We start from the raw sequence: 144179 nt of genomic DNA, 5'->3' as shown, positions 1-144179 counted from the left end.
CCCACCTAGACCAGAGGCTTGTCTCTGAAACGATCACAATAGTGAGGGAAAGCGCTCATTGTGATTGTCCAGACCTAAATCATATGCTCTTCTCTGAATCAATCACTATAGCCAGGGAAGAGTTCACTGTGACGAGCCAGGCCCTGGCCACATGGGCACCCAAGCTAGGGAGTCCCATTCAAATTACACCGAGTGGGTTTTCTCCACACACACACAAAAAACAGGATTTAACAGTAGCCTCCACTTTGCTATAACCAATCATCAGTCTTAGCCCTTATCTTATTTGAAGTGGATAACCACTCCTTCCTCATTGAAACATTATGTCTACCTTCTAGCACATTCCATCCTGCTGGGTCTCCTCCTAATCCAGGCCTTACTTTCCCATCTTTTTCGGCTCCTCCTCATCTTTCTGGCTTCCTCATGCCGGAAGCCCCAAAGCTCAGCCTTTGAGCTCTTCTCTCCTCTGTCTTCTGTGTGCACTCTGCCACTAATCTCATTCCATCTGTGGCCTTCAACGCCATCTGTTTGTTGCCAACTCCCAGATTTATGGCTGGAGTCCTATCTCCTCATGCCCTCCAGACTCCCCAGGCCTCTCAGACAGCCAGCCAGCACTGAGCTCCTGCTTATCTCCTCAGACCCGCTCCTCCCACCACTACTCATTGCCATTTTTTTGTTGTTGTTTTTCTCATTGCCATTTTTTATAGCTTTACCCTTATAATTGTCGGGCCCCAAATCTCAGAAACATTGTTGTTTCCCCTCGTTCTCTCATACCCAACAGCCAAAATTGTGCCAATTCTACTGTTAGATCTAAAATATGACCACGTCTCACCCCTCTAGCCAAGTCATATCATTTCCCACTGGCCTGACTGCAGCAGCCTCCTGACTGGGTGCCCATTTCTGCCCTGGTCCTCTTCCAATGTACTCTCATCTCAGCCGTCAGAGTGAACCTGTCAACAGAATCATGCGATGGCTTCCTCTGGGGCACCCAAGGTAGTATAAAACCTTTACAGTGGTTTACAGGACCCTAGATAACCTCCCAATCACCACTTCTGCCCATTTCCTCTCTGATCTGTTTATTACTCTACCCCTCCCTCACCCCAGCTCCCTTACCATTCCTCACAAAACACAGGGCCTTTGAACGTGCTGCTCCCTCAGCCTACAGTGTTTTTTCCCCAGATATCAGCTTGTTTCCTCCCTGTCTGTCAGGTCTCTAACCAAACATCCCATACCAGTGAGGCCTTCCCTGGCCACCGTATCTAAAATGCACACCCACCCCTGACTCTGGCACTTCGTGTCTCCCTGCCCTGTTTTCTTCATCTCCAGAGTATTAGATTCTAATGCTTATTTGTTTTATTTAAATGTTGTTTGCATATTTATTTCTTTATTGCTTATTTATTTTAGCTCTTATCTGTTTCCCCAATGTAGAGTCCACACAGAGAGGTGTTTTTTGTCCCCATTTTTGGTATTATCATCCTAGCACCTCATGCTGGTTCTCAATAATGATTTGATGAATGAATGAAATGGAATGACTTTCCCACTGCCCAGTTCCGGGAACCCATCCAGGTATGGTGTTCTTTGGTTCCCCCCACCTGTCTAACACTGACCCCCACAATCCCTCAGTTCAGGGACCTGGAATCAGCACAGGGCCACACCAAGACCAAAGCAAGATGGTATTCTCCAGCCAGGAAAGGCCCAGAATCCAGAAGGAAAATGTGGGTTGATGTCACATTCCATTCACGGGAGGGGACTGGGCTGGGCCAGAGCCGTGGGACCCACGGTGGCTGTTCTAGTCTGCTAGCTGCCGGCATGCAACACACCAGAGATGGACTGGCTTTTAATAAAAGGGGATTTATTTTGTTAGTTCTTCAGAGCAAAGGCAGCTAACTTTCAAATGACCTTCTTTCTTATGTGAGAAGGCACAGGATGGTCTCTGCTGGCCTTCTCTCCAGGCTGTTGGTTTCCAACGACTTCTTTCTGCACCTCCAAAGGCCTGGGCTGAGATGAGGTATGCTGAGCTGCTTGGGCTGTGCTACGTTGAGCTCTCTCATTTAAGCACCAGCCAATTAAGTCAAACGTCATTCATTGCAGCAGGCACGCCAACTGCAGATGTAATGAGCAACATATGAGGTTCATGTACCATTGGCTCATGTCCACAGCAACAGAACTAGGCACGTTCACCTGGCCAAGGTGATAACTGAATCTAACTACCGCCATGGGGGAGGGTGCGGGAAGCTGCACGGCCACAGACGCTTCGCTGGGGTGGCATGTGGCAGGTCTAAGAAGAGCCAATCCATGAGGCAGACTGAGGTCAAAATTGACAGCAGCCAAAAAGTGATACTCTGAAAGCTCATCCTGGGAGGGCGATGAGCCAGCAGAAGCTGAGTGAGTTCTCTGAGGGTGCAGGCTGTCCCGGAAGGCCGCTCATTCTCTCACCTTAAAAGCTCAACTCTTTTCATCCTTCAACTGACAGGCTGCGCCTCCCTATAACAGATAGGGTGACCCCAGGAGGGCAGCCTCCTTGGCCTGGCCTACACCCTCCAGGGGTCCAGGGGTGAGCGGTACAGTTGTGCCGCTCCTTATACCCCCTTTCCCTCCTCCTCTTCCCCCCACACACAGGACACCAGGACACCAGACTGAATAGACTCCATCTTCTCAGCCCCTCTTCCCTGGAAGCAATTGTTTTAACATAGAATTGAAAGTTACCTTAGAGAACTTCCAAGTCCAATGTCCTCATTTTATGGGTCAGGAAGCTGAGGCCAAGAGGGTTACCCCCCCCCCCCCAAGCTGGCAACAACGACTCAGGAGCCAAGGCCAGGCCAGTGCCCTTCACGTACCCTGAAAGGTCAAGGGAACTTCTGCTTCCGGAGCATGGCAGGGTCATCGCCCGCAGAGTCTAGGGGCTTTACTCTCAAAGCTCACCAATGTTCCAACAAGCCTGAAAAAATGAAGCCACGCTGCAGCAGAACTGCTCACTCCCCACCTTCTTGCTCACCTCTCTGTGGCCCCTTTTTGAGATGGAATCAGATGAGGTCTGTTCTAGTTTGCTAGCTACCAGAATGCAATATACCAGAAACGGAATGGCTTTTAAAAGGGGGAATTTAACGAGTTGCTAGTTTACAGTTCCAAGGCCAGAGAAAATGTCCCAATTACAACAAGTCTATAGAAATGTCCAATCAAAGGCATCCATCCAGGGAAAGATACCTTGGTTCAAGAAAGCCGATGAAGTTCAGGGTTTCTCTCTCAAGTAAGAAGGCACATGGCGAACACAGCATCATCTGCTAGCTTTCTCTCCTGGCTTCCAGTTTCATGAAGATCCCTGGGAGGCGTTTTCCTTCTTCATCTCCAAAGGTCACTGGTTGGTGGACTCTCTGCTTCATGGTGCTGCAGCATTCTCTGCTCTCTCTGAATCTCTCCTTCTCCAAAATGTTTTCTCTTTTGTAGGACTCCAATAAACCAATCAAGACCACCCAAGGGGGTGGAGACATGTCATCACCTAATCCAGTTTAACAACCACTCTTGACTAAATCACATCATCCAGGGAGATGATCTGATTACAGCTTCAAACATACAGTATTAAATAGGGATTATTCTACCTTTATGAAATGGGATTTTGAATAAAACATGGCTTTTCTAGGGGGCATACTTCCTTTCAATCCAGGACAAGGTCCCTTCTCAGGCTGAGGAGACTCTGCCCTCACCCAGCTGCTCTCTCTTTCTAAGTTCATATCCAGCCGGTTCTTCCTTTCCCAAGGGTTGCAGGGAAGAGTAAAGGTAATTAAATGTTTTGCTTAAATAGCCTTTTCAGTTGAAAGAAATAGCTGCCCAGGGAAGCAGTGACTCTGCTGTCCTGAGTCTCTTCCAGCATCTGCAGGGCTGGGCACAGGTGTTGAAGACCAGGAGAGGGACCCAGTAATGGTGCAAAGGCCATGAGGCTGAAAGGCAGCTGCCCTCCAGAAATACATCCCTAAAGTGGCTCATGGGCGGGCAGAGAAGGGAGAGAATTAAATCATGCCAAGGCCTTGTGTGTGCACAGTCCACCTGCTCACCTCTATGCTGTAGCTGCCCAATTGCGCATGTGCCTGGGGAGTGTCCTTGGGGGCCCTTGTCAGAGCAATGAGGACCAGAGGCTGTTCTGCCTCACGTGTCCCTCGGTTTCATCAACGTTCTTGTTCGTGTCTAATCGCTGGTGATGTTCATGCCCTTTTTCAGCCCAGAGCAACCACTGCTGCTTAGAGAAGTCATTATTTTGAGAGAAATGATATGGCCATATTGAGGACTTATAGGCTAGGGGACAGGACAGGGGATGCAGGTAGAGCACAAAGATGCATCTCTGCCAGATTCTGTGAATAAAAGAGAGCAGGGATGTCGACAATATCTTCAGACCCAAAGGCAAAATAAGCGTTTCCACATAAAGGTGTGTTTGGATGCAAAAGTTATCATCCTAAAAACACATGAAGAGAGAGTCACACCAGTTAAAAAAAAAAAAAAGCAATAAAATAAAAGAATGGGAGCGTCTGAGGTCGGAATAAGGTTGTATAAAGCTATAGAAACCAGACCCCAAAGAGTTAAGTCCATTCTTAGCTAACAGCTTTCCCGATAAGTCCAGGGCCCTTTCAGTATTATTGTGTTAAAGATAATAGCAGCCTTATTACAACAGAGAGCTCCATATACATTAGTGCCCACAAAATGCCACCTGTCTGTGAAGTCAGCAGAATTCACAGAATAGTACAGTATTCGCATTGTTGCAGCTTAGAACTGTACTTCTATTAATAGAAACGCAGTAACATTGGCACTTCTAGGCAGCACTAAGTCCCCAAAAAAGACTCATTATGGACTGTGGCCCCAAAGCCAGTAATGGTAGTCATTATGCGAATGTACATCAGTATCAAAGTATCTAATTATTTTTACATTTTCCTGGTATCATTAGTGATTCTCAAAATTGTATATACCTTGTGTAATCATGTGTCCTTTTTATAGCCCCTATCCATACGCAGAGTTTTATTATAATTTGATAAAAAGTACAGAAGATATGCCCAATGAAAAGTCTCTCAGCTACCATTTTGTTTGAAATTGAACCTCAAATTGTGGTTGCGGTGACTTTATTATCATTTAATGGTGTCTAAATCTAATCCAAATCAATCAGGGTCTGCTTAATGTATCACTGTAATGAATACACTGAAGGCAAAGTCTCTTGTCTTCTGCATGTTGGTTTGGGATGGTTTGAACTGGCTACCAAAACTGGGAAAAGGGAAAGAAAATAATAAACACAGAAAGAGCTCAGTGGAAAAAAAAATGGCCTTGTTGATCTTATTTATTGCTATAGAGATCACTAATCTTACCCATATCAGTTCTCCCCTCCTTTCATAAAAGAAGCTATGCTACTAGTTTTGGCCTATGAAATGGAAGTGGAAGTGTCATTGTTGTTTCCAGGCTGAGTTATAGAAGACTCTGTGGTTCCTCTGCTCCTTTTCTCTCCCCCTTCTGAAGTGTCCCTGGGAAAACTTCTCAAGCTGTACATTTAAGTGCATTTTGCTGTGTGTGTTTTATGCCTTGACTAACATAAAAAATGTTAAAAATAAAAGGTGCTCCTGGGTAAAATTTTGCCCTTTGTGGTACCCTTTAGTTTTAAAACTTCTACCATCCGGTGGCTCCCTGCATCAATCTACTTATCTTTGTTCATGGAATAAACAAAAGCACGCCTGTGCTCTAGACCTGAGGAGTAAAGACAGGAGAAGATCAGTGCTCAGGCAAGGATTCATAGGCAATGACATATTGACAAAGTGCCTTACAGGGAAACTAGTGAAGATGGCAGGGACTGAAGCACGGCAAGGAAAGGGAAATAACTAAGCAAGGCTGTTGTCTCAAGTAGACTGGGCCTGATGCGCAGGCAGGGATTTGGGGAAGGGGGAGACTCTGGTGCATAAACATACGTGCAGAGCTATCCCTTCTTCATGTAGAGAGTTCTACCAACACCCAGCAGCTGGGGCACTGCTCTGGATCAAAGAAGGGCACCACAGGATCTAATACAGTCCACCCCTCAGAATGTTCAGTTCCACTTGCTTCTCACATTCAATCAACTCTCTCCGGGAATAGCTTCTCCAGTATTTTGTGGTCACAGTTATTGTGGAAATTTATGAGAGGATTATTAGTGGGGTGAACTACAGCCCCCACTGCTGCAGCTGGCCTTAGGACCATAATTGATAATTCTCTTTTTTGCTGCTTTTCTACCGTTTCTATGTTCCTCCACCCTTGGCTAGTACTGTTATGGCTCTAAGTAACTTTCTTGAGGAGTCAGAGCCCTTCGAATCATCCCCTGATCAGACCATATTTACCCAAATGCAATTTAAACTGAGCCACCACAGAGAATCACTGAAATGCCAAACAAGCCTCCTTGTCCCTTCTATGTAACATAAGCCCAATATCCTCTTGATAATCAGGATCAATTGTTCCTCTAGTATGGTAAATTTTCCTTTGCTTGGTTAATTCTTGGTACAAGAAGACCAGAGTAACCATAGGGGTTACTGGGACCCTCACTGTGTTCCTTGGTAGAAATAGCCACCTCTGGGGACCAGGATATCTAAAGTTGTGGGGAAGGGAAATATACATTCCTCTCGTCGGTTATGGTAATGAAATTGATGGTGAACAAAACTATTTCTGCTTCCTGGAGTCACGTTTTCCACCTCTTAGGGATACAGCACATATAATAGCATTCATTTGAAGAATCGATTGCACCCTGAAGGATAGCTCCTCATCCACATAGGGTGTCACATTTTACTGATGACTAAGAGGATCTCCCACTGTTTTATCAGGTTGGAAGCTTCTGAACGATTTGGCATGGGGTAGAATCAGTGGATCACATGGTTTTGTGCCCACCTCCTTTGCCACAAAGTGAGTCCTTTGGTCCAAGAAGTTATGTGTGATCCCGTCTTTGTTCATGGGATAAATAAAAGCATGCCTGCACTCTAGACCTGGGGAGTAAATCAGACACTCTGTGAACACTTGGATAATAGTATTGGCCAAAGTCTTCTGGACAAGAAAGACAGCACCATATCCAGAATATGTACCAATCTCAGATAGCCTGAGTCATTGCTCTATCCAAGATGGGAAGCAACCTATACAGTAAACTTGCCACAAGAGCCATACTGATCTCCTTGAGGAGCTTGGCTTTGTTGAACTCACAGGTCAGGCATTTAGCAGAAGAATAACTAAATCAACTTTGGTGAGAGGAAACCCATGCTGTCTGCCCCATGCCTAGCCTCTATGTCCGCCTTCATGACTACTCCATTCATGAGCCCATTGCTCATGCATTACAGAGCCTGAGGACAGAGGTTGGTTGACATTACCTGGCTGAGTCATCCTCCAGTGGCCTTTTGGTGTGCATTTCATCTGATATAAAGCTCTTCATATGTTATGACCATTCCCGTGGGTCCACCCACATACCTCTTCCACAGAACTCCTGTCCCATCTTTCTATGCTCCTGACAAACAGGCAAAGTCACTTGTCATGTCCCAGAAGTTCATGTATATTCTTACCTTGAGCTACTTCTCTTGCTACACCAAGTGGATAACCAGATGAGTACGGGGACAAAACTCTGTCCATTGAAGGATTCTCCCTACCCATGCTTCCAGAGCCACCAAAAACAGACTGCAGTGCAATGAAAGTCCATTTTCAACTTGGGCCAATATATGTAATTAATCCATCTGTGAACTGGATTTGGGTTTTCTCCTCCAACTTGTCATAAGAAATCCCCACATAATAATAGGTGTGAGCTGAGGTAAAGGCTTCAGTGCAAAATAGCAGTTGATATGGAGGTCTAGGTCACTTGTTTGTGTAGGCAGTCTGCTCAAACCCAATCCAGAATTAACATGTCCATTTTACAATGGATTGTTGCTGGGCCTGTCTGACCTGGTTCATGAAAGGCAGTCAGCCATGTAGCCAATTAATATTCCATTGTTAGATAGTCTGTCTCTACCAGTGCCCAATAGTGTACTAGAGATATTTTTCAAATGGTGCATTGTACTCTGCTGAAGATGATGGGGCTTTACTTCCGAACCTTGCAGGTATGTGCCAAATTCTCCTTTGGGGGGCTTGCTAGAGCTTCTACACAGCTGCTTGGACTTCACAGACTTCCTTACTCTGGAACCAACTCAAAACTACATACCTTCCATGCCACTTGACAAATGAGTCAGAGACATATTCTCAAGTGCATAATATACTATCTTCAAAACTCATAAATGTTTAACAATTGCACTTCTTTCTTAGTAGTAGCGGGTGCAAGGTATAGTCACTTATTCCTTATCTTGATGGGTGGGTAGGGGATTTTCCTGGCATGCCCCAGACCACTGAGCCTATATCCTTCACTAATGTGGCATGCTCCTGAATCTTTGGAGAGTTTATCTCCCAACCTTTGAAGCACTTATCTGACTCAAGTATCCAGAGAACTTGCACTTCTTCCTCATCAGATCCACTTAACATGATATCATCAGTATTGTGGGTAAATGTGACATTCTTTAGAAAATTCAGCCAATCAGATCATATCAGGCTATACTATGACAGAGAAAAAGGAGAATTAACACATTACTGGGGCTGGGTCATGACTGTATACTGTTATCCATCCTATATAAATGTTAACTGCATCATTTCTCCTTCCTAGTGGGAAAGTGCCGTTCAGCAGATCAGTGGCTGCGTACCCCATACCTGAGGCTGTGATGATCAGCTCTAGTAAAGAAAGCACTTCTAGCAGAGCAGTTGTAATTGGAGCCATTACTTGGTTGAGTTTACATTAGTCCATTGCTATCTGCCATGATCCATCCGGTATTACAGGGACCACACTGGCGAATCAAAAGGGATTATGATCAAGGCCACTTCCCCTGCATCCTTCTTTAAGTTTTTCAAGATGGTACTAATCTCTATCATTCTTCCCAGGATGCAATATGCTTTTAGGAGCTTTCATTTGGCTTTTTTACTGCAATCACTCTTACACTCTATAGGCCAAGATACCACTGTGGGGTTTCTGCCAAGGTGAGTAAATTCTTACCAATTATATATTCCAAAATTTGGGAAACAACCAAATATTGGGTCTGTGGGCCCAGCACACCCAACATGAGATGGACCAGGGCTGTAACTACCTTTATTACTTGCCCCATGGAGCTCTACTGTAACAGGGACATGGCAATGGTGCTTTCGGTACCCAGGGATGAACATCAACTCAGACCTGTAATCCACAGCTTGCAAGCTGAGTAGAAGCCTTTCCCAAGAAGATGGTGTGCTGGTTTGAATCTGTGGTGTACCCCAGAAAAGCCAAATCCTTTAATTCTCATTCAGTTTTGCTGGGTGGAAGCTTTTTGATTATCCATGGAGATGTGACCCACCCAGTTGTGGGTGGTAACTTTTTGTTAGATGGTTTCTATGGAGATGTGTCTCCACCCAATCAATATAGGGTTGCTTACTGGAGCCCTTTAAGAAGGAACCATTTTGGAAAAAGTTTTAGAGCCCACGCAGCTAGAGACCTTTGGAGATGAAGAAGGAAAACACCCCTGGAGGAACTTCATGAAACAAGAAGCTGGGAGAGAAAACTAGCAGACTTTGCCTTGTGCCCTTCCAGCTGAGAGAGAGAAACCCTGAACTTCATCGGCCTTTCTTGAGTGAAAGTAACCTCTTGTTAGTGCCTTAATTTGGATACTTTCATGGCCTTAGTAATGTAATCTTGTAACTTAATAAGTTCCCCTTTCAAAAGCTATTCTGTTTCTGGTATAACACATTATTCCAGCAGCTTGCAAAATAGAACAGATAGTTTCCCAAGTAAATGGCCATAGGTACTTTTAGGGGAAAACTGGGGATTCACTACTTCATACTCTTCCTTGTTGAGATTTGACTTTCAATCAATGAGTTTGGGTTCTGAGAATGAGCTCAGGTTTGGAACTTGGCCAAGAGATAATGACTTTCCACTGAGACCTCAGTCTTTTGTTCTCTTCTTCATTCTTGTCTCTCTTGATGTATCATGTAAAACCTATAATGGCTGATGGATGTTGGCGATACAAAGGTGAGAAAGATACAGTCCTTGACTTTCTGGAACTTTTTTCTTCCAACTTTTCTTGATCATTTTCTCTTAACATTGCAGGTCAAAATTCCAGAACATTAAGATGGAGAATGTAATGAGTTCTCAGTACCTAGAAGTTTGAAAGAAAATTAAAATAGCAATAACAGTGGATAATGTTTTTGAGGAATTACTATGAGTTCTAAGTGCTTTGCCTGAATTATTTGATATAGTCCTCATAACAACTCAAGAGAGGTTTCCTCATTTAGTGAATAAGGAAACTGATAACTTAGAGAAGTAGCTGTGGTTCAACCTGCCTTCCTAAAGCTGTTGATGACCGAATAATATGGAAGAGATCAAAAACAAAAGAAGGATTCAGCCTGGTTGGAATTTTGACTTTTCTCTTATGATTCAAACCAAACTGAGAAAGACAGGGTGTTCAAACACAAGGCATTAAGTCATGTAATTCAGTAATTATCTACTGGGAGCACCTGCCATTTACTGAACCCTGCAAAAAATCTAACATGCAAGAGTCCATGACCTCAAGGACTTTAAGACTGCACAGAACATACGTAAAACTAACAGTAGCAACAACCAACCACTTTAAACCAAGGGTCAAAGGAAGCCCTGAGCTGGCATTACTTGAACAGAAGAGTGAATGATGCCAAAGGAGTATATTCCTTTGCAATCTGTGAGTAATTATAAATATTTCCATACCCTAAAGAATCTTCCTGGTGAAAATAATATAGATAGCAACAACAAACCTAACCATTTTGGCCTTTCAGTGACCCTCTCTCCAGGAACTTAGTAGAACTGGGTGTGTATGAGTGTCTGCAGGCATTTCCCATCCTAAAAGGGACCTCCTTCCACCCTGCACTGAGCACTCCTTTCTCCATAAAGTGGGTCTGAGGTGATGGCTTAGGGGCACGGATCTGAGCAGATATCACACCCAATAACAAGGAGGGCCTGGAGGCTAAAGTGGGCTTTAGAAACTTGCCATTTTTGCTCAAAGTAAGCCCTCTCAAGGCCGCAAATGTCTATTTTACTCCTTATTGACACTGTTTTGGGTTGCTATTTAGTTTGGCTTCCTGGAAATTCAGAATTTCTTCCTTAGCTTTTGCACTCCTTTATCACAGCATACAGGCTGTATACTGTGTATTTTGAGACTTACTCCACTAGAGGTCAAAAAAAAAAGAAAGGGCATAAACAGAACAGGAGGAAATTAGCAAGTTTTCCAAGCACTTTCCCCTTAAGAAGGGCTCTGTATGAGTAAGGCTTCATAGTGAGACAGCACCTTCCTTTCTTAGGCTTCCAAGGGCTTCACCCTGCTTATCTCTGGCTCCCACGTGGGAAACACCTAGCAATGGCTCTTGTTGATGACTCCCCAGAGCCCCTGGCCCTAAAACAGGGCTGGGTCATGTGCAGCCTGTAGATGGTTAGTCATCCTCTTCTCCACCCCTGAGACGCTGCAGTTCCAAAGTCACAAAGCCTGTAAGTGGCAAGCAGCGCTGTGCTGGATTCGTAAGTCAAGACCCTGGACTGTGGGAATGTAAGGAAACTGACATCACGCTCAGCACCATAAATACAGTCGGAGCTGACCCACCAGGGGGACACTGGGAAAAGAACTCAGGGGCTATATTCAGACGCTGGCCTGAGTGTGCCTTCCCCAGAAGAGACTGCCCACCTGCTCTGTGCTAGCCCAGCCTCTTCCATCAGCAGCAAGGTTCACCTTGTCAGAAAGCCCTTCCCTGAGTCCTCCAGTTTCAGCCAGGTCACCCAATCGATGCTCTGATTGCAGTAAATAATTATATGCTGATGCATGTGTTTACTTGTTTAGTATTTCGCACTCCGGGAGACCTGAATCTCTGCAAATGGCCTGGGTGGGATGGCTCGCACCCTGCCTGGTGGATTGTGAAACTGCCCTAAGGAGCAAATGATTTCTCTATGAAATTTACAGTCTTGCCAGGGTTTGCTGTCCAGTTCAGAGGAGAGAATTATCACTTTCAAGGTATAAAGCATGTTACCAAATAAATGCATATTTTAAGCGTTAGGGCAGTATGAGGCATGTTCTGTATAAATGTTAACATATCCGTATTGAAAAAGTTGATCATATACTGAATTAAAGTTTTGTATTTTGGCTGAAATTTGGGTGTGATTTAGTTTCTCCCCTTTTCTAGTCAGAGAGACGCCGTCTGACGTGGTGGGCATTTAGAAACACTCATTAAATGGCTGGCTGGAGGTGTGACTGAAGGACAGACAAACACTTGGGTAGGCAAGCAAAAGGATATCCATGATAAGGGAAGTGGTTCAAAAGAGTTTCAGAGAAGTTAAAACCCATATCCAAGTTTTTACTGGTCAGGATGCCTGATTGGCTCAAATTACTTCATTCTCTTTCTTGTAAAAGGAATTTAAACAATGAATAACATTAAATAATTGACTTTGAAGAGAATCTCAAATGCGAAAGGCAGAATTTTAAGTTGTGAAACACATTATATTTCTAAAAACGTGTTTTTATTCTCCCAAATTCCAAAGTAATATACTCTCAGTGACAAACATTTACGAGGCGGCTATTATCGTGGTCCACATTTTGCAGGAAAGATCATTAAGGCAGAGAAAGATCAGTGTCTTACTTATGGACACAGAGTCAGAAAGTGGCAAAGCTGGGGTTCAAAACAATTCCCTGTTCTTAACCTATAAACTCTACTAGCTGTCTTTTTAAAGAAAGAGGGAAAAAGCAAGGGAGGGAGGAGGGGAAGGGAAGGAAAGGGGAAAAAGAAGGAAGGGTGGGAGGGAAGGAAGAAGGTCAAGAAAAAGAAAGGAAAAGAGGAGAGGGAAGGGAATAAAAAGAGCCATCTACTAAGGTAAATCAAAAAACAGGGTAAAGAATGATATTGCCTCCATTTTAAAGCTTCAACTTCTGAGTGAGAACAAAGGAAGAGATGTTTATTTTTGACCAAAATTTAAATTTTCTGTAGCACACAATCTAATTTAACCTCTCTGGCCAGTTTATTTTACCAACATAATCACATGGAACCTTACTCCCTACCCTTAGAAATAGGGAATGAGATCTTGTTATTCTGTACAGGTTAATGAAATACCTTGATGCATTCCAGAATATTGGGGGCAGAAAATTTTTTTTTAAAAGTATTTGCAAAGTCCCTTTGATGAACTGGGAAAAATGTGAAACTATCAAACAGAATTCCTGATATTTTTTCAAGCACTAGAGATTCCCAATTTAATAAGCCAAGCCCTTGATCTTGAGGCTTGTCCTTATGAAACATATTTCTGCAATGACAAAGCTCTTCCTAGTCATACTTATGCCTAAGAGTCACCTCCAGGGGTTGGCTTAAGCAATTTCTTTGTTGCTCAGACATGGTCCCTTTCTTTCTAAGCCAACTCCACAATAGTGTCACTACCCCACCCTCCTACAGGGGACATGATTCCCAGGAGTATAAATCTCCTAGCAATATGGGACATGACTCCCAGGGATGAGCCTGGCCCTGGCATCATGGGATTGAGAATTCCTTCTTGGTCAAAAGCGAGAAAAGAAATGAAACAAAGTAAGATTTCAGTGACTAAGAGATTTCAAATAAAGTTGAGAGGTCATTCTGGAATTTACTCTTATGTAAGCTTCACCAGATAATGCAAATTGCCGCAGTATGCCAAGTCCCTACCAACAATATTCCTGAAAACCCTAAATACCCTGGGCTCTATCTAAGACCCTGTAAAAGTTTTACATAGTAAGTTTATTCTTTCAGAAACTTAAGGCCTCCAAATTGTTCCTATGCCAGCTAAACCCTGAAACCCAGAGGTACCAATTTCTCCAAGAACATCAACCAGTGTCATTCCTCCACCTTATAAGGTCAACACCCCTTCCTAGCACGAAGAAGTTAAAATGGCCATGGCCCAGATATCCCTAAAGATGGAGAGAATGATCAAATGTGAGGGAGGAGGTGTAACTGAGAAATCAGAATTTAAGAAATGACTGATTACTGACTCATTATATAAATATTTCTTTTTAGTTTCTTGTGTATTAGAATAGCCTGAAGGAAATACCTGAAATTGTTGAACTGTAATTTCAACAAGTAGCCTTGTTCTTTAATCTTTGATAATGATTGTATAACTATATAGCTGTTACCATGTGGCCATGTGATCACAAAAACCTTGTGACTGACACTCCCTTTGTCCAGTGTGTGGGTAGATGTGTAATAAAATAAAGGCATGCATGAAAAAACAATACTAACAGGTTGGGAACATGGGAAAGAAAAACCCCATGTTAAACTATAGATAATACTTAATGTACGAATTTAAAAACTTTTCATCAATTGTAACAAATGTAACTAATTTTTTTTTAAAATTGTAGATTTACAAAAAAATATGTTGCCGTCAAACTTTCCATACCAATTCAAGTGTTGGTGGTGGGTGACACACGGGAATCCTGTATTTTACACATGACTGTTCTGTAAACCCACAACTTCTTTAGTAAAAAAATTTTTTTTAATTAGTTCAGTTTCTTAATACTGAGAAGTTACATATTCAGTGATTTGGCCCATTTCAATGTACACATGTAAATTAATACACACAACTCAAGAGCGAGGCTTCCTTGTCTTCCTCCAGCCCAGATCTGCGTCTCACCAAATGACGCTGCCTCTTTTTCCCAGCTTGCTCGCTGGCCTGCAGCTGCAGCGAGAGAATGCCCAGAGGTTCCCAAAGAAAGAGCACCAAATGCACTTTGTCTCACTCCTTCTTCCTGTGTCAGGGAATAACTTCCCTAAAAACTCCTGGATCCCAGAAGGTCGCATTGTTCTCGAATCCCCTTTCTGGACTTTCTAAAGACCTCATTTCCTCTGGCTATTCTTTCCCCTTCCCTCGACCGTGAGGGAACAAAATCATCTCCTGTGTTTTCCTTTGCTCTAGTTCCCCATTCCGTAAGGACTCTTAGGAAATATACTTAAAGTGATAAGTAAACCAATATCATCGATCTGACAGCTTTAGCATTACAGGAACAGGAGTAGGATGTGTGGCTCAGAGTATGGGTGGGGGCGGAGGCAGCAGCAGCAGGGATGAGGAAGGAGGAGGCACGAGAGCTAGAAGGAAGGCAAAAGGCACCCCAGAGGCAGCATCCACACAAAGTCAACTCGCCCAGAGGAAAACCCAAAAGGTGAATCCACGGGTGATCTTGAAATAAAATTTATTCTAACACGTACGTTTTCACTGTTAAGGTCAAGTCAAACCAGTTTATATGCAAGGATAATATTTAGAAACAGTAATTTAAAGAGAAAAGTCATGGTGGGGGGAGGGGTCCGTGTTTAAAAAAAGCACTCTGCTCTCTATGAGAAGAGATTTGTCATCACTGCTAACGTGTCTGCCTGATCTTTATTCTTTAAACAAGTCTGAGGACGGCTTTCTGTGTCTAAGAAAAATGGCATTTGTGTGACTCTGGGCAGACACCTGCTGCTTTGTGCTCATGTTTAGATTACGCTAAACAGACCCTCCTTTCTCTCATCTCTGGACTCTGGCCGCTCCCAGACAATGCAGACTGGCTCTCTGTAAAGGTGAGACAGCCTGGACACTCCAGCCCCAGCTCTAATATTTTCCTGAGCTACGACACGCCTGTCTTATTCTTCAGGATCAGATTCAAAGTTTTGGCAATCTCTCCCCCGGCCCTTTGAGGCTGAGAAATCTTAAAATCACTCTTGGATATCTTGCCTTTATTTTATCATGTCTTGTAAAGAATAAAACAAAAAAACATAGAGTTTGAGACTGGAAAATGCAAACAATGGAAGGAAATGATGGAGACACTATGAATTTTGAACTATCAGGAATATGGTGCAGCGCTAGTGAATGAGTCATTTCAGATTTCCCCTCCCCATCACCCCATATTTGTGTTGACAACACAGTAGAAAACCCAAAATTGCAGATGTCTTCAAAAGAAAAAAAAAAAACTAAAGACGAAGTTCAGCAGTTTTATTTTTGTCCGTTGCAATTTGCATCTCTCTTTTCAACCTTAAAGATAAACAAATTTCGGAATGTCCAGAAAGTCAGAGTACAGTAAACTCATTTTTAAACAATGCACATTTTCAAATAATATGCTCAGTGATTTTCTTCACACTTCAGGCCCCTTTCCTGGTGAAGCATCTCCAAACTCAAAGTCATGGGTCCAATTGTTAATCTGTAAAATTTAATACGATAAATTACACCATGTCAAAAGCAGGGAAAGTTGTGAATTGTACCAAAAGCCAAAACCGCTGTTTTGCTTTTCCCTCAAAACCATTCAGAATATGGCTTGTGCTGAGAAAAATTGCAGGTAAACCAATGCCATGCTCAAGATTTTACACAAAGTTGTGCATGGATTTTCCAGATGGCACTGAAGTGGAGGTTCACGAAAGACATAAAGAGGGAGGTGATCATTAGAGAATCAGTAAAACTCTTCTTGATCAATTGGTTGATGGCTCTTTAATGTTCCAAATGTTGAAAGGCCAATCTGATGCCTGACACTGTGAGCCTGGGGACAACCCACCGTGATGCCAGCTCTGGACTCTTCCTTGGAACTTTCGGATGCTCCAGACAGAAGAGCTTGGCAGACGTGAAGCTGCCAGAGGAGCAGACACAAGACTGTTCCTTGGTTGCATAGATCTGGTCAGAGTCATTGCAGGGCATTCCTGTTCATTCCTGAGTTCAAACTTCAGTGTTTTTTGCTCATCAGTATAAATGTAATGTATTCTATGACTTGGATCCCTTGTCAAGGTCTGTCCAACCCTGACTTTCAGCAGAAAATATGAAATTTCATCAGGCTGAAGGAGCTCAGAAAAGCCCTTTTTAACTAGTAGCCAGTGGGACAGATCCCACTAGGAGTGGAACAGACTCCACACCTATGTGGAGGTGGAAGCAACCCCTCACCTGTGCAGCCCACAGCCATCTGGGTTCACAACCCAGGAAGCTGAGAACTCTGCTGGGCCACACAAGATCCCAGACTGTCTCACACAATATCTGGGTTGGGGACAGCTCCCAGGTGTCCTACACTCCCTTGGAGGCAGGGGGTGAGGAAAGGTTTCCCTCCTTACACAGGAAGAAATCAGATGGGAAACCCTCCCTGCTCTTTATCCTCTACAGGGCCCCTACTGCCGCCCCCTCCCCTCTCAGAGGTTTATCCTCACCCAGAAGCTCTTTCTCACCTGGTCAAATCAGGGTCCCTTTTACTTACTGCACTGCAATTTTACTTAATAATAGAGTAGGCTTTGAAGCCAGAAGGCACTGGAAGAACTAAATTGCCTTTCACTTACCCTCAACCCTACCTCTGTGGTATCTCCAGCCCAAATCTCACGGTGCCAGATCTTTCAATGAAAGAGAGGCTTACATACAGAGAGAAGCAAGATTTTGACTTCTTTTCCTTCATTCAAAGTCCTGGTTTTTCTTGATAAAATCTTTCAATATGTCCCTGAGTCCCCAAGATGCATTATCTGCATAGGGTAATAGGCAGTTATTTCAGACAAAGATTTAGTCATACAGAGGTTATCAAAGATAAGGCAGCAAGATGCCAGTGAAGCAGCAGCTTGTTATGAAGTCTGTTTCCCTGCCTTCTTGCTTACACTTTGTCTGAGAAAGTAGGGAGTTCGATGCTCAAATGGTGAAGGCCCTCAGAGCAGGGATGTGTTAACACATGACTCCGTGCATCCTCCCCTTTTCTTATGGCTGTCACTCCGGGTGTCCTTCCCTCCCCTGGATCACAGTCGCCCCTCTCAAGAGGAGACCAGATCTTGCCAATGTCCTGGTTTCCCTCTCCTCAACATTGCATTTGCTTCTCAGTCCTGGCTCGGTTTCTAGACTGGTTATTTCAGGCTGAGTTGTACAACCTGTCCCTCACCTCCCTCGCTCTTTAAGACACAATATTTCTGAACCTGAATGAAGATCCACTTTCTTTGCCTGCAGACCAATACCTTACACCACTACATTGCTCACACATTGTGTCTTACTGCTTTTTCCTTGGGCCCTTCTTCCAAATCCAGGCAGCTTTAATTGTTCTATCTCCTCTTTCTACTCATTACATCTTTCTCCCCTTTTTCTCCTCTCAATTAGAACATATGCCAATTAGTGTTTTCTTGCTTCCACTGCATTTTGCTCCTGAAGCCCTCACCTGTCCTCCAAAGGGTGTCCCCAGCAATAGCCACACATCACTTTGTCCTCCTTCCATGTTGAATCATTTATCCACTCCTGTTGCTAGATTTCACAATCCTCTGTGGCCAGGGTCTTTGCCATTTGTTTGGCATATTTCCTCTGCAGTGCAGTGCTGGGTTCATTTTACTACTACAAACCAAGAAAAGTGAGGGAAGAGCAATTTGAAGCCTGAAGGAATAAAATGATGATTTTCTTAAAGGCTCCAAGGAGAACTGGGACATTAGGAATTGGTGTGGTGCTTTTCACTTCTCCTAAAGTGCCACAGAAGTTGCCCTTCTAGCTTGTTGCTCTGGATGAGTCTAAATGTATAGCTGGACAGAGCCAAAGATGGGGGTGTTGCTTGGGGTGGGATGGGCTCAATCCCCAGAAAAGACAGAAAACATCATGCTGCTGCACAGGCATCACAGTTCAGCCAGAAGCCAACCTGGGTGGCATGTCAGAGGAGGAAGTCAGAGAGACCTCTCCCTTCTGGTGACCCTCCTGTTCCCAGCTTCTGCTCCCCAAGCCCCTTGTCTTCAGCCTAAGGCCTTTTCTCCTGTTCTATTCTCCTTGCAGTACCTCTCTTTTCTTCATCTCTCCAAAATTCTTTTCAACAAACTATAATAACTCCGATATTCTGAGTTGGGCATGACCTTGTACACTTGGAGCCGATATAATCTGAAACTTAAAAAAATTATCTCATTCAGTCTTCACAAGTCTGCAATGAAATAAGTATTTTATTGTTTTTCATTTTACAAATAAGGAATCTGAGGCCCTATAAGAGAGCTGATGCTTTGCCCAAAGTTATACACTCAGCTGAGATTTGAGCCCAGCTTGCCTGATTCCCCATCCTATGTCTTTCTAGAGCTCTGTATCCCCCCTTCATGGTAGATGACCTCAGAAAAATATTTAGACAGTGTGGCTGAAGGCTCTGAGGACTGTCAGATAGTAAAGGAGCCATCCTTTTAGGCAAGACCTTCTCAGTTTGCTGTAACCCATGGCACCTGGCACAGAGCATGTGTTCAATAAATACTTGTTGAATGAGTAAATGAACACCTTGAGGGCAGCCACTTACTCAAAGTGCATCACTAGGTAGAATCTGTCTCAATGTTGCTTCATTAAGAGATCCTTAGAGCCCAGGCCTTGGTCAGTGCTAATTAAGTACTACATTTGTAAGAATATAAATGTAAAGTCAGATTTATTTGTGCAAAGAGGTGGTCACATTTATTTCTCCAGAACCAAATGTAATTATCTCTCTAGCTCATCATTTCCACCCTTGTTGGAAAAATTCAGTCTTGCCAATTCAAGATAATTTACTAAATTTTAGATTTTTTTAGTCCCTTCTGGGTAAATACTCAGTCAATTTGGCCTTCTCTCTCCATGCCTTCTCCTTCCCTTCTCCCTGAGGGTGATATAAGTACCCTATAAAAGTGAAATCATTTTAGAATAAAAAGTTGAAATGATACGGTCTTGTGTTGGGAAGTACTCCAGTCTGGGTGGAGACAGACGCGTGAGGCTTAGTGGCAATGACAATTTTCCCAGCATGTAGCCATTATTGGTCAAGGGGCAGGCCTAGCGGCTGGGCAGGGCTGGGTTCCATGTAGGATTCCAGTGGTCTGTGGGGTATTTTTTGGGAGATCTTAGGTTTGAATACACCTTCTTTAATTTTCAACATAAGGGATAGGGGTAGAAGGACCTTCTCTCCCAGAAAACTGTTGTGGACTCTAATACGTAAGTTACCAAACTGATTGGTAGGATTTATACCATCATATTGACCGAGCCTGGTGGGAACTGCTATCTCCCTAGGTCTTCACCCTTGTTTTGCACCTCTGTTTGTGGTCAAGGTAACATGTGTTATCATATTTGTGGCCCATCGCAATCAAGATTTATTTCTCACCCAATGCGAGGGCTCCAAGTCGGTGGGCCTCTTCCATCTTGTCCTACCATCCCAGGCAGACAGGGAAAAGAGAGTGGTAAAAGCATCACAGATTCTTAAAAGCCCAGCCCCAAAGCGACACACTTCCCTCCACTCCCAGTCCACATCTGCTCTGCGCCCTCCGCAGGTGACCCAGTTTCCTAGAGTGGCTGTGGAGAACCAGCCCTCAGCACTGAGGCCGTCAGACATGGACGGGGAGGTGGTGCCCTTCCCATCTCCAGGTGGAACCACATGACCCACCATCCTGAATCTGGTGGTTAAGAGTCACTGCTGACAAATAAACCTGGGTTGAAGCCCTTTCGCCTCCTCAACTGCTGTGTGATCTTGAGCAAGTTACTTAACTTATATCAACTGTGAAACAGAGATACCATCTCCCAGAGAGAGTTGTTCAAGATCCATGTAAAATCCTTAGCACAATGTTTGGCATGTTTTAAAAGCTTCATAAGCATTAACCATTATACTTCTTGTTGTCTCCTGGTCAGACCACAGAGAACGGAGTAAGGGCTTCTGGCCCTGCAACATCAGCTTCTGGTCACCAGGACAAACTGCGTGGCACTGTTGCTAAAGTGAAGGACAAGGGTGGATACTCCTACCCCACTTGCACCCTCCTGAGTTCCCCTGCCAAAGGAAGAGTTGGAGCAGAAACAGAAACAGAGGTGGGAAAGAATAAGTCATGGCAGGGGGAAGGAGGACAGTCCAGCAAGGAGAGGGAGGCTGTGAATGAGAACAGAGGCAGACATGGGCAGGAGCAAGTTGACTGGGAGTCAGGGTGGGGCAGGGTCAGGAGTGAGGACATCCCAGGCTTATGAGATAGGCCCTAGATTTTCCCAGACCAGCCCCTGTCTATCCCAGGATATATGGAGACAGGACTTGGAAATCAACCTTGTCCATACTAGATTGGGTAGGGATTCACCCAAGTTCCCATCTCAGGAACTCATTAGTGTTCTTCATCACACATGAAGAGCATGAGCACTTGCAGCTGCTGTTGTGAACAAAGCAGGTTTAGTTCTTGCCTTCCTGGGCCTTCAGATTGGGAAGGAACAGACATTGATCGAATGGTTCCTCATGAAACTACATGGTGCCACCTCTCCTCTGACTCAAATGCAAGGGCAGAAATGGGGTCTTAGTCACTTTCTACCCTAGGTCTTGGCATAGTGCTTGAAATTTAAAAGTTCAATATAGTTTAGTAAAGGGTAGTTTGCCCGGAGTCCAACCTCTCATTGTGTCATCTTCAAAACCACACTGTCTCCGAGCACTGGATAATGATGCAAATGTTCAGTCAAGCTTTCACAAGGAGGTGGCAGTGGGGGATTTGCATCACGCAGCACGCAACGGGATTCTCTAAAACGCTCTTTAGGTGTATTTGCCCTTTTCTCAAATTCCCGTTCCTCAGTACAACCGTCCAAAATGTGTCCCCCGTCTCCATGCCTCTCTCTGGAGGTTTTCTTTAACTCCTCGATCTTTTTTGGCTGGAACCTCTTCGTCTTTTCTTATGCAAAGAAACGTGGCCTCCCCTGGTGTCTCTGAAAGTACCCTGCAGAAACGGGTAGAGGGAGAAGTTGCTGCATTTTTCGAGTACGTTTTTTGATCTACTCATGAATTCATAAAATATCAAGTGAATGAACAGCCCAATCCCAGTGGCCTCACATCCTTGCTTTTTACAGAGAGGAATGATTTTGAATTAGTTAAGGAGACCTAGAAAAGGAGACCAGAATTCTAAAGACCATGCTGAGAACCTTCCCAGAGTAAGAAGTTAGCTCCTTCCATCTAGGGCCTGTGGCAGACCCCGCACATTTTCCTCCTTTAAGCTCCAGGTCACTGCTTTCCAGGCCAGGAGCAAGAAATTGGGGCAGGGTGTTTACAGATATGTGATCTTGGGGAAGCCCTTCAACTTCTTTGGGTCTCAGCGGAAATCCATGTAAAATGAGAGAGTTCTACCAGAGCCCCTCAAAGACATAGCAAGCTTCAGAATGAAAAGGCAGGGAGCATAAGAAAGTAAAGTCTAGTTAAGGGCTCAGCTCATCCTACAGACAGAAACTCAGTTTAGGGATATTTGCAAGCTCTTCGTTAACCCTGATCAAGTGGTTTGTCTTGGTTCATTACCGTTTATTTCTGTAAAAATTTGCTCAAGTTGTTGCTTGAGCTCTGTTGTGGGTTAAATTGTGTTGCTCAAAAAGATATGTTGAATCAGCTAGTTCCAATCCCTTACTCCAGATTATCGACACCCCCTTGCAACTTGAAATAGTTAGAATGAGCAGAGCCTAAATACCCTTAAGATTGGGAGAAGGATCAAAGGAGAAGGAGTTACAACAGAGAAGATAGGATTAACAAATGTGTATGACTGCTGCATCATCATATTGATATTTCTTTTAGTTTTCAATGTCCTGGAGCAGCTAAAAGGAAAAACTTAAAATGGTCAAACTGTAACCCCTACAAAACTCTGAAATTCTGTTCTACAACTACTTATTACAATGTACTCTGAAATTTATCACTTTTTTGGATATTAGTCATATTTCACAATAAAAATTGTTAAAAAAAAAAAGATATGTTGAGTAGGAGTATGCAACACAATCAGTGAGCTCTAACATGAACTATGAACTACAGTGAATAGTCCTATTTTAATAATACTATTTTATCACTGTTAACAAACATACCCCCTAATGCAAGGTGTTAATTATGGGGGAGAGGGGGTAATATGGGAACTCCATATTTTGTGCATGATTTTTCTATAAACCTACAATGTCTCTAATTAAAAAAAGTATATTAAAAGTTTTTTAAAGACATCTTTAAATCTTAACCCCTAATACCTCAGGGTATTTGGAAATAAGGTCATTGCAGGTAGATTTAGTTAACATGAGTCCAAACTGAATTAAGGGGGCCTCTATTTGAATATGACTACTAAAGTCTTTACAAGAAGAGGGCCATTTGGACACACAGACAGACACAGGAGAGAAGATGGCCATTGGACAACAGAGGGTGCAATTGGGGCAAAGCTGCCAGAAACCACAGAAGGCTGAGCACCACTGGCCTTCTCCACCAGGACCTAGCAGTGGCCCTTTTTCCGGACTTCTGGACTCCAGAACTGTCAGACAATACATTTCTGTTGTTTTAAGCCACCTCGTTTGTGGTACTTTGTTACACAGCCCTAGGAAACGAAGACAAGCTCCCAGCACTGCCAAAGAGCCTACTGAACTCAACAGCCACTCATCCCATCTGCACCAGCAGAGCTGAAATGGTCAGCAGAGGCAGCTGGGACCCAGCCACCAGGGGAACTCTGCTGAAAGGCCAAGGAACCTATAGAATTGCACCTGATGTGAACTGACACCTCAACAGTGGCCAGGGGATTTGCTGTTCTCAGTACTTGAATGCCTAGAATTCTAAATGTCCTGTCATTATTAATTTATTGGGTATTCATTGTAATTATCCCCTTTGTAATGAATTCATTTGGTATTAATTTCGATGCCATAGATACAGTACTTTCATAAGAATTACCGTATGATTCAGCATCAATTAATCTATCTTTAAAGTGAAATGCTAACAATCAATCCCTATTACTCAGGCCCTTAAACCACTGGCAGAGCTTTTATTATAATTATTAATATTTATGAACTATGCAATGTATTTTCTAAAATTTGCTTTCACGGGTTTCCCCTAACATTCCCTTCCCCTATCTATGCATTACTGCTGTCTTGCCCAATAGATTTGTCTAATCAATACGCCAGTGTCCTTATCTCTTAAAGATGTCACCTTGTGTTTGCAGCTGTTAGTCCATCATTACATGTAAAGATTCCTCAGCTGTTTCTGTAGCTGGTGGAATGTATCACATTTTTATACCATATTCATCTCAAGAACCATCCAGATAGGAAAAACATCAGGATCTTTTCTATTAAACTATGAAAGGATTCCCTTGATTGCTTAACGCACCTTATCATAGAGTGGTCGATTCACCAATAAACAAGATCATACATTTAAATGTGAAAACTAGAATGAGATTACTTGGAGAGAAATGACATCTTAAGCCATGTCAGTGCATATATGAGGTACATATCACCTCAAATATCCTGGTGAACAGTGAAAAAGGAAAAATAATGCAGATTTGTTTCACACTCCAATATACTGAAAAATTTCCTGATATTTTAAATTCATAGCCCATCACATCTCTGTTGCAAATGAGAACAGTGAGAGACAAAACACACCAATGCTAGAGAAAGATCTTCAGAAAACAAACACCAAATGTTGAATCATTGCAGGGCTGACTTGTCCTTCAAGTCCGAACTTGACCTCAAAGACCTCACCCCCAAAAGATAGTAAGTTTTAAATGGGTCAACACTATGAGCTTAATTCATGTAGAGGCTTGAGATATGAACCCAAAGCAAAGGTGATGCACATCTATAATTTTGAGTTAGGCAGCTCATTTTATTCATTTTATTAATTCTGCTTCAATTTTTGATGGCTGATTAGTCATCTTTGGGTTTAATGCCCAAATCCTAAGAGCAAATGTCTAATGTCTACTCAACTCTTTTTTATCTTGTGATATGTGTTTGTGTGTGTAACACAATCTAACACTGAACAGTTGAGAGTGAAATACAGGATTCATATTAATGCACACTCTCTTTGGCTTTTATCAGGAATACGGTGTGAGCCGAGCTCGCTGAGATAATTTTTGTCCGGTTCTTGGAGAATGACATTATGATGCACGTGAACTATCATGGTCATTTCCTTCGCGTATCCCTCGCCCTGTTGGAACAGGCATAAGAAGATGGTAATCTTATGAAAACTCAGACATGATTTGTTTATTCCTGAAGGTTTATTTAAGGCTGTAACTACACCTTGTATCCATTAGTGACCTCACAGATTCTTAAAGGGACACTCGCAACAGTCCCTGGTTTGTTTTTTTTATTCTCTTGGGCTTTAGTAAAAAGCCTGTATGATAGATGCCTCTTTCCTCTGCTCCTCCATTGCCTTTTCATCCCTTTTGAGTTTCCTTTGGAGTTTTATCTACCCCTCACGCAAAAGATTTTAGGGATTTCTTTAGGATGCCCATGCTACGTAGTGAAGTGCTCAAGAAAACAAATAGATTAAAAATGCTCTACAACCTTTGTTTGTGAGATTGAATTCTCACGATTTTACTTGAAATGTTTATTTACCGATATGGAATGAGAAGCCAAACCCAGGTAAAGGTTGTAGCTGATTCCTCGTCTCTGCTACAGCAAATCCAGAACGCTGTACGTCCAGCTTTCTTCAGAGAGAAAGCAAGCTCAGCTTCTGGGAGATCGTTACCAGCGCCATATGGAATAAACTCAGTGCTCTAGGGATCCAGCAAAGAATTCAGCATTTGACCAAGAGCTTCCTAGAGGGAAATAGCTGCACTGATGAAAAAGAATAATCAGCCCAGTTCTGAAAGCACATTTATTGATGAGGCCTCACCTTTCAAGTGCACAAGCTAAAAAGGCTCACTGGAGCCTTCCATCTGAGTGACAGCGACAGAGACATCGACACTTCCAGGATCAAGTTGGCAGGTCCACAGAGCTGAGCTCGGAGCAAAATCACGTTAAGGGTTTGTAAGAGAGATGCACAAAGTACTGTCTTTATAAAGTATTTAGTTTGTCAGCAAGAAGGTGCTTTTTTTGTGTCCAGGTATATGAAGCAAAAGAGAAGATGGCTATTTCCACAGAGCTGAGCTCGGAGCAAAATCACGTTAAGGGTTTGTAAGAAAGATGCACAAAGCACTGTCTTTATAAAGTATTTAGTTTGTCAGCAAGAAGGTGCTTTTTTGTGTCAAGGTATATGAAGCAAAAGAGAAGATGGCAATTTCCATGTTGGACCACATCTTACACGTAGGAATGTTGCTAGAGCTCCAGTGATGGATAAGCAAGGACTCCGAGGTTAAACTGAGCAGGATGGAGACTAACAAGTGCCTCCTTTAGTGCACCGGGAGGGCTTCCCCAGCTCACATCACACATTTTCCTGACCGGGAAGGTGAACCTCGGGTGCTCTGTAACGATGCAAGTCATTTAGGAATGACGAACTATACAGATGATTGCATTGATGTCCTCACCCTTCCTACAGATATTTTGCTATCAGCTAGCAAGGCCCCTGAGTCACCCTGTTTCTGGTTTGCTCCATAATAGAATGAGACAGATACATTAAGGACTGAGTTCGGGGAACCAGCTCATGCTTGTGTTCCTTTGCCCAATAGGGAGGGAAAAAAATCATCCTATAAATTATTGTATTGGACTGGAGCTGGAAAGTCACAGAATTCAGGGGCACAGCCAAGAATGCAGCGGGGAGAACTCCGGGAGAGGACCCACGTGTGGGCTGAACGGTGAACACTTGCAGAACTTTAACCTATTGAGGAGCCGTCACCCAGGGTCGGAACGATGCAGAGTGAGTTCCTGACAATAATACCAAGCATCGCCTGCCCAGGATGTCTAGAAGAGCTTGCCTTCGGTGAAAAGGTGAAGGAAAGGTGATTCCACCCTGAATTTTAACATCCTGGCAAGAGAGGCTTCAGTTTTAACTCATGTGGCCGAGCATACAAGGAAGAACATGGGATTTTTTTATTTAAATGTCAGCTCAGTAACGAGACCACCTAGCACCATTGAGACTGCTTTTCCTCAATCGAATGAAGAATGTTACTCAGTTTTGACTCGGTGTGGAAGAGAAAAGGGTCCTAAAGTCGCCAGAGATTTGTAACCCAACATGTGCAAAAGAACTATCAGCTATGCGCTTTTGTTTCCTAACTGACAGCTTTTCCCTCCCATTTCTTTTCTGTACAAGCATCTGAAGAAAATGCTGAGAAACTATTGGGAAATGGTGGTATGAGGTAGGGAGAGAGGCTTGCTTATGAGGAGGGCGCCTTTTGAGGATGAGAAAAACACTTTACAAACACTGTTCAAACCGTGGGATTCTCTGAAGTACGTTTTCATTTTTAAGAAGTGGTTATGTCATCTCAATGAACTTATTAATGACAGTGGATTTATTGTCACGATCTTCCTGAGAAATCATAAAATAGACCATCCTAAACACAGCAAAAAGCCTAAAACACCATCTGTTGCTCTGTTGAAATGCCTGACTGAGGGTAGAAGGGGAGGGAAGAGATGGCCGATATATAAGGAAGGCACTCAGACACATAAATATCCACTCTGAGCCTAGAGGAGCAAAGGAACTTCCCGGGTGTGTCTTGGGACGCTGGCATCCTTATATTCTTAAAAATGTGTAAAAGCGTTTAAGTGGTACATTTATTTAATTTGCTGAAGCAAGATAGATTAAAGTGAAGGAGTTGGAGAGGTTTGAAATAAGGCATATTTTACTGCAGCTTTGGGAGGACTTTCCTTCTTAAACACACAGCCGTTTGATAGTTGTTTATTTGCTAAACCATAATTAAATTGAATGCAAATTTAAACCAGACTGGAAAACAATCTGTGCCTTGAAGTTTCCTCTACCACACCAGAACGTGAAGCCGTTTCAGACATGTTAAAGAGAAGAGTGCTCCCTAGAAATAAAATGCTAAAAACAAACAAACAACAACCAAAAAAACCTCTAAGACGTGGCAAAAAGTATCACTATCGTTCTCTCAGGACAGTCTGGAACCATCAATTGTGGCCTCCAACCCCGTCTTCTGCAAACAGCAGTGTGCCTGAGCAAAGACTGCCTTTGGATAATAAAAGAATTGCTTCCCAGATATATCTGTAGATGGCATTTGATTAGATCATCGGGGCTTTAATCAAGAAGAATGGGAGAAGCAAAGCAGTGTTGGCTTTGCGGCCGAAACAGAAAACCCTCCTCCAGCCCCGCAGCATATCTCTCTGAGTTGTCCCCGAGATTTCGAGCTGACCAACAATGACAGAGCCCCAGGGAGCAGTGAGGCCGCTCACTGAAGGCTCGGTCCTGCCAGCGATTTGCAAAGCTGCCACCCGGGCTCCCAGCCGCACTCCGGGGACCCGGAGACGTTTACGGTGTCCTGGCGGCCGTGCCCAAGGCAGCCGGTAGGTGGCGCAACGAGCCGTGCGCACCGTCAGACCGTGAGGAAGGCCAGGGTTTTGATTCATAAAAAACATAAATTCTACTTGATGAACAATAATAAAGGAAATTGACTACCGGGCACCATAGAGATGAATTTTTAAAGCCCCGAAATCAAGTTATTTGAGATTATTTAATTTAATTTACTAAATGTGAATAACTGTGCCATGTAATGGTGAAAGGCAGGGGCATTTAGGTTTTATAGCTTCTAAATGCTTCTCTTTCGGGTGATTGCACTCCGCTGCGTGGTCGCCAGAGAACTCTGTCCCCGTCTCCAAGCTGTGTAAACAAATTGAGGAGAGAATAATTACGTGGTGTTAGAAAGACTGGGGCGGAAAGGAAGAGCCCCAGCTACAAAATTCCCACCCCCTTTTCACGTAATGAACTACCCCAAAAGTACTCAAAGATTGCTTTTAAAGACTTTATTGATAAAAGTATTCATCTAAGCCTAAGCGAAGCATCTTCCAGGTGCTCCTTGAAATAGAAACCTTACCTCTTAAGAAAGCAAATAAATAAGATCTATAACAATTGATATTTACAGTCACATTGAAACGTTTTAAGTTGATGAATGTACATTTCCATTAGCTTCCCAACTGACGAATGAGGACCCTAAGAAATCTCGAAAGTCTATTCATCTTTTGGTCAAAGAAAATTTTCTGCAAGCAGATGTGTAAAGCCCTTTTATAAAAATGCAGTGCCAACATTCTCCTCAGCGAGCAGCAGCGCATTCTCCTCAGCGAGCAGCAGCACACACATTATATGTTTGCACGAATGTGTGTCTGTCTGCAAAAACAGAGGGAGTTGCGCACAGGCATAAATCAGTTCAAATACCCATGAGTGTGTACACGTCCACGGGCGCATACTCTGCCTGTGTACCACTTCCCTATTGTTTTCGGTGCAACCGATTTTGGCACCAGCTCTTTAGCACTTTGGAAGGGCCTTCATTAGCACTGGGATAGTATCCAAAAGGAATCCAGAAAAATCAACACATGGCTGCTCTTGTTCTCACGATAAATGACAGCTTTGGTGGAAAACAACAACAGTCAAGAAGCAAAACAAAAACCAAAAAGCAACATGAGTCGCAAGAACGTGAATAGAGGAAATCAGGCATCACTAAGATTTTTTTTTTTTAATTTTAGTGTATTTGTTTATTCAATTTTCACAACCGTCTTCCTTTGCCACTAAGCCTCTGGGTACTTTTACACGATTAAAAATATAAATTCTGAAAGCATGATAAGAAGTCTAGGGAAAGAAACACAGCAATCCTGTGAGCTGCTGTCCCCGTGTGGATCCAAACGTGCTGCAGAGTGGCAGGACCTAAGTCAACCGTTAAATCACGCTAGGCACCAAGTTGAAGGTGTCCAGGGAAACTTCCAGACCAGCAATCCACAATTCTTTGGAAGCAGGGTTCTGAAGAGATGATCTTTTCTTGAAAAACAGATTTTCCCGACTTACCTGGAAGTCTCATCTTGAAAACATTAATCGGAACCCGGGGGTGGTTCCGATGCCACGAGATTGTGTAGAGAAAGCAGTGATTTCTAAACTCACCAAGTGCCCAGTAATGCCCAGTGTGTGGGGGTACGTGTACAAGCGCTCACACCCATGGATGATAAATCATTCTTTGAAGAGAAGCAATAGCCGAACAAACTAGAGAAGACTTTAACTCAAAGGGTTAATTCCTTGACACGGCAGCTGTCAAAACCACAGACTCAGATTTTGCATAAGTTGTTTGTATGGGAGGGTTGTGAAATTTTCAAGGGAAAGGAAAAATGAAAAGGAACGGGCAGGCAGTGAAATCATTTTTTTAAAAAAGGGAAGGAGAGCAAGTGCAAATGGGTTTCTAGGCTCTTGATTTTGACCCGGTTGCTCCAGAACAGGACATGGGTGAGTGCAGCGAAGGCCTATCATAGCCTTTATGGAGAACCCCACACGATGCTGGTGGTAAGAATCTTAAGGAGAGGACAACTAGACAGACATGATGGACGGCAAGAGAAGCATCTGAAAGAGTCAAATCCTAAGCATTAAACATCCTGCAGGTGTGTTTCTAGAGTAATTCAAAACACAGTAACATATTGAGAAATCACATACCATGCAATCATTCAAATTGTACAAAATTTTTGGAGGCCCTGCTTTTGCAGGGCTAATAAAATGGTTAAAACAAAAACACAGGAACAGCCTGAGATTGTGGATCATGGCCGAGTGGCAGCAAAGCATCTCCAAATTAATTCATTCATTCCACAAATATTCATGAAGTGCCCCTGAAGTGACAGGCACGGTGGAAAGCACTAGGTATGCAAAAGTAAACAGGGTAAGTCTTCTCAAAGGCTTTTATGCTCAGAGACATGACCACCACATTGGCTGTTTTCAAACAGTACCAACAGTCCTCTAAGTCAGGAGTTAGGGGTTAAAATTTTGTGAATCACTGAGTGGAAATGGAGCCCCAGAGTTCAGTATTCCCATGTCAGGGTGTACCCCACCCACATCACAAAGTGTCCTACTATCCAGCCATTGATTTGGCTGGATGGAGAGACAGACAAAAAGTGCACCCTCTCAGAAGCCAAGCCATTATTCCAAACTATAGCTGAAGTATCTGTTGACAACAGCTCACCGTCATCAATAGCTCTGTTTCAGCCTTATGCTGATAATTGTTATGAATCAGCTAATACAGTCTCATATTTGATAGAAGTATCTCACTTGCCAATAAGGACCAAAAAGCAGAATGAAAGGTTTTCAAAAGCAGAGATTCCAAGGAGAACCGAGGCTCCTTCTCAATAGCCTATTCAATAACCCTTTTCTCTTTCTTCTCCCCCATTAGATGAGGATAGAAGCAGCATGGCATTTGGCAGGGAGACCAATGTCAACACTCTCTATATTTACTTATTTATTGGCAGTTTGGAAGGCAGCCACCATTTATGGTCCTTCATTCCCAAATAGAGGGAGCAAAGATTCCTGCCAACGATGTCTCCAAGCCACCTGACTGGCCTCTCTCTGCGCGAGCCAAGAGGGGACTGGGTCCAGGACATGAATTGTTGGCCACCATGTTTATAACATGCTTAACGCTGCCTCTCTACTAAAAAGCCCCAACTGGAGAAGACCGTGGGCTGCAAACCCCCCCGACATGGTTTAGCTGTCACAGAAGCAAGCTTTTGGAAAGACGACATCTGACTATAACCATCCCCAGCCACACAATGCCACCACAGCTAAGCCCTTTTGGTGCTCTGTTTGGAAGGTGCAAATGGAGTGCGATGTGAAGATCTTGGAGAGGGTCCCAAAGAGTCTCATTTTGACGTGGTTGATGAAAGGTTTGGGAAAATTGTCCTTCTGACCAAAGCCCAAACAAATTGGGATTTGTTTTAATGGAGCAAAGAGAGACAGCTAAGAGTGAGATTGTCTTTGAATAAGAGTAAAGAACTATTCTCAACATCCGGCACAACTAGAATAAGAGAAATCTGGAAATTTTGGAACTCAGTTGCTCCTTCACGATTATCTATAAATCCCTTTATTTGACAGAAGATTGCATTTATTTTCAGGGAGAGATTCTAGAAACAGGTGCCTTCACTCCAAGATGAGTTCTGGATTCTGACAAGTGGCCAGCCCTCCGTGATTAGCTCAGACATTATCTAATTATTAGCTCAGCAGCACAGGCACATGTCACCAAAAAGTGCTCGTTCCTCAGGTTAAATTCTAGACCAAGACAAGCAAGTTTGTTCAGTCAGGAGCACAACACATCCCTTGCCGGGAGTGGAGAATCTCCTTACATTCTTATGATGCAGTAAAATAACTCTGCCATGGGGTGCCTATCATATTGCTTTAAAAAGCAAACTGACCAGACCAAGGCACAGGACAGTGTAGTTGTATTAAGCGCTGGAGCAAGCTTAGTTATGAAATCCAGAGAACCTTCTAGAGGAGTGGCTCAGCTGCGGCTTCCCAGGTTGCCCACAATTATAGACAATTTCATGGGAAGCAAGTTTTGGACACATCATGTAAGTTATTAAAGCTCTGTCAGCCTCCACCACTGCTACAGCATGAAATTTCCCGTTTGCTCCACAACCTCCGAATTCAGAGCAAAATTGTCGCCAGCTGTGCTTTCCACTAACTTTATTTCAAGTGAGGAGCAAAACATCTTTGATGATAACGTTGCTGGAGGAAAATCCACTGCGAGTTAGTCAAAGCTGATTGCAACCTCAACCAAACCATCATCAGATAGACCAATTGCTCTTTTCCACGTTGGGCTTGCAAAGATGATGTTCTATTTTACACAGAGGATGGAAAAATGAAATTGGACTGTGTTAAGATTCTCAGAAAATGTACACTCAAGATATGGAACCCAGATCAAGACTATCAGAAAATGTACTATCAAGCGTTGCAGAAATAATGTAAGTGATGTATTTTCAGTTCCTAAAGCTCATTGCTCTCCTTTTCACTCTGTGTCTTTGCACATACTTCCTTCTGCTAAGTATATATCCATTCCCCAACCCATCCTCCATTTCCACCTGGCCTACTCATCTTTCAAATCCAATAAAAAACTTCTGAGGGAAATCCTCCAATATCCCCAAGAAATTAGGCCTTCCCTCCTTGGTGATTCTATATATAAAATATTACATATGGGGTGCCTGGGGAAGTTCAGTGGTAGAATTTTCGTCTACCATGCAGGAGACCTGGGTTCAATTTCCCACCCGTACACTCCAAAAAACAAATAAACAAACAAACAAAAGTCAATGATGGTGCTGCAATAACAGCGTATTCACATGGAAAAAGAATGAAATGTGACCCCCAGTCCAGAGTATACAAAAACATTACAGATATTTATACACACACACACACACACACACTCACATACTTACCTACACAAACACATACACACACATATATTTAACTCCCGTATTAAATTGTACAAAACATTAAGGAGGAGGGGAAATAATATGAGTTTTGGGGTCAGAAATAAGAGACTGCACATCCCACCTCCTCCACTTACAATCTCTGCATCCTCAAGCAAATTACCCAATCTTCTTGACCTCGAGTGCTATACCAACCACAAAGTGGGGGTGATAATGCAGAATTTAGGAGGTTCTTGGGAGATGAAGATGAGGCAAGAGAGGCATATGCCCTGGGCACTATGCCTAACTATAGGCGAGACTCAATGAATGAGTCCCCTCCCCTTCCTCTTGCTTCTTGCCTCCAAAGGCAAGAAACAAGCTTTTCATCTTTGTGTCCTCAGCATCAAATCCAAAACCATGATTGAACACCCTAAGGATTCATTAACATGGAAGGAATGCAATGGCTTAGGACAAATAGGGACCAATTTTTAATTCACAGAATGTCAGAAAAGGGCCCTAAACTGATTGTAACTGACCAGATGATATGCTGGAGGAAATGCACATGAGTCCCCTCCTCTCCTACTGCCATCTGGGACTCCCCCACCCCTTCTCCTGGCCAGCACAGCCTTCCCTGTTTATAAGCTTTGCAGATCAGAGCCGCCTGGGCCTTTCTGGGATGCATTTCAATTGCATTTGCCCCTGGGTCTGGAGACCAGCACCCAGCCTCGTGGCGACTTTAATAGGAGCCGAGTCCGTCTACTATTAGTTAAGGGCAATTGCTCATCAACTACACCAAGATGGCTTCATTCAAATTGGAAATGATAGATTAACAGACACGAGAAAATGTGTTGCGCGACATTCAGAAAAGGACGCAAATGACAAAACATGTTGCCTTCTGGATCGGCAGGGAAATGGCTTATAGCAGAGCGCAAGCGGCTTCTTGCGCCTCCAAGTCTGGCTAGAAGGTTTTATGGCATTTAGCAGGATTGCGCAAAACGCACCCACGGCACACCATAACTCTCGCAAAACAGCATTTTCATGTGCTAATGGCAACTGAATCAGAAACACATGGATTTAATTTCCTTCAAAATACCCATGGGTATAAAAATCAATGTGGGAAAGTCGTTTGGCTAGCTGTATTTGAGGCTTTTCTGAGCCCAAAAATCGTGAGGAATTGTTGGAGATGGCTGCCGAACCCAAAATCCCACCAGGTTCTCCCCTCCCCAAGCGCCATCCTGGCCTAATGTGACGTGAAACTCCGGCTGTCTTTTTGGAGAGAGGCAGGTGCTTGCTGTGTGGTACCTTAACAGTTGCCATCTCTGCAGATTTCCTGCTTTCTGCGATTAGTTCATTTGCTCGGCCTCTCCCCACCGCACAGCCATCAGGGAGATCTCATTTTGGCAGCAGATTGGAATCCCTGCCTGAAAGTTGATAGAGGTTGAGCTATTTGCAGAAATAATGCTTTCCAGACGTACTAAACAGTACCCCTCTTTCCAGATGGAGTGGCATTAGTGTTGCTTCCAGCCATTTCCTCACCTTCTGGTATACTTGTCAGTTCTCCCATATGCACCGCGAGCCTTCCATATTCTGGGGAATCTCAGAAAACCGCCTAGACCCTCGGCTTCTCAACACTTGCAGGCACAAATGCATGCACACGCCGCGTGCACACACACGCACACATTTATACTTGTATGTATGCACATACTGCTTTCTTCCCACCCCTCCCACCTCCTGGGAGTCAATTTCGATTTTCTGAGACAGAATCACTGACTAGGATAGTTTAGCAGCTCAGGGAATCAGGTGTATGAATACATAGGGTGTTGCGGTCCTTTTGCTTTGGTGATGTTTTGGCCATCCATAATCATCAATGACATTGCTACCCACGTTTTTCTTTCAGTGGCCACTAGTTAGCTATGTCACAGCCCTGGGTTAGTCCCTGGCCCAAGAGAACCCTCTTAAAAGCTGGAATAAGACTCTTTGTGTTACGGCCCATACGTTAGACACTTTGAACTGTGGGAACCATAATGTCACCTCGATGTGCTACTTCCTTATTGAGAAATTGCCCGGCTTGTCACATTTTATTAGTGGTTTAAATATGCCTGGACCAGAAATCAGATACTGGAAGCAGGTTGTGCTGGAGGGGCTTCCCAGCTCTGTGATTCAATACTCCCAAGTCCTGTGGAGCCTTCCATCCACTGGCCGGAGGGCGCACTGCACTGCACAGGGGGATTCCAGGATAGCAGCATCCCTTTTCCTTTTATTTATTTTATTTTTCTAAACACTCCCCTTCCCCCAGTGACCGCTAATCTGCTTTCTACCTCTGCAAATTTGCTATTTATTGTCACCTCTTTTAAGCGATAATTGTACAATTTTTATCCTTATGCACCTTGCTTATTTCAACGAGCATGATGTTTTCGAGGTTTTTCCATGCTCCAGCATATCTCATAACTTCATTCTTCCTTGTGGCCAAATAATTTTCCATTGCGGGTATGTACCAATTTTGTCTGCCCATTCATTTGTTGAAGGACACTTGTCTCCAGCTTCTGGCTATTGTGAATAATGCTGCTATGGACACTGGTGTACAAGTATCTGTTTGCAAGCCCGTTTTCACTCTATTTGAGTATGCACCTAGAAATGGAGTTGCTGTATCAAATGATAAAGTATTGAACTTTTTGAGAAAAGTTTTTCATCCACAATTTCCATTCCTACCAACAACGCACTGGCGTTCCAATTTCTACACCTTTTCTCCAAACATTTGCACTTTTCTACCAATAAATACCCCCTTTGCTTTGCCATTCAATCTCTTTTTCTAATTCCAAATTCCCTCCTGAAGCTGAACTAATATTTTATTTACGGGCCGGGGTAGAGGGAGTGTTATACAACTGTGCCATGCTCACCTCTCTCCACAGCTCCCATTGCTCAATTCGGCTCAATTTTGCTCTGGAGCACATTCAAGATGGAAATGCTCTTCCAAAAATATAACAGGTCTGTCTTGCTTCTTCTCTACAAAGGAAAGACTTGTATGTCCTATAGTGAATTAGGGAGTTGGAATTTCTGAGGAGACCCTAACTTTGGCCCCCTGAAATCTTCTATATACTGCAGAAATCGGGTCAAGCAGCCAAACCCAATAATTATGACAACATAAATCACAGAAAATTCATTTCAAAAATACAAAACATTGCAGCCAAATTAAAACCTTCCTCTTCAACTCAACTCTTCCCACTTATTACTCAGAATCACACACTGCTAGTGGTTAAGGGCAAAACATCTGAGCCAGACAGCCCGAGTTTGAGTTTTGGCCCTGTGTGTCTTTGGACCTATGATGTAACCTCTCTGTGCCTCAATTATCTCATCTGTGAATTGGGGCTAAGACTGGTACCTACCTCACACAGTGGTCGCAAGGAGTAAATGGTGTCCAACATACTGTGCTTAGAACAATCTTGGCATATAGTAACTGTAAGCTGAGGCTCATAAGCAAACCATGTGCTTTCCTTCTACCTCCAGGAAACTTTACTTCCTATCACTTATGCTGCGTTTTTAGGGACTTAAGAGATCGATGATTTTCCTTGTTGTGTGAGTTGAGTCACTGATGGTCAGGGTTGCTATTGCGAGGGTTGTGGCCCTCCCTACTAAGCTACTTCTGGAATTGTCCTGGTCATCTTAGAGAGGACCTCACACTTCCCACACTAATTTTTTAATCCCCACATTTTCTGACCTTGCCAAAATGACTGAGATAAGACAGTTTTGCAAATATCGTTCCCAACCGTGATGATGTCCTTCTAACCAGGGAAAAAGTAACCTTCACAAGCAAATAATCACCTCACTGGTCAGCTGTGCATCCCTGCCCCAGCTTGACTAAGTCTTAAATACCTTGCATCTTTCTCGCCCCAAGCTCTGCAGTTTTGCCACAGGCCTCTTCAAAGCCCCTAACATTTTTTTTTGGTCGTTGGAAATCCTTAAAAACAACAACAAAAGACTTTTTACCAGTTAGAGCAATATTCCTCAACATTGCAAAAGGCATTTTTGTGGCTTGATGGAAGCATTATGTGCAGTTTGAAAGTACAGATCAGTCATTCCATTTTCATTCTCTCGAGGCCCACCCTCCTAATTCCTGGAAATCCCGAGAGCACAATATTTCCTTCCCCAATTCTTCCTACAATTGCTGTTGATCAAAGGAAATGAAACCTGTTAGGTGCCGTCCATCAACGCTGGCATTTGATCACCTTGCTAGATCTTCTCATAAAGCAGGTATGGGGCAGGGGGTGCAAGAAGGCTTCCCTTTTAGCCTGTGATGGACATAACAAGTTGATCAGCATGACAAACCACCAGCTCGGGAGATGCACTGCCTTAAACAATTCCATCAACACTGATTTACTTGAACCAGGTGATATTTTAATGAGCCAAGCCAGGTGCTCCCAGGATGTCATGGCTTCTCAAACTAAGATAGCAGGCCAGTTTTTAAAGGAAAAAAAAAATCACTTAAAAAAAAAAAGGCCAGAGTTGACACTTGCAGATGAGTCTAATTCCCTTTGTCTCTTGGACACGCACCGTGTTGGGAGAGCTCCAAGGTGCATCAAGCTGATTTCTGCTGTCATCAGAACTGACCCCCAGTCTCCCCGGAGGCCCGAGGCCTGTCTGCCACAATGACAGGGAAAGGAGCCAAGCTCCAACTGGGGGTCCTCAGATGTGTGGCACCACAGGCTACATCCGAGCCTACCGAGGGCAGCTGGGGCGCATGAATTTTTAAAGTAAAACAACTGATTTTGGACGGGCGGTGGGGGAACAGGGGGATATATTCTTACTTTTCTCTCCGCTGTGAAATCCCCATGGAAGAAAACCTCGGACCCGGCATGTTGGTTTTGGCCTGGGCACACACGGTCCCTCTGTTCTGAGGATGAGCTGACACGTGCAGATTTGCAGATCAGCCATTTCAAAAGGTTAATTAAATATTACCATTGTTTTCCAAGCTATTACTGTATGTTCTTTTATTTCTTCACGGGAAAGGCCTCTCCCGGCTCAAAAAATCAGGGTTTGCAGTTGCTAACCAGTCCCTGCTCCTTTTTAAAACCTGGAAGGAGGCCGAGGAGGGGAGCTGGGGTGGGGGGAGGGCAGGGAGAGAAAGGAGAGGGATGCAGAGGCGCCCGGGTGAGAAACTAAAATGCAGCTTGGGGCAGGGGGAGGGAAGCCTGCAGCAGGGCTCCTCCTGAGGGGAGCCCCCCCCAACACATTCCCAGCTCCAGCTGGGAACAGAGTCACGTCATTCAAAGAAGGTGCTACAAAGGCGCCGGGAAGGAACCTCTCCCCCCACCCCCTGCTCTCACTGCTGTTATTTATTTGCTGACATTCTTGACTGTCTTGGTGCTCAGGAACACTGCAAGTTCTCGGCCTCTGGGGGGCCGGGGTCGGGATGTGGGGTGGTCAAATGCCAGCGGGGATGTAGGAACATGTCCCCCCTCTGCAAGTCTGTCCCTCCCCTGCCACCACCACCCCCTCCACGTCCCAGCTCTGCCCCTGCCTGGGACAACCAGACGTTGGTAAGACAAGGCCCTCAAGTGCAGTGGGAGAGTGATTCCAAGATGGAACACAAGGCATCATTGAGACGGAGGTCACGCAGGGGACAAGGTTCCTTCCGGCAGGAAGTGCCACCCTCGGTGACTGAAGTTTACAAGAATCCTTGACCACGCGAGAGCACAGCAGTTAGCAGGAAATCTCTCCAGACGACCATCTTCCAGGGTGAGCAGGACATGTTTTGTTTGCAAAATAATAATACCTCCCTAGATGTGGGGAGGAAGCAGCTAACCTAAAGGGTAATGAATGAAAAACAAAATGTGTCCGGTAGAGAAGGGCAAGCAGCAGAATGAAGACAGGTGGTAATGGGGTAGCCAGGGCAGGGTAGAGGCTGGCATGGGTGGAGAGAGGCAGGGGGCACTACGTCACTGAGTTTGATCATGGGTAAAGATGGAAGGGTCATTCAAGCAAACCTGGGCAGGACACCTATCCCCAAAAGAGCTGCCTGCCCCACCCCAACTGTATAAACGGTGTGCAATCTGAAATTCCAGTGTCAGAGAGGCAAAAAGACATGCAGCGTGGAGTTTACAGATGCAGGCTTTGCAGTCAAAAAGACCTGGTGCATCTCCACCATTCTTTGGCTGGATTTCCTTAACATTTTTGATTCCTTATGTTTCCATTCTCCATCTGCAAAGCAGAAATAAAAATTGCTATACCGTAGGGTTGATAAAAAATAAAATGGAAAGAAAAGAGTATGTAAGTTGCCTGGCATATAGTCAGTGCTCTTTAAAAAGGAGGAAAGGGTGGGAGAAGGAGAGAGCCAGGGGCACCCCAGGGAGCAGATGGTGGGTGGGGAGGGTAGAGGAAGGAGGGAAAATAGGGGAAGAGAAGATGCAGGGAGACGGCAAGAGAGGAGATTGCAGGAAGGTAGAGGGAGAGGTGCTGGGGGAGGGAAAGGAGAGGAAGGGAAAGTGCAAGAGGGGAGGGCCTGGATAGCATTGCCCTTCCAGAACTTTCTTTCCTGAAGCCCAGCTTCCCTGGATAAGCTGATTCCAGTCTCCTGAGATCCTGCCCCTGTTTCCGGTTGGCTGCATGTTCCCCCAACCTGGAGGTGAAGGCGTCCAAGGCGCACTCTAGGTGCTGGTGCAGGCTGAAATGCCAATTATGAAGCAGCAGCAGCTTTAAGTGAAGGGGTGTAGCCAGCAGAGAAAAGTGCTGGATCTCCCACAAGAGCCCTGACTTGGGGTCGTTGAGAGTGTAACAAGTACAGGGACCTTTGGTTGAATTTGTACAGAAAGGGCGTGAACTGGCCTCTAATGTAAGCGGGGCCTGTTTTAAGTGCTGCTAACAGCTCCCAGCCAGTCCCTGCCCTGATGTAAGGACACGATCTAGCCTGCTAGAGACAGTTGAAGATGGACAGAATCTTCAACTATGAGTGGACTCTTGAGTAGGGTTGCCAAATGTAGCAGATAAAAATATAGGGTGACTGCATTTGGAATTTCAGATAAAAGGGAATGACTTTTTTGTATAACTATATCCCAGGCAACAGTTGAGATGTCCTAACTGGAAAATTATTGTTTATCTGATATTCCAATATAACTGGGTGTCCTGTATTTTTTTTTAATTTTTATTGTAAAATAAATATACAAAAGAGCAATAGATTTCCAAGTACATTTAAACAAATAGTTACAGAACAGATTTTAAAGTTCGTTGTGAATTACAGTTCCACAATTTTTCATTTTTTCTTCTAGCTGCTCCAAGACACTGGAGACCAACAGAAATATCAATATAATGATTCAGCACTCATACTCATTTTTTAAACCTGATGTTCTCTGTAAAACTCCACCATCATCCTTGATCATTCCCCCACTCTTCAGGGGTATTCGGGCTATGCCCATTCCAACTTTTTCATGTTGGAATAGGCTGTTGATAATATGGGGTAGGGGGATGGAACTAGTTGATGTTCTGGAAGGGCTGGCCCCTCTGCATTTCAGGACTTATGGGTGTCCTGCATTTTATCTGACAATCATACTCCTGACCCAAACTGGTCCCTCAAGTAAGTGCCTTCTGAAAGATGTAATGGAAAGAGAACCAAGTCTGTCTCTCTCCAGAGCCTGGAAGTGTGAGATGTTTTCTGCCATGTGATCAACCAAGGGCGAAAATAGAAGTCAGGAGTCAGTGAGAAAAAAGAGACAAGTTGAGTAGGAGTGGGGAAAGCATTTGAGGCCAGGTTCTAGTCTCTTCCCTGCCTTTCCTGCAATGCGGTTACTCTGCTCCTTCAGGATGAAGAGTAACCTACTTTCACCCCCACCCCAGCACCCAGCTCCTACAAAGAGCGGAAAAAGCTGAGGAATGCTGTACAAATATTTACACCTACCAATAATTCGTAAGACTGGCTATTTCTCCAAACTCTTCCCAGAAGAAGTAACCAGTACTTATGATGTCATAGGCCTAGTACTGGAATTTTGCTTTACTTGACCTCTTCGATGTCACCTAGTTGGGGAGATGAGCACTGATCTATATCTGTCTGCCTGTCTCTATTTCTATATCATTGATATTTATTTATCTACATCTCTATCATATCTCTGTCTCAATCACTTGCATCTCTTATGTCTATTGCCTGTTCAGCCTTTTACGCATTTTTCTGTTGGGTTCATTGTCATATTTTATTTTGTGGAAGCTCTTTGCGTTTGAAGGATATACCATTAGTGCATGGGAATGCACACTCTATTGCACACTTGCCATCACTTAGAACATTTCGTTTTCTTAATGTGCAAACTTAACTATCTTTCTAAAAAGGGCACTTTTTAATTTGAGCCTGGGCATATGTTTATGAAACTTCATATTTCTTTTGTAAATATCCCCTCATCTATTTTGGGGGAGGGAGGGGGTTGGTAGTTTTTTTTCCTTACTGGCTTGTAAGACCTACTTATGGAGTATGAACCTAGGGTACATTATTGGGTGCAAACACTTTGTCATGTAAATATTCCTATAGCATTTTTAGAAGGTAATCCTACGGCATCTATTGAACCTTCACCACCCATCCTTTACTCTGTAGCTTTTTACTGTTCACTGCCCCTGACAAGTTACGTCCAAATGTGATATATTTTTCCTCTTTGGACATGTCCCTTGAAAGGCACTGACCCTCTTCCTCTCCTTTTTGTCTTTCTGCCTCTCTGCCCTCCCTCTCCTGTCTACCAGCCCCTCTTGGAGTTCCCTGAGTGGAGAGGCCCAAAAGCCCATGATAGAACACACGAGGTTTGCCTTCATTCAAAAGGAGCATAGACCAGGTTGTACATGAAGCTGGAAGTGTAAACACTATGGAAAACGTTGGAGATGGATGTTTCCTTCACATGAGTCTTTGTAATAATGAGTGTATAGTTGATATTGATGCTCTCAGCTCTTTAGCAGTAGTATTATTTTAATCCGAAGATTCTGGTAACCTGTGGCATATTTTTTCTATTTTCCTGAGACTATTTTTCCTCTTCCTCCCCTTTGACTCTATCCAAGTCTCTTCCCACTGTGCACAGACTAAACTTCACTTACGAAACTCCTTAATATGATCTATGGAGAATGCATGGAGTTTAAGCCCATCGATAAATAACTTACCTTACCAAAAAAAAAAATTTTTTTGAGATTTCAACATCTCCATTTCTTCCAGGCAATCTTTGATAATCTGCTCTCATTTTTTTTTTTTAACATTTCCTTAAGAATGTAGAGACCAACTTCGGCATAAGATAAAATTAAGATAAGAATCTTATGTAAAGTAATTGTGTTTCCAGCAGAGATAGGGAAAATGTTGGTGACATCTGAGTGGATGAGACTCTCCTGCATCCATTGCCTCCCGGCAGCCCTGCTAATGCATGGTCCGTTCCTCTAGTTCCTTCCTTGCAGTTTTCCCATTGCGTTCACCTAAGCACCATCTTCTCTACTTGCAGATTTCCGTCATGCCCCAGCAGGCATCCCTGCACCTGGAATCTTGTCCCATCTTATCCAGCCAAGCAGTCTCTACAGTCGTCCTAACGGCTCCTGGGCGCCGGCTTCCCCCACAAAGCCCTCCCCAGCTGAGAGCAAAGAGATTTTCTGCCCGCTTCCCACCTGTTCCCAGCGTACCCCGCCCCCCCCACCTCAGCTCCCTCTCCCCTTCTGTCCGTTGTTTATATGTAATGGCAGCGGGCTCATTATGTCCTGTCCACTAAATCGCCACTGCGTCCTGCACGTCCCTTTCTATGCTTGTCTGCATCCACGGTGGCAGGGGCCCGTGTTTTATAAATATGCTTTGCTTGTACCAGCAACACGGGAAAGCTGCGTGGGGACTGTTTGCCTTCTCTGGAGATTGCCTTGCAAAGGATCATTAAGGATCAAAGTTTTAGGGCTTGGTAAACTAGGCTTGCATGTAGGGGTCAAGTTTTGTCTCTGTGAAACTCTCTTGAACCTTTTATTGCCTGTCTTAAGTTTCCTTGAGATAGGGTAATGCTGACTTAAGTTGGCAAGATCTGAAAATTGAACTCATGTTGATGACTTTAGTGGAAACTAAAGTTTTAGGTTTTAGTTACCCACTGGTTTTAATGTTTTCAAAATGGCTAAAAATACTGCTAAATTTTAGAATCTACCCTCCCCCCAATTAAATGCTCCTCTTCCATGATTTGGCGACACTTGAATTGCACTGGATCCCACAGGATTAAAAATCTGTTATCTAAGGATTAAAACAGCATCAGTTGGCAAAATAGGTAGGGAGTTTTCTTTTAAGTCCTTTTTCAGATCTTTTCTCTATGCACCAATAAAAGCAATTTCACACTCATTTCCTATACTCCACCCCACCCACACCCACCCACACCCACTTCTACCTTTGGGAAAGACACTTGCTTAATATCTTTTCTTAATATCAAAACAAAAGTCCCTTATACTTCTTGGAATCTTGATGTCCTTTTCTGGTAAAGAGGAAAACAAATGTAGTTGAATTAAGGCAACCTGGCAGCACCAGATCGCTAAAGACCAAACCAGCCCTCTTTAACTTCCAGGAACTCAGTGTTCAAATATTAACAGACAACCCAAAACAGGAGAATGCCAAGAGTCATCCAGTTTTTCCACTTCCTTATTTCTTATGTAATTTCTTCCTAAAGTGTTATGGGAATTTTTGAAAGCCATATCTTGCATCCTTTAGAGTTTAAGGTGAGCTAGAATGATATTCTATAAATTATCCTATAAAAGTACATTCTGTAGTCTGCAGCTCTGCTGAAGAGGAAAGGAATATTTCCCCCTCCTCTGTAAGAAAACAAGAGAAAGCAAAGGAGCTCAGGGTCCATTTGAATCCCTGTTCCATGCGAGTGATGTTTTTCTATTTCATATAGGCACCGACAAAAAAATATCACTGGGAGGACAAACAATAACATACAATGAATGACAGATGCTAGAAAATGGAAAAGCATTATGCGCTTGCATTTCTGCCACCTAATAAACCGGCGGGGATGGAATGCCCTTCTTCATTTGCCTGCCGGCAGACACCCCCTGTGTCCTGGGTCACCTGCCCAGGACCTCGGCAGACAAGCTGTAAAAGCAGGTGAGTGGCCGCTGACGGCTGCCTCCTGCCCCCCTCCTCCTCGGGCCATCTGATTTGGTCCAAGGGTATCTTTGAGAGTGGAGAGATGAGAATGCTTCTCCATTCGGTCACAAAGAGGGGCCATGAAAATCTGCAGGTCTCCCAGTGTCTGCAGACTCACTGTCAGCCCCAAGGTCTCCGTCCCTCCCACATCAAGCGGACAATCCATTCCCCAAACCCAAAAGATCAAGCAATAATTGATTTGGCTTCTAGCCCAAACCCTTCAGGGGCAAAAGCACCAGCCCAGTTCACCAGTCCTCTCCGCTGTGGCCATGCCCTCCCTGAAAGCAAACCCTCACATCTGATTAAAATCCCTAATGTGCTGGTCCCGAAGTGAAGAGGTGCTATTTATTTCTGTCAAGTTCTGCTTGGTGGGTTTGAAGCTTCCTCCTACCAAGCATTTTACTAGTAAACGGAAAAGTTACCCATATTGTCATGCTGGCCCTGACCTACGAGCTGGGGAACAATAAATCTTAATTACAGTTAAATGCCAAAATCTGCAAAGAAGGAGGCAGCCGTAGTCAACTGTGCATCGGGCGCCGACTCTGCTTGGGCTGGAGTGCAGCTGCAGGAATACATAAATTAGTTTGTGATGTGTTTGTGCCTGAACAATCGGGCCAGGCTGTTTCTTCCGAGCGTCTCCAGTATCGGTGGGCTCTCTGGCACTCATCCTATTGCCGTGTCAGATGCAGGTGGCATCTGGGAAGTGTTATTTTAAAGGACTTTCAGCATTATGCTTGGGCTAATAAGAAAGCACTATTTTAAAATATCTCGGCAGTTTTCCAACGCAGCACTCAGTCTCATGCCATCTGCCCCGTCCATACTTGTTACCTTTGGGTTGCTTTGGGGAGCTGCTGAATAACCTTTTTGTTAGCAATCTCCATTTTGCGCCTGTTCCTGCCGCTGGGGTGCCAGGCAGCCATCCGCACAGGGGCTTTTCTCCCCCCTGGCTGCGGGAACGCTCAGGAGCTCCTTGGTATTCAAGCATTTGCTTGTCATAATGCTAAATAAAGCCGCCCTGTTTGTCCCCTTGTCTGGGTCCTCTTGACATATCGGCACCTATATGCAAGAATTAGGAAGGAGATTGAGGGCATAACTCTGTTCAATGGCTTCCGGCTGTTCTATCAATTTTGAAACTGACAGGAGTCGCAAGATGGAACTCAGAAGGAGGAATGGAGTTGGGGCTGCTGGGTGCAGGGCCCCATGAATCAATCTGCAATCTGCTGGGATTATTTTAGATGCAGATCTTGTTGTCATTGGGCGTCAGTCATCTGCTGGGGGGCTCCTATCGGGAGGTTCTCTAAATAATAAGGCCGGCGCCGATGCCCAGGCCTCTGAAATAGCTCAGTAATTACGAGGTGGGCTGTAGGTTGGTAAGGGGGAGTAGAAAAAGCCTATCCCAACGGAGGGGGTGGGGGGCGGCTACAAAACAGGCAGGTCTCTGTTGCCCGGGGGGGGGGGGGGGGGGGGGGGGGAGACCTTTTTCAATGCTGAAATGACGGCCATGTAAATGTCCTCGGGAGCGCACACGAGGGACTCCGTTTCCTCCCAGGGTGGCCCGGGTGCCTGGGCCCTCGCGCCTGCTCCCCCCGCGTCCCGGCTAGGCCGGCCCCGCGCGCACCGGCCTCTCCCCGACCCTCGCAGGGCCCCATCCTGTCACCAGCAGCCCTGCTTGCTTCCTGTTTGTGTTGCCGCTTTGTTGCTTCCTGGCGGTCACTCGGAGCCCGCCCTTCTGCCGGGCTTCCACCCGGGGGCTGGCTATCTTCCCGGCTCTCCCTTGTGCTTCCAAATCTGTCCCTGCCTCTGTCCAAGTCACACGTTTTTAAAGGCTCCATCCTGGGACTGGATTCTTTGCCCGAGGAGAGCTGGCTTCTCACGCTCGCTCCGGCTCTCTCCAGATTTTTATCAGAAGAGCTGGTACAAAGCATTCTTGAATTTGCTGCCTCACCTGGTTGCTGCGTGCCTTTGAGGAGGGGGCAGGAGGTGTTTTCCCCTCTCATAGATTGAGAAAGAGGCCCAGAGAGATGGAAGGAATGGCGTGATCGTCAAGGGCAATGGGACAGAGCCGCAACTGCGCACCTGGGCTGCATAGATGAGCATCCGCTATCGTTAATAACGCAAAGCACGTGTCCGGTTTCTGCGTTATGCAGACTACCTGATGTAGGCTGTTGCACTCAATTCACATAAACACTTTGTCAGGTAGAGATGATTATCCCTATTTTAAACGGTGGACCCGGGGTCTCTCGGAAGTACCATGCCCAGGGTTACTGCAGCTGGTGAGGGTGGAGCGAAGGATTCATCACATTTGCCTAGCTCACCTCTTCTCTCTCTCTCTCTCTCTCTAGGGACCACCGAGCTTCCCGAAAGAAGCACTCACTTCTCTAGGTCTCTGCTCAAAGGTCAGCCCCTCAAATGAGCTCCTTTATATAAATCTCCTGTCAGTTTGTCAGGCTGCTATAACAAGGTTCCAAAGCTTGGGTGATGTAAGTAGCAGAAATCTCTATCTCCAGATTATGACGCTAGAAGCCCAAAATCAAGGGATCAGCAGGGGAGATCCCATTCGATGCTTCTCTCCTGGCTTCTGGAAGAGCAACCCACAAGCCACGGCACTCCTTAACCTGTGGCAGCACAACTCAGTCTCTGCCTCCACCACTTGGCCAGCACTCTTTCTGTGTACCCCCTTTTTGGACTGGTGTCCAAATTCCCTCTCCTTATAAGGACAGGCAGCGGACCTATTGGATTAACGGCCCACCCTAATCCAGCCTGACCTCATCCTAACTCCTAACACCTCCACCAAGGATCCTATTTCCAAGCAGGGTCACGTTCACAGGACCAGGGGTTAGAAATTGAGCACAGCTTTTTGGGGAACAAGACACAATCCATAACAGACTGCTTTAACTGAAACAGCTCTCTGCCACTCTGCCTCCTCACCCTTCTTTACCTTTCTTTGGAGCAATTCTCACTCCCTGATATGATTTACTTGTCTCAGTGTTAACAGCATGTGCATGAGGTCAGGGACGGGGGCTATTTTGCTCACTGCTGCATCCTCCTGGCAGGCACTTAATACATATTGAAGTGAATTAATGAATGAATAAAGCTGCATTTCTTTTTACAGCATGAAGTTAGATCAGTACTAGTGTTCGGTCATGCTTCCAGAAATGACAGGTAACAACCCCTCGTAGAGATGAAAAACTCAGGCATAAGATGGCCTTGTTCAGGATTCTACATATACCACTGGTAGATCTAGGACTAACCCTCAAATTCTGTGACTAGCAGACCCAATATTGCCAGTTCTCCTTGCAGTGTCTTCCTACACCCTGCATGTTGTGGCTGGGAGCACATTTATTAATCTTCTTGAAGTTTTCCTCCTATATCCTACAAAACTCTTGCCTAAATATCATTCATTCAACAGCAACCCATCGGATGCTTTTTCATGTTCCTTATCTTTTAACTCGCCTCCCACTGCAGAAGGGCCAGCAGGAGAAGGAAAACAGCATATTTGCACAACCACCGTTGGACAGTGCTTCTTGGGCCTAAGAAAGAGAAGGTCTACAAAAGTCAAACATGAGGCTGCAGAATTGAGGTACCAGACTAGACCGAAGTACAAAATCCAACAACCCTTCCTTCTTTTTCTTTTCTTTTCCTCTTTTTTTTTCCAACTACCATCCTCTTAGCAAGGAAAACTATAGAGATGAACCCAAAGAGAAGGCTGCCTCTAAGCTGAAGACCTTCATTCTTCCCCAAACATGGTGTCCCATAAGGAGGCAATTCAAGGAAACTTTATTGCAAGTGGTGGCTGCAGGAGCCTACAAACTGTGTGACACCGTTTTTCACTTCAAGGAGATGAACATATCGGAATAGACTAGAAAACAGGAACCAGACTACAATGAGAAAGGGGCTTGATTTGAGGCATCAAAGTGCTTTGAAAGCACAAAAGGAAGGAAAAATCACCATTGGCCAATTGAGACAATCAGAAAAGACTTCATGCAAGAAATGGTTTGTGAGATAAATCTTTAACAATTGGCAGGATTTATTTTTTATTTCTTTTTTTTTTAAATATTTTGATTGAGATATCTTCACACATACAGCCCATCCAAAGTATACAATCAGTGGCTCACAATATTATCACATAGTTTTGTGTGTATCTCCATAATCATTCTTAGAACATTTGCATCACTCCAGAAAAAGCAATAAAAAGAAAAAAGAGAAAACTCATACATCCCATACCCCTTACCCCTCCCTCTCATTGACCACTAGTATTTCAATCTACCCAAGTTTTTTACCCCTTAGCCCCACCCTATTATTTATTTATTGTCCTTAATTTTTACTCATCTGTCCATATCCTGGATAAAAGGAGCATCAGACACAAGGTTTTCACAATCCCATGGTCACATTATAAAAACTATATTGTTATACCATCATCTTTAAGAATCAAGGCTACTGGATTACAGTTCAACAGCTTCAGGCACTTCCCCCTAGCCATTCCAATACACCATAAACTAAAAAGGGATATCTATATCATGCATAAGAATAATCTCCAGAATAACCTCTTTACTCTGTTTGAAATCTCTTAGCCACTGACACTTTATTTTGTCCCATTTCTCTCTTTCCCCTTTTGGCCAAGAAGACTTTCTCAATCCCATGATGCTGGGTCCTGGCTCATCCAGGGAGTTCTGTCCCACGTTGCCAGTGAGATTTACACCGCTGGGAGTCACGTCCCATGTAGCGAGGGAGGGCAATGAGTTCACCTGCTGAGTTGGCTTAGAGAGAGAGGCCACATCTCAGCAACAAAAGATGTTCTCTGACAGTGACTCAGGCCTAATTTTAAGTAGGTTTAGCCTGTCCTTTGCAGGAATAAGCCTCATAAGGGAGAACCCCAATAGGGCTCAGCCTATTGAATTGGTTGTCCCCACTTCTTGATATTCTTGATATTTCAAGAATATCAGCAATTTCCCAGATGGAGAAGTTGATTATTTCCTCCTTTCTCCTCAGTCCCTAAAGGGGACTTTCCAGATAATTTTTATTCTCTGCCCAAATTACTCTGGGATGTTTTGGGGCATCACACTAACCTGTACAAACCAACAGGATCTCATGCCCTATTCAAGATTCTGCATAATTACGGTGTTCAAATGAATGGTCCATTCAAGTTAAATTAGATAATGCATTACTCAAAATATAAATTTTCTGCCAGGATTTCAATAGACAGATATCTGGCGTGAGATAAAAATGTCCCAGATGGAGGAGTGGCATACCTAAAGGCATCAGAGTAGAGAAGGTGAGGTGTGAAAGGACTGGAGGGGATGAAAAAGCCTAGTTGAGCCTGGCTAGAGTATGGAGTGTATGCTAAGGAATTGCAGAAGATACTGCTATAAAGGAATTAGGGTATAGAATACCAGTCAAAGGAATTTGCACTTAATTGAGAGATAAAAGGCCACTCTTACAATGTTATACTCCTCAGCATTGAAAAGAACAGGGTTTTTTATTTGATTCCATTATTAACCAGCATAAATTTCATCTAAAAACATATTTGATTCAGTTATTGGAAAATGTTAAGATATGTTTGGACAACCCAGCTATGTGAATTTTCTCTTGCCACTATAAATCTTATGAACGCTAAATACAGATCAAATACATCTGATAAAATTTAACTTCCAGATTGAGATGTGCTGTTTAACTGTAAAATACACATTGGATTCTGAGGCTCAGTACCAAAAAAGGATATAAAATATCTCTGTCATCCTGATGTGAATTGCATCTTGAAGTGATAATATTTGGGATTGCCCGGGTTAGATAAAAATGTTCCAAAGATGGGGGGGAAAAGCAGGGGGAGTCATGGAATGTTTTTGAGTCATTTCATTGGAGATGCACTAAAATAATTATAACAATGATAATGATTCTGAGGAAGTGGGTAAGGCAGATGGCAAGGGGAGAGACAAGATGCAAGAAAGTCCGTTGGAAGATGTTTTTAATGGCTGCATCAGAAATCAGCTGTGAGAACCAGAGACTTGGGGACATATCCTCCACACCTCAAACCTGGGACACATGCCTCAGAAGTGAACTCCCTTCTCTAAGGGATGTTCCCACTGGGCTAACACTAACCCCTAAGCCCTCCCCAAACACTTGACGAAAGTTCTGGATCCTTTTGGGAGGATTCAGTTACCTTGAAAAGCCAAAGGTCATCCTGAAGGGTCCTGGACCCAACCTGACCTCTGGTTTGACTTGGAAGAAAACCGACAAGGTTTGTTATTGCATCTTGGGCTGGAATTTACCATTGGAAATGCAGTCTTTGTCACGAGCACAAGGAGAACTGTTTTGCATTTGATGACATTTTCAAAATGGTGTGAAAAAACCTTGACGTTTTTATTAGAAAATCTATAAAGCCCAAACAAATGGTTTCATGCTGCTTCGCCTCATTCTTCATAGGTTCATCAGCAATCCATCATCCCTCCCACTTCTCCCTTGCCCTCCCACTCCCCTTGAACCCATCAGCAATGACATCTTGCCCATGAACAAAAGAACTACTCAGGGAAGTCCTTTCAACCTTTGTTGTCCTTTGCCTCTCAACTTTTACCCCTTAAATCAACTACAATCATTCCATTTTCACCGGCTCCCCTCCTGAAAGGCTAAACAATGCTGTCGCCTTTTTCTAGAAACTCTGTCCTTTACCTCTCATGACACTGAATTACAGAAACTTGACCTGCCTTCTCTTTAGTGAGGATGGAACTCTGGTCTCCCCTCCATTTGTTTTAATTGGATTCAGAGCAAAGCAGCAAATGCCTTTTCCCCTGGAAAAAAAAAAAAATGATCGGAAGTCCCTTTCTTAGAGGGCCATTTTGAATAATGACCTCATCTATCACCAGTTTCAAATAAGGCAACCTTCCTCATTCTTCAAATATAGCATTTCTTCAATTTCAACTCTAGTCCATCCAAGCCTATGCCATCTTTCTCATTATGCAACTTCTCACCTATTCCTTCAAGTCTTCCAAAAATGGACTTGTGACTTTCTCTCACCCACGTCCACCCCTGTGGTTTCTTCCCTGCTGCCTCTTCTCCCCCAGCTGCCTCCCACTCATCCGCCCACACAGTCGCTGCCACTTGAGGCTCCCACAGCTTGTGCCTTGCTGCACTAACATTGGACTTGTCATTTTTTGCCATTTTTGAGTGAGTCTGACACTTCTGCCAATGGTCACCACTGTTTAGTTCTTCCTTACCTCTGTACCTACCTCCCTCTTGCTTATTTTGATTAATCATGTTTCTTTTCTCTGTGTTCTGTTTTACGCTCACCCATTTATTTTTTTTCAACCAAATTTGTTAGATGGTCATAGTTGGTAAAGTAGTGTGTTAACATGAGTTTGGGGTTTGGGGTCAATAGGTCTCTTGTTTAATTCTTACAAATCCTTGTAAGGTAGGGATGGTGGAGATGGCCATGGGCTCCATTTTACAGATGTGCAAATGGAGGCTCAAAGAGGGCAAATTGCTTTCCGAAGACTCCTCAGCTCATAAAGGGCAGAGGCGATACCCAGGTATTCTGATCCACACCACAACATCTCTCTAAATACCCACAGATTCAGTTCCCCATCAACTGCAATTCTGTATGTTCATTTCTGATTTCTGGCTCATCGGGCCTCTGCTTGGCTTGTCTTCACCCACAAGACCTCTGTCCTCTTCATCCTCTGCCCATGTTCCTTTGCACTGTAGCTGCCAACCTATAGCATGGAACAGAGCACAGGAGGACAGATCAGCACGGGGCCATGTGCCATCTCAGGGCTAAACATCCATTGGGCCATAAGCCTCCTTTACAATAGACTTTTATCAGAAATACTATTATCAAGTGTCCCCCATCCTGCCCTCCACCCTTTACCTTCCCCCCAAGACACATGCCCATCACATCCCAAGACAATGGCTGCTTGATGGCAGGACTGTCCCTGTGTTCCTAGACTGCCACAAGCTGTAAAATCTTGAAGGCTCATTGGTTTTTTTCTCTCATCCTCAATGTGTTCCATAGCACTCAAAAATAGATACTGAAAAGGAGAGAAAATACCCAACCAGCAGAATTTCTGGCACAAGCACCCCAATGGCACAGTACCATGGCCTGCCTTACAGGTGAAGGGGAAAGCTGTGAAAAAAAAAAAAAAGATGACATTTTTGGTTTTTTTTTTCTTTTGAAATGGTGACTTTCGAGGCCATATTTACAGATTCCCCTCCAAGAACCAGGACTAGTGGGAAATACAGCATCGCTGTAAAACCTGCAAATTAGCCAGAGGTAGGGGGAAGGCTATGGAAATTCCTACAGTCCTTGGAGCCTGGCAGGAGTCCTGTGTGTCCCAGTTTCATCTCCTGCCCCTCCAAGTACAACAGTCGCCAATCCTGGCAGTCAGACCCCCTGATCCACAGAGGGAAAGGGGCACCTTCACCCTCGGCCATCCTCAAGGAGCTCCGTGGCCACCAGTGGCGAGCGCCCCTGTCTTCATGCATGACTTAAGTCAGATATTTGACTGTTATATTCGGTGATGGAGCCAAAGTCAAATAAATTCACCAAACAAGGCAGAGGGTCACAAGCTTGCAGAGGACACCAGGATAGGGAGGAAGGAGGTAGGTGGGGTGGTTGGGGACTAGCTAGCCAGCCTCCCAGCACCGCAGCAGTGCCTCTTTCTTCCCTCTGCACATAACCTTGCACATCTCTGATGGCTAACAGCCTCAGTACTGTTAGTAAAAGGGAAGGAGCAGCCCCTTTCTCCTCTTGTCTTATGCCCTCTCCAAGAGAGTACTCAGTTGAGTAATGGGAGAACATGGGCAAATCATAAATTTTCAAGGCCCCCATTTTTCTAAAAAAAGAGGATGACTGTGCCTTCCTTCCAACCTATTCCCAAACTTACCACCATCTTCTGTACATACATACTCATTCACACACACTCACTCACACACACACCCAGAGGCACTTCAAGGGCTAATGAGAATGCCAAGAATGCTGTGAACTGTTTTCACATGAACTATGAATGCTTATTGGAACATCTGACAATGATCTCCTGGTTATTTAAAGTGATCTTCTACCATTAATAAAAAAAAAATGCCTTGGGCTCTTCCTGGCTCAAATAAGCGAGAACATAGCTGCAGCATGAGTGATGGTGGCTTCCTTGGTGGTACAGCTTCCACGGAAGGTAGAGAAGTCTCAGGCTGGGCATTGTCCATCCTTGCAGAAGGCTTTCTCTTCCCAAATCAGCCCCTGGAGGAGGCAGCTGATAGCGGCATGGGAACATGTACAACAGATGGAGACCAGGAAACCTTGTGGTCGACCCCCTCCCAATTGATTTTATTTTCATCAGCAGAGATCTAACAAATATATGTGTGTATGTATACATATATATTTGCTTGAGTGTGTGCTGTAAGCACCTGCCCCAGATGCTCAGTCTTTTCACCAGAGACCTGTATTTTAGGCAAGGACGTCCTACAATCACTTCCCAGGATTCCCAGCGTGTATGACAGCTCTGAAAACACTGTGAGGGCCTCTCATCATTAGAATTCTCCAAGTTTCCAGCTCCTTCCTTGAAAGCCATCTGGCCTCTGTGCACTGCAGCTGTAGTCCACCCTCCCCTCACCATGCACACCTGAACCTTTGACATTCCCCACCTGAAGCAAATCCATCCTTCAAGAAAACTCGAAATTGCAACCAGGATTTTTTTTTTCCAAAATCTTGAATTAATTTTTTTTTTCTTTTCAACTTCCATTAGATTTCATGCTTAGCTCTCCCACCCCACCCCTGTCGCCACCAACTTCATTTTTTATACAACTGAAATACACATGTCTGCATATTGGAGGGAAAAAGATGCCTCTTTCATTTAATCATCTTACCCAATTAACTGAGGCCTCCTGCCTCAGGTGTGTGGTCCTTGAACATTTATAATTGTCATTAACCAAAAGAGCAGAGAAGGTCAGAATGCAGAGGCTTTGGAGAGTCAAAGTTCAGGCAATCACATGGAGCTTGAAAGCCCCTGTGTGCTTCTCTCCAGAAGAAGGGGTGGGTGCCACCTAGCAAGTCCTTGCTCACCATCATTAACCCTGGCTAGTGGGATATTTTGAGTGACAGAGAGCCCAACTAAGTGCCCCTCAAAGGGAAGCGCAACGGCCGATGGCATTTGTAGTTTGCAGGGAGCCAAGAGCGTGTACAGAGGAAAGAGAAAGGAGCAGCCCAGGAATAGTAGTTGCTCTTGTTCTGAATCTTCAAAGGAAATGGCCACGGAGGTGATCTCTCCACGAGATTGATGCTAGTCAAAGGGAGCTTTTCACGTTTCTTATTGTTTTCGTTTACTAAAGCTGCCAAAATGCAGTATGACAGAAATGGGCTGGCTTTTAACAATGGGAATGTATTAAATCACAGGTTTTCAGTTCTGAGACCGTAAAAATGTCCAAATCGAGGCATCATCGAGTCAATACCTTCTTCCCGAAGACAGGCTGCTGGCGACGCGTGGTTCATCTGCGCACGGCGAGGCGCCCGGCCGCGTCTGCGGGCCCTCCCTTCTCTTCCGGGTTGCGTTGCTTTCAGCTTCTCACTTCTCCATCTGGGCTTTCTTTCTCAGCTTTTGCGTCATTTCTCTCTGAGTTCTGTGTCTTTTTCTCCATCTTTCTCTGAATTTCATTGTCTTACGAAGGACTTCAGAAAGAGGATTAAGACCCACCTGAACACGCCTCAACTGAAATAACCTCATCTAAAGTTCCCACCCCACAGTAGGTCTACACCCGCAGGACTGGATTTGCTTTAAGAACATCATCTTCTGGGTTATAAAGTCTCCAAACCAACACACTTATCTTTGGAACCTGTTGGCTCTTTATCCCTCTTTATGTTTATTGTTCTTGTTTCTGCTGCTGTGTGTGTGCCTTTTTATTCTGCTTTGTTTTGTTTTTTTAATTAGAGAAGTTGCAGGAAAATCATGCAGAAAATACAGAGTTCCCATGTAAGCTTCACTCCCACTCCCATCACTGACACTTGCGTTACGGTGGTACATTTCTTTTTTACAGTGGTACATTTTTTACAATTGATGAAAGAATATTATTATGATTGTGCTATAAACTATAGTCAGTGATTTATATTACGGTTCACAGTTTCTCTTGCACAGCCCTATGTTTTGTTCTATTTTTAAATTGTTATTCTAGCAGCAAATAAACCACCTAAAATGTCCCCCTTTTAACCATATACACATATATAATTCCGTGTGTGAATGTTAGGCTACCTGTGTGCTTTTAATTGAAGAAATGCTGAAATTCAGTGCTGAAAAGCCCATTTTGTGAAGATAGCAGAGATAGGAAGGACAGATTCTTGGTTCTCCATGAGGTAATGGCTATAAGCCCATGCCCCGGGGACATACGGCCCCTGAGGTGTCTCCCCAAACCCATGTCCACCCAGGACCTTAGAAGGTGATATTATCTGGTAATGGGGCCTCTGTAGAAGTAATTAAAGTCAGGCCCAAGATGAGATCACACTGGGTTAGGGTGGCTGTGCAAGTTGGAATCTGTTGGACCCCAGAAGATCCAGGTTCATTTATCTTCATTCAATATTGCTGGATGGGAGCTTTTAATTGTTTCCATGGAGATATGACCCACCCAATTGTGAATTGGTAACTTTTGATTAGAAGGTTTTCATGGAGATGTGTCTCCACCCATTCAAGGTGGGGTTGCTTATTGGAGTCCTTTAAGAGAGAACCATTTCAGAAAAAGCTTTAGAGCCACCAGAACTGACAGAGCCAAAAGATCGGCCAAAGCTCTGGGGAAGCCACTGAAGAACCCTGGAGAGAAAGCTAGCACACATCACCATGTGCCTTTTCAGCTGAGAGAGAAACCCTGAACATCATCGGCCTTCTTGAACCAAGGTATCTTGCCCTGGATGCCTTAATTTGGACCTTTTCACAGCCTTAGAATTGTAAACTTGCAGCTTAATAAATTTCCCTTTTTAAAAGCCATTCTGTTTCAGGTATACTGCATTCCGGCAGCTTGCAAACTAAAACGGTGGCCGTCATGCCAATGAGACTGACTTAAGAAAAGACTTAAGAAAAGGAGCACGGAGACAGAGAGGAGAAGCCTTGTGAAGATGGAGGTGGAGGTGAGAGTGAGGCCAAGGAATGCCAGTGGCTGCACAAAGCTGGGAGAGACAAGGAAGGAGCCTCCCCTAGAGCCTTCAGAGGGAGCACAGCCCTGCTGACACATTGAATTCAAACTTCCGACCTCTTGAACTATGAGAATAAATTTCTGTTGTTTTAAGCCACCCAGTTTGTGGTCATTTGTCACGGCACCCCTAGGAAACTAAGGCTGCATCTGACCTGTCAAAGTTGAATCCAGACAACACAGATGGTATCCTAACCGCCCCCCTCACTATATGTGGCCAATGGTGATTTACCAAAGTGAATGTGTTCAGAAATTACTTTGCGATGCAAGAGCCTGGCAGCCAGGAAAAGAAAATGCATTCTTAGCTCTCCATTCATTTGCCCCTGGACAGTGGGAACCTGCCAGGTAGGCAGAATGGAAGCTGTTCAGGCCCAACTGCCAATTCAGCCAAGTCAGAGTAGCACATTTGTCCCCCTTCGCCCACAGGTACAAGGGCAGCTATGCGCACCAACAAATTTAACTAGTATTTATCAAGTGGCTGCTTTGTGCCAAATGTTAACATATAGTTTCTCCTTTAGCCTTCCCCACAGCCTGTGTATTCAGTTTAGAAGCAAGAAAGGTCCAGTGATGGAAAGTAACATGGCCAGAATCACATTGTTCCATGGCAGAATAAAAATGAAAACAGATCTTCTGACTTGGTTTCCAGCAGCCTTGATAAAACAGGAGCAGTTTGTTGGTTCCTCAGGAAGCTAAATATAGGAATGCCCTATGATCCAGCAATCCCATTACTAGGTATATGTCAGAGAAACTGAAGGCAAGGTCACAAATGGACATTTGGGCTCCAATGTTTATATCGGCATTATTTGCAATTGCCAAGAGATGGAAACAGCCCAAATGCCCATCAAGAAATGAGTGGCTTTAAAAGTAAGCAGTCATGCAAATGTACAGCCATGCCACTTTTAATAGTATCTTTTATACTTGGAAAATGGTACTTTTCTCTTCTTTTCTTTGTCTTCTCTAATCTTCCTCTTCCCAACTCAGCACTACTTTCTCAATTGCAATAACCTCTTTAAAAGCTATTAAATAATTAAATGTCCCAAATCTCAAAAGAAAAAAGAAATGAGTGGCTAAACAAGCTGTGGTATATACGTGTGATGGAATATCATGCAGCTGTAAGACAGGAAAAAGTCATGAAGCATGTAACAAAGTGGATGAACCTTGAGGACATTATACTGAGTGAAACTGGTCAGAAACAGAAGGACCAATACTGTATGGTCTCACTAATGTAAACTAACAGTGAATGAAGCTTGAGAGAGAAAATTAAGAACAGGAAATAGAAAGAGGGGAAAGATTGGGCATTTGTGGGCTGAAGGAATACAGAATGTGCACTAGGACTTATTGTAAAAACTCAGAAACGGATAGCACAATACTATCTGATGGTAGCACAATAATAAAAATAGACTGAATGAAGCTGGATGTGAGTATGGTTGAGCGAGTAGGGCTGGGAGTACATAAGAAACCAGAAGGAAAGGTAGAGGATAAAGACTGAAGGTAAAACTTGGGAATGCTTAGAGTGGACGACGGTGTTTAAATGTACAAATATAAAAACGTTTTTGCATGAGGGAGAACAAATGAATGTCAACATTGCTAGGTGTTGAAAATGGAAAGGTATACAGGAAAAAGTACAGTCAATGCAAACTAGAGTCTATAGTCAACAGTAACATTGTACTATGTTTCCACTGAATGTAACAAAGGCATGATGCCAAAAATAATTGTCAACAAGTGGGGGATATGAGGGAGGGGTATGGATTCTTTGCAGAAGAAAAGGAAATGTCTTCATATAGATTATGGTGACAAAGACATGGCTGTTTACTAGGTTGGATTATATGATGTGGGAATAAAACTGTTTTAAAATGAGCAGAGAGAAACAAGTGCTAGAGAAAATGTGGAAAAAGAAATGTCTCTATTCACTGCTGGTACGGAAATTGAGAGGTGCAGCCGCTCCAGAAGGCAGTGTGGTTGTCCCACAGGAGGCTAGGGGTGGGGTTGCCATATGATCTTGCAATCCCGTTGTTAGGTGTATACCTGGAAGAACTGAGAACGGGGACACAAATGGGCATTTGCGCACTGCTGTTTATGGTGGCGGTGTTACTGATTCACAATGGACGGAGGTGCCTTAAGGGTTCAATGACTGAGGAATGGAAAGGGGCAGTGGGGTGTATATATAAAATGGTCTACTGAGCAGGTGCAAGAAGGAATGAAGTTCTGAGGCATGCAACAGGTGAATGATCTTTGAGGACTGCATATTAAATGAAATGTCAGAAACAAAAGGACAAATATATCATGCCTCAATCATAAGAACTAACTATAATATACACACTCGGAGAATTGAAGTAGAGAGCATGGGTTATCAGGTTGGGGCTTGAAAGGGTCCTAGACTGTAAACTCTTACAGTAGTCATGTCTATTCAGGAGTTGTAACTATTATTTCTAATTTCAAAGATACTGAGCTATTTGTGTATAACCTGGTGATTCCCTGAAACTTCGGGTATTTACGTGACCTCTGAGTCTCAGAGTTAGAGCTCTGAAGCTATGAAAGTCAGCATTGCTCCATATAGCAACTGTTTAAAAAGTCATAAACATAATCAGACTATGACTAGAGATATGAATGAAACTCATTTGGATAGTAAATCAGAATACAGGGTAAGGATGACATAGTCCATATTTTAAAACTTCAACTTCTGTGTGAGACCAAAGGGAGAGATGTTTATTTGGTGCAAAATTGGTATTTTGGGTAGCACACTACTTAATTTAACTTGTATGGTCAGTTTATTTGAACATCATAATTACATGGAATCTTGAATAGCACATGAGATCTTGTTGGTTTGTACAGATTGATGTGATGCCCCGATACATGCCAAAGCAATCTAAGCAAAGAATAAAAAAGTATTTGCAAAGTCCCCTTGGGGGACTGGAAGAGAGAAAGGAGGAAATATTCAACTTCCCCATCTGGGGAATTCCTGATATTCTCGCAAGCAGTGGGAACAACAAATTCAATAGGCTGAGCCTTTGATCCTGGGGTTTGCCCCTATGAAACTTATTTCTGCAAAGGATAAGCTAAACCTACTTATAATTATGTCTATGAGTCACCCCAGAGAACCTCTTCTGTTGCTCAGATGTGGCCACCCTGTTTAATCCAACTTGGCAGGTGAACTCACTGCCCTCCCCCCTACATGCAATATGACTCCCAGGGGTGTAAATGTCCCTGGCAACATGGGACAGGATTCCCAAGATGAGCCAGGCACCAACATCATGGGATTGAGAAAACCTTCTTGACCAAAAGGGAAAGAGAGAAATGAGGCAAAGTAAGGTTTCAGTGGCTGAGAGATTTCCAATAAAGTAGTGGTTATCCTGGAGGTTATTCTTATGCATGATATAGATATCCCTTTTTAGTTTCTGTTGTATTGGAGTGCTGGAGGGAGGTACCTGAAACTGTTGAATTGTGTTCCAGTAGTCTTGATTCTTGAAGATAATTGTATAACTATATAGGTTTTACAACATGACTCTGTGATTGTGTAAACCTTGTGTCTGATGCTCCTTTTATCCAAGGTATGGACAGATGAGTAAAAAAATATGGATAAAAATAAATAAATAATAGAGGATATGCTGATTTGAAAGGATTATGCACCTTAGAAAAGCCGTGTTTTAATCCTGATTCATTTTCTTTAAACCCTATTCAGTACTGTAGGTTGGAAGCTCGATTAGATAGATACACCCAATTGTGGGTATTAACCTTTGATTAGAGGGAAATGTGACTCCACCAATTCCAGGTGGGTCTTGATGACTTTACTGGAATTCTTTTAAAGAGGAAGCATTTTGGAATGAGCCAGAAAGCCACGAGAACCACAAGAGCCCACACAACCAGAGACCTCTGGAGATGAAGAAGAAAAACGCTCCCGGGGAGCTTCATGAAACAAGAAGTCTAGAGAGAAGGCTAGCAAACATCATCATGTTTGCCATGTGCCTTTCCAGTAGAGAGAGAAACCCTTAACTTCATCAGCCTTTCTTGAATGAAGGTAATCTCTTGTTGGTACCTTAATTTGGACATCTCTATAGTCTTACTTTAATCTGGACATTTTCAGAGGCTTAGAACAGTAAACTTGCAACTTAGTAAATTCCCCTTTTAAAAAACCACTCCATTTCTGGTATATCACATTCCAGCAGCTAGCAAACTAGAACAGTGGGGATAAGATGCTAAAATATTGGATAGATTGAAATACTAGTGGTGAACGAGAGGGAGGGGTAAGGGGTATCGGATGTATGAGTTTTTCTTTTATCTTTTTATTTCTTTTTCTGAAGTGATGCAAATGTTCTGAAAATGATCATGGAGTTGAATACACAAGTATGTGATGATCTTGTGAGCCAATGATTGAATACTATGGATGGACTGTATGTGTGTGAGGATTTCTTAATAAAAATATTAAAAGAAAAAAGATGGGATTTCCACCCAAAGAAAGGAGCATCACTGGACTAAAATGTCCTTCCCCCATAGGTGAACAGGCATACTCTTAGCCTCTACTATCCTATAAGAACTTTGAAGGTGAGGAGGACATAGTGCTGGTCTCTCTTGGCAGTGGAGCTGCCTAAAACCACGCCATCTCCTGCTGTCCAGGGGGAGACGCCCTTTGGCCAACTTCCCCATGTAGAGAGGTGATCTGAACAGCTATTGTTGCTCGGTGCTTCACTTGGATGAAACCTGATAATCCTGATTACAACCTATTAAGGACAGGGCCACCATTTTTCCTGTTTTATCGATGAGAATTCCAAAGCCTAGTTTTAAAGTAATTCCCTTAGAGTCATCAGCTGACAAGAGGCAGAACAGGATGGAGCCCAGGATGGGGCAAGGGCCCAATGCTTTCCCATGACACTAGACCACTGCTGGAGGGTAGGCTACTTGAGCAGAATCTCATGATGAAACCTTATAAAAAAGAAGCACAAGCCCATTCAAACTGAAAATGTATATCCCGAACAGAAAAAGATTCTGTAGTTTGGGGAAGATACTTGTATCTTTGAAGAGTTCCAGAAGGTCAATGAGAGGGTGCTAAAGAGTAAGCTGTGCTAAAAGACACGCCCCCCTCCCCTGATTCACTGGTGACTATAGTCATTTTTACAACAAATTTACTAGAAATTGCATAAAGAGAAAATTAAAGAAACCAAAAACCCGCAACTTTCCAGGTGTTAGGAATCTTCCTTATCTCCTCATGGCACCCTTATGTGGTATACAAGAAGGTAGGTTTCTAATGCTCACTCATCTTTCCTTCTCCCTCACAGTGAAAATGAGGCCCAACAAAGCAAATTGCTTGCTCAAAGTTAGTGGATGAGAGGGTGCACAGTGACAAGGCTCCTCCACCATGGTTTCAATGTCTTTCATGATTCTCGATAACTCCACAACCCCACCCTGCCACCTCTATTGCCTCTGTCTTCTCTGAAGTGTTTCTCAAATTCACTTTCTGATTCTCTCCTGTATCATGTTCCAGCTATCATTTGGTCATATCTTTCCAGAGGAATTGTTTGTCTAATTCCTCTAAGGCTTACAAGATCTTTAGTTCTTCTTAAATCTCTACATTCCAAGAATCCTCAAAGAGCCATGAACCTTTTTTTACTATGTTCTTTCAATTTTGTTCAAATCATCAATGCCTCCAAAAGCATTTACCATTTTAAAAAAGCAATTTAACATGATCAAAAGATGATATTCACTTTGACCCTGTTTGCCTTCCCACCACTGTCCTGAGCCTTCATTCCAGGCCACGTACACAAAGAGTGCCAGCATCACGTGGATGGCAACTACTGCACCTATCAGTGCATAAAAATAGCTGTCCCTGTTGGACATCTCCAGGGTGCCTTGAAATACCTAAGATTTAGTCGTGAAACATAACCCAGTAGGAACAGTGATCATTAAAGCAGCAAAGAACAGGAGCATCTTCAGTGTAGATGCTAATGAACTTGCAGTTCTGAACTCAAGAGGCTGCAGTGCTTTCAACGCCACCTTATCAAAATGCTCCATGGCATCGCAATGCCCACAGCAGATGCTCAGAGGTGACAGCGGGGTGGGCTGGTCATGGCGGGCAAAAGCTATGAACCTTTATTCAGAAAAAAGGTTCGCCTATAAATATCTCCATGAAGGTCTTAGGCAGTTCCCAGAGGTTCACGGACCTCCCAAGTTCACAAGCATGGATACCTAGGGAAGTACCCCTTGTTCTAGATGGTCCCCTTCGCTTCCCCCAATAAACTTCAAAAGTCTTTTCTTCTTGTCCATTTTTTTCTCCAATACAATTTTTTGTCTCCATTACATTGATTGAGTGACCTCTGCTTCAGATGGCTTCCTGCTGTTTGCATCCTATTGTGCTGTTTTATGCCACTTCCTGTCTGATTATTGTAGGCAGTCTTTCTCTTTGCCTTCATTTCTCATGAGAACTCTACCTTCTCCACATTCAGTATATCACACACACTCCAACTGATCATGCCTTTACTTTCTATGTCCGTGCCTCCTTCGCTTAGCCGTTCTATATTACAGATGAGTCAAAAAGATGAAATCAGTCAATCGTTTATAAATTTGAGACAAATTACCTTACCAAAAGAGAAGTACAAGGTTCTTTGGGAGCAAAGGAACCTAAAGCAAGTTGCAGGTGGCTTAGGGGATTGGAGGAAGTGAAGGAAAACAGCCCTGAGAATGCAACATCTCAAACAATACCTGAAGAATGAGCAGGGGGATGGTCAGACAAAGGGGGAGGAAGGAGAACAAACCAGGCAGACAAGAAGTTTCTTAGCGTCTGTCATTAAGAGTGAGCATGTGAAGGAAGTACATTAACAGGTGATGACAACTATTTCCACAGAAAAGAATGAAACCTTGTCCCACCCTTATGGAAGACTGAAAAATGAACTATATTGATGTATATTGATACATGTTCCTTCCGTATACAAATATTTGGATTGATGTTTTAAATAAAATAGATGTAATTAAAAAAAAAAAAAAAAAGAGCAAGCACGGCTGATGGAAAACCTGAATACTCCAAAATGGTGGGGCTCAAAACTCAAGAGGTAACAAGCACAAAACAAGAAGATGGCAGAAGCAGATTGTGACTCCTGGAAAGTCACAGAAAGAACTCCAGGCAAGAGGACCTGGTAAAGAATTCTAAGTAGAGGAGAGACATGGTCCGGTATGAGGGAGGAGTTGAGAGCTTATTTACTTTTACTTTGAAGTTTTTTTGAATATGCAATGTATTCACATGGTTTCAAAAGCCAGTAAGTATGAAAAGCTATTCAGTGAAAAGTCTTTCCTGCTGCCCGGTTCTCCTCTATTTTTCATAATTTCTTACATGCTCCTCCTGACTTTCTTTATGCTTATACAAGAAAATATAAGAGAGTTTTATTTTTTTCCTTATATATCAACTATATATAAGATATTATATATCTTATATTATTAAGGATTATTACATATAAGATATACATATAGATGCGATATTATACCATGCCCAATGTTTTGTATCTTCAAGTTTGGGGGGATAGCTTTTGACAGTTTTGTATATGGTTTATTGACTCTGGTTTTAATATATGATTATTTATCTTTTCACAAATGTAAGCCCCTCTTCCTCCACCACATGGCAAACTTCTGGAGGCAGAAGCTATGTCTTATTCATTTTTTGCACAAAGTACATATTCAGTAACAAATCTGTTGAATTTCTGTCAGTGACAAAAGAAATCTTTCTTGAATGAATCAGTTACTTTTGAAAATTCAAATGCTTCATCTGACCTATTATCTCAATGTTTTTACTTTTAATTATGCCACTTTTCCAACATTCACAAAAGTAGACAGAATACATAATGAACTCCCAGCGACCCATCCCCCAGCTCCAAAAATTAATAACATTTTGACAATCTAGATTCATCTGTCCCACCCACCCCACTCTGGGGAAGGAGAGGGCTGGAAGATTTTAAAACGAATCCAAGTCATCCTGTCATTTCCCTGTAAATACTTAAGAACACACCTCCAACCATTAAAGCCTTTGCTTTAACAACAGCCACATGCTGACAAAATTAACAGTAGTTCTTTAACAGCATCTAATATCTAGTCCAGTTTCTCTGATTTTCTCCAAAACATCTTTATATGGTTGGCTTGTTGGAATCAGGAGCCACCCAAAATCCACGGATGACATTTCGTTATTGGTTTATATTTCTTAAGTCTCCTTGATTCCTTCACAGCCTTCTTCCTCCTTCTTTCCCTTCATCTCTTCAATGCCCTTGATTTGTTAAAGTAGCCAGGTCATTTGTCCTGATAGCTGATTGCTTCCTTGTAGTATCATATAACCTGTTTTTCTACCCCCACATTTTCCTGAAAACTAGCAAGATTTGAGTTTTGAAAAGTTCATTCTAGCTGCTGTGTGGAGAACTGATTGAAGGGTTAGAGAGTAGACAATCAGAAGGCTGTTTAGCAATCTGCGCACAGGATAATAGCTATCTCCACTAAAGCAATGGCAGATTGTTTCTGCAGCAGGGTGAACTGAGAGAAATGGAACCATTAACGAAACACTTAGGAGAAGACATCAAGACTTGTTGCCTCATTGGAGAGGAGTCTACTTCTCAACCGTTCATTTATGACAGCCCTCCAAGCTCTCTGTTAGGAATCTAGACCTCGCCACAATACAGTCCAAAAAGGCTATTCTCACTTGGAAAATATTTACATGTTTACTGACATTCTTCTCACAATTATCATTTATGGCAAGTGTGAAGGGCAGACAAAGTTGTATTACTGTTGGTATTAAATTTTATTGCCGTGGCTTTAAACATAAACAAAAATAATTCCTTAAGTGGTTGAAAAATTGTAACGATACTCCTGGGAATAGCTTTTACTGCTGTGGATACTGTAAAACACAAAGACAGTAAATCTAAATTGCTGTATTAGTATTGGGAATAAATTTTATTGCTCTGGCTAGAACACAGAGGCGCGGAATACATAAGTCTTCTCTTTTTTTCCAGCCACGGGTTTATGTACAATATCACTACATCTGGTGTGCCTGGTGGAATGAAGGTCGCTGGAGTCACACACGTGTCATGGTGAGTCACCTGGGCTGGCTGGAGGCAGCAGAGAGAGGCTTGGTCCTGTAGGTGTCAGGGAGCCAGAGAGAAGCAAGTCCAGCCGCCAGGTGAGGATAAAAAGAGTGCAGGTGTTTACACGGGATGGCAGGAGGGACCTCTGGCAGCACCTGCTACAGAACCCCACTCCCACTGAGATACGCCTGCATCCTACCCATCAGCAGACCCCCACTGGGCATGAAACCTTGCTTTATGTGGATCTGCTTCCAGCCCAATTGAATAAAACAAGCTCCAGGGGCCCAGGATTGATTATGGTTTGGGTTTCTGTGATGGTTAGGTTCTGGTACAACTTGGCCAAGTGATGATGCCCAGTTGTCTGGTCAGGCACGCACTGGCCTACCGTTGCTACAAGGATATTCTGTGGCTGGTTGATAAACCAGAAGGCTGATGTATTAAATCATCAGTCAGTTGATTGCATCTGTGGCTGATTACATCCGCACTCAACTAAGGCGTGTCGCCCACATTGAGATAATCCAATTCGTTGAAGGCTTTTAACGGAGAAAAGAGACTCTTTCACTGCTTTTTCAGCCAGCGAGCCTCTCCTGTGGAGTTCATACAGACCCTTCCTTAGAGCCAGCTTCACAGCCTGCCCTGCAGATTTTGCACTCTTCCATTCCCACAGTCGCACGAGACACCTTTATAAATCTCATATTTACAGATTTCTCCTGTTGGTTCTGCTTCTCTAGAACCCTGACTAACACAGTTTCCTTTGGCTTTCTTCTTTGCAGATACGAACAGTTACTTCCTCTCCACAGGGCCTCCGTCCACCCAGCCAGAACCCTGGAGGTCAGTTTGGACTCCCCATCCCTTTCCCTATCCAAGCTCATTGCACTGACAGGGGCCACCATTTAAGTAAGAACAAGGAGCCAACACAGTGCCAAATGCCTCAGATCAGCCTCTCATCTGGTCCTCACAACATCCCTATGATGGAGGGCATGCACACCTCTCTTTTTTATAAACGAGGAAACTAAGATTCAGAGGTTAAATATGAAAAGAGAAATATATTTATGAAAATGGATGGGCAAAAGTAGACAACGTATCTTAGATCCTTTCCTGTCCTTCAAAGACTCCCTGTTGCCATACCCACCTGCCTGCCTTCAATAGAAAACCTCCCTAGCATGGAACACCAGAGCAGTGCCAATTTTTCCAGGCTCACCTTCCACCAGAACCCCATCTGGGCATGACTCTTGCTGACGGAGTAGCCTCACCTGCCTCCCCTCCTAGCTCCTACAAGTTCCTGAGCACATCACTACCAGAGGATGTACCATATCATAGTTTATCATCTGCCTCCTCATAGAAGCACCTCTGGACTGTCACTTGCCTATGGGCAAGGACCATCTTGCATCTGTGAACTCCCAGATTCCAGTACAGAAATCCTGTTCACCGTAGCCGTTCACCAAATGAGTACATGAACAAAATACACGAAATAGGGTAAAATACAGTGAAGTCAACAATGATCATAAAAACTATGAGAAATAAGTCTTTTGAGTCTCAAAGAAATACCAACTCACGTTTCTTTTCAGCTTGGGAAATTATATTTGTACATTGTGTCTCAAATTCAATCCGTGATTACCCACCTGTTCTGATGCAACACACAGTAAAGAGTTACCTATAAATTCATGGCAGGGTATCATTTATGTAGAAGCAGCACCACCTTTCAGAACACGCTAGCTAGTGCCTGGAAAACCACCCCTAGCAACCACACAAATAAATATTGGGAGTTAAAGGGTTTAACAGGACACAGAAAACTTGAAAGTCTTCAAGTAATTAAGGAAATTAGAAGGTTGAGTAAGTTTGAATCCTCCCAAATGACACAGTCGGCGCAACTTCTGTGAGGTTTTGGTTTGGGGGAAGACTCTCAGATTTCCACATTATGTGAAGCTCTTTTCTTTTTTCTCAGAGGCTTATCGCCACTGAAGGCATAATTTCCACAGAATTGGGAAATAGCGAAAGTGGGAGAAGCTGACATGATCCAGGCCTCTGACCCCGACTTCTAAGGACTAGTCCCCACCTCCATTTCTGTTTCCATAGAAACAGCCCTCCGATCAGCAAAACAAGGTAAAGATTCTTTCACTTTGTTTTTCTTTCTTCTTCCTTCAAGATAAGCCTTCAGGGTTTTGCTCATTAGAGAAAATGGGCTTGTGGCTGAAATGCAGACTGTTTTAAAAGTTAAATATTCTCTTAAAAGAAACAATCTGTAAACTCTCCATACGCAGAGACCTGTCTCTGGGACAGCCATGCATTCTTCTCCCCGGAAAGGACATTCACAGCCTTGACAATTGTCTTCCAGAAGAGTCACTCCCGGAAGTTGGATAGCCTTCAAGACAGCACAAGCTGCTGGGAGCTCACGATGCTCCCAATCAAACTGAGACGAGTATGTTCCATAAAGCCTGTTTTTATCAAATTAGACTGGCAAGACGAAACCAAAAGGACTACTTGTCAACAAAAATATCCTGCATCAGCTTTTTTTCTACAGGCCCCTGGGTTACCCTGATGATATCCTGATAAAAGTGGAGCTGGCAGCTAGTTGCTAGTGCAAGGCTGTCTCTCACCAGCAGATGCTCAGGTTTTCTCTTTCCCCCCCCACGGCAGCCTTCTTTTTCATTTTTTAAAACATTTTTATTAAGAAATATCCACACACATACAGTCCAGCTTATATTACACAATCAGTGGCTCACAATATCATCACATAATTGTGTATTCTTCACCGTGATCATTTTTAGAACATTTGCATCACTCCAGAAAAAGAAATAAAAAGAACAAAAAGGAACTCATACATCCCATACTCCTCACCCCCACTCTCATTGACTACTAGCATTTCAATTAACCAATTGTTACCCTTTTTATATTTATAAAAAATATATTATTTATTTATTTTTATCCTTATTATTATTATAATTTACTCATCTGTCCATACCCTGGATAAAAGGAGCATCAGACACAAGGTTTTCATAATCACACAATCACATTGTAAAACTATATAGTTATACAGTTTTCTTCAAAAATCAAGAGTACTGGAATACAGTTCAACAGTTTCAGGTACTTCCCTCTAGCCACTCCAATACACTATAAACTAAAAAGGAATATCTATATAATGTATAAGAATAACAACCAGGATAACCTCTTGACCCTGTGTGAGTTCTCTCAGCCTCTAGAACTTTATTTTAATCCATTTCTCTCCTTCCCCTTTTGATCAAGAAGACTTTCTCAATCCCATGATGCCAGGTCCCTGGGAGTCCTGTCCCAAGTTGCCCAGGAGATTTACACCCCTGAAAGTCATGTCAGGCAGGGCAGTGAGTTCACCTGCCAAGTTGGCTTAGAGAGAGAGGCTGCATGCAAGCAACAAAAGAAGTTCTCTTAGGGGTGACTCTTAGGCATAATTATAAGTAGGCTTAGCTTCTCCTTTGCAGGAATAAGCTTCATAGGAACAAGCCCCAATATTGAGGGCTCAGCCTATTGAACTGGTGGTTCCCACTACTTGCGAGAATATCAGGAATTCCCCAAATGGGGAAGCTGAACATTTCCTCCTTTCTCTCTCCCTAGACCCCTAGGGGGACTTTGCAAATGCTTTTTTATTCTCTGCCCAAATTACTCTGGGATATATCGGGGCATCACACTAACCTCTAAACACCAGCAAGATCTCACGCCCTATTCAAGATTCCATGTAATTGTGTTCAAGTAAATTGACCATACAAATTACATTAGGTAATGTACTACCCAAAATATAAATTTTGCACCAAGTAAACATCTCTCCCTTTGGTCTCGCACAGAGGTTGACATTTAAAAATGTGGGCCACATCATCCTTTACCCAATATTCTGATTTACCTTGGTCCTATCCAGTTCAGCTTCATTCATATCTCTAAACGAAGTCTGACCACTTTTTCAGTTTTTTAAACAGTTGGTGACCGTGGTAACTCCACAGCAGCCTTCTAATTCCACCAAACCCACCCGATTAACAGAATCCTGAAAGTAAAAGAGCACCAAATGATATCCCTGCAGGAGCTACTTACTGTTATCCTTTGCAACCTACAATTACATGAATTCCATTGCAATGCCCTCCAAACATTATTTCATTAATTTAAGCCATTGCAGACTGGTAAGTGTTTTCTCTTCTTGGGTTTTCTATTGCGACTACATTTCAGCAGAAAATTATAAAGCAGGCAAAGCCCACCCAAACAATCAGAATCTGGAGCCCACTGCTTAGAGTCTAGATGAAAGGAAAGGGAGGAGGTGGCATGGGGGTGGGGCTGAGAGTTGATGGAGTCACTGCAGAGATAGAAAAGGGGAAAAGCTAGCAGACGGAAAGAGAGAAAGAGATCAAGAAATGGGAGATGAGTGGAGGGCCAGGTAGATCTCAATGGGCAGGTAGATTGAGGACGTTGAATGCCTGTCACTAGAATTGCTTCTTTCTAAAGCGCTAGCCTGCAAAGCCGAGCACAGGGAATGGGACAGGCGCAGGAGCTCCAGCTTCATGGTTGTTTCAAAAACCAGGGCTGGAGGTTTCCCTAGGGCTCCAGGTCAACCCCGAAAAGAGACTGCCTCTCGGGACAGAATCCACGGGCCAATACAGATGTGCAGTATGTAGCTAATTGACTTTATAGGAGAAAGAAAAAATAGGCTTGGCCTTAGTTGGTTCTAAATCTTCTTTCTGGAAAAGAGCTTTCTGGGGTTGGGAAAGAGGATTTGGGGGAGGAGGGTGGAGCTCTGGCAGGGGGACAGATGCACAACATGTCTCAGGGGGAGGAGTGAGCAGGAGAATATAGAAACCTATCTCCATAATCGATTCACTTCCCAGGCAGCATGGGGTGAAGAGAAGGAATTTGGGAAGAAACACAGTTCAATTCCAGTAGCACCCTTCCACTTAATAGATGCAACCTGGGGTAAATAATTTCTCTTCTCCGAGCCACCATTTCCTCTTTTATAAGAAGGAACTAAAATAGTTTGTACTTCATAGAGTTCCTGGAAGGATGAAATGCAATGATGCAAGTGAAGTGCCTGGCTATTGCTGGTCCCATATCTAACCCTAAATGAAGGTTAGATCTTATTATTTGAAGCACAATTTTTTTAAATGACATGAATAGAAATAGATCTTACGATTCTATGAGAGTTAAGGAAAAGGGGTTAAACCCATTTTTCAGGTCCAGAAATTTTAACTCTCGTTAGCAAATAGTGGGACAAGAAACTTTGCATTGGTGGGCTCTCCAGAGAAACAGAACCAATAAGATATATATATAAAGAGATTTATTTCAAGAAATTGGCTCATCTATTGGTAGTAGCCAGCAGGCCAGTTGGAAACTCAGACAAGAATTCATGTTGAGTCTTGAGGCAGATTTCTTCTTTGGGAAACCTCAGTTTTTGCTCTCAAAGCCTTCCAACTGATTGAATAAGACCCACCACATTATGATAATCTCCTTTACTTGGAGTCAACTGATCCTAGATGAAAAGCACCTTGACAAAATACCTTCACTGCAGCACCTAGCTGAGCCTTGGATTAACTAAGTAGGTGCTGTAGCCTAGCCACCTTGACTTGCCATCACAGCAGGTAATACCTTTCTCAAATCAAATGCTCCAAAGGGAAATAGGGTGAAAGGGGATTGGTCTGTGATCGGCTCACCATCCCGTCCTGCTGGGGAGGCTGGACATTTGCATCCGGAGGGGGGGGGGGGCCTGGAAGAATTTGCACAGAAAATTCGGTCCAAGGCACAGGCGCTGCCGCCGGAGCCTGCATCGCAAGTTATGATGGAGGGTCTCCTTTCCAGAATAACAAGGGTTTCCTCCCGGAAAATATCACGTTCTAAACCTTGGGGGCAGGTCTGTTAGGAAGAAGCGCAGCTACCCTCACGTCCTGCGGGGACCGGACCTTAAGATTGCAGGGTGAGGCGGCCCTTAGCCGGGAGGGGGTCTGAGGTTACCGCGCCTACCGACGCTGCGGTGGATGCCTCATGGTTTGCACAGTGATGTAACACAGCCGATTCCCTCTTCTTAGGCACACGGACAGAGTGATTCACTGTCCAGGAAGGAGGGTCACCCCACACCTTTGAGGCTGCAGAGGCTTTTTGCAAATGTGGCCTCTTGAGTCCACTTGCCAGTCCTGGCTGTGGGGAGAGAAACCAGCTGCTCCCGGAAAACAGCGCACTCAACAAACGGCAGTGCCCCAGGTAGTTGTAATGAGGGCTGGTACAAGTGTTGGCACACACACAAAATATTAATTAAAATAATGTGCCTGATAAATAATCTTAGAATGCAAAGGGTAGGAGACCTCTAAAATCAGGTGGTAATTGAGCACTTATTAACGCACACACTCAGAATTCCAGAGTGCTGCTCATATGACAAAATTATTCTCAGGGACATGACCTTGAGAGGTTGTCTTGTCTGTGCCTCCTCCTGCTCACAAAGGGAACAAAGTCTAAACCCCAGGAGAAGAGGCTCTTCCTTAATTTTCAAAGCTTAAGGGAAGGGATTTCTTAAGAGACATCAATAATTCAATTTAATAATCATTATTTGAGTATCAACTAGCATCAAGCCTCTTCTTAGGACTAGTGATAAGAGTTGGGGAGATATACGAATCGCTTTTTCCAGAAATAACTGATCATTGGTTAATACCTGTCCCAGTCAGGAAGTCATTCTAGATGTCTCACTTAAATCTTTCATGCTGCTATTAATAATCAACTGTCATTTGTTCTGTGCTTGACTGGAGATCCCATAGAATTCCAAATCTTATGCTTCTAGAGCCTTCATTAGGTGCCAGGGGCTGGGACTGGGGCTGACACAGGCAAGGAAGGGTCCCTAGTACCTCTGTACTTCTTCCATCACCACTGAAATCCTGACTTAAGCTTTCCCCACCTACCCCAGTGCAAAAAGACAAATGTGCACCCTCTGCTCTGTCTAGACCTTTTAAATTATCACCACGTTTTAAAAGGAAAGACAGTGACATGTATGGGCCTGGTTGGCACAGAAACCTACCTGGGAAAAGGAGAAACCCCATTATCTTGATTCCAAAGTGCAACTTGTGGCTCCGTCAACATTTCAGCATCTCGGTAAATGTATTCCATTTCCAGTGGTAACCCACGTACCACCCCAGTGACCACAATTTTGGTGTCCCAGAGCCTAAATCCTATTAGTGTTCTGAAAGCCTCCTGGTTGCAAAATAATGTTCAAGCAGTGCAGAGAAATTAATTAAATTAAAATTATCTTTATTGTGATTTAATTAGCTTGATCTAATTACTTTGTTCACTGACTGAGCATTCTGTTGTTACGGCCAGACCCACTTTCTCACTCGTGGCATGAATGTTCCCATAGAATCACACGTTTCCTCCATTCAGCCCAGGGAGTGGGCTGGTGAAGTTTGCCAGAAACTCATGATTTATCACAATCAGCATCATCACAAATTATAGAGAGCATCCAGCAATGCGATAACTTCTAAATGAAGTGTCTGTGAGCGGGTCGCACCATCAGCCTCGGCTGTTAATCTGTCATATTTCATACTCAGCCTGACACCCTGTCCACTGTGCCTTGCCTGCTTTACTGCAGGGAGCTCTCGGGAACTTGCCGCGACTCAGGGCACCCACGGTGGGGTCCAGCTTCCATACAGGCTGCTGTCCTTCCGCCTCCCCGGCCCTCCTCTGCCTCCCTGCAGACCCTACTGTAGCCATTTATTTAAGCTGGCGCCCCGCCTTCCTTTCCTCCTATGCCAGGGGTCCTTTGCCTGAGGTTCCCAAACCGTACATCAATGTTTCCTTCAATGACGAATGCAGGCAACAAGCCAAAGTGTACCTGAGACCTTGTCAGCAATGAACACCCAGATAATTTCATAATTACACTAAAGCTATTGCAAGTATACTGAAAGACCGCTTCCTCATCTCTACTTCAAAACAATGGTAGTTGTTAGACCCCCTCCACTTGATAACACATGATTTCACACTTTAAATAACAGGCCACTTCCCAGGTCAATGGACAACAGCCTTAGCCTCCTCACACATATCCACATTGACATCTTCCAAAAATACAATTATTCTTAACTTGCCTGTATATGTATATATATATACATATACACATTTTCTTTGTATGATGTATGGCGGGGGTCACATTTCATTCTTTTTCCATCTGAGTATCCATTTATTACATTTGTTGAATTTTTGTTTGCTTGTTTGTTGTTGTTGTTTGTTTGTTTGGAGAAGTGCATGGGCTGGAAATCAAACCTGGGTCTCCCGCATGGCAAGCGAGAATTCTACCACTGAACGACCCTTGCACCCCTGAACTTGCCTAGATTTTAAATGCTTTGTCTAACTTGAAGTGCTTAAAGCTGCACACATTTCTTTTCTTATGTTTTAGTGAACATATTTCAATATAATGGACTTGCTGTATAATTTTATGTGCTGGTTTGAAACTTTTGGGTACTCCAGAAAAAAACATGCTCTTTAATCCTAATTCAATATTGTGGGTGGGATTTTTTTCTATTATTTCCATGGAAATGTGACCCACCCAGTTGTTAGTGGTACCATTTGATTAGGTGGTTTCCATGGAGCTGTGTCTCTACCCATTCAAGGTGATATTACTTACTGGAACCCTTTAAGAGGGAACCGTTTTGGAAATGGTGCCAACAGAGCCCACACAGACAGAGACCTTTGGAGATGCAGAAGGAAAACAGCCCCCAGGGAATCCTTATGATATGAGAAGCCAGGAGAGAAAACTAGCAGACAGCGCCATATGCCTTCCCAGCTGACAGATGTGTTCCAGATGGCATTAGTATTTCTTGAGTGAAGGTAACCTCTTGTTTGTGCCTTAGTTTGGACATTTTTACAGCCTTAGAACTATAAACTTGTAACTTAATAAATTCCCTTTTTTAAAGTCAGTTATTTTTCTGAAACACTGCATTCTGGCAGTTTTAGCAAACTAAAACATCCTTTGTATTTTATTTTATGATTTAAGCCCATTTTTCTGAGAAGGAATCCATCAGCTGTGCCAAACTGCTCTAACAGTGGAAGCCAGTTCTTTTTTGGACCCTGTATAGGTTTCTTAAGGCTACCATAACAAATTACCACTGCACTGGTGGCCTCAAACAACAAAAGTTTATTCTCTCACAGATTTGGAGGCCACAAGCTCAACATCAGTTTCACTGGAATGAAACCAAGGTGTTGGCTGGGCCAAGATGACTCTGGAGGCTCTAGGGGAGACTCCCTCCTCATTTCTTGCTGCTTTTTGTGACAACCGGCATTCCTGAGCTGGTGGCCTCATTGCAATCACGTTGGCTCCTTCTCTTCTGAGTGTGGGTAATATCCTTCTGCCTCTCTTGTATAAGGACAGTGGAGGAGATCGAATCATGTACCCCAACATATCTTGATCTGCCTTCCTGTAGGTGTGAACCCTTTTGTAAGTAGGAGCTTCTGAAGACATATTATCAATCAGTTAAGGTACAGACTCATTTATGAATAGGATCATCCAAGAGTCTTTTTAGATGTAGTCCAAGTGAAGCGAGGGTGGGTGTGGGGATCTTAAACTATATTACTGAACTGCTTTATAAACAAAACAAATTTGGATGCTGACATCAGAGAAAGCCACAGGAAGAAGCTGGAAGTTACACAAAGAGAGACAGATCTCACATATGATTGGATGCAGAGAGTGGGCCAAGGAGACCAAGGGTTGCAGCAAACCAGAACCAGAATGCTACAGACTTTGGGGAGAGAGCATAGCCTCACCGACACACTGATTTTAGACTTCTTTCCTCCCAAAGCATGAGACAGTAAATTCCCTTTGCTTCAGCCAATCGATTGTGTGGTATTTGTCAGAGCAGCCCTGGAAGACTAAGATGGGTACTTTTTATTTCATTTAGGATCTTCTGGATAATCCAAAATGATCTCCTCATTTCAAGGTCCTTAACTTAATCACATCTGCAGAGAACTTTTTCCCAAATGAGGTAATGCATGCAAGTTTCAGGGACTAGGTCCTGCCATCTTCTTGGCCACCACTCGGGCAGGTAGAGCCCCTTACTTACTTCTTTACTGACAGCACATTTCTGGCCATGAGTCTGATAAACTATTATTTATTAATTTTTGGATTTTAGTGCCCATGTACCAGAGTATTTTATGGCAACAGAATCAACAAGGTAACCTTGAGAACAATAAAATCCAAGAGGCATGCACTCCTCAGACAAAGAATAGCGATAAGGCCCTTTTGACATGATTGAGAGAAAACTCCAGAATCCCTGAATTTCTTGTCAAATACCTCATACAGAAATTTAAATTCCAGGGGAAAGTAAATTGCTTTAAATAACCTTTGCTCAATTTTAAAGAGGGAAAGATTCTAATGCTTTAAGCCACAGTCTATTTTGGATTAGCCCTGTTTAAGCCTTAATGCTATTTCTTCCATTAGTTTTAAAAATATATACATATTTTATATATATACATATATAAAATATATACATATTATATATATATATATATATATATATATAACAACCAGCTTTCTGAAAATGTACCTGTCATTTTTGCCCACATTAAATAATAAATAAAATACATTTTTAAACTCAAAGTAAAATTGTATTGTCTTTAAATATGAGGTATATTAGGACCTTTTAGTTAGCTTTTATAGCATTCTGAATGTAACCTTTTGAAAGAACAGCAAACTAACTGCAAAGCAAACAGAAGAGAAATAACAAAGATTAAAGCAGAGTTAAATGAATGGGAGAGCCAAAGAACAATAGAAAAAAATTAATAAAACCGAAAGTTGGTTCTTTGAGAAAATCAATAAAATTGATGGACCACTATCAAGACTGACAAAGAAAAAAAAGAGAGACAATGCAAATAAATAAAATCAGAAATGAAAGGGGGGTTGTTATCACAGACCCTGAAGAAAAAAAATTGTAAGAGGATACTATGAACAACTATACACCAACAAACTAGAGAATTTGTAGATGAAATGGGCAAATTCCTGGAAAGACATGAACAAGCTACACTGACTCAAGAAGAAATAGAAGATCTCAACAAATGAATCACAAGTAAAGAGATACAATTAGTCATTAAAAATCTTCCTACAAAGAAAAGCTAGGGCCAGATGGTTTCACAGGGGAATTTTATAAAACACTCCAAAAGGAACTAACACCAACCCTGCTCAAACTTTTCCCAAAAATTGAGGGAAAAGGAAAACTATTTTATTCAGTTTATGAAAATAACATCACTTTAATACCAAAGCTGGGTAAAGATACTATAAGAAAGGAAAAATACTGGTCAATCTCCCTAATGCATATAGATAAAAAATTCTGAATAAAATAGTAGCAAATAAAATACAACACATTAAGAGAATTATACACCACAACCAGTGGGGTGTATACCAGGAATGCAAGGATAGTTTAGCACAAAAAAAATCAATAAATATAATACAGCACATTGACAAATCAAAAGGGAAAAAAATCACCTGATCATCTCAATTGATGCTGAAAAAGCATTTGACAAAATTCAGCATCCTTTTCTGATAAAAATACTTTAAAAGATAGGAATCAAAGGTAACTTCCTCAATATGATAAAGGACATATATGGCAAACCCATAGCCAGTATGGCACTCAATGGAGGGAGATTGAAAGCTTTCCTGATAAGATCAAGAATGAGACAAGGATGCCCCCTGTCACCACTATTATTTCAATATTGTATTAGAAGTTCTAAGTAGAGCAAAAAGGCAAGAAAAAGAAATAAAAGCATGCAAATTGGAAAGGAACTTTCATTATTTGCAGATGACATACTATACTTGGAAAATCCTGAGAAATCTACAACAAAGTTACTCGAGCTAATAAACAAATTCAGCAAGGTGGCAGGATATAAAATTAATGTGCAAAAATCAGTAATATTTCTACACAAACAATGACTTAACCGAGGAGTCAATTAAGGAAAAATTCCATTCAAAATAACAACAAAAGGCAGGCCACAGCGGCTCAGTGGCAGAGTTCCATCCTGCCAGTCTGAGAAGTGGGTTCATTTCCTGGTGCCTGCCCATGTGAACCCCCCCCCAAAAAAACAAAACAAAATAGCAACAAAAAGAATCAAGTATCTAGGAACAAACTTAACTAGGGACAGAAAGGACTTGTACACAGAAGACCATGTAAAAGAAATTGCTAAAAGAAATCCACAAAGATCCAAATAAATGGAAAGACATTCCCTGTTCATGGATAGGAAGGTTAAAGGTAGTTAAGATGTCAATTCTACCCAAACTGATGAACAGATTCAATACAGTACTAATCAAAATTCCAACAACCTTCTTTGAAGATTTGGAAAAGCTAGTTACCAAATTCATCTAGAAGGGAAAGAGACCCCAAATAGCTAAAAGTATCCTAAAAAAGAAGAATGAAGTGGGAGGATTAACACTTCCCAATTTTAAAATGTATAAAGCCACAGTGGTCAAAACAGCATGAAGTAGAAAGTACAATGAATTAGCAATAAAGACATCTTGCCTTGAGTTCCAGTTCTGCCACTAACTGGGCAGTTGTTTCTTCAACTGTAAAATAAAACGATTGACCAGAAGACTTATAACAAACCAATAACAAAAAAAAAGCAGCATGGTACTGGCACAAAGACAGAAGTACTGACCAATGGAATCAACTCAAGAGTATAGAAATATACCACCAAAATCTATGGTCAACTGATCTTTGACAAGGCCCCCAAATCCACTGAACTGGGACAAAATAGTCTTTTCAATAAATGGGCAAGGCAGACTGGATATCAATAACCAAAAGAATGAGGGAGGACTCTGACCTTACACCCTATGCAAAAATTAACTCAAAATGGATCAAACACTTAAATGTAAGAATCAGTACAATAAAGTTCCTAGAAGAAAATGTAGGAAACATCTTCAAGACCTAGTAATAGGGTGTAAACTTTACCCCAAAGCACAAGCAGTAAAACATAAAATAGATAATAGGAACTCCTCAAATCAAATGCTTTTGCACCTCAAAAGACATTGTCAAAAAGGTGAAGAGGCAGCCAATTCAATGGGAGAAAATATTTGGAAATCACATATTGGGAAAAGTTTTGATATCCTGTATATATAAAGAAATCGTACAACTCAACAACAAAAGAACAAACAACCCCATTATAAAATGGGCTAAAAATATGAATAGGCATTTTTCTGAAGAGCAAATACAGATGGCTGAAAAGCACATGGAGAGATGCTCACTTTCATTAGCTATAAGAGAAATGCAGATCAAGACTACAATGAGATCTCATGCCTATAAGAATGGCTGCTATTAAACAAACAGAAAACTGCAAATGTTGGAGATGATGTGGAGAAATTAAGACACTTACGCACTGCTGGTGGGAAGGTATAATGGTACAGCCACTATGGAAGACAGTGTGGCAGCTCCTTAGGAAACTAAGTATCAGGTTGCCCTATTACTCAGCAATGCTACTACTTGGTATATACCAAGAAAAACCGAAAGCAGTACCACAAACAGACATTTGCACACTGATGTTCATAGAAGCATTATTCACAAACAACAAAAGTTGGAAGCAATCCAAATGCCCATCAACAGATGACTGGATTGACAAAATGTGGTATATATATATATATATATATATATATATATATATGATGGAATATTATGCAGCAGTAAGACAAAATGATGTCCTGAAGCACATGACAATTGCATAAGACTTGAGGACACAATACTTAGTGAAAAAGCCAGACACAAAAGAATAAATACCATATAATTCCACTTTTATGACCATTATATAGCTAAAATCAGAGGCTTATAATACAGAATATAGGAGACCTACAGATACACGGAAGCTAGAGATGGGTGAATGGTTAGCTAATGAGGTTGAACTTAAATGTAAGGGAATAGGTGGAAATGAAGACAGTTCACTAGTGGGTTTATAAGCAATATTACTATATTGAAGGTGAACATGATTGAAAAGAGCTGTATAGATCCATGTGCCCCACTGATTAACAATGCAAATATAAGCAAGTTTTTACATGAACTACTGCAAAGGTATGAATCTTGTACAAACAGTGTATAGGTTCAGGGTATGGGGAAAACTGCTATTGCATGCTATGGGCCATGTTTAACAGGAAAACATCAACAGTTACCCAGCAACACCAGGGGTAAATACTGGGGAGAAGGACAAAATTTAAGGAGAGGCTTACTGAATTTTCTGTAGCACATAACCTAACTCAACCTGTCTGGATAGCTCATTTAAACAATTGAAGCACAGGGAGCCCAGAATAAGAATGAGGGCCTTTAATCCTGTATAGCTTAATGTAATGCCTGGATACATTCTAGAATGTATTAAGCAGATAATCAAAAATTATTGGCAAAGTTCCTTGAGGGATAGGAGAAAAAATATGGAACTATTAAACTTTACGCTGGGGAAACCTCTGATACTGTCAAACATTAGGGACACCCAAATCAATAGGCCAAGCCTTTGATCTGGAGGCTTGCTCCTGCAAAGCTTATGTATGTAGTGGAGAAGATTAGCCTACCTATAAGTATGCCTAAGAGTTATTTCTGGAAGACTTCTTTTGTTGCTCAGATGTGGCCTCACTCTCTTCTAAGCCCAACTCTGCAAGTGAAACCATTGCCCTCCCCACTACATGGGACATGACAGCCAGGGGTGAAAGTTTCCCAGGAAGTGTGGGAGATGACTCCCAGGGATGAGCCTGGCCATGGCACTGTAGAATCAACAATGCCATCCTGACCAAAATGGGGATAAGAAGTGTAACAAATAAGGTATCAGTGGCTGAGAGAGCTCAAATAAAGTCAAGAGTCTACTCTGGACGTCAAGCTTCAGTTAGACATTGCTACCTTACACAAGCTTCAATTCGACATTGCTACCTATCGTAATTTGCAAAACCCTAACCAAAACCATTCCAACCAATCCTAAACAACACCTAGGACAATATAATAGATTCTGCAAAGTTTCCATGCACTAGGGTAACTTTCCAGAAGCACACAACCTCCAGATGGGTCCCTGGACCAGGTAAGTCCTGAATGTATAGGGGCCAGAACATCAGCTAATTCCATCTCCTTACTCCGTATAACTGACAGCCCCTTCCAACATAAAAAATTTAGAATGGGCTTAGCCCATATACCCTAAATAGTGGGATAAAAAGATCAAAGGTCGTGCAGGAGACCTGGGTTTGATTCCCGGACCATGGACCCAAAAAAAGATCAAAGGTGATGGTGGAGTTATATAGAGAAGGTCGGGTTTAACAAATGTATATGACTGCTGAATCATTATATTGGTATTTCTTTTAGTCTTTAGTATCATAGAGCAGCTAGAAGTAAAAACCTAAAATTATGAAATTGTAACCCATACCAAACTCTGAAATCTGTTCAACTGTTGCAGTGTGCTTTGAAATTTATTGCTTTTATATATGTATATTTATGTGTGTGCATTTTTCACAATAAGAAAAGTAAAAAAAAAAAAGAAAGAAATTTAATGTTGATATAAAGCTGACAGTCTATTGTTCAATTTTTTCACATGCCACAATAATTTCCTTTTGAGCTTGTCTCCTCCATTATTAGATCCAGCCCAGGATCATGTAAAGGAACAATGACCATTCCTCTCTCTCCTTTTTATAAACCATGGTATCATATATACAACATAAACTTTCCAACATCAGTACATAACCACGTGGGATTAATCACACCGTTATGTGTCACCCTTACCGTCATCCATTATCAGAACTTCCCATCATCCCAAAGAGAAACCCTACACCCATTACACCTTGATGTTCCCCTCCACCTCCTCCCCCACCCCAGCAACCTGTTCTCTACTTTCTGCCTCTGTGAATTTATACACCCAACTATTTCCTATAAGAGGAATCAAACAGTGTTTGTCCCTCTCTATCTGACTATTTCACTCAACATGGTGTCTTCAAAGCCCATCCAGAAAGCACCAAGCAACAGAACCTCACTCCTCTCTAGGGCTGAACATGCCTCTCTAGGTATACACCATATTCTGTGTATCAGTTTATCTGAGGATGGACCTTTGAGTTCCTCCTGCACTAGTCACTGTTACCATCCTACAACAATGGGTGTACAAATATCTATCCAAGTCCCTGCTCTCAGATTTTGGGGTGTATACCTAGAAGTAGGATTTCCAGATCATACGGCAGTTCCATTTTCCACAGCAACCTCGCCATTTCACATTCCCACCAATAATCTACTAAGGTTCCCATTTCTCCACATCCTCACCAGCACTTGTTACTTGCTATTTTTGTGAATATCCATTCTAATAGCTTTGATTTGTATTTCCCCATGGCCAATAATATTGAGTATCTTCTCATGTACTCACTTGCCATCTGTAAATCCTATTTGGAGAAATGTCTACTCAATATCATTTCACTAGAAAAATTACCCATTTTTTCTAGTGAACTTTTTAAGAAATCATCTCATTTCCTTCTATGCATATTTTTCTAATATTTTCTTATCATGGTGTTTAAATTTAACACCCTAAATCTATAACAATCTTGTTTGCTTTGAAACCAACTTATCTTCAGTAAACATACTATGTTCCTTTGACCCTCCATGCCCCAACCTTTATGTAGTTCTTGTCACAAATTACATTTTTACACATTGTTATAAGTCCCTAACCATTGATTTATCGTTTTTATGCATTTGCAGTTTAGATCCTTAGGAATTAAAAATTAGGTTTACAAATCAAAAATGTAATAGTACTGTTATTAATATTTCCCCATGTTATTACCTTTACTGGAGATCTGTATTTCTTCATGCCCCTTTGCTATATTGTCTTTCCTTTCACTCTGAAAAACTCCCTTTAGCATCCTTTTGTAGGGCTGCTGTAATGGTAATAAACTCCCTAAGCTTTTGTTTTGGAATATCTTAATTCCTCCCTTTTTTTTTTTTTTGCATGGGCAGGCACCGGGAAGTGAACTCAGGTCTCCGGAATGGCAGTCGAGCATTCTTTCTGCTGAGCCACCATGACCTGCCCCCTCACTCATTTTTGAAACACAGTTTTGTCAGATACAGAATTCTTGGTTGGCAGTTTTTTCCATTTGGCAATCTGTTATCCCGCTGCTTTCTTTCCTCCATGATTTCCTGAGAAATGTGTCTTATTGAGGCTTCCTTGTACATGGCACATTGTTTCTCTCTTGTGGTTTTCAGAATTTTCTCTCTCTTTTTTTTTTGCATTTGACAATTTGATTATCATATATCTCAGTGTGACGTTGTATAGATTTATCCACTGAGCATCTTGGATATGTGTATTCATGTCTTTTGCTAAACTTGGAACATTTTCAGTCATTATATCTTTGAATATTGTCTCTGCCCCTTCTCTCTTTCTTCTTTTGGGATCCCCACAATGCCGAAAGATGATGTCCCACAGGTCTTTCAAGGTCTGTTCACTTGTCTTCATTTTTTTTTTCTTTCTGCTCCTCATACTTAATAATTTCAATTGTCTTATCTTCCAGCTCACTGCTTTACTACTTCCAGCACCAATCTGCTATTGGACCTCTTTAGGGAATTTTTTTTATTTCCGTTACTGTGATCCTTAGCTATGCTTGGTTCTTGTTCATGATTTCTATCTGTTTATTGATATTCACTTGGTTTTCATCTATTGTTTTCCTGATTTCCTTTAGCTCTTTGCCCATGTTTTCCTTTAGCTCTTGATCATATTTAAGACCATTTTAAGAAATCTTTGTCTGGTATGTTCAATCTTTGGTCATTGATCGATTCTAATTCTTTATTTTGCCCCTTTGCATGAGCTATAATTTCCTTTTTTCTTTGTATGTTTTGTAACCTTTTGTTGAAGTATGGAAATGTTTATATTTTAATGTGTTGTCTCTGAAATTTAAACACTGAGTCATCTGTTCTTTAAGGCTGTATCCAGCTAGTGATATGATAGAGATTTCCTTGAATGCCAGGAGAAAGAAAGAAGGACAGGAAAGGAAAAAGAAAGATAGAGAGAGAAAAGAAAAAAACACCTTTAGTCTTTGCAGAAGTTCAGGTAATAAGTTGATAATGTCTTAACAATAAGTTTACATAATTGCTTGAGGCACAAATGTAGGGTCCTTCCCTTTTTTTTTTTTTTTTTTTTTTTTTTTTTGCACATGCATCTTGTCCTAGGCATATAGGCATAGCTCTAGGAATTCCCCCTTTTACTAGGAAAGTGTTTCCTCATGGCCCTGGGCACTGTGCTGTATATCCCACAGCCAGCAAACCTTTGCCCCAAGAAGCTGTGATTTGACTTTTCTCCTACAGTGTTCTATAGAAAAGCTCTATTAACTACCTTCTACACACAGAACAAGTTCTGGGATGGTGTGCTGGTTTGAAAGGATGTATGTCCCCTAGAAAAGCCATATTTTAATCTAAATCCCATTTCATAAAGGCAGAATAATCCCTATTCAATACTGTATGTTTGAATCTGTAATTAGATCATTTCCCTGGAGATGTAACTCAATCAAGAGTAGTTGTTAAACTGGGTTGGGGGAATATGTCTCCACCCATTTGGGTAGGTCTTGATTAGTTTTTGGAGTCCTATAAAAGAGGGAACATTTTGGAGAATGAAAGAGATTCAAAGAGCAATTCAGAGAGAGCAGAGGAAAACGACATAGCCACGAGAAGCAGAATCCACTAGCCAGCGACTTTCGAAGATGAAGAAGGGAAATGCCTCCCCGGGAGCTTCATGAAATAGGAAGCCAGGAGAAGAAGCTAGCAGATGACGCCGTGTTTGTCATGTGCCCTTCCAGGTGAGAGAGGATCCCTGACAGTGTTCACCATGTGCTTTTCCAGATGAGAGAGAAATTCTGACTGTGTTCACCATGTGCCCTTCCACTTGAGAGAGAAACCCTGAACTTCATCGGCCTTCTTGAATCAAGGTATCTTTTCCCGGATGCCTTAGATTGAACATTTCTATAGACTTGCTTTAACTGGTACATTTTCTCAGCCTTACAACTGTAAACTAACAACCTATTAAATTCCCCTTTTAAAAACCATTCCATTTCTGGTATATTGCCTTCCGGCAGCTAGCAAACTAGAACAGATGGCAAGCCTGGGACAAGTGTCCTGGTTTAATCCTTCAGGCCACCCCCAGACATATATGCTCCCAGTAGATGCATGAGAGTTACTTTGCTTCAGAACCAGGACCAGGGGCTCACATGGGAATGCAAGCCAGCTCCAGGCTAGCTGGCCTGTCTGTTACTATGAGGACATTTCATAGACTTAAATCTTGATTACATCAGCTGCATCCAGAGCTGATTACATTTGTAATCAGCCAAGGGGAATGTTTTCTGCAATGAGTGACACTTAATCTAATCACTGGAAGCCTTTTAAGGAAGGTTCAGAAGAGACAGTTTTCTTCTTACTTCAGCCAGCGAACCTTTCCTGTGGAGTTCATCCAGACCCTTCATTGTAGTCATCAGCTTGTGGCCTGCCCTACAGACATTGGACCCTTTCATACCCTCTCTTGACAGTTCGTCGCAGACCTTCATCAGAGTTACCAGCTTGCAGCCTGCCCTACAGACCTTGAACTTTATGTTCCCACAGTTATGTGAGATACTTTCATGAATTTTATACCTATGGTATTTCCTGCTGATTATGTTTCTCTAGAGAACCCTAGCTAATACACCAGGTAACAAGTATGACCCTGAGATCATAATGTTATGAGAAGGCCAAGACATGTGAACAGGGCATAGAGGGCAGGAACCCATGGAGAGAGAAGCACCGGCTATGGGAGTGAAGATGCCAACTTGGACGTGGATTCTCTGGCCCAGCTGCACCAGAGGTGGCCATGTGATCAGAAGCACTGCTGAACCTACTGAGGTCCTGACCCCAAAAATCATGGGCAAAACTAAATGATTGTTGCAAGCAACAAAGTTTTTGGGGGGTAATATGTTACATAGAAATAGATAACTGGAAGAGGCAGCCAACAGCAGGCCAGGATGCCATCCTGAAACAGGTAGGTTGGAGAATGTACACTTTCTGAATGTTGAAATCCCAAGTCCTATTCCCCAACAGAGCTCCCAGAACACCAATAAGAGACTGGGAGTTTCTCCTCTGGGGAATCTGCCCAGCAATAGAGGGAAGACCTATAGCAACTCACATGAGGCTTCTCCAGCAACCAGCATAGACAGACCATCCTATAGAGAAATTCACTTTCAGCAAGACCTCACCCACAGGCACACACCTCCCCATCACTTTATTCCCCCATTCTAAATATGAGCAGATGAACCAGTATTATTGGATTTTCGAAGAAGTTTTTAACATGAAAGAAAAAGACCAAACACTCAGAAGAAAGGGATTTCCAACTACAAGGGGAAAAGAAAAGCAAATTATCATTACTATCCTCAGAGATGCAGTAAGAGAAATTGCATTTATAAAACAAGAACAAGAAGCTATTAAAAAGCAAAAAGTGGTCAAAAGATAGAAAAGAAATTTTAGGTATTAAAAATATGATAGCATGATAGCAGAAATAAATGACTCAGCAAAAGGATTGGAAGATAAGTTGAAGAAACTTTTTAGAAAGGAGAGCAAAAGACAGAGATGAAAATTAAACAGAAAAGATGGGAGAATTGGAAGAATAGTAGAGAAAGACCAAACCTAAATAATAAAAAGTTCCAAAGAGAGAGAGCAGGGAAAATAGAGGGGAGGAAATCACCAACAAAGTGCTTCAAGGAAATTTCCCAAAACTGAAGGATATGGTTTCCAGAGAAAAAGAGTTCACTGAGACTTAGCCAAAACTGACCCACACCTAAGTTACATGATCATGAAACTTCACAACACTGGTAACATAAAGGAGATTCTGCAAACTTCTAGAAAGAAAGAGAAAGGTCACTTACAAAGGATGAGGAACCAGATGACTTGGACCTTTTCAACAGCAACACAGGAAACTAGAAGACAATGGCCTAATGCCTTCCAATTTCTGAAAAATATTTCCATACTAGACTCCTACCCAGACAAACCATCAATCGAATACATGTGTAGAGGGAAGAAGGAAGACATTTTCAGACAGATGAGGTCTCAAAAAAATTTACTTCCCACTCACCTTTTCTAAGGAACTCTTGGAGGGTGTGTTTCAGAAAACAAAGAAAAGAACCAAGAGGGAGGAAGAGATGAGATTCCAGAAACAGGCTTCAACTCAATATTATAATAAAAGGAATTTCCAGGACACCAGTGAAGGGGGCCATCAGAAGGACAGGGGACAGTCCATACTTGAACTCCAAAGTTCATCAGAAGCTTCAAGAGAGGCTTTTCCTGGATGATGAAGCAACAGAATGTCTGATGTGAATTTCATCCCAAGAGGAGATCAAGAACCAGCATCAAGTTGGGGATTGATAAATGCAAGGAAAAACCAAATAAACAATTATAGTTCTGAGCAGCACTATCCTGTAGAAACATAGTATGAATCCCAAATGTAATTTTAAATTTTCTAGTAGCCACTAGAAGATTAAACATGAAATATTTTAAATTTTCAATAACATTTAAAAAATTAAATAACATTTTAAAAGAAATAGCTGAAATTAATTTGAATGTATTTTATTTAATACAATATGTCTGGAATATTATTTCAACTTACAATTCATAGAAAATTATCAAAGATATTTTATGTTATTTTTTCCCACTAGATCTTTGAAATCCAGTGTGTATTTTGCATGTGTAACACACCTCAATTTGCACACTCAATTTTCTCAGAAACCCTTGATTTCGGCCATATTTAGTTTTCATAAAGTTTACCACTGAAAAAAATGATTCACATGACCGACTTGTTCCAAGTATACCAAAAGTTTTCTAAAAACCATCATTTTTTCAGTTTAGATAAAAAACTATTAAAATTTGAACCATATTAAAAATGAATTCCTCAGTCACACTAGCTATATCTCAAGTATCCAGAAGCCATATGTGGCCCCATAGCTACTGTGTGGGACAGCAAAGATCCAGAGAGATCAAAAGCTATTTAGAAATGGAAAATCAATCATAGGTACTCCATTACTACATAACTCAGCTCCGTATAGCATTCTCTAAATAGTGACCTAACCAAATTTCTAATATGGGCTGCGTTGGAACAATGGAGGAAGGAAAATGCTCATTGTGTCAAAGGATAGAGAGGAAAGAAAGCGAAATCCTCCCCTCCCTTCATGCAAGGTCCGGAGATAGCACTTAACACGGAAAAATCAAAAAGGAGTAACACAATCCTGTTCAATAGAAACACAGAATACAAAAGAATCCACTGATACAGCTTCAAGGACTGCCTCTGAATTAAAAGAAATGGAGGGGAAGAAGAAGGAGAGGTCTGATTTTCTTCGCAGATTTCATAGAATTGTTGACTTTTTAAACACATGCATGAAGGATTTTGATTTTTAAAGAAATCTTTAGAAATGGTCACTGGAAGGTCTGTCCACAGGTGTGTAGAATGAGAGTTTGCAATGTAATGTTTGCCAGTGTAGGATTGTCATTTTAGAAAGGGGCCCCTTCTTTTTGTCTCATGGCAGGAGCAGTGAGGTAAAGCTGGGAGGCACTCCCACGTGAAAAAGGAAAACCACAAAAGCAAAAGAGGATACCAGAGGTCGCAGACACAACCTCCTGGCCCAATGGCAAATCCCACCCTCGGTCCCCACACCCTGAGCAGGGCAAGAGAGGCTGTAAGTAGATTAGACAAGATGGCTTCCCAAGCAACCCATGGGATAGGGGACCTTGGGGAAAGCACCATTTTCAGAAGATGAATATTATACAGACCCATAAGTGTTCACAGCACCTGCCTATCCCCACCTCAAAGCTGCCGCTCCACTTGGGCTTGACAGCTGCCGTCAAGGTCCTATCCCAGCGCTAATTTCCTGCTTCTGCCCAGACTTCCGTCCCCTCTCCCTAGAATGTTTTCTCCCCACCCCCTCCTTCCAGCCAACTCCTCCCAGCCTTCAAAGCCCAGGCCAGAGCTTCCTGTGACATGATGTTTTCTCTGACCCTTCCTGTCCTCACCAACCATCTCCTTTTGAATCTCATATGGCTCACATGCTATGTTTTATAAAACCCCTCCTGGGTCTTAATGATAAGCTCTTTTGAATTGCACACTATTGTTTCACATATATTTGCCAATGTGTCTTCTAAGAAAAAGACAATACTTTACACTTCTCTATGCCTCCATCATACCTAACACAGTACTAAACCCAGAGGGTAGGGTTAAAGAATGTCTGACCTGGATGACTGATTGGTTGTTGATGATACACATGCATTTTGTAGTACCTTTAACAACAGAAACTATGGCCTTTGATAGACAATGACAGATGATTAGATGGATAGGCAGACGGGTAAATAGGCAGGTAGGTAGGTAGGTAGGTAGACGGATAGATATAGATAAATTTTATACATAGAAATTCAGGTGCAAAGTTCAGTTTTTTATTTCCTTGGTTCATGGCTCATTATCATAATTGGTCATTTCATGTTCCCGCTCTTTTTTCTCTTTATTTGAATTTCCACCCTCAATTCTCCGTTCCCATTACTTTCCTTCTTCATCCCTTTCACCCAGTGGATATTCATCTAACGCATCAGAATTGGCCATTGGAAATGTATATCTTCAGGGGTGAAGATTTTCCTGACATGGGGCATGAATCTTGGGATGAGTCTGGCCCTGGCACTGTGGAATCATCAACACTTTCCTAACAAAAAGGGGGAAAGAACTGTAATAAAATAAGGCATCAGGGGCCACGATAGATCAAATGGAATCAAGAGGCTCTTCTGGAAGGCTACTGTTATGTAAGCTTCAATTAGATAGCGTTAATTGCCACTATCAATTTATGCCGCTATTTAGCCATGATTTGCCAAACCCCAATCAACATCACTCCTGTTGACTCTTAAGAACACCTAGGGCTCAGAAGTGAGACTCTATAAAGGTTTCATGCACTAGGTTTGTCTTCCAGGAACATATAATTCCTGGAGGGTTCTTAGGTCAGATAAACCCTGAAATTCAGAGGGATCAGCCTCTCCAGGATTATCAATTAATTGCATCCTTCTACCTTTTAGTGTAGACCCTTCGCAACATGAAAAAGTCAGAACAGGCATTGCCCAAAGATCCCTATGGATTGGGAAAAGGATTAAAGGAGAAGGAGGAGGTATAACCAAGAAAATGGGATTTAACAAGCGAGTGTGGCTGCTCAATCACTATATTAATATTCCTTCTAGCCTCCAATGCTGTAGAGCAGCCGGAATGAAAAATTGGAGATGATGGAATGGTAACCCATGACAAACTCTGGGATCTGTTCTGTAACTATTTGTTGAAGTGTGCTTTGAAAATTGCTTTTTTTCTTTCTTTGCTTTGTATATATGTTATATTTTAGAATTAAACAGTATTTTTTAAGTATAAGATTGTTTGTAGGCATATGCTTTCATTAATGTCATCTATTGATCTTGTTCTGTTTCTTACCGTTTCATTCAACACACTTTCTAAAGAACTATGCTGCTCTGTGTAATCCTCATTCAGGGCTTCAGATGGCTATGTGGTTTTCCCGCACAAGTTTTCACCACATTTCCTATATGCATTCCTATATGCATTTCTTATATGCAAATGATAGGTCCCTATGTTACCTCCAAGTCCCCAGAACCTAAAATACTGCTGTGCGGGACATTCTTCCCATATTTATCTCTTCACTGACATGAAGAGTTTCTCTGGCATATATTGGGATTACTGTGCCATGGCATAAAAATATAGATATACAATCTGGCTAAGCACTTTTGAATTGATGGCTGCACCCATCTCACTTTTACCAGCTATAATTAAGAATTCACTGCTGTGTAGTTTGGAAATCACAGTCACTTACCATGTGGCAGAAACGGCTCTGGAAGCACCATTGTGCCCCTCAGAGGATAAATCTTGCCACTTATTCTCCTCATCTCCATGAGAAGCAGAGGGCATAAGGGACAGAAGGCTGTTTCTGGAGGATCCATTTACTGGGCCACATCCCTTTGATGTAGGGTCAAGAATAAGCTCTGTAAGAGAAGCTACTCAACCAGTCTCCCCATTCTGTGCTCCCAGCTCTTGGCTGCACTAGTTAGGGTACAATTTGTTCAAACAGCTCTTTTGCTTCATACCCCAAAAGGTCCTCTAACTTGGGAAAAGAAAGAAGACGGATTCTTTAAGAAACAGTGCCGGCGCCGAAACACTAAACTCCGGGTCATATGGTTCTGACTGTGACAATGACACCTACTGCCTGGGGATTTAATGTACGCCTTCGCCAGATGTGGCTGAATGAAGTAACTGTCTTTTCCTGCCTGCTTCCTTGTGTTTCATCATCCAGGTTCATCCTGGTCCCAGCAGCAGGGGCTCTCTTGTTCACCCTTTTCCTGCCCTCCATCTTGAGCTGCCTCTCTATAGCTCCTCTGAGCACTAATCTGCAGCCACCAATCCTCTGCAAGTGTGTCTTGTACCTTCCACCTGTCCACGTCTGAGCTGGAAGATCAGATATCACAGGTGCCCTTTTCCCACTTGGCCTTAGCCACCAAGTCCCAAGGGCAGAGTGGTGGGAATCACAGATTGGAAGCAGAGGCGGAAGAGGAAGATGCAGCATCTGAGTCAGAGCAGAGCACATCCTCCTTCCTGGGCCCCTCACCCACCATATGCCCCTCTGCCTCCTCTCCCCGATTCCCACCATCTGCAATCCACCTATGAATTGACAAACTCCTGCTTGGTCACATCTGGTTCAAAAGAAAGAAGCAAGGAGTTAGGAGATCTAAACTAATGGGCAGCATTTGGCATGGACAATAGAAGCAGCTGCTGTTCATAGCTCTTTTTTTAGGGTGGCCCCAAGCTGGACTCCACACTCCCCCTCCCCGACTTTCCCCTGCGGGGCATTGTTTTACACAGAGCATCTGCAACCTCACAATCTTGCAACTAAAAAAAAAAAAAAAATCCCTAAGTCTATGAACCTATTACTGAATCTCTTTCCAGGTAAAATTTCCCAGCCTGGTGACTTATTGGGACGTAGGTCCATGCAGTTCCCAGCTTCTCACTTTCTGTACCCATCACATAGAAATATAAAGATCAACCGGCCATCTGTCCAGTAAAAACGTTATTCCAGAAGGCCTGTTCCTAATTCACAGCCTCTTAGGTTTTGAAACCCTTCCCATTTCGTAACTGGGAGGTAGAAATCCAGGGAATCAGTTCTCTCCTATCATACTGCATAGGAGAGAGGTGTGACGAGGACCTTCCCAGGCACATCCTACTCGGTAGTGAGGTCTGAGCTTCTTTCCTGACCCAGGGGTTTCTCTTTCCTGGTCTTGTACCCATAGAAACCAGCGAAGAGGCTGGCGGGGGGGTGGGGGGGGCACGCTCTGCGAGCGTCACCTGACTCCACCACCGCCCTTCCAATACCCAGCCCCGATTCCAGACGCCAGAGCTGGCTCAGTTGGGCAAGGTGGCGCATAATTACCTCCCTCCTGTTTTTATCCCTTCCTTCCTGTCTCATCCTCTCCCCTCCCCAGCCCCTCAGAGGACAGACAGCCTTTCCAAGAAATAACACGCGCACACCTGGCACGGTGAGATAGGAAAGCTCACCATGGATACGGGGCTCCCATTCCCGCTCTGGCCGCGGCTCCTGGGAATAAGTAACTATCTCTAGAACGTTCCCAACTCCAGATGTGCACCGACTGGTGCCTGGAGACGCGGCTTCCCTGTCTCATTATGCCTGTTTATTCCACAAGTTTCATCAATGCATATCGAGCTTTCAGAAGGGGAGGGAAAAAATGGAAAATGGTAATCTTCCTTTTAATATGCTACCACATGCCAGCCACGAACAGCTGTGCACACACAACACGTTGGACTGGACTTAAAATAGAGCCCGAGACCATTTTTAAGCATTCATTCCCAGGGCTTACAAAACACATTTACTTGGAGGGAGGTCACCCGGTTTTCCTTCTGCATAAAAAGGTGGCTTTGAAATAGGTACAGCCATCTGGAAACAGCCTCCTCTGCCATTGATATGTAAAATGTACATATTATACCATCTTGTTCCGGACCTTGCAGCAGGAGGCTCAGACGCTCACAGGCCTGTAATTGTTTAAATACACAGCCTCCGGTTCTCCATCAAGCTTACCTTGCTCTTAAAAACCATTTGTGAACTGTGTAGGTGACTCTGGACAGGCTAGGGAGGCATTTGCCAGTGACGCATTCATCTTCATGCAGGGGGCATCGCAGGTCCAGATTTTCGAGGAAGTCATCTGAACGCCCTCCCGTGCTGCTCCAGGCTTTCGAGTGAGAAGAACTATGCAGAGTGCATGCCTGCGAGCAAACAACAAACGCGCCATTGAAACCATGTTCTCTGCTTATTACGGCCAAGCCTTTGCGCCCCCTCCCTGAAAGGGTTAGATCCCATCTTTTAATAACTGGTTTTGTCAGGCATTTAAAGAGAAGCAGCAGTGGCTCCTCTATGGCTAATTGATCTCCTCACAGCGTATGGGATGAGTCTGTAAGTTTATAAACATTTGCTCCTTTGCATCAGTTTCCCCCACCCCACCCCTCCACCCACAAGAGGCTTTTTATGTGCATCGCTTACCCAAAAGATTCTTGATCTCTGGCCCTATTTAACTTTTGTTTATTTGTTTTCTTCCCCTTTTGTTTATTAGGCTTGCTTTCACCTCTGCTTTATTTTCTTTTGACAATATGCACAGAATGCCCATGATATGTGCAATATAAATCAGCTACTTTGAAATTTAAAACTTTTTTTATTAAAAATGTTTAAATCCCAAAGCCGGACACTATCCCAAAACAAATCCCAGAGCCCTCTGGAGTAACACAAAGAGTTAAGCTGTTAAATGCCCAAATAGCAGAACTCCTCCTGCTTCAGTGAGAGAGAGAGGAAGAGAGAGAGAGAACGGGCACAAGCCAGCGCTGGGCTGGAAGGAGGGGACCATGTAGGTCAGCATGTCCTTTACATCGTGAAGAGCTTGAAAGGGGCTAATAAACCCAGCAGCCTATGGCAAAGGTCATTTATTTTATATTCCTAGTCATCACATGTAATCACATGCAATGTTTTTTGGAGGGGGAGAGAAAATACAATTCAAAGAAAATGATAAACAATAAAAAAAATATCTAGTGCCACTTCCACCCTCAAGTTAAAAGAGCAGGTGCATTTCTTTGGCCCTTTGTAGTGTGTTTCACATCCTGTTTGTATACCAACATCTTCAAAGTGCTGCACCTAACAGTCTGTAGGGGAGTGGCGGTAGGGAGGAGGCTGTACCTAGCCTAGGGTCAGTGTCCATTCTTGGGAGGCAAGAGGGGACACAACTACCCTAGCATAACCAACCCACAAGTGTAGCCACTCCCGTTTCTGCACAAGGCATCCCTCCTTCTCAGCCCCACTCCCTTAGCCAACACATCCATTTGATTTATGAGTCCGTCTTTGACTGGGAATAATTACAAAGTGGACAGCTCTCCAGCTCATTTCCTGAGCAAGACGTGGAGAACAGCTTCTCCTGAGCTGGGCACCCAGAACAGCCTGCTAGCTCCTGTCCTGCACTCGCTACATTTCACGTGGATGAGCTCATCGGGCTGCAGATGAGGTCACTGTGCAGCTTGCCCAGGAGCTGGAAGGGGTTATCATTGACCGCTCCTGTGAACACCGCCGAGGTCCCGGCGGGACCTGCTGACAGCTGGGCTCTGCTGCTGGCTGCGGGCCTGCGGGAGCCACGGCCCTCCCGGAGCCTGTCTGCGCTCTTAAAGGGGCCAAGTCTCTGCCCAAGCCCTTGTCACACTTGCCCCGACACCCCGGCACCAGCCTCAGCGCAAAACCACATAGACAGGGAGGAGCACTGCCGGGGGCTGTGACCCGCCGAACGAGGGCATCGGGGAATAAATAGCTCAGCCCGGAAAGGAGGAAGTTTCCAAGGCAGACCGACACTGTGGGCTGAGAGGCGTGGGTTGGTTACCAGCCCGGTTCCAAACCCCTCTTGTGCTCACCCGGTAAGGGCGGTTTCACCTTTTGGGTGTTTAGACACATTTCCTGACATTCTCTGAGTTAAGAACCTGATGGGAAAATAAGCATTTAAAAAGTCAATACATACATACATACGTTACAGCTTTTCTAAATTATAGAATCACTAATGCGTTTCCAGCTGCAGAGCTGTCCTGCTAGGGAATCCCAGTTTCCCACGATTCTCAAGGTCAGAGAATTATTTCCAGGGTCAAGTGAGGTTTACGAAATTCTCCATCTATCTCATGCATTTCGCGTTTCTTCCCAAGCCCCTACTTTGTTCCAAGCACTGGGAAGATGGCAGGAAAACCCCATCATTGGAACCAGAGCTCACACACTAGCAGACAATCTAACAAAACATTGCAGTGAAGAGTGGGATGTGTCATGGAAGGAAATACAGGAAGGATGAAAGCAGAGGCAGCAGAGACCCATCCCAGTCGGAAAGGCCTCCCTGAGAACCACACCTGTAAACTGAGACCAATGACAACAAAAGAGCAGTGGTAAGACGCTACCTTACCCTCAGGGAGGCTTGCTCTGAGCTGGACTCTGCAGGGCACTGAACAAGCCTTGGAACCACCCTATGTGATAAGTTTGTCATTTTCCCCATTTCACAGGTGCCCACAAAGGCTAGGAGAAGTTAAGCAACTTGCCCAAGAAAGTGGTAGAACCGTGATTTGAACCAAGGTGATAGACGCCCAGACCCTGCATTCTAAAATCTCCCCACCCCAGACACAGTCAGAGTGACACCAAAACCAGCAGACCCTCATGCCCAAGCATGGGCTCTGTGCCCTGCCAGTAACACGGGAAGCTGAGCAGGCAGTTGTACAAGAAGCCCTTGGTGGAAGAAAGCTGGGGGTGAGGGGAGCATCTAGGGAAGAGATGGAGTGGCATATATGTATGCCCAAGTGTGTGTGCCACACACACATAAGAGAGAGAGAAGAGAGAAGAATGATAAAAACTCAAGTGGATGTTATGTGGATATTGGGAAGAAAGTCGAGGAGTTTATAAAAGTAACTTGGAACTTTGCAAGTCATACTAAGGAATGTGAACTCTTTCCTAAGGGCCATGGGAAGTCATTGAAGGTTATTAGGCAGATGAATGAGATGACTGGATTTGTTTGAAATAGCCCTCTGGCTGCATGGTGGGAACTGGAGACTACTGAAGGGTTGCAATAATCCAAGTGAGAAATGTTGGCCAGGACTAAAGTAGAAGCAGTGGATCCTGTATCAATGAAATGGCATGAGGTCTACAAGGAAGTAGAATCAACAGGCCTTGGGGGTTGATTGGACATGGAGTGGTGTGTAAGTGCTGGAGGGGAGAAGGTCAGGGGAGGATGAGAGGTGTCCTGATGGAGCGTGGAGAATACTGGAGGAAGATCACGTTTGAACATGCATCTCTGACGCTCAGGAACAAGACCTGAAAATAGAGATTTAGAAGCCACCACTGGATACATGATGTCTAGGCCTGTGGTAAGAAAGTACCACAACTAGGTGGTTTAAAACAACAGAAATATATTGTCTCCCAGTTCTGGGGGCTAGAAGGCCCAAATCACGGTGTTGGCCAGGCCAGGCTCCCTGTGAAACCTGCAAGAGAGAAGCCTTCCTTGCCTCTTCCTACCTTCTGGTGGTGAAATCATTCTTCGGACTGCAGCTACAACACTTCAGTCTCTGCCTCCATCAGCACATGGCCTTCTCCCCTCCGTGTCTGTCTCTTGTCCTCTTCTTATAAGGATACAGGTCATACTGGGACACACCCTACTCCAGTATGACCACACCTTACTAACTAATTCCATCTGCAATGACTTTCCTTCTGAGTAAGGTCACTTTCTGAGTGCTTTGACTTCAAGGTATCTTTTGGGGGGGGGGGGGATGCAAAATCAACCCATAGCATGGAGCAATCAAACCTTGAGAGTCCCTGGGCATGACCAAGATGGAACTAAAACTCCATTGCGTTAACTTGGGTCTTTCAGATACTCAGGAAAAGGTACAATCTCCCTGCTGGAGTATAACAATCGGTGGACATGGACATTTTTTATTTTGTTCTCCACTTATTCCCCAGCACATGAGGAATGGGACACAGGAAATGTTTCACAACTAATGTGGAATAAAAGAACTAAAGGATAACTCTTTCTAAAATAAGATTTTCAAAGGAATAGGCACAGAGTATAAAAAGTTTTAAAACATTTCAGCCATGAAAAGGAATGGAGTCCTGATGCATATTACTACATGGATAAAACCTGAAAACATTATGCTAGATACATGAAATATCTAGAATAGGCAAATTCATAGAGACATTAAATAGACAGGGGGTTCCCAGGGTCTGGGGGTAGGGAGAAATGCGGAGTTATTGCTTCATGGGTACAATTCTATTTTGGGCAATGAAAAAGTTTGGGTGGTAGAAGGTGGTGATGTTAGCACAACAATGTATAACTAATTGATGCCACTTAATTGTACACTGAAAAATGGCTAAAAGGCATATTTTATGTTATATATATGCTACCCCACAATAAACTTCTTTTTAAATTGTAAAATGTACCAAAGAATTTAAGATTTAAATTCTCCCTGAAAAAATAAAATAAAATCCTCCTTGAGGCAGGAAATGAAGTCTCTGGGGTGCATCCACCTCCAGCCTGGGGAGACTGTGCCCAAACTTCTGCAGCATCAGTTTTCAATGTTTACGTTCTGACCTTAACTACCTTTGGGTCTTTCTTGCTCTGTGAATAGAGGTTGAACTGAAAGCTTTAAACCCATAAACAACAATGATAATATTTCTGTTATTGCATAAATATCACTCCCTGAAGCACCAAGTGGCGTTATTGAGCTCATGGAAAGTCGGTGAAGTAAACCTACTACGTCACTACACCTGTACATCGAGGAAAACATCCCAGGCATCAAGGTCAAATGCATTCTCTCTTCTTAAATTACATCAGGAGCTCTGAACTGTGCCATGGTTTAGCTTTCTTCCTATTTAAACACGAATTTCTTAAAACTTAATTCCTTCAAGTTTTGTTCGCCTTTCTGTTTTTCCTTATTAGCAGAAGACCTATGCATTCATCTTATCATTAAGAGCTTCCAGGCTCTCAATCAAATAATGTGTGAACTGTAACCTCCTATCTTATTCAAGACACTCTTTATTGGGCCTCCTGGTTTCCTGCTCTAATTTGGACCAATAGTTTTCGAAGGGTTGCTGCCCAGCTGTCAGCCTAGGGGTCCTCCTGGGATGGTGCCAGTATTTCTCGACTCTCGTTTTTCTTTTTCTTTGTGTTCTTTTTTGTTTGGGTTTTGCTATTACTATATCCCAGCCATACTGGCATTCTCTCTGACCCTTGAAAATACCAAAAATATCACTATGTGGAGCCTTTGCACTGGCTCCTCTCTCTGCTTATAATGGTCTCTTCCCCTGCCTGCCTCAGACCTTTACAAAGCTTTTCCCTTCATATTATTCAAGTCAGGTTTAGAGGTCATCTCCTCACTGAGGACCCCTGACTGGCAGTCCAACGTGAAAATAAAAGCCTCCCAGTCATTCTCTACCAAAACAACTTCTTTTATTTTCAACAGAGCATTTCTAAGTTCCTGATATTTTCTGGTTTTATTCATTTATTTATTTTTTGTCCTTCCCTACTAAAATGCCAGCCCCACTAGGACAGGATTTGGGTTTTTTTTCCTATCCTTTGCATCTCAGAACTCTAGTCTGTAGGGCACTGAGCGTCATCTAGAAGAGGCTCAATAAACTTGGCTGAAAGAACTTTCAGAAGGTCACCTTCACACGTGAACACTCACATTTCTTCAAATCCATCCTTTGACATGACTGGAAAAAAAAAAGTTAGACTCTTAGTATCTCTCCTCTGAAATCTACCTAACCTGAGAGCTATAAATTGGTGTGACAAGATGCTAAAGGACTAGGAGAGATTCTTAAAGAAGAAATAGATGGTTGTTATTAATTAGGTACCAGGTTTTGCTTAGCGGAGAAGGCATGCAAACCAAAGGGTAAATAAAAGTTGTTGGGTTTTTGCTACTAGAAATACAGAAGACTAGATAGTTTATATATTCTTCCATTGCAAAGCACTGATATGCTAGAGAAATTTCAATATTAAATGAATTTATTAGCTCTGAAAATAATAAAGGGAATTTCCAGACTCATAAAACAAAGCAGAACAAAATAAAATAAAAGAAACCATAAGTAAAAAAGTAAGAAAATTCAGGAGCCAGGCAATCAAATACCAGTACTAGGATTCTGAGCAGGGGTTGGCAAAATACACCAGGCAGGCTGACCACCTGTTTCTGTAAAACAAAGTTTTGTTGGAACACAGCCATCCCCATTCATCTATCTGGAGCCTATAGCTGCACTTTACCAGCAGAGCCAAGTAGTTGGAACAGAGACCATCTGGCCTGAAAGCCTAAAATATTTATAATCTGGCCCTTTAAGAAAACTCTAAATGGTTGTAATGAGAAATAGAGCATTTAAGTCCTTTCTAAAAGGATGAACTTGAGACTCTGGTAAAGCCTTAAACCTTCAAAGGGATTTCCTCTCCAGGGAAAGAGTGGATGTGAAAAAAATACCTGCTCACAAAATAGGCAAGAAAGGAAATTTATCTCCACCACAACTCCAGCTAGAAAATAATATAATAATAATAATAATAATAAATAAAGATGGTAGTCTCTCAGGAAGATTTGTAATTCTGGGCCCATTTTCACATGGATCTGTTTCACTAGCCACCTAATCCTGAAAACTTCAAACAGAGAAGATAAATCAAAGTAGTCTCAGTTTGATTACATCTTGTGTGCCTGGTAGAGGGAAATGCAAATCTTCTCTGGTGCAAAGCATTCATAACCTGGTCATGTAAGGATTCCCACATTTTACATTCAATTAAATGTGTTATATAAAAGAGAAAAATTTACCAAATCTTAAGGTAACCAGCCACTGTAAGTGAGAGTCAACAGAAACAATAAACATGATTTAACCCCCCCCAAATTTCAACTATTAAAATTATAAGACACAGCTTATGTTTTGGTTTGCTAATGCTGACAGAATATGATATACCAGAAATTGATTGGCTTTTAAAATGTGGATTTATTAACTTAAAATTTACAGTTCTAAAGCCATGAAAATGTCCCAATTAAGGCATTAACAATGTGATAGGCCACTGACATCTGGGACCCCTCTGTCACATGGGAAGGCACATGGTGATGTCTGCTGGCCCTTCTCTCCTGGGTTTCATTGCTACCAACTTCTAGCTTTGGTGACTTCCTCTCAGTTTCTCTGGGGCTTCTCTGAGCTCTCTGGGCTTTTTCTGTATGTTCTTTATCCTTTCATAAAAGGCTCCAGAAAAAGAATTAAGACCCCAAAATTTGAATGAGATGGGTCACATCTCAATTGAAATAACCTAACCAAAAGTTCTACCCACAATAGATCTGTACCCACATGAATGGATTAAAATAACATGGCCTTTTGGGCCATGTTATTGTACACAGTCCATGTATATATCTGCTTCAAACCACCACAGGATATAAAATACCTACATATAGTAGAAAAAAATGAAGAAGGGAAAAAAGATTATAAAAAATGGCCAAATAAGATTTATAGAAATAAAACTACATATAATCAAACACACACACACAGAGATTTACAGTAAACTATATCTATTTTATCTCTAAATCTGTCTATCTTTAACTCAATTGATCAATCAACAGATAGAAATAGTAATGGATAGGTGAAAAAGGAAAATAAACACAGATGAAAAAGGCTTAACGAATTGAAGATGGATCTGAAGAAAATATTCAGAAGGTAGCACAAAGAGATTAGAAAAAATGAAAAAGTAAGAGAAAGGGAGAATAGAATAGGAATTTCTGACATGTATCCAATCAGATTTCCAAAGGAGAGAATAAAAAAGAATGAGGGAGACTGTCTGTCTAAAGCTTTTAGCTTACTTAGTCTCCACAACTAATGAAAAACATGAATCTTCAGGAAGTATAAATTCCCTGAGGTGAGTTTTTTCAAAAAATTGCACATACTAGGCTCCTCATGCGAAACTATATAACACCAAACCCAAAGAGAAGATCTTAAAAGCAGCATGAAAGAAAAGACATTGTCTATAACAGAATGTAGTCAGACAGCAGACTTACAACAGAAACAATGAAAGCAAATGACAGTGGAATCATGTCTTCAAAGACTGAAAGAAAATTCTAAATCTAAAACTGGGTCCCCAGAAATATTAGCTTTCAAGAATAAAGAAAACTCTCAATCTAAAACTGGATCCCCAAAAATATTAGCTTTCAAGAATAATGGCAAAGGGGATGGGTAGTTCAGTGGTGGAATTCTCACTTGCCATGTGGAAGACCGGGGTTCGATTCCCAGCCCATGCACGTCCCCCAAAAACAAACAAACAAACAAACAAAGAAAAACAAACAAGCAAAAATTCAACAAATGGTGCTGCAATAATGGGATACTCACATGGAAAAAGAATGAAATGTGACTCCCACCATACAGCATGCAAAAAACAAAAAGAAGAAGAATGGCAAAATAAAAACATTTTTAGCTAAACAAAAAGTGAATCAATTATCCACTAACAGTCCCTTACCAAATGAATAACTATAGGTAACTGGAAGAAGGAAAATGATCCTAGAAGGATATTCTGGGATAGAATAAGACAAAGACATTTTGAGCAGAGTTGCTCAGGAAAGCAGAGAGAATGTTGAGAGGCTATGTGGAGCAAGAGAAGAAAGAGAGACAATGAAGCTGGTATCAGATCAAGACATGACATGGCGAGGAGCAAAAGAAATAGCTAATGGGATGTTTTATTATACATTCTGAAGTGTGGAATACATTGTGGATTCTCCTTGCTGACCTCCCACAAAATTTGCAGTAAAATATACATTTCTCCTAAATATTTCATGGAGCTGAATCTATTTTTCAAGATAAGATTAAGAGCTTGGCCCAGGCTCAAAATGTATGCAAGATTTGAACAGATCTTATATATGGGATCTTATATATGAAAATTAGCTTAGACCCACAATTTCCACTAAGGTCATGCCTCATTTTGTTGATGGAAGATTCCAAACACAATCTTAGAGGAAAAGGGAAACTAGGAAAGAAACATTTACTGAGTACTCATATGACTAGATACACTGCATAGGTTTTCCTGAATTCTCCCATTTAAGGTATATTTTGCATAAAATCTGCATAACCATTGCAAGGTTGGAAAGGGGCATGGAAAAAGGGAGGAATACTGTTTTAGTTTACTAGTTGCTAACCATGCAATTGGTTGACTTAAACAACTGGAATGTAATGGCTCTCAGTTTTGAGGCTAGGAGAAGTCCCAAATCCAGGAATCATTAAGTCACATACATTATATAATGTAATATTCATAAGACTGAGTTAAGTGGGTTATATTTCCATTTTAAATGTGGGAATTATAAGATTCAGAGGGGCTAAATGACTTTCCCAAGGTCGCACAGTGAGTAGACCTTGAGTTTTAGACTCTCTGACTAAAGCTTCTTACCAGTAATCCATATAGTTGTTAATATTCTGATTTCACACTCACTCACTGTTTCAGTTTTCTAGGCAAATTCCATGAAATGGGCTGGTTAAGCAATGGTAATTTATTTTCTCACAGCTTTGAGACTAAAAGAAAATCCAAATCAAGGCGAAGCTTTCTCCCTGAAGACCAGCATTCAGAGGCTGGCTGCCTCTGAATCGGCTTCCCTGTCACATGGCAAGGCCCATGGTGGTGTCTCCTGGTCTCTCCCTTCTCTTCCAGGTTCCATCAATGACCAGCCTCTTGCTTCCTATGGCTTTCCCTCTGTCTGTCTGAATTTTGTTCCTTATCAAATACTCCAGTAATAGGATTAAGACCCAACCTGCTTGAGGTAGGACATACCTTAGCTGAGTAACTTCATCGTAAGGTCCTACTTACCACGGATTCACACCTACAGATAAGGATTCGATTTAAGAACATATTTTTCTGGGCTGCATGCAGCTTCAAACCACCATGCTCAGGAAATCGCCACTTGTTTCCATGGCACCTACTCCAAAGCTTGGTACATCGCCGGTGACCAAAATGATTTGTTAAATGATTGAAAGATGCCAAGCTCATTAAGCTAAGGTTTTATTAGAATTTGGCTTCCCAAATTATCTGCCTTCATGGAAAGAATGCATTGGATGGAGAAACCAAGAATCCTATCTCTTTTCTTCTATATCTCACGAGGCCTCACTATCAACTAAAATAAAAAATGGATTTTAATTTATACATGGTCTTTTGTGAAGTTGGCTTAGTGTGAATTAATCCCTGCTCCACTCTTGTGTGCTTACAAAATCAAGAGTTTTAGCCTGCAATGCTGTGGGGATCAAGCCCTAGATGAGGACAAGTTTACATGATCAGTGCCTGTTAGATCTTCAGAGGCCAGCCAGACTACAATCAGTGGCCCCACAAGAGTGGAGAGTAAGAAATGAAAGAGCCAAGAGTCCAGGTCTCTTTACTAGTAAGAGCAAAGCTGAGACTCAAAAGAAGATCTTTCTGACTCTGAATCTAAAATCTAGTGCTATTTCCTTCTACCATCCCTCCTCTTTAAATCTTTATTTTTCTATAATCGCTCAAGAAATCCATATTCAGTTTAGAAAAACATTAACATACAAAGGAGAAAAAAGAAAACAGTTATACATGAGCTCTCTCCCTAGAGATGAGCTAGATAATATGATGGGTTATATTTTTTCTGATTTTTTTCTTAGGCATTTAGATATCTTTTAACCAAAAATATAGTTATATGTCTTATAATCTGCTTTACCTCTAAGAGAATGTGACTATTCTGTGACAATTTAGATACATGTAATAATTTTTAATGATGTCGTTGTGTTTTATTCTAGTGGCGATGCCATAATTTATTAAGGAAACCTTTCCCATTGGGAACTGAGCACAGTTCTGGTTTTTAGTTTACAACCCATGTGGTCAATTCTGCTCCAAGCTCCACCCTGATTCTCACGTGGTGTCTGTCACAAACACTGATATTTCGTCCCATGTTGTTGACATTTTAGCAATCACACTGTGGTGGTTTGAAGCTGCATGTACCCAGAAAAGCATGTTCTTAAAGGTATAGATTTGCCCATTCCTGTGGGTGTGACCCCATGGTAAATAGGATCTTTTGATGAGGCTACTTCACTTATGGTGTGGCCTAATTCTATCAGGGTGGGTCTTAATCCTATTGCTAGAGTCCTTTCTAAGAATGAAATTCAGACAAAGAAAGACAAAAAAAAAGTAAAACCACAGGAAGCAAAAAGCTGAAAGTGACAAAACCTGGAAAAGAAGGGAGAGACCCACAGACATCGCTACATGTCTCGCCACAAGACAAGCTAAGAACCAAGGATCACCTGCAGCCAGCCCTGGAGTGCCGCAGTCTTCAGGGAGAAAGCGTCGCCTTGATGATGATGCCTTGATGTGGATATTTTTCCCAGCCTCAAAACCGTGAGCTAATAAATTCCCACTGTTTAAGCCAACCCATTTCATGGTATTTCCTTGAGCAGCTTAAAAAACTAAAAGGACTCACAACTCTATTTTCTCTACCTCCAAGTTCGGAACGAATTCAAAGTAGACATAGTTGTTCAAACCAGCATCTTTATTATCAGTAATAAAGAAATCACTGTTTCAAGATGGCAGCAATGGGGTTTCCCAAATAGCCTCTCCTCACCCCAAACCTGTACCTGGTGACACCCCAAATGAGTTTGAGTCTGTGGCGCAGACACAGCCCAAGCCATAGCCTTGCATCTTGGGTGCTATAACCATGTGCACAGCCAGCTGCAGGAAGCACCCCTCATCCCCGGGAGCAGGACACAGTGCGGCTCCTGGTCCTTTGGGGCACAGAGATCCTTGAACAAAAAGGGCTAAGATGCCAGCGCTCTCATTTCCCAACCTCATCCACCTCAGCTAAGTGAAGACTGTGTAAGGCACAGAGTAGGGGTCCCGAGGAAGTCATGCCACATAGTGACAAGTCCCCCAAAGTCTGCCCTCTTCACACAGACCCTAGGCCCCGTCTTCTCATGCTGCTGCTTCTCTTTTATCTTGTCCTCCTCCCCCCAGTTCTGAGGTATGTACCACTATCCATTGCTTCCCCATATTTCACACTCATGCCGAAAGGCTAAGAACACGTGGCTACAGATGTGCCCTTGGCTGTAGCCACGCTGCCCACAAGCTCAGCTTGGCTCCTTCCAGATCCACTGACTCAGCCCTGGTGGGGATGGTCAGTTGTCAGAAGGCCCTTTGTTTGGCTGTGACATGAGTCATTCTGAGTCATCAGAAGGGCTGATGAACTCTGCAGGGACCTATTTCCTCTCTCCTGTGAACTGAGGCACAGAGGTCCCTGCCTCTGTTCCTTATAAGGTAGATAATGAAAGGTCTGCCCACCTTAGGAGCTTCCCCAGGGCTTTTCATCTAATACAGCCGCCTGTGCCCTCCCTTCCTCCCGCCTGGACATAAGCACACCCACCCTGAAACTGTACCCCAGCCAGCATGGCCAGCAGGCTCAGAAGGGCCTGGTACAAATCCAATTCTCCTACTGGCTGTATGACCTTGGAGAAGGCACCTCGCTTCTCTGATCCATCACGTCCTTACTGCAAAATGAAGACAGCAAGCTGCTTTCGCAGATTGCTGAAATTGCTGTGGCAAGCAAGACTCTAAGGGGCTACACCTCTGCCCCCTCCCCTGACCCTCACCCCACTGCACATGCTCATGCCTCCAAGAACCGGGGGGTCTCTCTGCCTCCAGCTATGTTACTCCTTTGCCAGGTCTGCACCTCCTTTCTCTTCTTTTCCTGGGTCCATCCTTTACATCCAGCTTCCCTAGGAAGCCTTCCTGACACCCCCTCTTGGTAAGGGGCCACTCCCCGGTGCCCCCCAGTGGCCCTGCTTGCTGCATTCAGAGCCCTTGCTTGAAGCCTTTGAAATTGTTTCCCCATCTGTCTGCACCACCTCTCCTTAAACACCTCCAAGACAGGAGATTGAGCCTTTGTCCCCTAGCTCTGAGCTCTGTGCCTGGCAGAGGGATCTGACTGCAGAGATTGGTGAGGGGGCATGGGATAGGAGAAGTGTTCAAATGGCAGTATTCCAGAGCTCTGGAATCGATGCGACTCTTCCCTCTCAGTGTGGCCAACTCTCCAAGCACAAGGCCTTACCTCTGAGAACTGAAAGCTGCCCTTTAAAGGACACAGCCTGGGCCACCCGGCAGGAAGCTGCGTGTGAGCAGCCCATCTGGATCTGCAGCTCTGGGCCCTGGATTTCAGAGAATTTGGAGGTCGGTGTGCCTGCCCTGGGGCCCCCCGGTCATTTGTGAGCACAGTCCATAGCCTCTCCAACACCAGCAACCCCGGGAAGACAATGCCAGTTTGTTCCAGAGAGGAATTCTAAGCAACGCCTATATCCTGAATGACCCAATATTTCTTTTCCTGAAAACATGGACAGTCTGAACAGAATTTATTCAAAAACATCCTTCCCCCCTAGTTTCAAATTAATAGAGGTTCATTGTTACCTCTGAGCAGTATGTGATAGTGACATCAGCAGTAGGGAGGCTTCTGAAGGAGGGTTTGGTACCACCGCCTCCTAGGAGGAATGCAAATTCAAGCATAAAAGCCAGAAACGAGAATGCATGGGGGCGGGGGGGAGCTGCCAAGTGCACGCACACTGTTTTCCATGCGACCTGTAGGTTTAATTTCTACCTCCAATCAGTCTCAGTGTGCAAATTGTTTTGCTTGTACCATACAGACTTTTTTTTTTTTTTTAGCTCAACTCTCAGGCTAAGGAGGAAAACACTGTGGTCTTTTATAAGGGAAAGAGTCTCCCGAAGGAAATAATGAAGGCCCCAATTGCCCAAGTCCTTTCAAAAGAGACTGCACAAAGCACTCCTGAAAACACTGTGGGGAATAATTTTATGTTCACTGGGGAATTGCTTAGATGATCTAATAGTTCTTTGCCCTCACTCTAATTTCTATGATTCATGTGTGACTTATTTAATTGTTATCATTTATTGCAGATACATAAAAGAATGCTTTTATTCCTTTAAAAAAATCAGAATGCAAATCATCTTAATATCGCACCAAGTTTCTACACTCATCAACCTTCGAAACACTGACATATTAACTTTTTGACCTACCCTGAACCCTCCCCACTACCTCCCCTGATACAAAAAGTGCATCTGTCGCCCAGCCCTACAGAGCACAGTGGGACCCTCCACCCAACAGTGCATGGAAAACAGGTTTAGGGCAACTAAGGGTTAAATGAAGTCCCCGAGGAATTCCAATCTGTTTCTGGCTGCTAATTCAGAAGCTGCCTGGGGCCTAGGTGTAACCACAGCTAGGAAAACTTATCCTCAGCAACATTTAGCATTTATCACGGTCAGAAAACCACCTGTTACTTGGGAGAGATTCAAAAGAATTTCGAGCCATAATTAAAGCCATAATGAACAAAAACATATTGTGAACTGGTACCCAAACCCCAGGCAGATGTGTTATTTAACTGGGGGTTTGATCTGTGCCATTAGTTTGGAATAAAAATAACAGGCAACAAAACACATATGAAACCAAGATCCTGCCTGCCCAGTGCTTTGTTCCTTCTCAAGTCCTTGACAATTGCGGTTAGTAACCCCAGTGCAAGTGGCACTAGTGCTTCTCGCAAAGCCGGGGGTGTCTGATGACATATTAGAACAGAGCTGGCAGCCAATCAGACCCAAGGGAATGCCTGGATCTTTGAAAACATCCCCAAATGACAGCCAAAGGAGAAAGACACACAGCGTGAGCCGGACCGTGTGTCCATCCTCCCAGGCAGGTCAGGCTGGTGAATCATGTTGCATGAGTGCTCTCCCAAGCCCAGGCCTTTTCACCCTGCTGAAGCCAGAAGATGATCTTTTCACCCAGAGGAATATACACCAGAGGTCGCAGAAGTGTCCTGCAGACCTACTCCAGGCAGATGTTTCCCTGGGAAACATCTGAAAACACATGTGTCCAAATGTCAGTAGAATTGCAATTAAACCCAGAAACATACATGGATGAGGTCACTGGCAGGAAGGGGTCAGTTTCTACTTGGAAGTTCTGTTCCAGTTGGTGACTACTGGTTTGTTTTAAGGCTCTGAGTCTGTCTCTTTAAACTTCTTTGTAATCTTCAGAGAGAAATCGTGCTCTTGAGAGGGTGAGGCAAAGGGGAGTGGGGTTGTGAACTGAAGGACAGAGGGTCAAAGCAATTTCGTGGGACGCGTGTGTTCATAACATTGTATTCAACATTACTCTTAAGAAATTCAGAATTCAGTTGACAGATCTATGCAAATACATGAAAAATGGAAAAAGACAAGCTAGCAGTTCCGTTTCAGAAGTTGAAAGCATCGCTTTGATTTGCAATGATCTTTAATCTACCTCTTTTACCACAAGGAAAAAACTGCAGAGAAAAGAGCCAAATGTCATGAAATAAAGACCTGCCAATGTACGGTTGGCATATATTTTAATTCTTGAACAATTACCCTGCCATATACATTTATTCGTGAATTTTATATATTGGGACATTAAATTTTGAAGCTGAAAGAGAAAAATGGCAAATGTAAATAGCCCAAAATGCAGATCTGACTGTAAAACGTAGCCTCTTTTACTAGGATGTGCTCAGACTGCACAGGAAAACTGTGGCGAGCACAAGATGTTGATGGTCAACCTCAAGGGGTGTCCAGTAATCTCAAGGACTTTGAGTGTACACTTTCTGGCCATGAAAAGATTTCTCTGGAGGTAGGCTTTCATCTATATTTAGGAGAACATTTCTAGAATAGCTAAAACATGCTGCAGTGACATGAATTCATAGCTAAGAGTGAATTTTATGTGGATGCAAACATATTGTTTCCCTGCTCAATCTCTTTCACTGTCTATCTTTTGCCTCTCAAGTTAATAGTCTACTAGTTCAAGATGACCCAAATATGGCCCCAGGCAACTTTGCTGAGCTCACCTCTTGTAACTCTGCAAAATTAGTATGAGCCACAGCCCACTCTGGATGCTGTAAGGAGCTGACTTGTTTTTCCTTCTCTGTGCCTTTCTCCATCTCCTCCTCTTGAAATGCCTTTCCCAACTTCCTCATCCTAGCTGAAGTTTCATATGAAGGTCATTCCTGAAGACCATGACCATGTTCTTTCATTTTTGCAGCTGGTAGCAGCTAAGCAGGCATGCCATTTGGTTGGCTGCAAAGTATGTGCGCACAGCTGTAGCCCCTGCCAGAAGCTTAGAGAGGCTTTCTCCAAACCTCAGAGCCATCCATGTCACTTCTTCCTATCACACTCAACAGCCTCTTCTGTCCTCTCTGGAGAGGACCCTGAAATCAAGAGATGAATCTCAGTTGGCAGGAGAGAATAGAATTTGAGAGCACAGATTCTAGAACCCAGCTTCCCGGATGCAAATCCAGCTCTACTGCTTAGGAGTGGTGTGGCAGTGCACAAGCTGGTACATTTTGCTGTGCCTCTTGTCCTCAACTGCATAAAGGGGGCACCTAGGGGTATTGTGAGGATAAGATGAGTTCTTATGTGAAAGGTGTTGGGAATGGTGTGTGCTTTATGCCCACTTGGCCCCTCATGCTGTTTGGTGGGAATTCTGAAGCCAATGGATGGACCACAGAGGCTTTGATTGGGCTTTTGGGCCCTTGTATACTAGAACCACTCCTAAGCATTCACAAGAATGATTTCCTTCCTTGCATCCAGGCCATCTTAGCCCCAGTATACTGACTTGATGGTAATCTATCCAGCCTCACATGTGCATAAAGACAGTTGATGAGGATGGAGGGTGAAGCTCCCCCCATGGAAATCCAGATTTCCCAGTCAAATCTTACTCTGGCCTGACCCCTCCCAGAATTCACTCTGGGCCCAGAAGGAATACACTAACAGCGGTGCAGATGCTCATTTTGTCCTGATCCCACACATGCTCCTCCAGATGGGACTGACACCCTATACTACCCATTTTCCATTTGCATGCACTTAACCCAACTGAAAGGCCACCAAGAGTGCCCATTTGCATGAGTGCCCAGTCCCTATCTGTCCATCTCTCCACTGCCGGCTCTCTACTCCTCTTTCTTTGCTTCCTTCTGTTTCTAGCTCTTCCTTCCTCCCTCAGTCTCTCTCCATCTCTCTTTCCATCTGTCTCTCTGCACCTGAGTTTTTTCCTCTCTCCCTCCTGCTCTCTCTTTCCCTCCTGCATACCCTACACACACACACACACACACACACACACTCACACATACACATATACACAAAACCCAATGTGCCATGCTAATTGGGATCCCAAGTGAGTTTGCCTCATCCCTATGAGCAGGGGTGAATGGATGTGGTTTAAAAAGGATATACTTCACACCTGTCAATTAAACGCAGTCACAACTAAATTTTTAAAATAACAAAAAAGTAAATAAACTCAGTTGCTTGCTGCATGAAAATTTACCCCGATGGTCGGGGACGGGCCGACCTGGCTGGATCGTGCTGCTTCCCAGCTGTCCTTCCAAAGTGGGCTCACGGAACAAACGCTCCTTCTGTTCTCAGTGGCTGAGCGCATCTCCCGGAATGTCCCAGAGCAGGTGTGGGCCTCCTGGGGGTGGACGGAGGGCACCGTTCCCTGCACGTTTTTAGAACTATATGTACTGCAGTTGGTCGGCTATTTTTACAACATTCCAATCACACAGAGAAAGGACAAACACCGTCTAAGGGGGAGCCAGGCAGCAGTGGCAGCACTGGAGTATATCAGGAGCAAGGAAATGTCTTCAGGCTGGACTGGCCATAATAGGAAAGAAATATTACCCTAAACGAAGGTGCCTCTATTAATATATTACTTTCGATTTAAAGTAGTCTGCCAACTGGAACACAGCCCATCAGGAGGGAAAGCTGGATGTTGCTGAGAGGGCAGGGTGGGAATATTTTTAAGGGTCGGCTGAGCTCCAAGCCTGTATATATCATTTTGTTCACTTGACAGTTATTTGCGGGCTCACGTGCCGAAAGCCCGGTGCTAGACGCGGCCAATGTCTCCCTCGGCCTCACCGAGCTTACAGTTTAGAGGAGAACAGGGGCAATTGAAACAGAAATTACAGCTTTGGGTGCCGAGTGTCTTGAATGAGAAAGTCCAGGTGCTGAGAGCCGGCAGCTGATGTCATCGGGCAGTCAGGCAGGGCCTCCCAAGGGAGGATCCCCGAAGCTGAGACCTGACTGATGAGTAAGGGCTAACAAGCCACAGAAAGGAAAAAGTGTTCCAGGGAAAAGGGACAGAAAGTGCAAAGGGCGGAGCAGGGAGAGATCAGAGAGGGAAGAGAAGCCGGATGATAAAGGGTCCGAAAAGCCCAGTTCAGGAATTTAGGGTTCAACCTCGGGTCCGTGGAAAGATTTTAAAGAGCTTTAAGTGGGGCTCAGTGTCATCGGGACCGCATTTCAGAAATATCGCTCAGCTGCCCTGCAAAGAGAATACAGGCAAGCAGACCCACAGGGAGGCTTTTGCAGTCAACACAGTAAAGAGGAGGAAGGAATCAAGACTATTTCAGAGGCGAATCAATTGGACATAATGGTTGACTCTATGTGGGGACGGCTGGGAGAAGGAATCAAGGAAGGCCCCTTGGTCTTTGGTTGGCATGGTGGTGCCATCTCCTCATGCAGGGAGGTGACCAGTCCCACTAAGGACGGGCTGGCTTTTAAAATGCTCTAGGGTGCCTCTGTGATCAACACCCTCTTGTCCTCACCCTCTCCTTGGATAATCCCTTCCCTCTGCATGTGGGGGGGACCTGGGACCTGGTTCTAACCAGTGGAATAGGATGCCACTCCCATGATTACAGTATTGTATAAGACCCGCCTCAGCAGACTGGAACTAGAGCTGCCCTTGTGGGCTTGATGAAGTAGCAGCCATGTCAGGAAAGCTTCTGGGACCTGAAGACAGCAAAAAGTGAGGGCCCTTGGGCAGATGGCCACAAGGAAAATAATCTCAGCAGTGGCCTGAATGCACCTGGAAGCAGAGACTTCCTCCCAGCTGAGCCTTCAATGCAGCCTCACTAGACTGAGAACCGAGGACCCAGCAGGACCCCTGGTCCATGGAAACCATTAGATAAAAAAAAATGCATGCTGGATTAAACTAAGTTGGCAGTAATTTGTGACACAGCAGTAGACAACTAGTACAACATCTGACTGGAGACAGCAAAGAAGCAGTTGGTTATTTGGGTCCAGACCTCAGGAGAGTGGTCAGGGCTGGAGATGCCCATTTGGCAATTGGGAGCTAAAGCCACAAGAGAAACTGAGGAGGAGTCAATAAAGGATTCTGAGAAAGAACCCAGCATGGCAGTAGGAAAACTGGGAATCTGATTGTATTGAATAATAGCCACCACTTATTAAGAATTTTCTCCATGTAAAACACTGCACTAAGTGGATTAAAGGCATTACCTTACGTATCCTTACAGCATCCCTAGGAGGCACCTACTATTATGTTATTATCCTCAAGTAACATATCAGGCCCAAAGAGAACAAGTAACTTGCCCAAAGTTACACAGCTAGCAAATGGCAAAGCAAGGATCCAAACTCAGGCAGCTGGCCCCAGAGTCCATGTTTCTTACCCATTTATGCCAAATTTCCTCTTTCTGTTACAAGGAACAAGAGACCCAACACAAACTGGCTTAAACATAAAAGAGGATTAACTGGCTCACCATAACTAAAAAATGAGGGATGGAACATATTTCAGGCACATCTGTCAGGGATTGGAGCAATGCCATCAGGTCTCTCTCTCCCTACCCCCTACTTCTTCCTTCCTCGCGCCATCTCTCAGTTCAGCTTTCCCCGTGTTGGCTCTATTTGCAGACAAGCTCTACTGACATGATGGCAAAGGTGGTTCCCAGCAGGTCTGACCTGAAGGTAAAGGTGTTACCTTAGAGCAGTGTCCTTCTCACATAGCTTGTCTCCCCTAAACCTGACCCTTTCCCCGAATTTAGGATCAATTGATGGATAGGTACAGAAATCAGCCTAATCTCTCTCCAAAGGGAGATTAACATGTCAGATTTAAATAATGATAATAATAGGCTATACAGGAGATATGATATAGGTATTTGGCAAAAATGGGTTTCCCAATATTGTCCCTCAGAATAAAATTAGACCCAACACAGGCAATAGTGGACAGCTGGCCGCTGTTGCAGCAGTCACAGCCTGCCCATTAAGCTTGCCACATAGCATCATGATGCACTTTCTCTGCAGACAGGCTGTCCTGAGGACAAGGGGGAGAGAAGGGAGCTGAGCCACGTATCTTTTACTAAACTTACCTATCAGATAAGCCACCTCACCACCTTCTCATTTCTCCACCCTCCCAAGAGAAGAATGAAGGAAGAAAATGATGTCCCAGAATCTTTTTAATAAAGTCATTTTGAGAAGAGAAATTACTTTTCTTCCTTCTCTCCTTTCCCTCCACAATCTATCAGCTTTGTAGTAGAAAGAAGGGAAAATGCAATTGAGAGTAAATGGCTTTCTCCATAATGTCCATTTTTGTGGTAGAGAAGAATTTCAATGAACTGTGTGTTTAAATTTTGGAAAATGTTTATCTGTACACAAATTTGAATAAAATTTCATGTTTTATGAGTGTTAAAAAAAAAAAGAGGTCCTAGCTCCACGTCTATGAAACTGGTTAAAACTGAAAAACTTGACAATACCATGTGCTGCCTATGACGTAGAACAACTGGAAGTCTCATACATTGCTGATGGGAATGCAAAATAGTACAGCCACTTTGAAAAACAATGTCTTATGCAGTTGAATACATTCTCACAATATGACCCAGAAATCCCACTCTTACGTATTTGCCCAAGAGAAAGGAAGACATCGTTATGTATGTTCACACAAAGACCTGTGTGCAAATGTTTACCGAAGCACTATTCATAGTCACAAAGAATCAGAAACCATCCCAATCACCCATCAGCTATGAATGATTAAACAAATTCTAGTCCTTTCACACAATGGGATACTACTTAGCAATAAAAAGGAACACATTACTGGGATACACAACAAATGGCTGAATCGCAAAAACTTTGTGCTAAATATAAGGAGCCAGTCTCAAAGGGCTACCTACTATATGATTCCATTTATAAGATATTCTGGAAATGGCAAAATTGTAGGAATAAGAACCAGATCAGTGGCTGGCAGGGACTAGGGTGGATGGAAGCATACAATACCGAGAGATGAGGGAATTGGGGGGGCAATGTGATGGAGGTGGCATGAGTGTATACATTAGTTAAAACTCATAGAGCTGTCCACCCCTTAAGGATGAATTTTACTATCTGCAAATTAAACCTCAGTAAACCTAAAATAAAAAGCCAGGTGGGTTCTACTGAAACAGTGGTTCTCAAACTTCAGCATGCATCTGAATCCCCTGAAAAGTTGGTTAAAAACACAGATTGCTGAGCCCCACCCGAGTTTCTGATCCTGTGGATCTGGGGTGGGTCCCAAGAATTTGCTTTTTTCTAACAGGTTCCCAGATGGTGCTGATTCTACTCATCGAGGGATTACACTTTGAGAACTGCTGCTCCAGTGAAAACCTCTCCACCTGGAACCTGTAGGGGCAGGACACAATTGTTCTTCCCCAACAGGGCATCTGGCTTGTCCAGAGAAGGTGGTGGGTAGCTGGGGAGACCAGCCTTTTCAGGGAAGGCCACTAGTAAGGTTAGCAAAGTTTCCAAAAGGAAAAGAGGGGTTCCACACTCCAAAGGAGGAGGATAAGTTAAGTTAAACAACATTTACTTTGGAAGTGTCAAAGAAGATGAAGGAAGTCAAGATTGAAGTATTGAGTTTGTCAAATGCTCAGATAAATCAAGAAAGATAAGGACCAAAATGTGTTCACTGGATTTAGTAACATGAAGGTCAAAGGTAACCTTGAGAAGCCTAGAGTCAAAGGGCTGCAACTGGAGTGCATCAGAGCCAGGATCGGTGAATGGAGGCGGGAAGATAAATGCAGGGAGTTTACACAACCCACTCAGTAAATATAGTAGATAAAGGGGAAGGTGTGCTCAAGAGTTTGGGGAGAAGGGGCTGCATTCCTTTTTTAATATGGGAGATACTTAGAGAAAATGGAATCAGTATTTCAAATAAGAAGTTGAAATCAAGGGAGAAAAAGTATGGTCATTGAGAGAAGACCTTGATGAGGCAGGTGTATTAGTTGGGGTTTTCCAGAGAAACATAACCAACAGGATATGTATATATAAACATTAAGAGATTTATTCTGGGAATTGGCTCATGTGACCGTGGAGATTGGTGAATCTGAATTCCATAAAGCAAGCTGCAAACTGAAAACTCCAGATGAAGGCAAAGTTGAATTCCTCAAGCAAACTAGCAGGCTGAAGTAGAGGCAAAAATTCTTTCTGACTTCTGAAATCCTCAGTTCTGGTTTTTAAGACCTCCAGCCATTTGGATGAGACTCCATCGCTGAGGGCAATCTCCTTTATCAACTGTAGATGCAATCAGCCAAAAAGGCAATCAACTAACTGTACATGCAAATTCCTTCACAAGAACAATTAATCCAGGGCTTGCTTGACCAAACAACTAGACACCATAATCTGGTCAAGATGACGCATGAGATTAACCATCACAGCAGAGAATGATGACATTCTGAGCAGAGATGGAATAAGTAACCACAAAGATGCATGAGGCAGATAGGTGCAAGGAACAAAGACAGGGTGCAGCCCTAAGTAGGTTTTTAAGTTTAGTGGAGGGAAATTCAGAGTTCTTATCTGATGGTTTCTGTTTCTTCTTCTGAGGAGACAAGAAGCTAATCCATGGAGGCAAAAAGCACAAGGTTCAGGATTCAGTCTCCAGAGTCAGGGTTTAAACTCACTGCCTAGCATTGGATGAATAACCCCAATGCTTAATGAGTGTCCATGATATGTGAATGCTAACAGTGCCTTTCTCAACGCAAAAGTGCCCAGAATTGTGCCTGAAACATGGCACATGCTGAATGTGAGGAGCTTGAGGAGGGACGAAAACATCTGAAGTAGAGTCTAGTAATTGTAGAACTGCTAAGACCACAGCTCTGAAAGTTTATCAAACTGTTACTTCCTTTACCAAAAGAGGTAAAATGTTTGTTTATCCAGCCTACTGTGGTTCCCAGGTACCTGGTGAACATCTCCACTGGTCCTCTTCAAATTCAGATCATTTTGCCCAGAAGAGGGACTCAAAATCCTAAATCCATTATCTCCTGTGCCACCACCAGCTTAGGGAACTTTTGTGATTTATAGGAAAGGCCATAGTAAAGGTCACCTTTAAAGCTCCATCAAGTCCCAACAAGTTGGTTTTTTAGAGGCTTAGAAGTGAGTCACTCGCCCACAGTTGGCACCTTCAAATGGATCAACTGCGTTAGATCCTTCACATAGAAAGGATAGGGGTAGCTGGACTCAGTTAACATGGGAAAATCAAGGATGAATCTTCTCCCTGCTCAGAGTATGAACTGCCGGCCTAGACCATGTGTCACAGCTGCTATTTCCATTCCATATAATAAATGAAAAAGAGAGAGAATTTTTATTCCCCAAAGCCTTTCTTCTTCTATTCTATGTACCAGGGCTGAGCTTGCATTTCCAAATAATTTTTTTTTCTCCTTGAATTCTTTGGATATAAGTAGGTAAGAGAGCTGTCCCAGTTGTGGGCCTCCAAGTTAATCACAGGAACCGCAGAACTTCTCCAGTTTCTTTATTGCCTTTCCAAAAGGTTAGGCAGTTTCCCAGCTTCTGTTTGTGCTTCTTTTTTTTTACTTTTTTCTTAGGAACTCACCAAAAGACAGTTACCCTATTTCATCAGTTGTGGAGTGGATATTTTCCTCACATTTTAACATCTCTGAAATGTGGATGCATTTTATAGTCAGTGGCTTTGTGTGGTACTTAAATTGGCCCATCTTACAATTAGTGTGCCTTGGTTTTGATCAACTTGGGTAATTTGGTCCTTCGGTAAACACCTAAGTACCGGGTCTTTACAGCAGAGTTTCCTCTAAGTCTATCCCCAGCTGTGTACATTTGATATTATTTTTCCCCTGTGTTGGACATTGAATCATGTCCCCCTACAAGATATATGCAAGCCCTAATCCCGGTCCCGCGGCTGTGGATTTATTTGTCAACAGACTCTTCAAGGATCTTGTAAAGATGAGTCCAAGTAGAATCAGGGTGGCCCTTAATGCAAGAAGACTGGAGTCCTTATAAGGACAAAGACATCTACACAGATACAGATACGGAGGAGGAGAAGTGGAAGTCCCGGCAGGAGACAGAGAGGCAGACCGACTGCATGTGTCGGAAGCAGAGAGTGACTGCCAGCAAGGCACTCCCAGAGGCTTCCGACTTCAGAGAATGCAGGGTCCTGCCAATACTTGGATCTGGGTTGTCTAGCCTTCCAAACTGTGAGGCAATTGATTCCTGTTGTTTAAGCCAGCCAGGGTGGGGTATTTGTTCCAGAAGCCCTGGCAAACTAAAGACCTAGTGACTTATTCAAGGCCATGCATGTTAGTAAGCACAGTGGGATGGTGCAAAGTCATCGGGCTTTCTGAAACACATGCACTGCGTCCGAGTCATCTTCCAACCATCTTCACGGACGACAAAGAGGAGATAACAAAGCCCACAGGAGAAACCAGCTTCCGTTATATCATCATAACATGTCGGTACATACGGAAAGCCATCTGTAGAGAAAGCAGCCAACCGGCTGGGGGACCAAGTCATCACAGACTTGTTATCTTCTCTGGGCCTCAGTGTTCTCATCTGTACAGACCATCAATGTAGCAACAACAGCTCCCTATATCCAGAGCAGTACCAAGCATTTCAGCACATAGTCTTACTTAACTCTCACAATAGGTCAACAAAATATCATTTTCCTTAATAGAAACTGTTGCTTGGAATGTTTAAGAACCTTGCCCATGATTACAGATCCCCCAAGGATCAGAACTGAGGTCAACCCTTGGCTGGTTCCAGGGAGCCCTTAACCTCCCATGGATTCTGCCTCATTTGTCAAGGGAGGAGATTAGACCACAGGACCCCTGAGGTCCTGTTCCTAAAAGGAAGTGGCTCTGCCTTTACACACACATACCGTTCTGGTACGGTGCTTGGTGACCAAGCTTTATGAGAAGGCGTTTAATGGTGATTTCGGAGCAATTGTGCTAGCTCAAATAAAGAAAAGAAAAAATTTTGAGGCCTGCATTAAGTTAGAAGTGAGGAATCGTGTTCTAGGAGTATGTCAGCGAGAATCAGGTGAACGCAAGAGGTGGAAAGCATATGTTCTGGAAAGGATGAAATGGAAAAGGCAAAAGACATGAGTTATGCTATTCAATCCTGGGCACCGACCCAGAGTGACTCAGAGCAGATGGCAAGTTTGATCTTGATAGCAAGGAATATTCCATGGAGAGATTCCATGTCAATGAGAAATAAACCATCTATCTCAGGACTCTGGGGAGTTCGTTTTAAAGAAAAAAAAACCTAACCCTTTCAGATATCAAATGATAATACTGTATCCCTCCTTAAACCTGTAAATAAACATCTGTGCCCCCTACTTTTAATTGCAATAAGGAAACAGATGACTCAGGAAGTCATTACTCGGCCTTCAGGTGACATTCACGTAACCTAAAATGTTTATTCATGTCAGAACTCAAATATCTGAAACACAGAATGTTGTGCGGCTCAGAGATGAACGTGCAGTTCCGGCGTTCCTGGGAAGTGTTTCCCACGTGGGTTCTGAGGAGCTCTTTCCCGTGCAATGGGGCTGAGGCAGAGCAGTGCAGAGAAACGTGACGCTCCAGCTCAGGGCCTTCTGGATGCCACCCTGTACCTGTTGAGACAAGCAGCACTCTGATGAGATTGTTTTCACAGGGAAAGCAATGAAGCTCTATGTGCAGTGGAATCAGGAAGGACTCTAGCATTCAACCTGTCTCAACTCTTGTTTGTGTGGGTGTTGTGGGCAGAGATGAGAAGGAAGATGGGGCAGAGTCTGTCTCATCTGGGTATTGTGGAGGCAGGGCAAGAGTCTGCACTGGTTTCAAGATTCATCAGAGAAACAAAGGAAAGTATTCTCTGAAAAAAAGTGCAAAAGTCCCAACTCAGGATCACAGGACAATCTCACCTAATAATTCCAGTCTACTTCCGTCAGCCCGCGTTAGCCCAGCCCCGGAAGAGTCAGCCAACCCCCCACCATGCAGTCAGGGTGTTTTTAGTAGTACAGTGTACACAGAACGGGGGGGTGTCTTAGGGGGTGAACTAGCTGTCGCCTCAGCAGTCCATGCCACCTCTCTGTGTCTCTATTTCCTCATTCCAAAATGAAGAGGTTGGAACCGGTGTTTCCTACGATTAATGTGTGTGTAATGTTTCCACTTACTTCGCATTTATGATTTTTAACAATAAAGTTGATGCGACACAATAAAATTCATGAAATGGAAACCTGGGGGTGTATATATGTTATAGAATGAAAAGTTTAAAAAAAAAGTCCTAGAACTGCATAACGCAAATAGTAAACCCTAAGTTAAACCATAGGCTACAATTAATAGTACAATTGGAACAAATGTTCCGCATTAATGCAAGGTGTTAATAATAGGGGAGTATATGGAAATCCTCTATTTTTTGCATGGTCTTTCTGAAAACCCACAACTTCTCTAATTAAAAAAAATTTCATGAGATGGAAACAAATTTAATCACCCATCACCCTACCACCCTAACATAAGCAGTTTTTTGTTTTGTTTTGTTTTGTTTTTACAGGGGTACTGGGAACCAAACCTGGGTCTCTGGCATGGCAGGTGACAACTCTGCCACTGAGCCACGTTGCCAAGCAGTTTGTTTGTTTTTTTTTAATTTAAATGTTTTTAATTTTGCAGAATAACAAAGTATATTAAAACTAGTATAACAAACTGGTTCTAAAAAGTACTAAAATGTTCTAGCTGATTTTCCTTTTCAGAAAAAAAATTCTTACATTTGGTTTTGTGTTTTTGTTTTTTTTTTCTCATGTTTAAGCCCTTATTCTTGCTAAACACCCAGGACCTATTTATGTGGTGGTCATTCCTGGTTAGCATCCTTAGTGAACTATACAATTCCACAAAACAGCCATTGGCCACAAACATGTATCATGACCAAGGCCTTCATCTACTCATACCCAGCAGAACTCCCCCATATACCCTCCCACATGCATGTATGCCTGCACACACACACACACACACACACACACACCTACACACAAAGAGGCTGTTTTAATGAGTGTAGACCTATTAAATTGCAACATGAGTGTGTTTTGCAACAATTTTTTTCTTGCTCCTGTAACAGAACCAAGGTCTTGCAAAGTAACCACATCCTCTCTTTTTCAGCTGCTTCTGTCTTCCTGGCAGCCAGCTACCACTGGCATAGGTGCTTTGAGAGTGAACCCAGGACGAGGGCTTAAATGGAATAGCTTCTTCCACACTACGCAGCCTGTGGGTTTCTTTCTGGCAAGTTTGCTTAACAACAGTCTATCCACTTTTCCAAAAAGGAGACAAGAAATACCTCTTCACCACCGTACCTTCCCCCAACGCCCCCCACCACCGCCACCACCCATTCTCGCGGTTTCCACGGAGAAGGTTGCAAGCTGGAAATATTCTCCAGGGATCGGACCTTAGATGGCTCATTTTCTACAGCTCCAACATGACAAATTCTGCAGTGACTCACCACCAGCAGTGAGAGATGCATCAGTCACCTGCGGGTAAGGCAGGGTGGCTTCCAAGCAGCACCATTGTTTGCTTTTGGATTTAAAGCACCAGCTTCCCCTTTCGAGACCTGGGTGGAAGGAGCAGCAGCTGCACAGAGACACATTTATGTTGTGAGTAAAATATCTTTAGAAACAAACAAACAATAGCGAAAGACTCATGCAGTTTTACTTTGAGGGGAGCAGGCCACAAGAGTCTTCGATTTTGAGTCGTTATAACCAGGAATCACCAACAGCTTTCTAATGAGAGTGAAGGCTAAAAGGAACGTGGCCATCTCAGGACCACACTGCATACAAGAATTGCTGCAAACAGCTGCAGCCCTGCACCAAGATCTCCAAAGAGGCGATAAGTATAAATAAACATTTGACAGAGGATATGCTGAAAAGCACCTACTATGTGCAGGAAAAGATGGATGGCTGGAGGCTTCTGAACAGCCCAGAGGATTTCTGGCCTACAAAACAAAAACAAAACAAGCAAAACCCTACAACAGTACTTAGACAGTCATTAAAAGCCACAGCAGCCTGTAATGAGTCTCAGCAGCCAACTGCTGGGGTTCCCATCTTTGGCTTTTGCGTCAGCCAGACAATGGCCCCTTTCTCCTGGGGAACTTTCTCAGGACCACGGTCACCTCCTCTCGCTAAAACTAAACCTGTGCCTCATCACTTCCTTTGCACAGTTACCAAACCCATGAAAATGTAAGGGAAGCTGCCTGCTCACACTGCCGGGCTGGGCTACTGCTGCTTCCTCCAACCTCCCCAGCTGCATGGTTAGTGCAGAGTCGAGGAGGGATCAGCTGGGCTGACACCCAAGGCTCGTGTCCAGGCCAGGGCTGACCTAAGGAAGGGTGTAACAGGAAAAAACATCTCCAAAGCCACCAGGGACAGTTCTGTCTAACCTTGGACTTGTTCAGAGTGGATTTGAAAGGCCACAATTTTAGAAGAAGGCATTGAAAAGGCACCAAGGCAAAAGTGGCGATGCATAACTTTCACATCCATCGTCCCATTTGCTTCTCACGAGTTTGAGAAGATCAGTACCCTCATTCTACCTTCCTTTCCTCACCTGTCCACTGCAGCAAAGCCTTCCCTGACCTCTCAATCTAAAATGTCAACACCTTGCCCTGCATGTGTTGACATTTCCAACCCCCATTCTACTTTAATATTTCACTTTAGCATTTTATCACTCTCTGACGTTTTATTTTATTTACTTCCCTTTTTATGGTCTGTCTCCTTAGCAAATGAACTATGAGCTCCATGAAGCCAGGGCTATGTCTGTTTCATTCCCTGCTGAATCCCCAGCATCTAAAACTGCATCTAGGACGCAGCAGATGCTCAGTACATATTTGATGAATGAAGGAGACAACCAGAGCTCCCGAGGTTGACTCTAACATATGCTATTCAGAGGCAGAACCAGAACTGGAACTCAAGTCCTCCTAGAGAGAAACTTTCCCCAGCACCACACGCCCCCCTTCCTGTTAGAAGCAGAAAAGCTGGTATCATGGGGACTAGAAACCAATCACAACATTAGGACCCAAAGGAGTAGACACATGCTGTCCTCACGCCCTTTGAGGAAGGCTGGAATAGCAAAAGCGAGTTGAAGGGCTCATGAGAAAACAGAACAGTGACAGCTGACTCCAGGCTGGAGAAAGAAGAAAAACATACAGGAAGATGAAGCAGAATGAAAATAGGAACAGAGCTTGGAAAGTTTGGGGCTTTCTATAGCAGCAGATGGAGAAAGAAAAAAATTAATATCATTTCCTAGAAAGTCAAGGAAGGAGCGAGAACAACCGATGTGTATGGGAGTAAACTTTTAAACAGCTTAGAGGGCTCTGTGGCAGGGTCAGGGGCTGGGGGACTGGGGATGAGAAAGTTGTAATGGGAGAGGAGGGAAGGAAAGAGCAGCCTTTAGGAGAGCAGAGGAGCCTGGGTGGAGGCTTCCAACTGCATGGAATAGGAGAGGGAACTCAGAGGCTCTCCAAACAGAAGCAACACACACAACCAGCCAGTGTCAGGACTCACGGACCAAAGGAGTTGAGGCTGGCCTTGAGTGGCTGTGGTTTCCAGAAGCTCTAGGCTGAAATCTTCCTTTGTCCAATATCTGTAATTATAGAAAGGGGCAGGAAGCCCAGAGCAGCTCCACTCTTGGTATAAGCACCCAGGATCCCTAGAGAAGGCTGCAACAGATTTTTAAAAGTATCATTGTGTGCTTGCACAGAAGTAGACGCCACTCCTCCTTCCCCTGAGGTTCACAACCAGATCTAGGGGAAGACACTCAGGCCTGGTCAAGGCGTCCTGTTAGGAAAACCCTTCAGGGTAAATGATGGTCCTGGGACTACATGACAGACGGGGTTGAGAGATGGGGATCAGATGGTTCCCTCAGAACAAGGCTGGCTTGCCAGGGGAACTCAGCGGGGTCCCCGGAGCTGGATGGGTTTGCTGGAGAGAAGCTTGTGAAGCGTGGTGTCAGAACTAAGATGTAGGAGGCTTTTGCAGAGAGGCGCTGAGCCTGGGCCCCCGTGTGAGTGGCCAGAAGGGGGTCTGAAATTCCTAGAAGCGTACAAAAGGCTTTTTCAGTCCCTCCCTTGTCTTTTAGTCCTCTCAGCTTAAGTAACTACTGAATTAAAAATAATCCATGTGGGTGAAATGACATGATGTCTGGGATTTGCTTTAAAATTCTCTAGCAAATAAAACAAGTTGGGGGAGGGGCAGTATGTGGATAGCAAAAACACGATGCAGAAAATGTACATATTAAGGTTGGGGGAAGGTTAAGTAGAGATTTATTTTATCCGGGAATCTCCAAGTGCCCTTTTCAGACAAACAGGATCAGTATGACCTGAGACCTCCACAAGTTGCAAATTCTCCGGCTAGAGCAGACCCCAGATCTACCAAATCCAAAAACTCTGGGGGCGGGGCAGGACTTTAACAAGCCCTCGGAGGAAACGGGTCCACGACCCAGATGCACACTTCAATTTGAGACCCACTGCCTGAGACCCTTCGCTTCCCTTTTGTGTCTGTCCGATGATTTCCATAATAAAGGGTTTTAAAAGCCACCCCTATAGGCATCTTGGTTGTCGAGTTGTTTATTTCTTCCATCACTTGTCTTCGATCACTATTTAACTATTGTTTTGATCTTTTCTGGAGTCAGAATAAAAAGCCAGGGAGCAGATGCGACTTCGACGCTCTCCCTCTCTCTCTCTCTCCCTCCCCAGCTTGCAAATGTAAACTTCCTGTCCGAACTGCCCAGGCTGGCCCGCACCCCACTCACACCTGAGGATCTGGGACCACCAAGTGGGGCGGCCGCGGATCCCCCTAAGAAAGGGAGGCCGGATTTCCAAGCCGCCCTGCTTGCGGGGCACTTGGGCCGGGTGCTCTCCCCCGCCCCAGGCCTCCGGGCCCCGGGCGTGCCCGCCTGCCGCCTTCCCAGCGCCCGGGCCCAGGCGGCACGGCCACGCGCGATCCTTGCGTTATCACGGGGGTCTCCCGAGAAACCTTCCTCCTGAGTTGATGCCCAAACCTGCAGCGCACAAGGCTTGTGGCCCCTGATCTTTTCCGTGTGTCCCTTGCAGAAGTTCTTGAAAAGATGGGGCTCCCCGGCCCTGCCGTCCCCTCTCCCCGCTCTGGTCTCCCGTCCAGCTCCGGGTCGTCGGTGACCGAGCGAGGCTCCGGGGAGACCAGAGCGGCTGCGGGAGGGAAAGGGTTAAGTAGCAGGGGGCAGCACCCCCCACCCCCACCCCATCCTGGGGTCTGTCCCTCCCCTCCCAGATCGCTGGCCCCCTTTGTGCGCCGTAAAACAATCCTTTTGTTTCCTCTTTAAGACATTAGCCTCAGGGGCCATTATGGGGAAAGAAAGGTAGGCTGAATCTTTTATCTGCAAGAATCCATTAAGCGTGGCCTCGGTGTAGCAGGCAGCTCGGACCCCGGCAGCTCCACGAAAGACAAGGGGGGCGAAGGGGGAGGGGCTTCACAAACCCAGGACCCAGCCGCACCTGTATCCCATCTCACTAAGCCCCCTCGGGAACTGGGACTCCGCGGGGGGTTAAAGGGGAGTGGAGAAAAAGAGGCGCCCGCATTCGAGTTAAAATAGTAGAGCCAGAGAATTCCACACCCAGTCCCCCCCTCCCAAAAAAAGACCCGTTTTCACTTCGTCCTGCCCTCTTAGCATCACTTTCGACCGGGCAATGGGAATTGAGTCTCGCCTTCGGTTTCGTGAACTCGCAACTCTGCACGCATTCCCCTCTCCCGGCCGGGAGGGGCCGGCGCGCAGCTGCGTCTTCTCTCTACCAGAAGAAGCGCACTCGTGTCCGTCGATCCGTCCGCATTTGGATCCGTCGGCGGGAGCCAGTCGGTCCCGAGTTCCTAGCCCCAACCGGAGAGGGCGCAGCACGCAGGAATTCCCTTCAGAGATTTGTTGGTGATGCGGTGGCACCCCCGCGAGGTTGTCACCAGGGGAGTAAGAGTGGCCTTTCCACTTTTCTTGGGCAGCTGGTTTGCAAAAGGCCGTCTGGAAACCGCTGGAGAAGACCACGGAAGGTTTCCTGTGCTTCATCAGAAAGTAATCTAGCACCGATGAATTATGGTACGTTTTACCCCAGAACCTGTCGCCCCAAATGCCTCCTGCCTGGCGCCCCACGTCACCTTATCGCCAAGTCACCTCATCTCTAACTCACCACGGTCAGGGCAGAAACGTGGGTAGGCCCTAGGCCCAGCCAGACGAGAGCGGCTTTGAACTCTGGGTGGTAAAGAGCTAGATCAAGGGGGAGGGGAAGGCGACTGGAGCCTTGGCAGGGCCCTGGGAAGGTCCCGGGTGATATTTTAATGACCCTTGAGGGGACGGTTAGGCCCTTTTTCAAATTGCCCACAATTAGCAGTGTTCAGAGGAGCAAAAAGCATTAAAACAAAACAAAACTTCTTTCTTTAAGTTCTCGGTTGTCTCCAGGCCAGACTGAACATCAAGTCTGTGCCTCTCCTGCTTGAAGCCTCTGTGGAATGACCTTCTTTGGCTCTTCTCCTGCTCTTTTACCATGAATATAAATATTTTCTCCACTTACCATATGTTCCCCACGCACTTCCACAGACCCCACCGCCACTGTCCTGCTGGGCTCTGTGCAAAAGGAAAGCACATGCCCTCCTCTCAGCCAGAGGGGCAGGGGAGGAGGGAGCAGCGTTGTTTAGGGGACAATGTCACTTTCCTTTTCGTCAAGATTCTTTGTCAATTGCTGGGGAAATAATTGACCTCAAGCTACTTCAGTCACAACCAATAGAAAACTGGGATGGTGATGTGTCCAGTTGCTAAGGGCAGGCGAGCCAGCAGGCGGGGAAACAAAGGTGGCAGGGGATAGAGCTGACATGAGAAATATGTAAAGCTTCATGTTAGAATTCTTGCCAAAGAGAGGAGTTTCACTTTAAAAGGGGGAAAAAATAGGATTCTGCCCCTTTGCTGCATCTCCAAGTTTGTGGTCCTTAATTTGGGCCTTCGGGTAGCTTAAAAGGAGAATTCCTACCCAGAAGCCCTTTAAAGCAGCTATCTGTCTTTTCGGTTCTCTGACCCTGTCCTTAACTTGGACAATGGTATTTTTCCCCCAACATCTTCCACTCAATCAGCAGCCAGAATAATTCAGTTCTGTCTCATTCAGGAGTCCAGGGAGTGATTTGAGAGTTCAGGAGGAATTGTTTGGGGGGGAGGGGGTTGTTTGTAAGCAGGGGGAGAAAGTGGCAGGAGGGAAAAGGCAGCACCAGTGAGGAATCAGTAAAGGGAAAGCCAAGGGGAAATTCAGCACCTGCCTTTCCTCACTTCCCATGGAGAGATGATGGTTAAGAGTGGCTTGTTAAAACAAAGCTCATATTTCAGACCACAAGATGTCCCATTTATGCAGCTGATCCTGTTCCAGGTTGGACCAATCAGGCAAAAATCAATAAGGACATTTGATGCCACCAAGGTGGCAACGAGCAGGAACAATGTCAAACGACAGCTCAGCTAGATGTCACACATGAGCTCTCAGACCCCAACTCTGTAGTCTCACAGATTGGAGCAAAGAGGACTTGGAGGGAAAAATCCAGATGCTACTGAAGCTGCCCAAGAGCTTAGGCTGGGCACATTTTCTCCTCTACTGTGGGGTCTGCAGCAGCCTGGGGGACTTGTGAATGTTGACAAACAGCCACCATACAAAAGAACCACTAGGCCCAGGCTTAGAATAAAAACACGGAGGGTGAGGGGGGAATGTGAGTTTCATACACACCCCCATCACCTGTGCGGTAAAGGTTATCATAGCTCACAACTGCATTTCTCAACAGCCTACATCTTCTTCATGGAATTGCAGGAAGTGATTTGTTTGCGTGCAAGTTGTCGAAAAGAGAGACCACATCAGTGACAGGAAAGTGCTTGGCATCTTGCTTTTTGCTAAGGACAAAATAACAACACTGAGACAAAATGCTTTGTGTTGTCTATTCTTCAAGCTATGGAAAATATTTTGACTTCTATCTTTATATTATGAACGGACTGTGCGTGCACATGATCACCAGACTGGTGTAGCATTGCACGTCTGGACAGTGAGGCCTATGTGTTATCCTAAAGAGAGACCAAACAAAATAAAATGGTTATCAGTTTCATTGAAAAAGAGAGAGAGAGAGATAGAGTACAGCAGTGCACAGAGAGCCAGTGGCAGTACTCAGTGTAGAAATTTCCCAGGTAGCAGGATGCAGTAGTTTTTGCTAATAGAATTTTTCTCCAATAGAAATTTTTTGTCTGCTCTGGATGACCCCAGATAAACAGGGCACATTGCCAAGTCCCTCCAACTTCACATGGGTATAAGATCTTCTCCAAGGTTCATTCCAGACATGGCACAATCAGTAACCAGACTGTTCTTCTCGCAGAATTATGGACTCCAACCAAGTGGTATTTATTTAAAGAAACCACTGCGAAAAGGATTGTCTAATTTCAACCACTGTCTATTTCATTAGAATCTAGAGTGATTTTTACAATTAATGTCAGTGGAAAGACTTAGATCTGAGCTATTTTTCTTCTAGTTGAATTTAGAACTTTCATTCTAGAATTAAACAACTGTTAAATCATGAAATATTCTAAATGTTTCTGTGAAGGCCCTCCAAGCTCACCTAGATGAAGCCTTTTAGTTGAGTGTCTGAGAATGGTCATGGATTTACGTGGAACTCCTCAGGTTCTCTTTCCATCTCCCTTGTGACCCCTGGCACTCATTTGCAAGGTGGAAAACCAAAATTAGGGTGAAATCTCTAGCTGTGGTGGTTAGTAAGGCTAATTGGCTTGTGTGAAGGTGAAAGCAATGCCCGGGTCTCCCTAGCCCTGTGTTGAAGCTAATATATCAAAGTACAGTTGAGTGGACATGGCTCTTCCCTGGAACATATTTATAATGTGGTTAACTTAAATATAGGTCTAACTAAACACTGCTCCACCCCTGAAATGTTCTGGAGAAATCAGAGGAAATCAGGACAAGTTGCCAGTCAATATTTTAGATTTATGAAAATCAAATGCTTCTAAAGCTCATGTCTTTTATTCTGCAAATAATTTAAGTTTAAATATCTTAAACATCATATATGTCTCCATGTATGTCTTATGACTCTAGGTAAAAAATAAAAAGCATGCCTGGGAAACAAGCCAAAAAGAAATAAATCAAATAGTTTATGTGGTCTTATGCAAATGGCAGGATAGTGGGCCGATGCTTTTTTGTCATCTCAGTTTTCCAAAATATCATTGAGTGGTTACAACTTCTTTGTTTATTTCGACATAATTTCAAACTTACAGGACAGTTGCAAAAATAATACAGACCTCAGACAGAGAACTCCAACAAACTCCCACCCCACCCTTAGATACCTAGGTCCACCAATTTTAACATCTTACCACCTTTGCTGTACTGATCTCTCTGTCGTCTATCTTCGAATATTCGAGAGCAGGTTGAACACACCATAATCCTTGAACTCATAATACTTCCATGCATGTTTCCTGTGAACAAGTATATTCACTTATGTAATCTCCTTAAGTGTAGTTATCAAATTCAAGAAATTTAACGTTCACATAAAGCCTATATTCTACATTACAATTTTTTTCTTATATCCCAGTAAAATGTCCTTTTGAACCTTTTCTCCTCCCATGTTAGGTCCCACCCAGTATCATGTATTGCACTTAGTTGTCATTATCTCTTTAGTTTCTCTTTCTTTCTTTTTCTTTTTAATCCTGGAAACATATATACAACATAAACTTTCCCATTTCAAACACTACCGAGCATACCATTCAGAAGGATTAACCACATCTACAAAGCTGCAGTACACTTACCACTATCCATTACTAGAACTTTCCCTTCACCTTATGCAGAAACCCTACCTTCATTTTGCATTAACTCCCCACTGCCTCTGCCCCCAACACCTGGTAACCTGTACTCTACATTTTGCCCCTATGAGTTTGCATATTCTCTGGTATTTTCTTTATGGTTACCATGGGGCTTAAATAAAGCATCCTAATCTATAGCAATCTCATTTGCTTTGACACCAACTTAACAATTTCAATAGCATAAATAAACTATATTCCTATACCTCTCCATTCCCCTACCTTTATTTAATTCTTGTCACCAAATTACATATTTATACATTATGAGTCCAAAACCACTGATTTCTCATTGCATTTTATGCATTTGCCTTTTGGATCCTGCAGAAAGTAAAAAAATGGAATTATACGTCAAAAATACAGTAGTACTGATATTTATATTTATGCATGTCATTATCTTTACCGGAGATCTTTATTTCTTCATATAGCATCAATCAATTGTCTAGTGTCCTTTCCTTTCAACCTTCAGAAATCCTTTTAGCATTTCTTGCAGGACAGGTCTATTGGTGATGAAGACCCTCAGCTTTTATTTATCTGGAAATGTCTCAATTCACTCACTGTTGAAAGATGGTTTTGCAAGATACAGATTCTTGGTTGACAATGTTTTGCTTTCAGCTCTTCAAATATGTTATCCCACGCCTTCATGCCTCCAAAGTTTCTGATGAGAAATCAGAACTTAGTCTTATTGAGGCTCCCTTGCACATGACACATTGCTTCTCCCTCGCAGCTTTCAGAATTCTCTCTTTATCTTTAGCATTTAGCAGTTTGACTATAATAAGGCACAGTGTGGGTCTATTTGGGTTTACTCCTTGACGATCTTGATGTGCCTATTCATGTCCTTTGCTAAATTTGGAAAGTTTTCAGCCATTATTTCTTTGAGTGTTCTCTCTGACCCTTTCTTTCTCTCATTCTTTTCCTTCTGGGATTTCCACAATGTGCATATTGGTACATTTGATAGTGTCCTACAGGTTCCTCAGGCTCTCTTCACTTTTCTTCATTCTTTTTTCTCTCTGCTCCTCAGACTGAATAATTTCAATGGTCTTATCTTCAAGTTCATTGATTCTCCCTTCTGCAAGTCCCAATCTTCTGCTGAACCCTCTAGGGAATTTTAAATTTTTGTTACTATGATCCTCACCTCTGTTTGCTCCTTTTTCTTCATTTCGCCTTTCTATTGATATTTTATTTGTGTTCATCGGTCATTTTTCCTGGTTTGCTTTAGTTCTTTGTCCACATTTCCCTTTAGTTCTTTGAGCAGATTTAGGACCATTTTTAAACTCTTTGTCTCATGTGTCCTAGGTCTGGTCTCATCATTAATGGTCTCTAATGCCTTAATCTTCTCCTTTGCCTGGGCCATCACTTCCTCTTTCATTGTGTGTTTTACTATCTTTTGTTGAAACCTGGAGTTTTGATATTTTGATATGGTTCACTAGAATTTAGACTTGAAAGCATCTGTTCCTTAAGCTTGTAGCCAGCTAGTGTTATGATGGAGCTTTTCTTGGATGGCAGGAGCTAGCAAGAAAGAAAGAGGTAGGGGGGGAGAGAGAGAGAGAAGAAGGAGGAACGAAAGAAGGAAGAAGGAAGGAAAGAAGATAAGACCTTTCCCGGTCTTTGCAGATCGCCCATGTGAATGCTCAACTTCAGGGCTTCTCCACGCCATGAATTTGGAGAATATCTCCTGGTCAAAGCACAGGGGCCTCCCTAATATTTTCTGCTTGCTTCTTTTCTTGGGCATGTACATATGGCCCTAGGAATGACCACGTTTACACAGATAGGAATGTTCCCTCTTCCTCAGGAAACAGTTTTCTGGGTCTGTAGGAAAGCACTGTATGTCCTACAGCCAGCAGTTCCTTGCCCCAGGCAGCAGGAACTGACTGCTCTCCCATAGTGTTCCACAGGAAAGCTGGGTGAGGTGCCTTCCACACCCAGTGCAAGTTCTGGGACAGTGAGTCCCTCAGGCCACCACCAGACAGGTTGGACCAGGCATACATGTTCTTAGCATGTGCATGAGGGTTACTCTGTCCCCTCCAGGACAGAGACCAGAGATCTGCACTGGGTGCAAGGGCCAGCTCCACACCAAGCTGACTAGGGGTCAGGGAAGGGCAGGCAGGGTCGCAGGAGATCCTACTACTTTACTTGATTGGGTTTTCTCCATGTTATTGCAATCCTTTAACTGTTTTCTGGAGCTTTCAGAAAAATGTTTCTGCCAGTTCTTGTTGGTTGTTCAAAGCTGCTTTGGGGGTGCAGAGCCACAAAGCATATCACTCCTTCATCTTTATCAGGGCAGGGGCCACACCCACTTTTTAATGGAATAAAATATATGATCTATCTCTAAACATTTGGTAATGCTCATGAGTAGGAATCACTATAAAAAGGTGAGATTATTCTTATTTTTTGAGAAAGCTGTGACATGAACAAGCATAAAGGAGAAGTAAAAGTAGGAAAGGAATAGCCACTGAATGAGTGCTTCTCTGTCGGCATTTCTCAGAGTTATCTCTTAATAATTCATTCATCCTGGTGAAGTAGACATGACTGCTGATTTTACAGAGTAAGGAACTGAAGATCTGAGAGTATATGTAAATTCACCAAGATTTTACCAGTACCGGGGATGTTATGGGTTAAATTGTGTCCCTCTAAAAAGATACTATGAACTTAATAACCCCCAGTACTTCAGAATGTGACTTTATTTCAAAATAGGGTCATTGCAAATAGAATGTGCCAAATTATAATGAGGCTATAGTGGAGTTAGGCGGGTCCTTAAACCAATATGACTGGTGTCCTTATTAGGAGAGAAAAAGGAGCAGACACAGAGAGGAGAATACTATGTGTGATGGTGGTGAGAATGACAGAGGCAAAGCTTGACAATGCATCTACCAGCCACGGAATTGCCAGCAGACACCAAAATCTAGAAAAAATAAGGAAGGATTCTCTCTTACAGGTTTCAGATGGAGTGTGGCCCTGCTGACACCTTGATTTTTGGACTTCTGGCTCTCCAGAACTGTGGGACAATAAATTGCTGAGGTTTTAAGCCACTTAGTTTGCAGTGCTTTATGACAGCTACCCTAGGAAACTAAGACAGGGAACATTCAGATTCAGGCTTGTCTGCCCAGGCTCTCTCTTCCTATTAACGGAAGACATAGTAGCAAAAGAATCAACATGTAATAGGTTAGAGAATAAAGAACTAAATAATGTATCAATGTTCTGTTCTACCAAAATTTCTGTGTTCAACGGGTCAACTAGCCTAGCCACACCCCTTTCATAGGGCCTGGAAAGCGCGGGCACGCGGGCACGCGCACGCACACAGACACACACATACACACACACACACACACACACATACATACATGCTGCCAGCACTGGATGAGCCAAAGGGGATCACCTAACCGAAGCTGCCCCGTAACCAACCAGATTCTCTTTTCTCAAGAATCTGAATCATGAGATGCATGCATTGAGGCAAGCCCACGGGAAGCCTTTCAACTCAGATGTTGGTCAGGTGGGGGGAATGGTGCAGGAGCCAGTTCTATGGAGTGGAAAGATACAGAAGGTTGAGCAAACAGAGAAGAATGGGGCGCACCCAGAGGGGCATGAAGCGGGCTTGCGGGACCAACAAGCCACGTCACCCTGAGTATCCCGGAAGGGCTTTCCCGATTCTCACAGCTTTCTAGGAACAACGTTTCCCATGCCGCTCTCTGTTTCCTAACATGACCACAATTAAATTGAGGAAGCACGAGTGAATTTCTTTCCTTTCAACCAAAAGCTCTCAGACTAACGCAGAAATAATCACACAAATTATCTGACTCTTTTTTTTCAATTATCTGCCTGGCTTTGCCAATGATGACCAATGCCCCCAAATGCATATCTATGTGGACGCCTCTCAGAAACCTGCCCAAGCAAACCCATCCACTTCGCCCCATCATCCCCTGTGCTCCCACACTGGGAAAGTCACTGGAGAATGTCACTAATATCTTGCTCAAGCCAGAAACCTGGGAGCTGTCTGCCACCTCTCCCTCGCCACCTCTCATATCCAGTCGATTACAACTCCTCTCAAATATTGCTCAGATCCATCCACTTCTCTGAACCCGTACACCTATCCTAGTGCAGGCTCCATAACTCTCTGACATATGGAAAAGCCTCTTAGCCCCTCATATTAGTCCTCTCCAATAGCCTGAGGGACCCTTCTCATACTCACATCTAATTCTCTCTCTCTCACACACAAGCATGCATGCACATGTGTGTACATGCTGGCATTTAAAACCTTTCCATAGCTTTCCTTTGCCTTTTAGAGTCAAATCAAAGCCCATGAACAGAGCTTACAATGCCCTATTCATTGTACACCTCTCTAGTCCCATTTCTCAGCCCCCCTGCCCGCATCTGCCCAGGAGGATCTCTTTCAGTTCCTCAAAAATGTCGTGCTTCTCTGACTTCAGGACTGTCTTGAACACTGTTCCTCTTGGTGTGGAACTCTTTCTCTGCCTGACTTACTCCTACTCTTCTCGTGGCTCAGTTTAGATTTCATGCCACCCCCAATGAAGTCTCATCTGACTCCCCAAGTTTAAGGCTGAGTAGCCACAATATGTGGTCCCTTGACATTTTGCACCTAACCACCCAGACCACTTTTCCACCTTCATTGCAGCTGCTTGTTCATATTATCTACCTCCCCTGTTTGATGGTATTGCCATGCAGGCCCAGGGGTTGGGTGACCCAGTTCTGTTCACATGGCGAACCCATGGTGCATACCTAGTAAGTATCGAGGGAGTGACTGAATTAAGGCTTCTTGACATTGCCCTCATGCTCATAGTAACACATAATTATTTTAGTGAACCAGCTTTTCTATTCACTTTTTGTTATAGCCTATATTCTTCAAGGATCTGGCACAAGTTCCTCAAAGGGAAAGCAGAAGATGAAGCCAGAAGACATCATTTGTGATATTTGTTACTGTTATTACGAGTAGCATACTTGAAACTCCTCCTCTTTCAGATTAGTCCAGTAGCTTGTACTCTGGGTACACCAGTTACTCTTCATCTCTCCTTGCCCTTAGGGAGAGTCATTTCCCAGGGCCCTCTTGGGCTTTCAGGCAAGTCTATTTAGCAGGCCTGCCCAAAGGTCTTCCTCCTAATATCAAACCTAGGGTGGACATAGGCCAAAATATGTCCCATTTGCTCGGGACATGCAGGAGCATAGCATTCAGATAAGAATGCTGAGTTCCCAAACAGTAAGGCTGAGATAAGAGACCAGCATGTTCTCTCTCCCTCGGGCTGCCTGTGGGAGCCAATCAGCCTGTCCCAGCGGGATCAAGGGGAGAACTTGGAGCCTGGAAGCCACCAGAACATTAGTGTTCTTAAACTGTTCAGGAATTAGACCCAGATGATGGCCTTGGAAGAGAAATTGTTTTTAAGATCGAGACGCTGTAGGTAAAGAGGCTGAGGGCCTGGAGCCTCAGTAGATGGAGACAATGCCAGGGAGAAAAGGCAGTCAGGAGAAGATGAAATCAATGTGGCTCCAAGAAGGGAGACACATATTCAGGAGTTAGGAAAGATGGAGGAAGGATGATAAGTTGTTTATATGTGTGTGTGTGGTTGGTTCTTTTTGTTGCCATTTTTCGTTTTTTGTTCACACCCGGTTTATGGCTTGTTAGAAGGCTACAAAGTGTTTTTAAAAATATGCCTCCTAGGCTAAATACAGGGTTTCCATAAGATTAGGTAACCCCATTACTGGGAATATAGTTGGAAGAACTGAAAGCCGGGACTCGAATAGATAGATATTTTCACACTGATGTTTGTAGCAACATTATCATGATGCCCAATGGATGGAAGTGGCCGAAGGGCACATCTACTGAGATGCAGAAGGGCGAACTGTGGCGTACACATATGATGGAATATTATGCAACTACAGAAAAGAACTAAGTCATGAGCATGCAGTGAGGTGAAATGAACCTTAAGGACATTATGTTGAGCAAAATAAACCAGAAACCAAAGGTCAAATAGCATATGGTTTCTTTTTAAAAATACATATAAGGAAATTGGGGCCTAGATTGTAAGCTCTTACAGCAATCACATTTATTCCTGAGCTAAGTCTCATTTCTAATTTCTGAGATGTTCTGCTGTATGTGTATGACCTGGTATTTTCCTGGAAGTTTGGGTATCCGTGTGACGACTAAGGCTCAGAGCTGGAGTTCTGCAGCTCTGCAAGTCAGCATATTTCCTTACAACAATGTTAAAGAAGCTGAAAAAAGAGATCAGATTTCAATCAGAGATAAGAACAAAGCTGATTGGGACTAAGGTAAAGGATGATGCTGTCTGCCTTTTAGAACTTCACCTACTATATGAGACCAAAGGAGGAGATGTTTATTTGTCCAAAACTTAAACTTTCTGTAGTGCACAATCTAACTTAACCCATCTGGCCAGTTCATTTAAGCAACCTAAACACAGCCTAGAATTGGGAATGAGATCTTGCAATTCTGTATAGCTTAATGTAATATCCAGATACATTTCAGAGTATGTTGGGCAGATAATTAAGAAAGTATTGGTAAGGTCCCTTGAGGGACTGGAGAAAAAATATGGAACTATTAAACTTCCCCACCTGGAAAATCCCTGATACTCTCTCTAACATTAGGAGCTACCAAGTTAATAAGCCAAGCCCTTGATCTTGAGGATTGCTCTTATGAAACATATTTCTGTAATGGAGAACCTAACCATATCTATGGTTGTACCTAAGAGTTACTTCCAGAGGACCTCTTTTGTTGCTCAGATGTGGCCTCCTTCTCTCTCTAAGCTCAACTCTGGAAGTAAACTCATTACTCACTTGTCTATGTGGGACATAACTTCCAGGGGTTTAAGTCTCCCTGGCATGTAAGACGACTCCCAGGGATGAACCTGGTCCTAGCATCGTAGGATCGACAATGCCTACTTGACCAAAGGGGGGAAAGAAATGTAAAAGATAAGATATCAGTGGCTAAGTTATTTTAAATAGAGTCAAGAGGCTATTCTTGAGGTTAACTCTTATGCAACCTTTAGCTAGATATTGCTAATTACAATAGCCACGGTATGCCAAGTGCTATCCAATGGTGTTCCTGAAGACTGTAAAGAATATCCATAGCTCTATATGAAGCTGCATACAAATTTCACTCACAAAGCTTATCTTTCAGAAAGTTAAAACTTCCAGACTGTTCCCATGCCAGGTAAGCCCTGAAACCCAGAGGTACCAGTCTGTCTAAGAATATCAACTAGTTGCATCCCCTACCCTCATAGTATTGACACTTCTTTTCAACATGAAGAAGTTAGGACTGTTATTGCCCAAATATCCCTGAAGATTGCAAAAGGGATAAATGAGAAGGAGGAGTTGTAACAGAGAAGATAGGATTAAACAAATGATTGTGACTACTGAATCATTATATTGATATTTTTTGTTAGTCTCTAATTATTAGAACAGCTGGAAGGAAATAACTGAAATTGTGGAACTGTAGCCCATACCCTACTTTGAAATTTGCTCTGTAACTACTTGTTAGACTGTACTTTGAAACTTATCACTTTTCTGAATATATGTTATATTTCACAATAAAAAGTGTTTAAAAAAAGATGCCTCCTGGTTGAAGGGAGGAGCTCAGGCAAAAGCCTGGATGGCAGGGAATGCAAAGGCTCCCCCAAAGGCCTTTGGCCTCTGGAGGGTCCTAGGTATGCTTGAAGGTGAGCCTTTGAAGGAGATACTTGCCCAGCCTAGCAGTAGTCAAAGGGGCACCCATCTTGATGGGTTTCACTTTTTCGTTGAGGAAATGATTCTCCAGGAAGTCACAGAGATGAGGGTCTATGTTGGCAGAACCCACAGCAAGTGAGTCTAAAAGGGTCTGGTTCAAGTTCTTCTCCACAGCCATGGTGGCATTCACAGCCTCCAGGATTTTACCCCACACATCTTGGGACAGCTTCTCCAAGTCTGGAAGTAAGCACGACTGATATGCTGCTTTGCATCTTCAAGAGAGACTGGGCTCAAAATGTCCATCAACAGACGAGTGGCTAAACAAACTGTGGTATATACATACGATGGAATATTATGCAGCTTTAAGACAGAATAAACTTATGAAGTATGTAACAACATGGATGGACCTTGAGAACATTATGCTGAGTGAGACTAGTCAAAAACTAAAGGACAAATACTGTATGGTCTCACTGATATGAACTGACATTAGGGAATAAACTTGGAATATTTCGTTAGTAACAGAGACCATCAGGAGATAGAAATAGGGTAAGATATCGGGTAATTGGAGCTGAAGGGATACAGACTGTGCAACAGGACTGGATACAAAAACTCAGAACTGGACAGCACAATACTACCTAACTGTAATACAATTATGTTAAAACACTGAATGAAGCTGCATGTGAGAATGATAGAGGGAGGAGGGGTGGGGACATAAATCAGAAAGAAAGATAGATGTGAAAGATTGAGATGGTATAATCTAGGAATGCCTGGAGTGTATAATAATAGTGAAATGTACAATATACAATTTTAAAGATGTTTTTGCATGAGGAAGAACAAAGGAATGTCATTATTGCAGGGTGCTGAAAATAGATGGTAATTAATATTTTAAAATGTCACCTTATGTGTGAGACTAAAGCAAAAAATGTTTATTTGTTACAAAATTTATATTTTGACTAGTGCATTTCCTAATATAACTTATGTAGATAGTTTGATTGAACACCATAAGTACTTGGAATCTCAGGTAGGACATGAGATTGTGTTGGTTTGTCCAGAGTGATGCCCCAATGAATCCCAGAATGATTTGATCAGTGACTGGAAAAGTATTTGCAAAGCCCCCTTCAGGGAATGGTGAGAGTGGGGAGAAATTCAACTTCCCCAAGTTGAATTCTTGATATTCTCACAAACAGTGTGGACAACCAAAGCTATAGGCAGAGCCCCCAGTCTCGGGGTTTGTTCATATGAAACTTAACCCCACAAAGGATAGGTCAAGTCTACTTAAAATTAGGCCTAAGAGTCACCCCCAAGAGAGCCTCTTTTGTTGCTCAGATGTGGCCCCTCTCTCCAGCCAACACAACGAGCAGTCTCACCACTCTACCCTTCTCTACGTGGGACATGACTCCCAGGGGTGTGGACCTTCCTGGCAACATGGGACAGAGATCTTGGAATGAGCTGAGACTCAGCATCAAGGGATTGAGAAAAACCCTAGAATGAGCTGAGACTTAGCATCAAGGGAGGGAAATGAGACAAAGTGTCAATCAATGACTGAGAGATTCCAAACAGAGTTGAGAGGTTATCCTGGAGGTTATTCTTATGCATGAAGTAGATATCATCTTGTTATTCAAGATGTAATGGAGAGGCTGGGGGGAACTGCCTGAAAATGTAGAGCTGTGTTCCAGTAGCCATGTTTCTTGAGGATGACTGAATAATGATACAACTGTCACAATGTTACTGTGTGATTGTGCAAACCTTGTGTCTGATGCTCCTTTTACCTACCTTGTCAACAAAGGAGTAGAACATATGGAATAAAAATAAATAATAGGGGGAACAAATGCTAAAATAAATTTAGTTTGAAATGCTAGTGATCAATGAAAGCGAGGGGTAAGGGGTATGGTAGGTATAATCTTTTTTTTTTCTCTCCTGTGTCCGTTTTATTTCTTTTTCTATTGTCTTTTTATTTCTTTTTCTGAATTAATGCAAATGTTCTAAGAAATGATGAATTTGCAACTAAGTGATGATATTGTGAATTACTGATTATGTATGTTGATGTTTTATTTTGTTTCTTAATTTTTTAATTAATAAATAAATTTTTAAAAAAAGAGGCACTGGGCTCCCTAGTGCTCTCCTTCGCCATCTCACAGAAGAAGTGGTCCATGCCCTCAGGCCACATTTTATGGTGGTTGAAATAGAAGTCCAGAGAGAAGTAGGGATAGGGTAGGAGACATGAAGATTCCTCTTGACCAGGTGGTTGTTGGAGTTACTGAACAGGAGCTCATGATTGGTCAACAATGAAGAGCTACCCACACACAAAGAAAATGGTGTTAACTGGTCCCAGAAGCAGGGAATGGCTAAGAAGATGGTCTCAGGGAATCATCTCCAGAGCCTTCTCCCTCCAAGACTGCAAAGGTAAACCCAGGATTGCCATTCTGGGTGACTTATTAATGGCCCAAGGAGCTGGCAAGAGCTGGAAGTGCAGAGACGGAGACCAGCTTAAGAATAACTTTCTAGAGCCCTTGAGACAAAACTGGCTGCAACCCAGGAGTGATATGGAAGTCTCATGAGGAATGGGATGAGGGCAGACTACCAGATTTAGGGACCCTACTGGGGAGCTCGCCTGAAGCCAACAGCTGTAGAAGGGTCCACAGTACCCCATAAGAAAGAAGCTAGGAAAAGTCGATTGTAGGAGCATGAGAGTTTGCTTATGCATGAGAACCATTCTCTCTCCCTAACCTAGAGACCTGGGGATGAAGTCAGATGTGGCTTTTCCATCTCACTCCCTTGTTCCTTTTCTTCCTGCTATCTCATAAATATTCCCTTATTTCTTCCTCTCCCTCATATTCCATTCAATGACTGAAAACCCTGTCCATCAGACATCGAAGTTTAGAAAAGAGAAAGACAACAAAGGGAAGTTAGAGATGGATTATTTTCCCAGAGAACTCAGAGGCAGCTTGGTGCTTTATGGGACAGAAGATGCTGGGATGCAGGACGCTGGAACAGACAAGCTCCATGGAGAATAAACGAGGGATGCCCCAGCCTCCTGGAAGAAATTTGCAGCAGATTTGGAGATTTAAATGCCACATCCTTAGGATGAACAAATAAACAAAGAAAGGAAGAGAAGAGAAGGCCACACCTAGATATGAAGGCATTGCTTCTGGTGGGCCCTTACACTAAGGGGGAAATATTGGTAAACATGATTAAGACCTGTCATGGACCCTCACCCTAGCCTCAGAACTCTTTTAACCCCATCCTTACAAGACACATGCCTTTACATCTGTCCCTTACCCACCTTAGACAGTGTTTGCTCCACGATACTTCTGCTCTCAAAAATACTGCTGGCTTTAAAGACAAGGCAAAGGGGATTCACAGATGAAGGAGACAGGGCCTGAATTCTCGGCCATTTTGCTGGCTTACATCGAGTCACATGGGAGTAAATCAGGGCTGGCCACAGGTTATCATGGCGCCCCCTGTGGTTGTGCTAATGGACAATTCTGGCAAGCACAGAAGATCTTGAAGGTTAACGGACCCCTGAGCTCCCCCCCTGTTTCTCCCCAACCCTGTGGCATGTTCCTTCTTTCTTCATCTGCATCTCATACAACTCAGCTTAGCCATGGGCTCACACCTTCACAAGCCTCTCTGTCTGAACCATTTCTTCCAAATCACACCACAGCTCCCTCCTTTTTTTGTTCTTTGTTTTTTGTTTTCCCCATTAGGTCTCAGTTCAAATATCCTCTCCTCGGACAGGCCTTCTCTCTGTCCTGCTGTATTACCTTCGAAGCACTTATCCCTATGAGAAAGTCATTAAAATTTTTTTTTTACAACCTCTCTCATCCTCTGGAATATAATGTCCCTGAGAGCACAGACTTGGGGCTCTTGCTCTCTCCTATATCCTGGGCCCCTAGAAACAAACTTGGCTTTCACTGAGGCTATTCAGTAAAAGTGTGTTAGATTGAATGCATTTGAATTGAACCTCCAACCCAAAGTTTAAAATGATTTGCTTCCAAGTGATGGTTTTTACCCATCCCTCGAAATGACTGTCCATCTTCTCCCTCATTGTTTGCCTCTTTCCTTTCATCTCGCCAGATGCTACATTTGGAAGGTTGAGGATATCTGTCCACTCCAAATGGTCACAGGGAACCCATAGCTTTAAAAAAAGACAGTCCCCAGCGAAGGCTGTATGAAACATGTAAAAGGCAAACCTCCCAAGGAGATAAAGGAAGCCAGGAGGAGGGTATCTCCTTTTTATAAACAGCTCCTTGGTGATGCCAGGCTAGCTGCTCCACCTTGGGAGAATACCCCAGCAGGGAAACCACCCTGTGGCCTGCTAGTTTAACCCTTCCATGACCCTTACCTCAAAAAGATGCAGGGAAAGGTCAGAAGGATTCAAGAGCAACTTGCTGTCTGGAAGAAAACAGGGGGAAAAAAAAAGAGAGAGAGAGAGAGAGACTGAGAGAGACTGTTTCCCAGCCCTATCCTTTCTTCTCCCAAAGAGGCTTCTGTTCAGAGATATTAAAGGACCCTGAGAGCAGATCACAAATTCAGGACAGAAAAGCTTCACTATTGAAGCCAGAGATTGTATTGTGAACATCCAGACGTTGGGTACTTTTTTGCTTATGAACTTTTAGAGAACATTCGAACAAAAGACTGTTTGTTTCCTGACAAACACTCACCAGCAAAGAAGCCTTTAAGAGGAAGGGGGAATTTTTGTTTTGCATTTTCTCTTTGTAGAAAGAGAGAGAGAACACTTGCTCAACTTACTTTTCAGATAAAAGAACCCCAACTAATTTGTTTACTATTGCTGGGGAGTCATGTTTACAAGTTCCTGTGCTACTGTGGTCAAAAGAGATTCTATTTTTAAAAAGTAAAAACCCACAGAAGCCTCCACATTTAGGGTTCTGCTTCCCCTTCCTGCCTCCCCACTTTCATTTTGCAGATGGCCGCAAATATTCAAGCCAAGTAAAAGCTCAAGATTTAACCAGGGAAGTTCTTTTCTTTCTCTCCCACATTCCCTTCCAAACTACCCCCATTAAGAGTTGTCATACCTGAACTTGGAAAACGCGCCCCAAAGTTCAGTGAAATCCCACTTGCCTTAAAAGTCAAACCCTGGATTTGCTCCTTTTCAGAAAACCAAATCCCAGGCATACATGAATCCACACCCCAGGTTTTAGTCCACCGTCCCCACCCCACCCCCAGCCCTTGCAGACTTCATTTTCCTTGTACACACGGAACATTTCTGAAATCCAGCTAGCGACATGTTAATTGATGTCCCTTTTGAAGAGGGTGTGCCATAACTGGATCACTAACTGTGTGACTAATCACGGGCGCCTGTAACCACAGTGACTGTGGCTTCAACCTGACTTGGTCATTTGGAAACCACAAAATGACCCAGCCATCTGCAGGGGCTGCTGGCTCAGAGCTCTTCCCCAGTGGCGTCTGGAGGAGCCAGGCCTGTCCCTTGCGCTCCCACAACAGGAATGGGTGCACCCTTTGGTCTGGCTACAGGTAGAATGGATTTGACTGCTTCAAACCTCTTATTCAACTCTTCCCGGCTTCTGTGGCAGAGTCAGCCTCAGCAGGCCTTTGCAACAGTTGCTCCCTGGTCTGAATTTCATCTTAGCAACACCAAGTTCAAGAGAGAAAAGGAAAAGGCCTAGCATAATTTTTTTTTTTCAAGGAGGAAAAAAAGGAAAGAGGAAAGAAAGCTTCTTCCTGTTGGAAGACTTTGGTGTGCCTATCACTTATTCATTTACTGCACTAAAACTAGATGAAATGCATAAGGCTTTCCCCCAATCAATGAAGATATTTTAGGAATTTTCAGGATTGGGGCATCCTTGGCCAAAACATGTCCTAAATTCAGAGAACCTGCAGCTGCCTTGCAGACATTCTGGGCCCTCCCAGGATCGCCCGACTCTTCATTTGTGGCCTGCAGTGCCCTCCCCCCACCCCTCAAAATCGCTTCGGTGGATTTTAGAGGCTTATTTACAAATGATGAAGATGTTTGGGGGTGGGGGTGTGGAGATCATTTCTCACTACTTCCAACACAAACCAGGAAACTGGACATGCATGAAGAACAATCACATATCAGTTCAGCATTCGGTCTTAAAGAGGACATTCTGGCAGATGACCCTACCAACTGCCAGCTCCTTCCATCAGGGAGCTGGGCTCGGTCCCCAACTCTCTGTGGATGGGGCTATTTTCTTCCTGCAGAACCCGGGTAAAATTAGTTGAAGGTGGACAATGGCTAATCGACTACCGTTCCACCTCCGCTCCCCCCACCTGTGTTCCCCCCAATCCCTCAAGTGGAAACTCTCCCCACCCCACCCCCACCCCCACACCCCCTTAGTGCATTAATTCAATAGGGTAACCGCTTCTGTCTTGGGGAAGGGGAATTTCGGAAGGAAGGAAGCAACACATGGGAAGGAAACAGGCCACGCTTGTAAATCCCAAACCGGACTGATAAGAACAACATCATTAATTATGGATCCCTCCGGCCGCCTCCGGCCTGTCACCACGTGATCAGTCTCCACCGACTGGCCAGGCGCGGGCGACGCTGCTGTCCCGGAGTGCGGGTGGCCAGGGCCTCGGATGGCCCCGCCCGGCTGCGGCGACGGCGCCCCCCAGCCGGCCACGCACAGGCCGGCCATTGTTCCCGGGGCCCCCCCGCGGGGACACCCGGCGCTGGCCTCGGCGCCCCTGTCCGAGGCGGGCCCCGCAGGCGGGCAGGGTGCGGGTACTGCCCGCCACCCCGGGGCGCGCAGGGCTGGCGCCTTCGTGGCCGGGCAGCGGGCGACATCTGCGCGCAGAGGGAGGGGGCGGGCGGCGACGCCGTCACCCTCAGGACGCCCATCTGGACCGGCTTTCCTCCGGTGCCAGATGCGAGGAGGAAGAAGTCAAGGTTAAACGCGGCGGCGGGCGCACGGGGACAGCCGCCACCGCCCCCCCCCACCCCCGCTCAGCCCCGCCCCCGGCCCCCTTCGCAGAGTGGGCGCAGGCAACCCGGGGACCCGCCGCCGGGAGCCTGGCGCAGGCCAGCGCGGCCACACCTCGCCCATTGTCCTTCTGCGAGCAGATGTGCGGTGACCCCGGGTGTTATGCTTGCTGGCAAGATGAAAGGCGGCTCCACTCCGTTTCGAAGCTGCACCTCTGTCCCCCCAGCCCTCAGCCGCCCCGCCTCTCCCGGTTTTTGGTTTTGGCAACAAGTCAACCGCTCCTCCTGAGGTGGGCAAACCCCTCGGTTCCCATTTAAATTTGTTTGTGTGCCAAATCGGCCTGCTGTTCCGCCCTTTTAGCGGCTGTGACCAGCGCCACAGAAACAATGAATTATGAGATTAAAGTTACCGAAAACGACTCATCCTGCAGATGTCTTCGGCAGGCTGCTCTGTTGACGAATGTGTAAAGGGTCTTTGTGTGTGTGTGTGTGTGTGTGTGTGTGTGTGTGTGTGTGTGTGTGTGTGTGTGTGTGTGAGGAAAGCCACACACACACAGCCTCACATTTGTTCTCTGGCAATTTGTCTTCAGTATGCCTTTTTTTTTTTTTAAATGGTGAAAGGTCAATTATCAGACTCAAAAATAAGCCACCTTATCTGGCAAGCCCTTACTCTCAGGAATGAATGGGAGAGTTGGGTTTTCTCATGGGGCAGAGAAGAGAGAACTCCAGATCAAGCTGAATTGTGTGTGAGTCAGGCCCTGGAGAAAATCGTGGGTAGAGGAAATGTGGGGGGGAGGGGGGTGGTTTCCTGGATTTCTGTTGCCGGAAGAAACCACCAGCAGGAGGGAGGGCAGTTAGGGCAAGGGGTGAGGGAGGGATGGGGGAGGGGGAGAGAAAGGGCAGGGTAGGGAGGGAGCAGGGCCTCCTGGAGGCTTAGAGGGAGGGGGTGGGGTGGTGTGGGAGAGCTGGTTGGGGTTTTCTTTGTTTGTTTGTGCGGCAGGCGGGGCTGGCCCAGTGAATAAGCCTAAGTGTGCGACTGGGCGGTCAGCACTCTGCGAGGTAACAGCTGGCACCTGTGCACGAAAATGCAGTGTGCATTAGCGGCATCATTATTTAGCATTAGAGCATTACAAAGATAATTACTTGGAGTTAGGAAAGCAGAGGACAGAGGGAATTGAAACCCCAGACCCCTTGGTTTATCAAAACTCCCAGGACCTAGTGTAATTTCAAGCAGGCTTTGGAGGGCAGTCCCTTACTGAGCTGCTGGTCTGTAACTGCAGTCAAACCTAGATTTTCAAAGATGGCAGGGAGTGCCCTGGGGGCTTTTCTCCAGGTCTGAT

At 43.5% G+C, this 144179-nt stretch overlaps 3 long non-coding RNA genes and 1 pseudogene across 3 annotated transcripts; 1 reads left to right on the top strand and 3 right to left on the bottom strand.

Moving 5' to 3' along the window:
- Positions 1 to 38010: 38010 nt before the first annotated feature.
- LOC143688666 (uncharacterized) lies at positions 38011 to 50554 on the top strand. Its single transcript, XR_013178213.1, has 4 exons — positions 38011 to 38698; positions 43825 to 44033; positions 46418 to 46471; positions 47541 to 50554. It is a non-coding gene; the product is annotated as an uncharacterized LOC143688666 (long non-coding RNA).
- Positions 50555 to 51697: 1143 nt separating this feature from the next.
- LOC143688667 (uncharacterized) lies at positions 51698 to 95901 on the bottom strand. The gene is made up of 3 exons (XR_013178214.1): positions 95829 to 95901; positions 92337 to 92521; positions 51698 to 51778 (listed from the first exon to the last, which is right to left on the bottom strand). It is a non-coding gene; the product is annotated as an uncharacterized LOC143688667 (long non-coding RNA).
- On the bottom strand, positions 60906 to 62228 carry LOC143685700 (vacuolar ATPase assembly integral membrane protein VMA21 pseudogene; annotated as a pseudogene).
- Positions 95902 to 117764: 21863 nt separating the features above from the next.
- Positions 117765 to 143604, bottom strand: LOC143688665 (uncharacterized). The gene is made up of 7 exons (XR_013178212.1): positions 143250 to 143604; positions 127752 to 127853; positions 124930 to 124982; positions 121905 to 121979; positions 120279 to 120336; positions 119848 to 119975; positions 117765 to 117991 (listed from the first exon to the last, which is right to left on the bottom strand). It is a non-coding gene; the product is annotated as an uncharacterized LOC143688665 (long non-coding RNA).
- Positions 143605 to 144179: the final 575 nt, after the last annotated feature.

Source organism: Tamandua tetradactyla, chromosome 6 (genome assembly GCF_023851605.1).
Source record: "Tamandua tetradactyla isolate mTamTet1 chromosome 6, mTamTet1.pri, whole genome shotgun sequence".
Taxonomy (NCBI): Eukaryota; Metazoa; Chordata; class Mammalia; order Pilosa; family Myrmecophagidae; genus Tamandua; species Tamandua tetradactyla.
Note: the sequence above shows the minus strand (reverse complement) of the source record. Positions and strands in the feature narration are given on the sequence as shown.